Here is a 121896-nt window from a genome sequence, read left to right on the forward strand (position 1 = left end):
AACATCAAGTCGGTCTTGATATGAAGGGGATATATCTATGCTCAGGTGATCCATCAAATCGGCCAGTGTTTTCCCTTTTACTTCCTTTCGGGGTACGTATTGTATAGAAAAAAAGTACCAACGTCCACTTTCCTACTCACCCTTTGGTCTGGACAACATGTACTTAATTATTTCTGAACTAGAGACCAAGTAAACGTAAAGGCTGTGAAGGGAATGGATAGGCATAGGTCAGATTAGATGTCTTGGCTACATATGGGAAAGGAACTGGGTATGGGTGCTATTGCTGAGTCTGATATACTGGTGCTCTTTGGCTTGGTTGGATTGATTGAGGCTTACTGCTTGAAATGGGACGAGGCCTTCTTCTAGCCTGTCTATCGTGATTGACCTACTGCACCTCTCCTTCTCTCTTATTCCCATAAGTGGACTTCTTGGAGGCTTCTGTCGAGCTATCAGCAATTTGACTGCTCTTCACACCTTGCTCAATCTTCTCTTCTCTCCGATCATCACAAGGGCAGCAAAATGTGTGGAAAGATTGCCAACCATGCGATCGTAGAAAGGAGAAGGGAGAGTAGTGAGAAAGGTGGCCACCATCTCTTTTTCAGTCAAGGGAGGCAGGACTTGGGCAGCCATTTCTATCCATCCTTGGGCATCTTCTTTTAAAATCTCCGTGCTCTTCTTCTCCATGCTTTGAAGCCCCATGCCATCAGGAGCCGTATCAAGATTGTACTTGTACTGCTTGAGGTGAGGAAAGCATCAGCAAGATGCTTCCATTTGCGGACATGAGAGCGGTCCTGCTCCATCTACCATTTGGACGCAACGCCCGTGAGGCTGTCTTTTATAATAGATACTTCAGCGGGTCCATCCTTGCAATCAGCATGGTCGTATAGTTCAACATGTAGTGGTATAGGCCTTTCGAGGCCCATGTAAGAGCTAAACAGGTATTTTCTAGAACCTTATACCTTGCCTCATAATCAGTGAACTTCTTGTTGAGATAGTATATGGCTCTTTCTTTCCTACCCGTTTCATCGTGCTGACCAAGGGCACAACTCATGGATGCTTCCTTCACTGACAGATACATCAGGAGAGGTCGACCAGGCGTTAGCGGATGGGAGGATTGACAGTTATGCTCAAGTCTTTCATTAAGATGTACCGCTAGGGAACTCTTTACCTTTTGATATAAGAGAAGACGCTTTCGGGCTAACTAAGGCCGAGGTGTCTCGCGGAATCTTCAATAAGGCGATAGAAGGCATTTTCCTAGAATCTTGTTAGAACAAAGCCTTCAGTGAAGGTTTGAAGACGCTCACCCGAAACTCGGTGAGCTAACCATAAGCGGGTTAAATTTAGGGTAATACCTAGTGGAGGACCGAACCCTTTCTTTATATAAAGTAAAGGATTGCTTTGTTGGATGACTTGTGGTTAGGAGTGAAAAGCTTATCGAACTCTCCTAATTAGGACTAGCGCAAGAGTTATAATAAGTGGGGATAGAGCACTGAATAGAGAAGGGTTCCTAACCGGGTACCACCTCTAATCAAACTCCGAATACCCCTTTCAGTGTCGCGAGGGAAACCTCCTTTATATTGCTTCTCCTTATAGTAGCCCAAATAGGCCTTACCTTAACCGATATTCTATGAAGCAAGCATCATTTACAAGCTGCACAATCTACTCGATCATTCCCGGTTACCCACGACAAGCGCTGTCAGGCCCACCTTCTTAGCTACCTTAGCCCAGTTCTTTATCCTTAAAGTGGAACCCCGGAAAGTTTATCCGCCAATGGAATCAGTAGCTACCAATAACTGTTCTTTCTCCTTCCTACTACCAGAAAGTGATTAAAGGCCTTCATAAGCTTCTCTTTGAAGAGAAGTCTTTGCCTTAGAGTCTCGATATGAGAAAGAAGAGGAAGAATCATAAATAAAAGGGGGATGATCCCCTCCGGCCTGCCCTGCCGGTTGATTCAGTTGAAAAAGCCTTTCATTTGCAAGATGAAGCACCAGACCTATATATAGCTGCTTTTAGGCCCCACGCAAAAGTAATTAATCTCCTGCCGCGGAAGAATAAGAAGAATCTCTTGCATTGGACGAAGTGGATACAGATGGGTGCACTGACATGGGAAAAGGTCTGTCAGCTTAAGTCAAGAAGGCTTTGTTCCTCCCTTCTTCCTTTCCTTGGGCTATAAATTGGTTGTGCTAAAAGAAATCCCCCTACTCGCCGAAGGAAGAGGCATCTCATGCCATGGTTCTTGTTCAAGAATAAGCAGTTATTTCATCTGCTGGTATAGAATAGGTTGTTAGTGGGATTTTCGAGTGCTATTATCGTATAATAAAAGAAAGCAAAGGAACGCACGGCTTTGCCGGTGAGCTTATAAAAATCTCCCCTTGAAGACGCGAACGGCTTAGCATCTTAATTTCATACTCTCTTTACGAACGGTGTTAGCTCCGAAATCAGATCCTCTTCCGACTTCGACTTCCGGGATTTATCCTTGTGAGCTTTCAACTGAAAGACAGGAAAGCCCTTAGAATAAGGTAAGCGACTTGCCTTACCTATACCAGTATCAAGAATCGGAATTCATCTCGGAAGGATGGAAATCTTATCCGTTTTGGTCTAATGTGGAAGTGTTACGATTTAGTCTAAGAAATGGGCTTGGACTATCGTCCTGAAGTGTTGCCTTCCTTTGAGCCCCTTTTAGGGGGTTATCTTCTTGACGGGTATACTGGCACAGACTTCTTAGTCTCTTTACAGGGTTTGGATGACCCTGTGAGGGAGGGGTCGTTGTCTAAAAAGCAACGTACTCTAGATCGGCCATCTACATAAGGTAAGGTAGCGTATAGCTTAGCTAATAGCTTCGCTACCTCACTCACGAGCTCTTTCTCAGCCCAAGGTGCTGGGTATTTATCCTAACGAGTGCATTCAGTTTCATGTCCCATTGAAAGGACAATCGGCGAGATTGAAGTTCCTTTCTTTTTTCTAGGCTAAACCTTCCCTAAGCCTAATCCCTAATCAAGCAAAGTTTTTGTCAGGAAAGTGTTCGAGGCGGATTCCATAGCAACAGAGTCGTGAAAAGAGCTAAAAGCAGCCTTTCTAAATAAATAGTAAAACACGCATGGATGCTAGGAATGAAGCCTGCCAATGTCCCTTACAAGAATATCATTAGTAGAAGAGGATACCCACATCTACGGCCATTAGTTCGATTCCCGGTTATCTTTCTTCTAGCTTTTAGTTCTTCCTTTAAATAAAGATGTCCTACGTCCCCCTGTTAGTTTTGGTCCTGCCCCGTACTCATCAATCGCTTTGTCGGAACTCTTCCCTTACTTCATCTCGCTTCGATAGTATGGCATTCTTTAGTAACAAGCTGTAGTAACAAGAGTCACAAGGCTTGTTCAAAGAAAAACCACGTCCAGCGTGAAGAAAAAGATTAGAATATAGTGCAATCAAAGCATGTTTATCATGGCACAAACCCTCTTCTAAAGAAAGAGAGGGAAGGCCATGAAAGTCTTGCATCTCACATCACGTGGAAAGAAAGGATGCTGACAAAGCTTGCTGCAAAGGAGGCTGCTGTTGAAGCGCTCATCTTCTCGTACATTGAAGTAACCAATTCAGGTACTTCACGCAGCTGGTCAATGTTGGCTCGTTCTGCCTCCGGTCTATGGTCCTACAAAAAATCAGAAAAAGAAAATTTGAATTTTCACAATCAAAATGCATAATCAGCTAACATAATGAAACAAGAAATGCCCCTTCATGTAATCTGTCAAAGCAGATAACATCTAAAGATATGTTTAAGTGTGACTACAGCTTCTATTCTACTCAACACCAGATAACCTGTGCCCCAGAAGGACCAATAGGCAGCTGCATGCTGGACATTGAGCTTTTTTTATATATAACTTGCTCTCTAAGCTCTAGCGTTAAAAAATATTAGACAGGCTTGAGGCCAAAGGTAATAATGTCCTCTAAATTGTTCACGAAACAAAGAATTAGAACGTGACAAGTCAATTTAATATTGTTTTCTACTGTTCAACAATTGATTGATACGTTGACAGAAAAGCCCCCGTTGAAAGAAATGTCCTCTGAATTGTTCAAGAAACAAAGAATTAGAACGTGACAAGTCAATTTAATATTTTTTCTACTGTTCAACAGTTGATTGATACGTTGACAGAAAAGCCCCCATTCCCAAATTGAACAAACACGTGACTTCAGATATTTCTCACGAGGTGCTGAAACAGAAGTCTCTGTCTCTTGAATAAGAAACCCTTTATGCTTCAATGGCGGAAATCAGTGGTGTCCAATCAAATTGCCTTAATGCGAATATAAAGGATTTCACAATGACCGTGGACCTTGCTTAAGACCACAGTATATGAACTCACTCACCATGTAGTTGTATACCTATTAAAATTTGCTATATGGTCTTTGTACAATAGCTTAAATGTATATTCACTCTCAATATCTTGTTTGAGTATGCAAACATGTCCATGAAATCTGACTTTTTCAGGCTTTTGACATGGGATCTTGATGAACATTGTCTTCTGATCAATAGCCCAAAAAAAAAAAAAAATTGCATATTCAGAAATGTCCAACAGTATCCTAGATTTCTACTTGACTAAGTAACGTTTTCAAATTAGAAGCAATTTTGAGTAACATACACCAAACATTCTTGAAAATCAAATTAGGGGAAGAAGATCTCAGAAAAGTTTGGGTTCATTAGCACTATATCAAAAACAGATTTTGCTATTTAAGAAGTCTGAATGCCACGTTGATCATGGTAGCCAAACAGATAAAACTAGCACTTGGACCCCAAAGACTCAAAACACTATATGTGCTCCCCCATTTGTTCCTCATTGTTTCCACTGCCAACTTTACAATGAATCTGCTTTCAGAGTTTCCAACACATAAAGGTATCCAATTGACCAAGACAATTCAGAGGAATGTAACACAATATCAACTTTCTGCAGAGGGATATAACAGCCAACTTACCTTCTGCAGACAGATTTTGATATGAAACACAAACTCTACTATCCATAACAACCCAAATATGATTTTTATTATCCATTACGTTCAAAAGCTTTTATCATTTGTTCAATTTTTTATATCTCACAGAATGGTCAGTTATGTATTACCCCTTATATGAAGGAGAAAATACTCATGATTAATAGGTGGTTCTGTAGGCAAGGACAACTTGGATCAGAGATCTCCCCCAGTTTTGATGTGTCAAGCATTTTGGACTGACCTCACATAAAGAAAACTCCCCTTCATTACTTTTAACTTATATCCAAAGTTGCATCTTGCCTTCGTTTACTTAAAATAATTTCTTTAGGCTATGCATAACTTTAAGAAGCAAAATGTCATACCCACACTAGATAAACTTTCTGTTGAGTGTGGTAGCTATCCAAGAATGGTGCCACTCAGTAGGCAACAAATAGCATTTTTCCTTTCAAAAGATTCAGAATAATTCCAACAACCAGAAAAATGATTATATTCTGATAAGTGGACCTCATCCACCAAGTACAAATTCATAAAACAAGTCATTTAACTTGGTTGTTGGCTTTCTGAATGTGCTAACCAACACTTCTGCAGATGCTGTACTAGAGACAGCCCAACCATTTTAGGAAAAAATCCAATTAAACTAAGATGTTTTAAATTATCTCTTGCCTGATTCTAAAGCCAGGTCACAATTCTGAGGTTGTCTTGTAAATGCTATTCCCCAGCAAAAATAAAGGACATATATGAAACATAGAACTGCATCTTAGCACACACTCCATTTACTCAAACAAAAAAAATAAAATTCTGCCCTGCAGCAAAACTCAATCAAATTAATGTGGTTTCCCTTGAAGAATTTTTTGCAACATGAAACTTTCTACATCATAGACATCTTAATAACTATTTCATTAAACTCTAGATAACAGAAAGTGAACCAGCATACCAGAGAAACTTCAATTTTATCACATACATACAAGTCATCTTGTTATTGCCAAGAATCTTCAGAGGGGAATAGGTACCCCCTCCTACCTTTATTACTAGAATAATAGGGCTGGAAGACATTTTTAAGCATGAAGTGTAGAACTCTATCAAATAAGCACACATGAGGAAGCAAAGAAAGAAACATGAGGTGCAGTTTTTAACTATAAAATCACTCTACCTAGTACACTTAAACTCCTCTGCCATTAGGAAATTGATGCCAGCTCAACTATGAGGTTGTTTAGATTAGTCAAGACATGAAAGGAAGCTAGAAGGTCTTTTTCAACAATTCCACCATCAATTGGTTCTCTGAAGTACTTAAATAGGTGACAATGTGACAATAGATAACGAAATTCGGTTTGATACTTCAGGACATAGCTTCAGCTCATTGACATATGCTTTGTGGATCACCCATTTTTTTGTCAACCTTCTTTTCACAAAACAAGAAAACATGGTTGAGATGGTTTATCCTTAATAGACAAGGAAAACATATCATTCATAAGTGCCTTCAGTCTGCACATTAGAGCTCATTGATCATAAACACACACTAACAGATTCGACATTCACATTTTTAACTTCATTTTAACATTTTACATCTTCAATCCAAAGAAGTAAATCAGAACAATTCTCATTGGCACATTCCAAATATTCATTGCTGGTATTTTTAAGATGAAAAGGCAAAACATTCTTCATTACATAGAAACTAACTGAATTGACTCACTACTTTATTTGTAGCTCTAAAACAGGGTCCATTTGGTTCATTGGAAAAAAAAGGATAGGATTACTAATCTCATGTCATCCTTTGTTTGGATGATTTTACCAATCCCATTTATTCTAAATTAATAATCCCAGAGGGAAGGTAGTACTATTTATCGTAGGAAGACAGCTTTATGTGATAAAATGACTTTTCAAAGTTATTTTCAGACAACCATGTTATATTAAATCATTTCCATACTTACCAGCCATAATATTGGACGTCCAAAAATGCATGAACAATATAACACTATCCAAACTCCAAACAACCATTTTACATAGATGAACAAATGAAAAATGAGTCACCTCAGGATAACTAATCCTGGTATGACTCCTTTATCCCATCCACAAAACAAGTGAGGCCACACTAGTTTAGAATGCTAACTGCACTTAAATGTAAACATATTTTCCGCTTGAATTCTTTCAGGAATCACAAGAATAGAATTGTTTCATGATGAGGTCAGGGGGGAAAAAAACAATATTCAGTAAATTACACTGCATAGGAATGCTAACTGCAGATGAACCTACACACAGACGCACACATATATAGGATCACATCATTAATCATAATAGAGACACTGTTATTCAGGTGAGAGAACATATTCTAAATATTAAACTGCTTGAGAATGATAACTTTGGATAAAATCAAACATGCAACAGAATTCTATCATTAATCGCCTAAAATATTTCAGAAAAAGATTTTCTACGAGTTCCATGATGGAGCACTTATTATCAATCTAATCAATAAATCATGTCAACTAAGAGCCTTTAAAATTCCCAAAGAGTCAATTTGATTATAAGCACTAGCAGCAATCAGATTTCAATTATAGCAACCTGGAGATGCATTTGAACAATCGCCAATGAAGGGATTTCCAGAGCTTCAGATGTGGTTGTTGGAAACTCCATATAACCTACAATCATTTCTAAATAATTGTCCAAGGTTATTTGTTCTTTCATCCTTTTCCATCCACTGGGGTAAATAAACAATTAGACTTCTCGGCATCCCGAAGAAGCACCTGTTGAATTTTTACTACTCTCGTTACATGTCTTCGAATTTAGCTTTTTAGCCATTTACTTAACATGCTTACTTCATCACAGCTCAAATCTTCTTTTTCATTTAAATTCCATGACCTCAATATTAGTATTCTGTCACAAGAAAAATCTACAAGCTCTTCCTTATTACTTTTCATGTATCAAAAGTAATATCCAAAACTTCAAGTTCATTCGCTCTGAAACGAACTACAAGCTGTAGTAACTACATCCATTCTCTGCAAATTAATCAAGTTGATCTTGTAATTTATTGCTTGAACTGAGTTTTGACACCAACAGACCTTATGAATTCCTGCAAGTACAACGAAAGGGACTGCATGCCTTTGAGCTGCTAATGCCACCATATTCAATCCAACAGGTGCTATAACCCCACCATTAGCCATCACAGCATGAGCTCCAACAATAACCTTAAAAAAGGAAAAAAAAATAATCAAGTGAAAAGCATGATGGAATTTAAAAAAGAAAATAATCAATAAGCCACAATCACTGCATACCATATTCACACGGGAAATCATTGCAAAGACAGCAGAATCGGTAATTACTGTGGTTTGAAGCCCCCTTGTAACCAGCTCTTTTGCGAGGGTATGTCCCTGATATCTGATTTTAGCGGAAGATGAATCAATTAAAAGAGTGGGAAATACTGGGAACCGAAACATACTAGAAGCTGTATTTTGGTATCTGACAAAGTAATTAGCCTCTTGTCTCACCTTGGAGCACCCTCTGCAACAAATACACGAAATGATCTCTTTTTCTCTTTTGCAGCGCACAGAAATTCCACTACCGTCCTTGAACTGCCCAAAGTCAATATTACCTCACTGAAACAAAAGATACATAAGAACCAACAGATAATCAGATTAAAATCAACTAGTATCATATCAAATACACTAACATACTACTTAAAAGGTTCAAAGGGGTAGCACCACATAAACTTCGACATATTGAAAGACAAACAAAATGTAAATACTGGACCTCAATTGAATCAATTCTTGACTAGCTTTTATTGAGCTAGACTTAAGCTCAAGCTACTACAAACATTTTCCAATTAGATCTCAGGCTGCAAAAACGTGAACCAACACACTCCTTTGCCTATATTCATATTTGGTTCTATTTCATTCTAGTTTCAATCACATATCCATACACTCTAGCAAATGGTCTGAACCATACTTTTATGCAATGGTAAGAGATGATTATCTCTATGGAGGTTTGAATTTTCGGTATTTATAGGGATTGAAATGGACATGCAAGGTAAGCTTGAAGAAAAAACAGAGACAAGAGTGAAGAAGATACTGAGAAGCAATGAAGGCAAGCTGGCCAATGTTACCTAACAGTTACCCATAGAAAGGTAAGCAGCCGAAATCACTGCTTGCTCAAAATGTAGTGTGCTAGGCATAGGATACTAACCAAGCCGTCATACAGTTGAACCACATGTTGCAATAAACATATGGGATCTTAGATCACCCAATTCAGTAATACAGAAATAGCTAATATACCATATTTGGCAAGAGTGCAAGATCATACTGATAGGCCATTTGCTGAGCCATTAGCTTTCCCTTTAACTGAGAGCAAGATCCATACCATGTCTATGAGCACACAAGCTATCACTGAGATTTCTATAAAGTCATAGCTGAAGAAGGCTCTACTGCTGATGTGCAGAATGCGAAGAAAAAAACTATTACTGTTTGGACAATTCCAGAAAGCAACAGCCTGGAGCTCCTTGCTTTTTTTTAATTGATTCCATGTGCTTTCCTTTATTTTAATCAACTAGAGGTAGCATACGTATTATCTGAAATTAAGAGTTTCTAGAAGTCTAAGCGTTGGACATAAGAACTCAAATTTGGTGGTCGCCCCCTACGGGTGGCAAATCTAATTGGGGATGTACATCTTTTCACTGAGTGCTTTCTTAGTTGTTAAATTTTCTTAGCTTCAATGCTCCCTTGGTGCTTAAAACGTCTCTGCACAGAAGGCTAGCTCTTTCTCTATATATGTCAGTTGTAATAGCTTACGAAGGTTGAAATGGAAAGAAATTGTCTTTTATTGAGCATTTTGACAACAACTTTGCTTTCTTACAGAGATGAAGGCAACCTACGCTCATATGCTTAATACAAAAGGAAGTCTAGGTGGAACTCCTAGAGCTTCTTACTTCTCCTTCTCTCACTCTCTTGCTTCCTCCTGAACTCCAACTTCTACACTCTTATTCTCGGATTTTGAGAGCTTAAAATGCTGAAACTATCTTCTAACCTTAAAGATTCTTTGTGCTGCATCAATTTATATAACCTGGCTAATGTAAATTTCTCCTTGAGCTGGTAGTTCGAAAATACTAATCATTATAATAAGCTCAGCTAAAAAGACACCACCATTACCCGCTTGAGTTTTATAATTAGGATGTTGCCACACTTTCCTTAAACAAGCAGGTAAGCCAAGATTAGTTAGTCCAAAGTCTGTACGAGTTCACTGGGATCGCCAATACCTTTGTTGACCTTTTATTGTAGGCATTTTCAATGATAATAAATTCAACTCTGACAACATGGGAAAATTCCTAATATTGATTATTCTCTTCTTTCGGGACAATACCTTAATGTTTCCCATATCTTTCCAATCATATGGAGGCTAATTGTTCATGCATATTAATCAATTTTAACAGACCTAGCAAGGCTGAAAAGAACTCCAAAGGAACATAAGCTTACATATATTGCATCTAAATAATCAATTCTAAAGGTTTTCTAACCAAATCCAGCTTGACAGAGGATGTGAAAACCCCCTGGCAATCAAGTCCAATCATTTGAATTCAGCTTCAGAAAAGCTTATTCACTTAAAACTCAACTAAGATCAATTGCTCCCATAATTCCAAGCAAGCACTACCAAACAAAACTTTTGGGAAAAGAAATAAATGAACACAATGAAAAACAATCAAGAAACACAAGATAATGAAAAAACAAAGCCCTCAGTTCAATGACTATAAACATTACATGGTAAGACATTCATCAACTCTCTTGAGAAAAAGCACACTACAACCTACTTTTTCATAAAGCTGAGTTGTTATTATCCTCCTTCACAGCAAAATGTCATTAAGTTATGACAAACTTACAGTGACATACTTTACCCAATTTTACAAAAATTAAGATAGAACTCAAAGCTAGATTTGTCAATAGTAACTTAATGAAGTTAGCAGTCTTGAGGAAAATTGCAAAGATCAATCTAGTACTCCCAAAGAAAATGGATTTAATCAAAGATGTAAGTGACAATTTCCTATTGTCTTCAGAAAAGCAAAGGCAACTTCAGTTCAATGAAGTTCTATCAAACCAATAAAAGGAAAACAAATTATCTAGAGAATATATAATCCAATTCCCACAATGCATTTTTAGCTAGTGTGGGTAGCCAACATGAAGGCAATATTTCAGCCATATCCCACAGAATCTTGTAACTGGACTTCTGCAATAGCATGTATTGAACTTAGTTCCACAGCCAGCCAACCAAACAAACATGCTAGTATGACAAAGGTAACTTTAATTGATCATACTCATTCATTTGAGAATATGATAAATAACATGAGCACATATTTCCTGTTCCCACTATGATTGATGACGTAAAACAAACTTAAGTGGTATTTAGAAGTATAAAAGAACTTTCACAAAAGCATTAAAGAAAGATACTTTTGATGTATATGCTCCACAGCTTGCTCAGCAATCTGTTCATGGCAAGTGACTATGTCTTGAATCAGTTCATTAACTGCCTCAATGACATTATGCTTTAGCCTTTTTGTGCTTGAATTCTTATCAGCAGCTGAGAACAAATATTAGCAGCACACGTCAAATGCCGAGACACTTAAAAGCAACACCAACATATTAAATTATGGTTTGTAAGTACACAAGGTGACCAGCATAGGTAAACTACTGAATAATCACTAGCCATGATGGCTACCGCAGAGAAACCAAGGTGCTTGGATCTATAATCACCAAGAATTCACATTCAACCGCCTAGAAACCAATAATGGGATTATTTATATAAATGGAGAAAATGGTATACTTACATTTGCTTTTTCCCTCAGAATCGCCTCCTGAAGAAGATGTATGAGGAACAGCTGCTGTATGTGGTACATCCTCAAGAAGCGTTTGCAAGGAGGGAGGCCTCAAAGTGCTTCTGGCAGCAGCAGCAACAGCTGCTGCTGATAAAGCGGGATGTTCATCATGCCCAACATCATCTTCATCGTCACTTCCAGCAGACAGACTCAGCCCGCCAATTGCAGCTGCAGTGAGAGAGAGATCCTCCTCTCTAATGATATGTAAAACACGCCTTACAACATTACCAACAGCAAGCTCTGCAACCAGTTATATCCAATATCGTGAAAAAGCAAGCAACAAATTACTGTAAGCAAATTATGGTATAAGTGCCCCAATTATGTATAAAATTATGTATCACTTTTCTCCACCCTATTCAATTATTTTCGAGATGAAAACGTACAATCACAGCACAACGGATTTTTATACATATACATTTCATTTCAGTTAATTCTTTTCTGTTTTGCACCATCTTTTTTTCCTTTTCCGTTTAAGCTCAGCCAGAAATAATTACTCTTTAGCATGGTCGTATAGTTCAACATGTAGTGGTATAGGCCTTTCGAGGCCCATGTAAGAGCTAAACAGGTATTTTCTAGAACCTTATACCTTGCCTCATAATCAGTGAACTTCTTGTTGAGATAGTATATGGCTCTTTCTTTCCTACCCGTTTCATCGTGCTGACCAAGGGCACAACTCATGGATGCTTCCTTCACTGACAGATACATCAGGAGAGGTCGACCAGGCGTTAGCGGATGGGAGGATTGACAGTTATGCTCAAGTCTTTCATTAAGATGTACCGCTAGGGAACTCTTTACCTTTTGATATAAGAGAAGACGCTTTCGGGCTAACTAAGGCCGAGGTGTCTCGCGGAATCTTCAATAAGGCGATAGAAGGCATTTTCCTAGAATCTTGTTAGAACAAAGCCTTCAGTGAAGGTTTGAAGACGCTCACCCGAAACTCGGTGAGCTAACCATAAGCGGGTTAAATTTAGGGTAATACCTAGTGGAGGACCGAACCCTTTCTTTATATAAAGTAAAGGATTGCTTTGTTGGATGACTTGTGGTTAGGAGTGAAAAGCTTATCGAACTCTCCTAATTAGGACTAGCGCAAGAGTTATAATAAGTGGGGATAGAGCACTGAATAGAGAAGGGTTCCTAACCGGGTACCACCTCTAATCAAACTCCGAATACCCCTTTCAGTGTCGCGAGGGAAACCTCCTTTATATTGCTTCTCCTTATAGTAGCCCAAATAGGCCTTACCTTAACCGATATTCTATGAAGCAAGCATCATTTACAAGCTGCACAATCTACTCGATCATTCCCGGTTACCCACGACAAGCGCTGTCAGGCCCACCTTCTTAGCTACCTTAGCCCAGTTCTTTATCCTTAAAGTGGAACCCCGGAAAGTTTATCCGCCAATGGAATCAGTAGCTACCAATAACTGTTCTTTCTCCTTCCTACTACCAGAAAGTGATTAAAGGCCTTCATAAGCTTCTCTTTGAAGAGAAGTCTTTGCCTTAGAGTCTCGATATGAGAAAGAAGAGGAAGAATCATAAATAAAAGGGGGATGATCCCCTCCGGCCTGCCCTGCCGGTTGATTCAGTTGAAAAAGCCTTTCATTTGCAAGATGAAGCACCAGACCTATATATAGCTGCTTTTAGGCCCCACGCAAAAGTAATTAATCTCCTGCCGCGGAAGAATAAGAAGAATCTCTTGCATTGGACGAAGTGGATACAGATGGGTGCACTGACATGGGAAAAGGTCTGTCAGCTTAAGTCAAGAAGGCTTTGTTCCTCCCTTCTTCCTTTCCTTGGGCTATAAATTGGTTGTGCTAAAAGAAATCCCCCTACTCGCCGAAGGAAGAGGCATCTCATGCCATGGTTCTTGTTCAAGAATAAGCAGTTATTTCATCTGCTGGTATAGAATAGGTTGTTAGTGGGATTTTCGAGTGCTATTATCGTATAATAAAAGAAAGCAAAGGAACGCACGGCTTTGCCGGTGAGCTTATAAAAATCTCCCCTTGAAGACGCGAACGGCTTAGCATCTTAATTTCATACTCTCTTTACGAACGGTGTTAGCTCCGAAATCAGATCCTCTTCCGACTTCGACTTCCGGGATTTATCCTTGTGAGCTTTCAACTGAAAGACAGGAAAGCCCTTAGAATAAGGTAAGCGACTTGCCTTACCTATACCAGTATCAAGAATCGGAATTCATCTCGGAAGGATGGAAATCTTATCCGTTTTGGTCTAATGTGGAAGTGTTACGATTTAGTCTAAGAAATGGGCTTGGACTATCGTCCTGAAGTGTTGCCTTCCTTTGAGCCCCTTTTAGGGGGTTATCTTCTTGACGGGTATACTGGCACAGACTTCTTAGTCTCTTTACAGGGTTTGGATGACCCTGTGAGGGAGGGGTCGTTGTCTAAAAAGCAACGTACTCTAGATCGGCCATCTACATAAGGTAAGGTAGCGTATAGCTTAGCTAATAGCTTCGCTACCTCACTCACGAGCTCTTTCTCAGCCCAAGGTGCTGGGTATTTATCCTAACGAGTGCATTCAGTTTCATGTCCCATTGAAAGGACAATCGGCGAGATTGAAGTTCCTTTCTTTTTTCTAGGCTAAACCTTCCCTAAGCCTAATCCCTAATCAAGCAAAGTTTTTGTCAGGAAAGTGTTCGAGGCGGATTCCATAGCAACAGAGTCGTGAAAAGAGCTAAAAGCAGCCTTTCTAAATAAATAGTAAAACACGCATGGATGCTAGGAATGAAGCCTGCCAATGTCCCTTACAAGAATATCATTAGTAGAAGAGGATACCCACATCTACGGCCATTAGTTCGATTCCCGGTTATCTTTCTTCTAGCTTTTAGTTCTTCCTTTAAATAAAGATGTCCTACGTCCCCCTGTTAGTTTTGGTCCTGCCCCGTACTCATCAATCGCTTTGTCGGAACTCTTCCCTTACTTCATCTCGCTTCGATAGTATGGCATTCTTTAGTAACAAGCTGTAGTAACAAGAGTCACAAGGCTTGTTCAAAGAAAAACCACGTCCAGCGTGAAGAAAAAGATTAGAATATAGTGCAATCAAAGCATGTTTATCATGGCACAAACCCTCTTCTAAAGAAAGAGAGGGAAGGCCATGAAAGTCTTGCATCTCACATCACGTCCATCGATCGAAGGGATATGAGTTCAGTTAGTAATCCGTTTACGTACGGTGGGTGGGTAAGCTGGAGGGGACCCCGGTGGTAAGAATAGGCTAATTCCTGTTCCTTGAATAGGCCAAATGGGAGTCTCAAAGCTAAGAACTACCTGTTTCAGGCGTTAGATCGTTCCATTTTGGAGACTATCGTCAACAAAGACACGTCAAAGAGTATTTAGGACTCTATGAAGCAGAAATATCAAGGAACAACGCGAGTAAAGCGTGCTCATCTACAGGCATTGCGAAAGGAGTATGAAATTGCTCACATGAAGGAAGGAGAATCTGTGAATGAGTACATTGCTCGTGTTCTTGTCATCACCAACAAGATGAAAGCCAATGGTGAAGAATTGAAAGATGTTGCTGTTGTGGAAAAGATTCTGAGGTCAATGACACCTAAGTTCAATTATGTCGTCTGTTCAATAGAAGAATCTAATGATACAAGAATTTTGTCAATTGATGAGCTGCAAAGCAGTTTGCTCGTGCACGAACAACGCATGAGTAACACTATACATGAAGAACGTGCACTGAAGGTGACCCATGGAAACCAATATGCAGGACAAGGAAGAGGACGTGGGAACATGGAGTGCAAAGACAAACAGGAAAGAGTATTGCAGAGAAAAGAAAGAAGGTGGAAGGAATTCTCTGTCTATTGAATGAGAAATATTTAGGCTATATATAGCCGTACAAAACAAACAGAAAATACAATAAATAAGGAGTCTCCTGCTAACTAACTCCTAAACCGAAAGACCTATTCTAAAGCAAAGAATCCCAAATGGAATGGGATTTTATTTGACTAAATCTAACAATTCCTCTCTTAAACTAAATGCTGAAAGAATTTAGTTTATACTGCTCTCTGCACAAACTCCAAGCATAGTACGCAGCTTCAGAAAAGCATCCAACTTAAGAGGCTTTGTCATCACATCAGCTATCTGTTCCAAAGTATTGCAATGAACTAATTCTATCATACCTATCTGTGCAAGTTCTCGAAGGAAATGGAAACGAACATCTATATGCTTGCTACGACCATGCATAACTGGGTTTCTTGAGAGCTCGATTGCAGAGCTATTGTCACAATGGATAGTATTTTTCTCTTGTTGAGTCTGATCCAGCGTTTTGAGCACTCTTTTTAACCAAATTGCTTGACAAGCACAAGCAGTAGCAGCAATAAACTCAGCTTCGGTGGTAGACAGACTCACAATAGGTTGTTTCTTAGAAGACCATGATACAGCTCCAGAACCAAAGAGAAAAACATAGCCTGATGTACTTCTTCTATCATCCAAGTCACCCGCATAATCACTATCAGTGTATGCTATAAGATCATCATTTCCTCCCTTCTTATAGAAAATTCCATACTCAGTTGTTCCTTGCAAATATCTCAACACTCTCTTTGCTAGTTGTAAATGAAGCTGAGTAGGATTCTCCATATATCTGCTCAAAAGACTTACTGCAAACATCACATCTGGACGAGTCGCAGTCAGATACATAAGACAGCCTACCAGTTGTTTGAAGTGAGTCTTGTCCACCTTAATTCCTTCTTCATCCTTGCAAAGCTTGAAACCAGGAACCATGGGAGTTTGAACAGATTTGCTTTGATTCATTTCAAAACGTTGCAACACCTCCTGAGCATACTTTCTTTGACCGATAAAAATTCCACCTGATTTCTGCAAGACTTCGAGACCCAAAAAATATTTCATTTTACCAAGATCAGTCATATCAAACTCATTCTTCATCGAGTTCTTAAACTCAGTGAACATCAACTCATCATTTCCTGTGAAAAGAAGATCGTCAACATATATACTTACAATAAGCATGCTGCCTCCATGTTTCGTTTAACAAAAAGGGTATGCTCATAATCACATTTTTGAAAACCTTCCTTCATGAAGTATGTTTCAATACGGTTGTACCAAGCACGCGGAGCCTGTTTAAGCCCATACAGAGCTTTCTTCAGCTTGTACACCTTTTCCTTCTTTCCCTCTTGAATGTAACCACACGGCTGCTCAACAAAAACATCTTCAACTAGTTCTCCATGTAAAAAAGCAGACTTCACATCTAATTGATGGATAGCCCACCCTTTTTGTGCTGCTAGAGCGATCACCAAACGAACAGTCTCCATACGGGCCACTGGAGCAAACACTTCTGTGTAATCTACACCATATCGCTGTGCATATCCTTTTACAACCAGCCTCGTCTTCAGGATGAAAGAAGCAGCCGTAGCATGAAAGAAAAAAGAAGTAGGGAGCGGGTGCTGGATTCATTTTGATCAGTCCGGATGGGCACGAGCTCACCTATGCACTCCGTTTTGAGTTCAAAGCCTCAAACAACGAAGCGGAGTATGAAGCGCTCATTGCCGGACTGAAATTGGCCTTGAAAATGGGGGTAACCAAGTTACGGGCTTACAGTGACTCTCAGCTCGTAGTAAATCAAGTAATGGGGGGCTACGCAGCAAAAGACCTCATGATGAAAAGGTACCTCCAAAAAGTTCAAGATTTGATGGCTGAGTTTGAAGAATTTACCATAGACCGCATTCCCCGATCTCAGAATAAAAGGGCAGACGCCCTGAGCAAGCTAGCCTCCTCTGCCTACGCACACTTGACAAGGAAAGTTTTGGTGAAAGTTCTGGCAGGGCGGAGTATTATTGATGAACATCATGTTAACATAATTTCATAAGAAGAAAAGAACTGGATGAACCTCTTTATTGAGTATCTCAGTTCGGGTAAGTTGCCTGAGGCAAGGAAAATGAAAATCAAAGCTCCTATGTACGTGCTGAAAAATGGTGTTTTGTACAAGAAATCTTATCTCATGCCTTGGCTAAGGTGTGTTGGGCTGAGGCTGGCAGAATACGTGTTGAAAGAAATTCACTTCGGCTCCTGCGGAGACCATGTTGGAGCACGCATGTTAGCAAAGAAGGCTATTCGGCTTGGGTATTACAGGCCGACCATGTACAGAGATGCGTATGAGCTGGTGTTAAAATGTGAAAAGTGCCAAGTGCATGCACCCATCAAGCATGTGCCGCAAATGGAGCTGATTACTATTCAAAGTGTCGGGTCGGGTCTCAGGTTCAAAAGCAGAAGACTGGTCGTAGGGACAAAGCTTCTACTTAAACATCAAGTCGGTCTTGATATGAAGGGGATATATCTATGCTCAGGTGATCCATCAAATCGGCCAGTGTTTTCCCTTTTACTTCCTTTCGGGGTACGTATTGTATAGAAAAAAAGTACCAACGTCCACTTTCCTACTCACCCTTTGGTCTGGACAACATGTACTTAATTATTTCTGAACTAGAGACCAAGTAAACGTAAAGGCTGTGAAGGGAATGGATAGGCATAGGTCAGATTAGATGTCTTGGCTACATATGGGAAAGGAACTGGGTATGGGTGCTATTGCTGAGTCTGATATACTGGTGCTCTTTGGCTTGGTTGGATTGATTGAGGCTTACTGCTTGAAATGGGACGAGGCCTTCTTCTAGCCTGTCTATCGTGATTGACCTACTGCACCTCTCCTTCTCTCTTATTCCCATAAGTGGACTTCTTGGAGGCTTCTGTCGAGCTATCAGCAATTTGACTGCTCTTCACACCTTGCTCAATCTTCTCTTCTCTCCGATCATCACAAGGGCAGCAAAATGTGTGGAAAGATTGCCAACCATGCGATCGTAGAAAGGAGAAGGGAGAGTAGTGAGAAAGGTGGCCACCATCTCTTTTTCAGTCAAGGGAGGCAGGACTTGGGCAGCCATTTCTATCCATCCTTGGGCATCTTCTTTTAAAATCTCCGTGCTCTTCTTCTCCATGCTTTGAAGCCCCATGCCATCAGGAGCCGTATCAAGATTGTACTTGTACTGCTTGAGGTGAGGAAAGCATCAGCAAGATGCTTCCATTTGCGGACATGAGAGCGGTCCTGCTCCATCTACCATTTGGACGCAACGCCCGTGAGGCTGTCTTTTATAATAGATACTTCAGCGGGTCCATCCTTGCAATCAGCATGGTCGTATAGTTCAACATGTAGTGGTATAGGCCTTTCGAGGCCCATGTAAGAGCTAAACAGGTATTTTCTAGAACCTTATACCTTGCCTCATAATCAGTGAACTTCTTGTTGAGATAGTATATGGCTCTTTCTTTCCTACCCGTTTCATCGTGCTGACCAAGGGCACAACTCATGGATGCTTCCTTCACTGACAGATACATCAGGAGAGGTCGACCAGGCGTTAGCGGATGGGAGGATTGACAGTTATGCTCAAGTCTTTCATTAAGATGTACCGCTAGGGAACTCTTTACCTTTTGATATAAGAGAAGACGCTTTCGGGCTAACTAAGGCCGAGGTGTCTCGCGGAATCTTCAATAAGGCGATAGAAGGCATTTTCCTAGAATCTTGTTAGAACAAAGCCTTCAGTGAAGGTTTGAAGACGCTCACCCGAAACTCGGTGAGCTAACCATAAGCGGGTTAAATTTAGGGTAATACCTAGTGGAGGACCGAACCCTTTCTTTATATAAAGTAAAGGATTGCTTTGTTGGATGACTTGTGGTTAGGAGTGAAAAGCTTATCGAACTCTCCTAATTAGGACTAGCGCAAGAGTTATAATAAGTGGGGATAGAGCACTGAATAGAGAAGGGTTCCTAACCGGGTACCACCTCTAATCAAACTCCGAATACCCCTTTCAGTGTCGCGAGGGAAACCTCCTTTATATTGCTTCTCCTTATAGTAGCCCAAATAGGCCTTACCTTAACCGATATTCTATGAAGCAAGCATCATTTACAAGCTGCACAATCTACTCGATCATTCCCGGTTACCCACGACAAGCGCTGTCAGGCCCACCTTCTTAGCTACCTTAGCCCAGTTCTTTATCCTTAAAGTGGAACCCCGGAAAGTTTATCCGCCAATGGAATCAGTAGCTACCAATAACTGTTCTTTCTCCTTCCTACTACCAGAAAGTGATTAAAGGCCTTCATAAGCTTCTCTTTGAAGAGAAGTCTTTGCCTTAGAGTCTCGATATGAGAAAGAAGAGGAAGAATCATAAATAAAAGGGGGATGATCCCCTCCGGCCTGCCCTGCCGGTTGATTCAGTTGAAAAAGCCTTTCATTTGCAAGATGAAGCACCAGACCTATATATAGCTGCTTTTAGGCCCCACGCAAAAGTAATTAATCTCCTGCCGCGGAAGAATAAGAAGAATCTCTTGCATTGGACGAAGTGGATACAGATGGGTGCACTGACATGGGAAAAGGTCTGTCAGCTTAAGTCAAGAAGGCTTTGTTCCTCCCTTCTTCCTTTCCTTGGGCTATAAATTGGTTGTGCTAAAAGAAATCCCCCTACTCGCCGAAGGAAGAGGCATCTCATGCCATGGTTCTTGTTCAAGAATAAGCAGTTATTTCATCTGCTGGTATAGAATAGGTTGTTAGTGGGATTTTCGAGTGCTATTATCGTATAATAAAAGAAAGCAAAGGAACGCACGGCTTTGCCGGTGAGCTTATAAAAATCTCCCCTTGAAGACGCGAACGGCTTAGCATCTTAATTTCATACTCTCTTTACGAACGGTGTTAGCTCCGAAATCAGATCCTCTTCCGACTTCGACTTCCGGGATTTATCCTTGTGAGCTTTCAACTGAAAGACAGGAAAGCCCTTAGAATAAGGTAAGCGACTTGCCTTACCTATACCAGTATCAAGAATCGGAATTCATCTCGGAAGGATGGAAATCTTATCCGTTTTGGTCTAATGTGGAAGTGTTACGATTTAGTCTAAGAAATGGGCTTGGACTATCGTCCTGAAGTGTTGCCTTCCTTTGAGCCCCTTTTAGGGGGTTATCTTCTTGACGGGTATACTGGCACAGACTTCTTAGTCTCTTTACAGGGTTTGGATGACCCTGTGAGGGAGGGGTCGTTGTCTAAAAAGCAACGTACTCTAGATCGGCCATCTACATAAGGTAAGGTAGCGTATAGCTTAGCTAATAGCTTCGCTACCTCACTCACGAGCTCTTTCTCAGCCCAAGGTGCTGGGTATTTATCCTAACGAGTGCATTCAGTTTCATGTCCCATTGAAAGGACAATCGGCGAGATTGAAGTTCCTTTCTTTTTTCTAGGCTAAACCTTCCCTAAGCCTAATCCCTAATCAAGCAAAGTTTTTGTCAGGAAAGTGTTCGAGGCGGATTCCATAGCAACAGAGTCGTGAAAAGAGCTAAAAGCAGCCTTTCTAAATAAATAGTAAAACACGCATGGATGCTAGGAATGAAGCCTGCCAATGTCCCTTACAAGAATATCATTAGTAGAAGAGGATACCCACATCTACGGCCATTAGTTCGATTCCCGGTTATCTTTCTTCTAGCTTTTAGTTCTTCCTTTAAATAAAGATGTCCTACGTCCCCCTGTTAGTTTTGGTCCTGCCCCGTACTCATCAATCGCTTTGTCGGAACTCTTCCCTTACTTCATCTCGCTTCGATAGTATGGCATTCTTTAGTAACAAGCTGTAGTAACAAGAGTCACAAGGCTTGTTCAAAGAAAAACCACGTCCAGCGTGAAGAAAAAGATTAGAATATAGTGCAATCAAAGCATGTTTATCATGGCACAAACCCTCTTCTAAAGAAAGAGAGGGAAGGCCATGAAAGTCTTGCATCTCACATCACGTGGAAAGAAAGGATGCTGACAAAGCTTGCTGCAAAGGAGGCTGCTGTTGAAGCGCTCATCTTCTCGTACATTGAAGTAACCAATTCAGGTACTTCACGCAGCTGGTCAATGTTGGCTCGTTCTGCCTCCGGTCTATGGTCCATCGATCGAAGGGATATGAGTTCAGTTAGTAATCCGTTTACGTACGGTGGGTGGGTAAGCTGGAGGGGACCCCGGTGGTAAGAATAGGCTAATTCCTGTTCCTTGAATAGGCCAAATGGGAGTCTCAAAGCTAAGAACTACCTGTTTCAGGCGTTAGATCGTTCCATTTTGGAGACTATCGTCAACAAAGACACGTCAAAGAGTATTTAGGACTCTATGAAGCAGAAATATCAAGGAACAACGCGAGTAAAGCGTGCTCATCTACAGGCATTGCGAAAGGAGTATGAAATTGCTCACATGAAGGAAGGAGAATCTGTGAATGAGTACATTGCTCGTGTTCTTGTCATCACCAACAAGATGAAAGCCAATGGTGAAGAATTGAAAGATGTTGCTGTTGTGGAAAAGATTCTGAGGTCAATGACACCTAAGTTCAATTATGTCGTCTGTTCAATAGAAGAATCTAATGATACAAGAATTTTGTCAATTGATGAGCTGCAAAGCAGTTTGCTCGTGCACGAACAACGCATGAGTAACACTATACATGAAGAACGTGCACTGAAGGTGACCCATGGAAACCAATATGCAGGACAAGGAAGAGGACGTGGGAACATGGAGTGCAAAGACAAACAGGAAAGAGTATTGCAGAGAAAAGAAAGAAGGTGGAAGGAATTCTCTGTCTATTGAATGAGAAATATTTAGGCTATATATAGCCGTACAAAACAAACAGAAAATACAATAAATAAGGAGTCTCCTGCTAACTAACTCCTAAACCGAAAGACCTATTCTAAAGCAAAGAATCCCAAATGGAATGGGATTTTATTTGACTAAATCTAACAATTCCTCTCTTAAACTAAATGCTGAAAGAATTTAGTTTATACTGCTCTCTGCACAAACTCCAAGCATAGTACGCAGCTTCAGAAAAGCATCCAACTTAAGAGGCTTTGTCATCACATCAGCTATCTGTTCCAAAGTATTGCAATGAACTAATTCTATCATACCTATCTGTGCAAGTTCTCGAAGGAAATGGAAACGAACATCTATATGCTTGCTACGACCATGCATAACTGGGTTTCTTGAGAGCTCGATTGCAGAGCTATTGTCACAATGGATAGTATTTTTCTCTTGTTGAGTCTGATCCAGCGTTTTGAGCACTCTTTTTAACCAAATTGCTTGACAAGCACAAGCAGTAGCAGCAATAAACTCAGCTTCGGTGGTAGACAGACTCACAATAGGTTGTTTCTTAGAAGACCATGATACAGCTCCAGAACCAAAGAGAAAAACATAGCCTGATGTACTTCTTCTATCATCCAAGTCACCCGCATAATCACTATCAGTGTATGCTATAAGATCATCATTTCCTCCCTTCTTATAGAAAATTCCATACTCAGTTGTTCCTTGCAAATATCTCAACACTCTCTTTGCTAGTTGTAAATGAAGCTGAGTAGGATTCTCCATATATCTGCTCAAAAGACTTACTGCAAACATCACATCTGGACGAGTCGCAGTCAGATACATAAGACAGCCTACCAGTTGTTTGAAGTGAGTCTTGTCCACCTTAATTCCTTCTTCATCCTTGCAAAGCTTGAAACCAGGAACCATGGGAGTTTGAACAGATTTGCTTTGATTCATTTCAAAACGTTGCAACACCTCCTGAGCATACTTTCTTTGACCGATAAAAATTCCACCTGATTTCTGCAAGACTTCGAGACCCAAAAAATATTTCATTTTACCAAGATCAGTCATATCAAACTCATTCTTCATCGAGTTCTTAAACTCAGTGAACATCAACTCATCATTTCCTGTGAAAAGAAGATCGTCAACATATATACTTACAATAAGCATGCTGCCTCCATGTTTCGTTTAACAAAAAGGGTATGCTCATAATCACATTTTTGAAAACCTTCCTTCATGAAGTATGTTTCAATACGGTTGTACCAAGCACGCGGAGCCTGTTTAAGCCCATACAGAGCTTTCTTCAGCTTGTACACCTTTTCCTTCTTTCCCTCTTGAATGTAACCACACGGCTGCTCAACAAAAACATCTTCAACTAGTTCTCCATGTAAAAAAGCAGACTTCACATCTAATTGATGGATAGCCCACCCTTTTTGTGCTGCTAGAGCGATCACCAAACGAACAGTCTCCATACGGGCCACTGGAGCAAACACTTCTGTGTAATCTACACCATATCGCTGTGCATATCCTTTTACAACCAGCCTCGTCTTCAGGATGAAAGAAGCAGCCGTAGCATGAAAGAAAAAAGAAGTAGGGAGCGGGTGCTGGATTCATTTTGATCAGTCCGGATGGGCACGAGCTCACCTATGCACTCCGTTTTGAGTTCAAAGCCTCAAACAACGAAGCGGAGTATGAAGCGCTCATTGCCGGACTGAAATTGGCCTTGAAAATGGGGGTAACCAAGTTACGGGCTTACAGTGACTCTCAGCTCGTAGTAAATCAAGTAATGGGGGGCTACGCAGCAAAAGACCTCATGATGAAAAGGTACCTCCAAAAAGTTCAAGATTTGATGGCTGAGTTTGAAGAATTTACCATAGACCGCATTCCCCGATCTCAGAATAAAAGGGCAGACGCCCTGAGCAAGCTAGCCTCCTCTGCCTACGCACACTTGACAAGGAAAGTTTTGGTGAAAGTTCTGGCAGGGCGGAGTATTATTGATGAACATCATGTTAACATAATTTCATAAGAAGAAAAGAACTGGATGAACCTCTTTATTGAGTATCTCAGTTCGGGTAAGTTGCCTGAGGCAAGGAAAATGAAAATCAAAGCTCCTATGTACGTGCTGAAAAATGGTGTTTTGTACAAGAAATCTTATCTCATGCCTTGGCTAAGGTGTGTTGGGCTGAGGCTGGCAGAATACGTGTTGAAAGAAATTCACTTCGGCTCCTGCGGAGACCATGTTGGAGCACGCATGTTAGCAAAGAAGGCTATTCGGCTTGGGTATTACAGGCCGACCATGTACAGAGATGCGTATGAGCTGGTGTTAAAATGTGAAAAGTGCCAAGTGCATGCACCCATCAAGCATGTGCCGCAAATGGAGCTGATTACTATTCAAAGTGTCGGGTCGGGTCTCAGGTTCAAAAGCAGAAGACTGGTCGTAGGGACAAAGCTTCTACTTAAACATCAAGTCGGTCTTGATATGAAGGGGATATATCTATGCTCAGGTGATCCATCAAATCGGCCAGTGTTTTCCCTTTTACTTCCTTTCGGGGTACGTATTGTATAGAAAAAAAGTACCAACGTCCACTTTCCTACTCACCCTTTGGTCTGGACAACATGTACTTAATTATTTCTGAACTAGAGACCAAGTAAACGTAAAGGCTGTGAAGGGAATGGATAGGCATAGGTCAGATTAGATGTCTTGGCTACATATGGGAAAGGAACTGGGTATGGGTGCTATTGCTGAGTCTGATATACTGGTGCTCTTTGGCTTGGTTGGATTGATTGAGGCTTACTGCTTGAAATGGGACGAGGCCTTCTTCTAGCCTGTCTATCGTGATTGACCTACTGCACCTCTCCTTCTCTCTTATTCCCATAAGTGGACTTCTTGGAGGCTTCTGTCGAGCTATCAGCAATTTGACTGCTCTTCACACCTTGCTCAATCTTCTCTTCTCTCCGATCATCACAAGGGCAGCAAAATGTGTGGAAAGATTGCCAACCATGCGATCGTAGAAAGGAGAAGGGAGAGTAGTGAGAAAGGTGGCCACCATCTCTTTTTCAGTCAAGGGAGGCAGGACTTGGGCAGCCATTTCTATCCATCCTTGGGCATCTTCTTTTAAAATCTCCGTGCTCTTCTTCTCCATGCTTTGAAGCCCCATGCCATCAGGAGCCGTATCAAGATTGTACTTGTACTGCTTGAGGTGAGGAAAGCATCAGCAAGATGCTTCCATTTGCGGACATGAGAGCGGTCCTGCTCCATCTACCATTTGGACGCAACGCCCGTGAGGCTGTCTTTTATAATAGATACTTCAGCGGGTCCATCCTTGCAATCAGCATGGTCGTATAGTTCAACATGTAGTGGTATAGGCCTTTCGAGGCCCATGTAAGAGCTAAACAGGTATTTTCTAGAACCTTATACCTTGCCTCATAATCAGTGAACTTCTTGTTGAGATAGTATATGGCTCTTTCTTTCCTACCCGTTTCATCGTGCTGACCAAGGGCACAACTCATGGATGCTTCCTTCACTGACAGATACATCAGGAGAGGTCGACCAGGCGTTAGCGGATGGGAGGATTGACAGTTATGCTCAAGTCTTTCATTAAGATGTACCGCTAGGGAACTCTTTACCTTTTGATATAAGAGAAGACGCTTTCGGGCTAACTAAGGCCGAGGTGTCTCGCGGAATCTTCAATAAGGCGATAGAAGGCATTTTCCTAGAATCTTGTTAGAACAAAGCCTTCAGTGAAGGTTTGAAGACGCTCACCCGAAACTCGGTGAGCTAACCATAAGCGGGTTAAATTTAGGGTAATACCTAGTGGAGGACCGAACCCTTTCTTTATATAAAGTAAAGGATTGCTTTGTTGGATGACTTGTGGTTAGGAGTGAAAAGCTTATCGAACTCTCCTAATTAGGACTAGCGCAAGAGTTATAATAAGTGGGGATAGAGCACTGAATAGAGAAGGGTTCCTAACCGGGTACCACCTCTAATCAAACTCCGAATACCCCTTTCAGTGTCGCGAGGGAAACCTCCTTTATATTGCTTCTCCTTATAGTAGCCCAAATAGGCCTTACCTTAACCGATATTCTATGAAGCAAGCATCATTTACAAGCTGCACAATCTACTCGATCATTCCCGGTTACCCACGACAAGCGCTGTCAGGCCCACCTTCTTAGCTACCTTAGCCCAGTTCTTTATCCTTAAAGTGGAACCCCGGAAAGTTTATCCGCCAATGGAATCAGTAGCTACCAATAACTGTTCTTTCTCCTTCCTACTACCAGAAAGTGATTAAAGGCCTTCATAAGCTTCTCTTTGAAGAGAAGTCTTTGCCTTAGAGTCTCGATATGAGAAAGAAGAGGAAGAATCATAAATAAAAGGGGGATGATCCCCTCCGGCCTGCCCTGCCGGTTGATTCAGTTGAAAAAGCCTTTCATTTGCAAGATGAAGCACCAGACCTATATATAGCTGCTTTTAGGCCCCACGCAAAAGTAATTAATCTCCTGCCGCGGAAGAATAAGAAGAATCTCTTGCATTGGACGAAGTGGATACAGATGGGTGCACTGACATGGGAAAAGGTCTGTCAGCTTAAGTCAAGAAGGCTTTGTTCCTCCCTTCTTCCTTTCCTTGGGCTATAAATTGGTTGTGCTAAAAGAAATCCCCCTACTCGCCGAAGGAAGAGGCATCTCATGCCATGGTTCTTGTTCAAGAATAAGCAGTTATTTCATCTGCTGGTATAGAATAGGTTGTTAGTGGGATTTTCGAGTGCTATTATCGTATAATAAAAGAAAGCAAAGGAACGCACGGCTTTGCCGGTGAGCTTATAAAAATCTCCCCTTGAAGACGCGAACGGCTTAGCATCTTAATTTCATACTCTCTTTACGAACGGTGTTAGCTCCGAAATCAGATCCTCTTCCGACTTCGACTTCCGGGATTTATCCTTGTGAGCTTTCAACTGAAAGACAGGAAAGCCCTTAGAATAAGGTAAGCGACTTGCCTTACCTATACCAGTATCAAGAATCGGAATTCATCTCGGAAGGATGGAAATCTTATCCGTTTTGGTCTAATGTGGAAGTGTTACGATTTAGTCTAAGAAATGGGCTTGGACTATCGTCCTGAAGTGTTGCCTTCCTTTGAGCCCCTTTTAGGGGGTTATCTTCTTGACGGGTATACTGGCACAGACTTCTTAGTCTCTTTACAGGGTTTGGATGACCCTGTGAGGGAGGGGTCGTTGTCTAAAAAGCAACGTACTCTAGATCGGCCATCTACATAAGGTAAGGTAGCGTATAGCTTAGCTAATAGCTTCGCTACCTCACTCACGAGCTCTTTCTCAGCCCAAGGTGCTGGGTATTTATCCTAACGAGTGCATTCAGTTTCATGTCCCATTGAAAGGACAATCGGCGAGATTGAAGTTCCTTTCTTTTTTCTAGGCTAAACCTTCCCTAAGCCTAATCCCTAATCAAGCAAAGTTTTTGTCAGGAAAGTGTTCGAGGCGGATTCCATAGCAACAGAGTCGTGAAAAGAGCTAAAAGCAGCCTTTCTAAATAAATAGTAAAACACGCATGGATGCTAGGAATGAAGCCTGCCAATGTCCCTTACAAGAATATCATTAGTAGAAGAGGATACCCACATCTACGGCCATTAGTTCGATTCCCGGTTATCTTTCTTCTAGCTTTTAGTTCTTCCTTTAAATAAAGATGTCCTACGTCCCCCTGTTAGTTTTGGTCCTGCCCCGTACTCATCAATCGCTTTGTCGGAACTCTTCCCTTACTTCATCTCGCTTCGATAGTATGGCATTCTTTAGTAACAAGCTGTAGTAACAAGAGTCACAAGGCTTGTTCAAAGAAAAACCACGTCCAGCGTGAAGAAAAAGATTAGAATATAGTGCAATCAAAGCATGTTTATCATGGCACAAACCCTCTTCTAAAGAAAGAGAGGGAAGGCCATGAAAGTCTTGCATCTCACATCACGTGGAAAGAAAGGATGCTGACAAAGCTTGCTGCAAAGGAGGCTGCTGTTGAAGCGCTCATCTTCTCGTACATTGAAGTAACCAATTCAGGTACTTCACGCAGCTGGTCAATGTTGGCTCGTTCTGCCTCCGGTCTATGGTCCATCGATCGAAGGGATATGAGTTCAGTTAGTAATCCGTTTACGTACGGTGGGTGGGTAAGCTGGAGGGGACCCCGGTGGTAAGAATAGGCTAATTCCTGTTCCTTGAATAGGCCAAATGGGAGTCTCAAAGCTAAGAACTACCTGTTTCAGGCGTTAGATCGTTCCATTTTGGAGACTATCGTCAACAAAGACACGTCAAAGAGTATTTAGGACTCTATGAAGCAGAAATATCAAGGAACAACGCGAGTAAAGCGTGCTCATCTACAGGCATTGCGAAAGGAGTATGAAATTGCTCACATGAAGGAAGGAGAATCTGTGAATGAGTACATTGCTCGTGTTCTTGTCATCACCAACAAGATGAAAGCCAATGGTGAAGAATTGAAAGATGTTGCTGTTGTGGAAAAGATTCTGAGGTCAATGACACCTAAGTTCAATTATGTCGTCTGTTCAATAGAAGAATCTAATGATACAAGAATTTTGTCAATTGATGAGCTGCAAAGCAGTTTGCTCGTGCACGAACAACGCATGAGTAACACTATACATGAAGAACGTGCACTGAAGGTGACCCATGGAAACCAATATGCAGGACAAGGAAGAGGACGTGGGAACATGGAGTGCAAAGACAAACAGGAAAGAGTATTGCAGAGGAAAGAAAGAAGGTGGAAGGAATTCTCTGTCTATTGAATGAGAAATATTTAGGCTATATATAGCCGTACAAAACAAACAGAAAATACAATAAATAAGGAGTCTCCTGCTAACTAACTCCTAAACCGAAAGACCTATTCTAAAGCAAAGAATCCCAAATGGAATGGGATTTTATTTGACTAAATCTAACAATTCCTCTCTTAAACTAAATGCTGAAAGAATTTAGTTTATACTGCTCTCTGCACAAACTCCAAGCATAGTACGCAGCTTCAGAAAAGCATCCAACTTAAGAGGCTTTGTCATCACATCAGCTATCTGTTCCAAAGTATTGCAATGAACTAATTCTATCATACCTATCTGTGCAAGTTCTCGAAGGAAATGGAAACGAACATCTATATGCTTGCTACGACCATGCATAACTGGGTTTCTTGAGAGCTCGATTGCAGAGCTATTGTCACAATGGATAGTATTTTTCTCTTGTTGAGTCTGATCCAGCGTTTTGAGCACTCTTTTTAACCAAATTGCTTGACAAGCACAAGCAGTAGCAGCAATAAACTCAGCTTCGGTGGTAGACAGACTCACAATAGGTTGTTTCTTAGAAGACCATGATACAGCTCCAGAACCAAAGAGAAAAACATAGCCTGATGTACTTCTTCTATCATCCAAGTCACCCGCATAATCACTATCAGTGTATGCTATAAGATCATCATTTCCTCCCTTCTTATAGAAAATTCCATACTCAGTTGTTCCTTGCAAATATCTCAACACTCTCTTTGCTAGTTGTAAATGAAGCTGAGTAGGATTCTCCATATATCTGCTCAAAAGACTTACTGCAAACATCACATCTGGACGAGTCGCAGTCAGATACATAAGACAGCCTACCAGTTGTTTGAAGTGAGTCTTGTCCACCTTAATTCCTTCTTCATCCTTGCAAAGCTTGAAACCAGGAACCATGGGAGTTTGAACAGATTTGCTTTGATTCATTTCAAAACGTTGCAACACCTCCTGAGCATACTTTCTTTGACCGATAAAAATTCCACCTGATTTCTGCAAGACTTCGAGACCCAAAAAATATTTCATTTTACCAAGATCAGTCATATCAAACTCATTCTTCATCGAGTTCTTAAACTCAGTGAACATCAACTCATCATTTCCTGTGAAAAGAAGATCGTCAACATATATACTTACAATAAGCATGCTGCCTCCATGTTTCGTTTAACAAAAAGGGTATGCTCATAATCACATTTTTGAAAACCTTCCTTCATGAAGTATGTTTCAATACGGTTGTACCAAGCACGCGGAGCCTGTTTAAGCCCATACAGAGCTTTCTTCAGCTTGTACACCTTTTCCTTCTTTCCCTCTTGAATGTAACCACACGGCTGCTCAACAAAAACATCTTCAACTAGTTCTCCATGTAAAAAAGCAGACTTCACATCTAATTGATGGATAGCCCACCCTTTTTGTGCTGCTAGAGCGATCACCAAACGAACAGTCTCCATACGGGCCACTGGAGCAAACACTTCTGTGTAATCTATACCATATTGCTGTGCATATCCTTTTACAACCAGCCTCGTGTATCATTAGATTCTTCAATTGAACAGACGACATAATTGAACTTAGGTGTCATTGACCTCAGAATCTTTTCCACAACAGCAACATCTTTCAATTCTTCACCATTGGCTTTCATCTTGTTGGTGATGACAAGAACACGAGCAATGTACTCATTCACAGATTCTCCTTCCTTCATGTGAGCAATTTCATACTCCTTTCGCAATGCCTGTAGATGAGCACGCTTTACTCGCGTTGTTCCTTGATATTTCTGCTTCATAGAGTCCCAAATACTCTTTGACGTATCTTTGTTGACGATAGTCTCCAAAATGGAACGATCTAACGCCTGAAACAGGTAGTTCTTAGCTTTGAGATCCTTCAACGTCTGCTATTCACAAATTTTCTTTTGTGCCTCAGTTAAAGTTACACCCTTTGCTGCTGCAAAAACTCCATTTTCTACCACAATCCAGTACTCCTTTGATCGAAGAAAATTTTCCATGAGCATTGCCCAATGATCGTAGTAACCATCGAACCTCGGTACTGCTGGTTGAATAAAGGCACTCTCTGTTGCCATTTTCGTTGCCTACACTCCCTTAGAAGACTGCTGCTTCTACGTACCGAGCCTCTTGCGAGGCTCTGATACCAGATGTAAGGTTAACAGGAAAGAGTATTGCAGAGGAAAGAAAGAAGGTGGAAGGAATTCTCTGTCTATTGAATGAGAAATATTTAGGCTATATATAGCCGTACAAAACAAACAGAAAATACAATAAATAAGGAGTCTCCTGCTAACTAACTCCTAAACCGAAAGACCTATTCTAAAGCAAAGAATCCCAAATGGAATGGGATTTTATTTGACTAAATCTAACAATCATAACATCTGAGAATGGAAAGGACTGGAGTAGTATTGGACTTCTTGTACTCCACTTGCTAAAATTAGGAGAATTCGGCAGTTATGAGCGCAAAGTACTGAAAATAGGTTGATAGGGAAAGTACTAAAAAAATTAGCGAGGGGAAATATAATATTCCCTCAGTCTCACTTTGTTAGTTCTGTTTTTTTTTTTTTTTTATACACAGTTTAAAAAAAAATATAGTTAACTTTGTTGAAAAAGTAAATTTAGATTGCTATTTTTCTAAAATACCCTCACATTAAATATAATACAACTTTATGAGAATTTGAATTGATAGTAAAAAAAGAATCAACTTTCATTAAATGTGATAGATTTATAGTAACAACTATTTACATTGAATAAGAGTATTTTAAAAAAATTAAATTACAACTACATTCTTCAATTGAAAAATAGATTACAATTTGAGACAGATGAAAAAGAAATACAGGACTCTCAAAGTGGGACGGAAGGAGTAATTAATTTAGGTTGACAGGGAAATGATGAGTAATTACTGCATACAAGTACAGAAACTTGGGCTGAGATTGGAGGAAGCCATCCCAAAGAGCCTAGGTCTAGACAAGGAGTGCATCAAGAAGGTGTTGTGGTACAATCCTTATCTAGACCTACGCCCTCTGCGACGACCCCAACGGACAACCCCAACACCTTCTTGATGCACTCCTTGTCTAGACCCAGACCCAGGCTCTTTGCTGCGATGGCTTCCTCCAATCTCAACCCAAGTTCCCGTACTTGTACGCAGTAATTACTCACCATTTCCCTATCAGCCCAAATTAATTATTATATTTCCCCCTCACTAATTTTTTAGTACTTTGCTAAATTTGGGTTCTGAAAACAGATTTAGTACTCAACTCGCAGCCTTGCATGAACAAATAAACGAATGTGGTATGAGTAGCATCAGGGACTGGCTTACACCCTAACTAAAGCCTTTGCGGAACTAATCTTTTCTAACAGCATATGCAGAAAAAGGAGAAATTCAAATTACAGGAGAAGAACAAGAAGATGGAGCTGCATCCCTCACACGTTAGAAAGGAGGAAATACTCGATACTGCCGACATGATACAACAATCCCACCCCACGAGAGTAATCCATTTTTGAACTCAGTCCAATAAATGCTCCTTTCTGGCCAACCCATCCCAAAGTTCAAAGCCCATTCTGGCAGATCTGAGCTCTTGTAGTAAAAAATTAGGATAGCAGGCCCCTTCCTGAGACTCTAAGCTGACTCTACGCTTCAACCATAGCTGCAGCACTAGGCTTTATTGACTTTTCTCCTTTTACCTCCATTCTTTATCTTCCGGTTCTTCATTTTGTCACGAGACCAACTCCGTTTGGCCTTGCGGACTTTACCGTGGTCTCCATCCGCATCATGCAGCTTTGTTACACAGTTCTGTGATACAAGCTGACGAGCCATCTTCGCAAGGCAAGGCCCTGAGACCGCCCTTGGGGGAATGCACCTTCAAAGGGGAAAAAATAATTTGACAATTGCATAAAGATGTAAAACGAACACAATCACGCATCTAATAAAAGTCCCGGATGTTTGTTACTCCTCTAGGCAGTAATATTACAGCAATAAGATGAACATCCACGTAGCTCATTTTATTTGTTTATCGTAGCATACCAAATAAGACAGTGCTAATCAGTAATTGTACCCCGTCTATCTAATTTCTCACGGTGCATGTATATCCCAACTTCTCTTCAACCTCCCCACCTCCAGTTTATGGTTTTTTTTTTTTTTTTTTTTTTTGGGGGAAGAGTCTTCAAATTTTTATATGCTATATGAAGTACCAATTCCATGAATGGACAAATCGACATCATAACTGAACGATTTCTTGCTGAAATGACTATATCCACTTTAAATAAACATTGTTGTGTGAGAGTGGGAGGGAGGGAGAGAGAGAGAGAGAGAGACTGGGGGAGCCTTTTTTTTTGTTTTGGTTTTTTAATATTTTTTTGGGGGGGGGGGGGGAGTGGAGGAGAGTTTGGGAATTAGAGATGTAGCTGCAGTCTCACCTTTGAGAAAACCTGTGTCGAACAATTGATGTCTTCTCATGCCACAGGATAGGAGGAGGCTGGATATCATGCTCGCTCACAGACTGATTCAAGTATAACTCTCGTGTTAAGCAAGACAAAATCTTAAGAAACAGCATATAATTAAAGATGAAGATACAAAATTTATAGTAGTAAAAGAATGTTATCTTCCGATGGTATGCAATCGGCTTGAAGCGCTTTCCATAGAAAGAGAAGTAATACCTTTGATAGTTTGTTATTTCGTGTCAGAAATTCTCATATATGACAACAATTAACTGAAGTCTGCCATAGCCAATTCAACACTCACTGGTGGTTTTCTCTCTTGAATCATGAATTTTTGTACAGATTCATGAAAGCAGTCTTATAGGGAAGAACTCACCAAGCAATAAAAATTTACCGTACAGAACTACCTTCTTTATCTGATTAAGTCATTCACATGCACAGGCAAACCAGTAGGGTCACAAACAAATGATAACACAATTTTGATAGTTGAACCTGTAAGCTATGCTAGAGAATGAAATAAAAGCTTTTATTGTTTCATTATAATGCAGGTTCAACAGTATGAAGTAAGATTTAGATTTGGCAACTACTAAGCAAGTAAAATGTAAAGCACACAGGCTTACTGCCATAAAAGCGCGTTTCATACCTTCCCAAGCCTTATTACTCCTTTAGGGATTTTTGCTATGTGAGGATGAAATGATGGGGGTTTGTAGAAGACAGACCTGGGAAAAGGGAAAAAGGTGCCCAACATGAGATATCTACATAGTAATGCTGATTGCTGAACTCTACTTTTCTGATTACCATATTCAAAAGTTTACATACACGACTTCATTATTTGTTATCAGCTCCGTGTTGTCAAGTGGTGAATAGATGGCTATAGGTTGTATAGGCGTATCAGAGATGTACAGGTATCCATTCATTCCGTCACTGCACAAAAATATCAGTTACAAAAGTGAAATGAAGTATCTTTATGATTGTGGGCATTCATATGCAGAACATGAATGATCTGCAGATATTGTCCCAGGATAGAAGATAAGAATTTAAATGATAAAACAACATGTGCATGATTTATAAAAAAATCTAGACATTTTAAACCCTTGGGAAAGTTTGACAAAACATTTATGTTGTCATCCGCCTGGCTTCCAGAATCCAGAAAATATTTCAGACAAGATAAAGGTGCCAATTGACAAGAAAGCAAGTACATAGCAAAATATTGATGTGAAAACATTAGAAAAGTGTTAAAAATTAAAAGAATTGGGGAAGATGTTCATAATCAAGTTACTAGCACTAGGTGCATATCAAATTTAAAATTTCTGAACTGGTTAAATGGCTTCTGATGAAGCAATAGAACATGTCGGCCTATCAACCCAGAATATATACTTGCAATGCCATATGGAGTATTTAATCCTGTGCCTTGCTTTCTAAGATTCTTCCAGTATCAGCATCATCCACAGAAAATCTGGTGCCACAGGGAAAAGTCATAGTGCTGAAGCATAAAGCTATTAAGGGTAATCTAACTACATTTGAGGCAGTCCCTAATCTAAGGATCACATCCTCCGTCCCACATTGAAAAAGAGAAACACGCACACACAAAATAATTGTAGCTATTGGTTTCATCAGTAAGCTGTTCGCTGATGATTTTTTACCTGAATTCGGGGTTAATTTTTCTTTTCACTTTAGCCTTGGGCAATTTTGGGTTATATTTGTTGCGCTTGCAGAAGGAAAAGATCTTAGCAGCCAAAGGATGCGATGTGTGAACAAATAGTAGATCAAGACCCAAACTGTTTCTTCGTTTTTCTTCATCCTAGATCAGAAAAATATTATTCAGCATTTTTAGAGAACATACAGGTAAGTGAGAATGCTCAAACATATTGATATGCAGAATAACACAGAAAAAATTACATCACATAACAATGCAATCACCGCTTTGTATGGGTGAAAATGTTTTAATCAACAATAATGCTGCCTTTCTGTCAACGCAACTTCGTACTGGTTACAACACTACTTGTGTACAGTCTATACAGATCAGAACTTACTGTCAAAGTATGTTCAGCTTTTTCAATCTCTGCGAGAAGGCGTAACTCGTTGATGAATGGTAATTTACACACCGCCTGCCAAATCATGAGGACAACTAAGTAAAATCAAGCTGCCCTACAAAATTGTTCAATTAGAGAAGGTCTGTGTACAGCTGTTCATAAGGTTTATTCAGGCGCATTTTACACATTCAACTGCACAGGTCTCAGTCCCATAAAAATCAGCTATTCTGAAACTGTAAATTCAATTTTAGGGTCTCATGCAATGCTATCTTCTCTTTCTTTCCCTTTACTTTGCTCCCACTTAGAGGTGAGATGAAGGCAAAATGACATTCAGGATTAACATCACCTTTTAGATCCTAGATCAGAAAATGCAGATGCTGTGTTGTGTACGTGTCTGTGCATTTTTAAATGCTCAGAAGTATTCACAATCAAGTCAACTGACAAATCCTAATGGATGGGCTAGTAAGAAGCAAACTAGAATCCAAAGGTTAAATAATGATAACTCAAACACAGTTTTGACTATTATAAGCAGATAACAACTCGCACCACAATTTACAGGTATCAAATTAAGCGCACGACCAGAATACATCAAGTACAGTTCTATACATGACAATGAAATATGCTCCTTATTAACCCGAACATGAACCTAAGGATAGCATACAATTCATAGTATAGCAACATATCAGCAAATATTTTATGCAAAGGCACAGAAAGATGAAAGACCTACATTAAGCCATTGATCAATTCCAAAATAACACCTGTTCAGCATGAAAGTAAAATAGCTAAGAAATTTTCATAATTCAGAAGTAAAGCAATTTACTAAACCATACCTGCCAAGCATGTCTTTTTCCGTTAATGTCAAGTTCAAAATCTGCGAGACATAACCTCCAATCAGTTTAGCACAAGGAACAGTAATCATGCGAAAAAGATTTATGGTACAATCACCGTACCTCTTGGGTAGAAGTCCAAAATAGGAGATGATGGATCTGTCATTAACTTTCTGTAAAAGAATGGGAGTGCCTGCGCACTAAATGTTCAAGAAGTCAAATGCTAAATCTGAAAGGTTATTAGTCCATGTATAGACGAGACAATAAGTTAGGTTCTAAACCTTGCAGCAGGGAGAACTGCCATTAACTGATCAAAAGGCTTGAACGGTTTACCAAGATTGAACTTTATTTCGAGCTGGTGAAGACCATGGAAATCTGATGCAAATGGAGCATAGTGATAAGGATAAAACCTGCAAATTGGAACTAAATTATGTTTCTAAGTTACACAAAATTTTCAGAAAAATACACCTTCTAAAATACAATTCAGCGCAACAAAGTTTGTCAGAACAATGTAAGAACATCATATATTGAAAATAAAGATCATAAACTATGCCTCAAATTCAGTTTCTGCAATCAGGGTTCTCTGGATCCTATTTTGTATGAATTGCTTTAATATTATTATGTTCTTTAATGACTCAGCTACTAGTCAAATTCAGTACAAACCATTGCCAAGAGCAAACTCCTTGGTAGTAATAATGCATGACCCAAGAAATTCCTTCGACATATTTGAAGACCTACATCAAATAGAGCTCAATAAGAAACATTTGAAAGAGCAAAGAAATAAAATAGAAAGATTAACTAGAGGTCCAAAACTAACTAGGATTACTGTGACACGAGCTTGAGGTAAATAAAGATAAATCTATAGTGAAAATATAAATCAAGAGAGAGACAATATCCCTCACCATGTTATAGCTGATTGCAAAGAGAAAAAGAAATAGAGGTGTAGAAAACAAGAAGAATTCACATACAAAGTCAATTAGAAAAAGAAAACGCATGCAAGTGAGAGTCATCAAGAGAACCTAAGAAATAGAATCAACAACAAATAGCATAAAACGTGCAATTAAGGGGCAGAGCAAAGTTTGAAAGCCATAGACCTAATGGTATTGGCACGGCAGCAATATCTCCTTACCGCATGCCTTTGTATTTTTCCATACTCTTCATCATTTTGAACCTCAAATTTTTCAATATAATATCTTTCCTTCCATCCCTCTTCTCCTAATTTGACCTGCAAAACAAATATCCATTAGGAGTTTTGCAGAGAAAAACAGTTGAGACTTGGTCTACATAATTACAGCCAAATATAAGATGGGAAGAAAGAAACACATGGAATAGAGGAGCAACCTTGTCAACTGCAAATCTGGTTTCGGTACAAAAATGGTCTGTTGTACTCTGAACTTCCATGGCTCTAGACTGATGAAGAAACCAGCATAAGAGGGTACAATTACGATCAAACAACGCAAAGACTAGTAAATTTCAGTCGAAACTTCAAACTGAATTGTGATACTCACTTTAACTGAACAACGTTTCAAGTTTATATCCCATGCTTTTTGTGCCTGGCAAAAGAAAATTACAACATGATTATATGTAGATCACACAATAGACAATACAAAGCAAGTAGAATATTCATGTGCAAGCCCATGAAACAGCAAATAGATATGATTTTCACCTTTAACCAACATTAAAATGAATTCAAGTCACAATAGAGAAAAATAAAAGTCACCTGATACTATCCAGCATGAAATATTAACCAACCAAAAGGAACATGTTCTAAAACTTAAGAAGCCTGATAAAACTGAGTAACCAATGTTACCTGTGCACGTTTCCTGAATATGGCATTCTCATGTGCTCCAACTGCTTTTACAAAATGCTCCACCCGCTCCAAATCAACCTATGCAATCCAATATACAGGATACTGAAGCAAAGAGCAAAGGTCTTGAAAAACGATGATAGCAAAATATATTGGGAGTGCAGAGTTGCAGCTGCGGCTAGCATAATGAGTAGAGATTGCACTTGAAGTGAAGGAGCTAAAAAGGGGGGAAGACTAGAGGGCTTCATAAAATCAAATCAGTAAAATTTGACAACAAAGAATAAGAATAGCTTGACAGAATCAATCTTTATGAGAGCTGAAAAATGCTAGTCACGTATCACAGTAGTCAATGCATAGGTATGAGACAAGTCAATTCAAACAGCAAGCAAAGGACCAAGTATATAAAACGAAAATGAAATTACTGTTTGACTAGCAGAGAGCAAGAAACCAATAAAGAGAGGAATAAAACGGTAAGAAATTCCAGATCAAAAACTTTAAGATCTTTCTGAAATAAAAGCACAAAAAAAAATTTTGCATTTATCAAAGGAGGGCAGAGTTTAACAGGAGATGAAAAATAATGCATGGAAAAGTGTTTTGTATTTTAAATGCCAGGAATACGATCCTCATTCATTTCTCAGTACATAAAAGATAGAAAACAAAATCAACTGCAGTTTTGTTGAAACTGTCAATGAACAAAGGAAGTTGAAATATAGCTTTTGATCCAGCTGCAAGAATTATGCACTTGAACTCTGAACAGGTTGAGCCCAGAAGGCAGGAAAACCTTGTTCCTCTCAATCTCATGCAAACATGAGCTGTCAAGGTTAAGCATAATAATAAATTGGCTTGAAAACTAACATATCCAATGGTTAACTAAACCATTAGGCATCATGAATAAAATTGACTGAAGCTCCTATAAATGAATGAAATGCGGCAGAATAAACTTTTAAGACTACCTCACAAGAATTAGTAAGACAACCACCCATTTGAGTGAACTCTTTCTTGTACACCAACATGAGCAAATCAATTGCCCCCTAAAAGAAATAGAACACGCCATGGATTAGTGATACTTCAAAAGAAAAGGGACTGAATATTTAGCATGCCCGATTAATCTTAAATTGAAAAACATTGTGAACCCGTTGCCTCAAAATTTTTGTTTCACACACAACCCAATATTGCAATTTGCCACGTGGACTGAATGCATATACCAACCTCTGATATTTCCAGTGATGGCACATGTGGTAAAAAATCATTACCAACAAACAGACACATGAATACAAAATCATCTATGAGTCGGTCCAGGTCAACTTTCACTGTTGCATCCGGTATTTGCAACTCATGTGCTAAGTAGTCCCTGAGTACCCAAATGTGGAGAAACTGGAAAAGAAGAACCAGTAGTTACAAAATCATTTGATACATTATCCCTGATCACTACTATGTTCAAAGATAGAAACACAACAATCAGGTTACAGATTTCAATTTTGCACCATTTCATCTGCCAGTGAACCAACAGCAAAAAAATAGATGCTTTGTCAAGAAGAAATGGATGAAGATACATGGATAGAACAAGGAAACAAAGTGCTGAAAGTTCCAAATTATCAGAAACAAATTTGTTGGGTGGAAGATGTTAATGTATGATCAACTTGGACATCTTACATCAGATTCACAAAGATTCTAACACTCTTGAAGAGAGACCCATACTATGTGATTGCAAAAATAAATATCCAACAAGGAGAAGGAAATAATTAGTGAATGTGTTCAATCAATATGCATCTATTGGCATAATTATCAGTAGTGAGAGTCAAGTGAAGCATAGCCCCAGCCAAAGCAAAAAATGCATAGAGAAATCGTACACCCAACATAGAGCTGACAATGATAAAAATATAGTAAAGAATGGCATGACATTACACACATACACTACTACGTAAGTGACTTGTCAAAGGCAACAACTTATTCTAACAACTTACTGTAACAAGTGCCATCCTAAAGTTGAGAAGAAATTGCAAAACCAGTTGAAAAAAAAAATCATGCATTAATTTAACAACCAAGGTTGTAAGATCGAATCAATGATGCTTTTTAAAGAAATATCCTTGCATCAACTGCAGATCTTATCTTTTTACTCCTAAATTTCTTAGTATGGCAATTCAATCAAAGAGCATATAAACCATTAAGTGTGTAAAAGAAGGAACCTAACCTAGAACAAAAACATTACATGCTGCACAGTGCAAGAATTTGCACTAACTTTTCTCTAATCCAACAATTACCTTAGTTTCATACAGGAACCGTGAAATAAAGTGTAATTGCAATGAAGGATTTCAGTAATTCCTTTAAATGATAATCAACCTACAAGTGCCAGGTCTCTTACAACCATAATTGATGAAATTCTTCATTGCCAGAGCCTCTTTTAGTTTGTATAAGACGGTACAATTACTAGCATCATGAAAATAGTATCAGTACCTTAATAAAGTTTTTGCTGATCACTTCACTCAAGATAACGTTGCTAAACTCATGCACCAAATATAAAACCAAATTCTACAGAGGCCATCAACCAAAATCATGTCATGACAGTGAATGGGTAATATTACTGTTACCTGAAATCTTTGTCTTGATATAAAGGCTTCAAAATCCCTAAGATATCCTTCCCCTTGCATTGGCTTCACCATTTCTTGTCTTTGGTTTTTGTCCTTAGGCAGAGCTTTGCGGACATCCTACACCGTGCATAAAAATAATGAACTCATTATAACTTCCAGACAACTATAAACCAGCAGCCAAGACTTAATTAAAGAAGAGGGATCAAATACAATCCCCTAAACTTATACCTCTCTCAAAATAGAAAAATGGATTTCATGTGCAGCCAATGCAAGCATTATCAGGTCTGCATCCTAAAGAAATTAGAAGAAAAGTAGGCACATTTAGATCAAGTCACCTCCAATAAATCCATCACAATGCATACAGGTTTCTGGAAGGTTTTCATAGCAAAATTTAGAGTGCTTACCAACTTTTGTCTAATTTTTTTTTCATCGATAGGCAAAAGACAGGAAAGTACATAAACCTAACATCAAAAACAGAGAAGAAAAAAAAATCTAAGGAGAAGATTTTTACCAATCCATACAAACAATGTCGTGTATTTGGATCAAATCCTGGCAAATTTCTTTGCAAACGGATGTAAGACATAATCTTGTGTTCCCCTTCACCAGGCACACTAGCATCAGACAGAATAACCTAAAAAAGATCAGCATAGTCATATGGTATTACATTTGTGGAGGGGGAGGGATGTGTATGTGTGCGTGAGAGAGAGAGAGAGAGAGAGAGAGAGAGTCTGTGTGTTTTTAGACCCGTCCAAAAGGAACAACAAATCAAAGTCCTAGAAATTGAACCGAAAAATGCCTTGATTCCTCGCCAACCGGAGACGGAGTTCATCTTCAAGTGTACATAATATCGAAGTGCAGATGACAAGAGTTGCATGAATTCAGTTCCAGGAGTAATTATATTAGAATCCAGCTTTTTATTTCCAAAATCCTCTCCTTCTGGCACATGGACCCCTTTCAATGTCTCTGTTTTAGATGCCTGATCATAATCAAATTCCAGCCTATTAGTTATGTTGGAAACAGAATAAAAGTACAGGGGCAAAACAAAAGACGAAATGGTGGAATGATAACATCTGCAGAAGCCCCGCTACCCCAAAAAAAAAAAATACAGACTTCATCTGCCGCATCTTTAGCAGCTCTGAACCGTCTTGCCCGCTGTTGATTCATCTTGGCACGCGGTGCCACACCATCTGAGAGATTAACGTTGGGAATGTTTGAGTGAGACTAACAATCCAAGTGGCGTCCTAATGAAGCACTTAGAAAAGAGTTGTAAACTCAAACTCCACCTAGTAGTAAACGAAACAGTAAATGCAGACAAAAGAAAGAAATATAAAGCTGCAGATGTTGATTTCAGCATAAGTTAGCAATAGACGGGAATGGACGTACCGATTGCCATGTAAAAAAGTTTGCGCGGCCTAATCATGGAGAATAATCTGTCAATGTACTTGAATACCGCCTTAAATACTTGGTCATAAGTCTCCGGAGCAGGCTGTGAAGGAAGTTCACGAATACCGCATCATTTATTACGAAACAAAGCCGTTCAACAAAAAAACTAGAGAAGCAGTTCATTTGTAAGAAAAATATCGAGCAGTAATTTTGTCTGGTCTTTATGATACCAATCCATCGGGATGAAAGCAGGGATGGATGATTCCATTCATGTCCAGATAGAGGTTATCGAACTCGAGGCCATTAGGGTTTGGAGCGGTGGTATCAATTGGAACGTCGACAACTGAGCGCGGGTATCGTTCTGCTAGCCACCGATAGAATGCCGGTATTCCCATAGTCTACTTCACTATTATATGCTCCCAACCTCACTTAGTCCTCCCGAACCGACTTGACTTGCCGTCTGCTGACTGCTGAAAAAAAAGGCGGAGGAGAGTAGGCAACGTAACTGCAGGGGGATTTTACTTCTTTTTTTTTTTCTTTTAAATTTCCGGGATTTAGGGTTTTAAAGATTCCCAGAAAGTTTCCGGGGTTGGTTTTCGTCCCTGCTCCTTCTCTGATAGATGACGAGCCCGGGGGCTGAACTTGTCCTGCGTTAACGGTCCTATCAAAACGTAGATTAATTTTAGGGATAATTTCAGACACCTCCCCTGAGGTTTCTGACATTTACACCCACCTCCCCTGTAGTTTGAACAATTACATTGACCTCCCCTGAGGTTACTAATCCTTTACAAATTCAGTCCAAATGATTAAAATATTGTTTTAGAGAGTGAAATTAGAATTTTGTACCTGATTTGCCATTTGTGCTACATGTCCAATGAATGACAAAGTATTACAAATTAATTAATAATTAATAAACTTTAAGGAGCGTAGTTTATAGACAAATACGTATTACTTATTTAAAGTACCAGCTCTTTACGGATATTTTACTTTCAAACATTTACTTTATTACAAATATTTATTCTCAAATATAGATTTGTATTTACTCTCAAATATTTAATTTTCGTTAAATAAAAAACCTACCAGTTTTTCTTCCTTAGAAATATTAATATAACACTTTTTCAATTTTAGTTATAAATATTTATGTATTTAGCATAAATTAAATGATTCGGGATAAAATACTCATAAAAAGCTAATACTTTACTCATGTAATGGATGAAAACTATAAACAATTAATACTTTATGGGCCATTTCTTTTTTAAAAAAATATTTAATTTATATCAAATAGATAACCTACTGATTTTCTTTTTGCGAGAATAATTACTGTAACACGTTTTAATTTTTAATTACAAACGTTAATATATTTATCATAAATTAAATATTTAAAAATAAAATATCTGTAAAGAGCGGGTACTTTAAATAAATTATATGTATTTTTGCCTATAAACTATACTCTTTAAAGTAAGGAGTATAGTTTATTGATTTTACGTAATTTAACTATGAAAATAAAAAAATATATAATATACTTAATTTTATTATTAAATAAAAAATATATATATATATATATACTCAAACTCGCGAGCTAACGAGCTTAATATTCTGAGCTCGAGTTTGATGAGCTTGACTCAAGCCGCTCGCGAGCGGCTCGATTCATTTGCAGCCTTAACCACAGGACTCGGATCCTTGCGGGCACTGGACACCAGTTCCTAAGAAGGCTTGCTGAGATCAACCGAATTGCCCATGAGAGACAAACAATTTAGTGGGAGACAAGAGTTAAATCCCCGACCTCTCACCCCATCAGGAGAGATGGTAGCCACTGAGCTTTGTATTTTTCTATGGTTAGATGTGAGCTTTTTCAGAGTTTGATTGTCCGGTGCATACACTTCCCAGCGAAAAAATTAAATTGAGATGAGTATAATGATAATGATATATACACTAATAATAATAATAATATATATATTATTAATATATAAAAAATTAATCGATATATTATATATTGTTCGATCTGTTAATTGAGATTCCAGAAGTCGACGGCCAAAATTACCATTATTTGCACCTTAGTGTCACATACCATTCAACCACAAGATTCTGGAAAAAAAAGCCTCGATTTGTAAATCTTACGAGTGGAATAATTGTTTAGCATAGAATTACTGCTATTACCGCTACTTTCATCACATTATATATTATTCCACAACTAATTTCTCTACATTGAATAAAATTTACATATGGTATAAATAATGGTTATGAATTGGCATATTACATTTGGAAGAAAAGCAATTTTATCGGATAGTAAGCAGGTCAAAACTGCCTTAATGGTATTAATAGGCAATATGATTCCAAAAGGTATCGGGCACAGCACGTACGTCACATGGCATGTCACGTCATGAATCATTCTATCATCACAATGAGCGGTGATTTTTGATTGATTTTAACTCGTTACTTTCATAGTTTAAGTTAGTAGTATTTTATGTTGGATTTCCCAAATTTAAAGGCCTCAAATCAACAGTGTCTCCTATAAAAAATGTACAAGTTTCTTGCGAAGTCTGCCAGACGTGGATGATTCTTACAGGATGCACGCATCCTTGTTGTTAGGGGTGGATTGTCCGTTTAGAGTGCATGGACTTTGGGCCGCCGGGGAAATAAAAAACTCATCGGCTAAATCCTTTGATACCAATGCATTGATTTATATACATTTTTTCTGGAAAAACTTCAAAACATTTTTTTTTTTTTTTAAAACTATCTTCTTTCTCACTAACGCGTTTTCAACAGTGATATTACAATAAAATTTTTCGCAACGTTATAGTATTTTTAGGAAAATAACCTTATAGTACTCTTTCGAACGTGATATAGGCGAAATAAAAAATCATTGAAGAACATCTTTAGATGATGATAGTATGAAGTTTTTTTGAAATAACTAGTGGTATCCAAACGAAGAATCCTTTGCTAGATGCTACGGTTCTAATATTCCAGTAGCCAAAAATATTCCCAGAATGCAGCATCAACAATGGTTTAGACCCGATTAACATAGGATTTTGCGCCAACAATTACGAACTTGGATATGTGAATGACATATATTCTTCTCATCATAAGATGCAACCGCAGATAAAAGCATTCCAGTTGAGCCTGAACAAGGCAAGGATTTGACAAATATTCTTTGAGGCACAAACAGTTTTAACGAGATACAACACAAGGGAGAAACATACTAAAAACGAACACTCTGGCTTGCAAAGTCAAAATCACTAGACTCATTAGCAGCTTTAAATTCGAAGATAGCGGTACCTACCCGCAGCGAACAAATACTTAGGTATTACATGATAAACTCGTTTAAGCGGTGCCTTAAACTCAGTTGATGTGAAGTTTTAGTTAGCTAATGAATATGAGTTTGATCAGCAAGTTTTTTTTTAACATTCATTAACTCGTCAAATTCAAATAAGTGTAGGTCTTGTTAAAGTAAAAAGCCTGGTTGATCCGGTGATTTCTCACGTTGTGATATATATAAATGACAATGTATACACTATAACCGTTGCACCTATGACATACGTGTAAAAGTTGAATTTTAAATTCAAATTTTATATGATTGTTATTCATCTAACGCTGATTGTATGCACATTGTCAATATAGGAAAGATTAACCCTTTATATATATATGCGTGTGTGCGTATGCAAGATCCCAACATTCTTAATAAAAATAAAAAAAAAAGGTGACAAACCATTTCCTCATACAAAGGTCACGTATTCAAATCTCGTTATCAATACAAGAATTGTATTATCGAATTATCCATAAGAACTTCTACAAGTCAGTAAGTGGCTTATAATTTTAGAGATATGCTCTAACTCGTGGAAATAACCAAGTCTGATGAAAAATCTTTGTATGAACTTATTAAGTAACAAAATAAAGTAATAATTCATGTGCGAGGTTCATAAGCTAGATGTAATCCAAGAGACCTAGTGAAAAGCACAGAGATCCAATGAAAAGTCTTGTGTGTGCACTTATTTAAGTAACAAAATTAGGAGTAATTCACGTGCTAGGTTAATAAGTTAAATGAAGTTGGGAGATAATTTGATTGGATGATAAGAAAAAAAAATTCTAAATAGGTCTGAAAAACAAAAGAGAGACTGAGGTCGAGGAGAGTCTTGAGTTGAGTATCAAGAGAGCTGACTATCAGTACCTCAAATGTCGATCATCTTGGATGCCTAAACGTAGATCCCAACCTACTGCATAATTAAGGAAAGTGGCCTTTTCTATATATAGTACATGTTTTTGCGGAGTCTACGCATCAAGAAATTCGTACTGTATATAGCGGAAAAAGGTAGTCCTAGCAGACAGCTCATGCAACCAATTCTTTTTTGGTCGATACCATAGCTACCTACACTACAGGAAGAGGAGGGCCTGAAGAGGTTCTGAAATAATCCGGAGGTGACGTTTGGATTTTTTAAACAAGATCACATTTAATTGTGACAATCTTACCTCCCACCTCACCAAACCTTAATGCATTGGTGGTGACATCCAATTCAAAGGTTGGTGGTTTTCATACGACCAATTCACCTAGTTAATTTTCTGCATAAAATAAAATAGGGATTTGAGCGTACCATTACCATCCCAATTCCCACACGTGAAGTTGTAGTCCAAGTTCCATTTCCATAGCCTATAGTTAACTGGCATTCAAGATTCAACTGCGGGAGCCTCCTTGGGGTTGGGGCACCATGCATGACACAGAAGCATCGAGGGCATCACCATCCAATCATCCATTCATCCATCTTGTTGGCTGTTGCTACTCTACTGCAGTTGAGTATATAGTATATAATGCATCTTTATATGTGTAGCCTAATTACGTCTTTCTTATGCTTCCCAAGACCACGACATTCCTTGCATTCGATGCAACACAAAATCTTTACTAAAATTAATAGACCAATCCACATATGGACCTGAGGTGAAAAAACTACTAACCTATGAGGTTATTTTTTCTTTGTTTCCCCTTCAACTCTTACTTAAGCATCAACATAAAAATTCCAGTTGGTCTTCGCCTCTTCCAGTTGCAGTTTTTGTTTTCCAGATCCACAAGAAACAATCAATGAGCATCCATCGTCCGCAACCCAGACAAGGACAATTCCAGTTGGGGTAAGCTCCACTTTTTCCTTTTTTTCTTTTTTTTTTTCCCCTCCCCCCGGGCGGGTAGTCCTACGGCCTCCACCCCTGTAATCACTGCGTTTCGTTTCCTAATTCGGTCGCTTGGTCATTATATCCTTCGGACTGGCCAATACAATACAGCTTTCCTCTTTCAGAAGCTTCTTTTATATTCCTCATAGTACATTCCAGTTCCGTTCAAACCAAAGTCTAGGCTGTAGTGCTGGGATCGCTACTGATTCTTGGTTTGAGTAGAGATGAGACGACGACCAGCCAAGCTTTTGATCGATCTTACCGGTTAAAAAGGTAACTGGGAATGCTGCACTTGCACTTGCATGCGCAGAGATTCGTGTTTCTTGCTGAAAGCATTAACCTGCTGCTTGAGCATGATTCTGAATCTGATGCGAGTTGACTGCGCACCCAGGAGGACACTGAGTGGATGTCTTTTATAGGTGCAGTCGTTACTGTCTCGCAAACTACACGGGAAAAATGTAGAGCTTTATTGACTCTCTAAATAATATTCAACTGTCGTAGGAAACGTTGGCTCATTCTTCAGCATTTTCTGATCACAATTCGCAGGTGAAATAGCTAGTTCTTGACATGGACGAAGCGCCGGAGGAATTGAGAATAAGGGGAACATCGCTCATAACTCAACACAAGTCGCCGCCACTGTCGTTCTACCGTCACGTGAGTTTTATTACCTTCACACGAGTCCATACAGCAGTATCTTATCTTCCAATTCCCACGGACTTGCGTTCTTAATTAACTATCATCCTCCTACGAAATTGTGTCAGACTCAGACTGGCAGCCCAGAGGATTTGTATTCGACCAGAGCTCAAAAGCACTTTAAGACCACAAAAAGGGCTCTGGCCTCTCAAATTGAAGAACCAATGGATACTCCTGAGAGCCCCATCAGTGCAATGGAGTTCCTGTGCAGACCATGGAGTCCTTCTGCCTCCAACTTCCTGCAGTTATTTCCTTCAAGTGTGAGTTTGCTACTTCCCAAAAACATGCGTAGCACAAACGATGCGCACTTAACAAGTTCGTCCTGTTAAATTGTTCACTGACCCAATGAAGAAACAATCTAACAACGAAGACATAAGAAACTGGGAGTGTTTGGGACCATCTAAGATTGTGATCCATCCGTGACCGCAACCATGAAGTGGTGGCCCCATGTCCAAACTTTGACATTAATCCACTTCAGTCTCTCTTTTGTCCTTCTGCTAGTACTTTCATGCTTTCTCGAACTAGGTGAATATGCATTGAACTTGTAATGAGCACATACTGAATTTGATCCAAAGTTCACCGAGTTCCGAGCTATAATCTGTACACACAAAATGCGGCATTGAATTTGTAGAATCTCTCGTTTGCCCAGTATGACAGGGCCAGAGCAGAAGATCATGAAAATCAACCACAAGCAGCATTGAAGCACACCCCAGAAAGGAACCAGGTGCTTGTAATCAACGAGAAATTCAGTAGAGTAATGATCAATCTCTCCCATCAATGTTCAGGAATTCATTCGTTTATTAGTAGTAATAACCAGCGATTTCACAGTCATCCCTAGCCTTGGAGGTGCAAGAAATTTGCCAGGTGATATTCAACTGAAACAGACCTGTGTTACAACTCTTTGAATGCCAACTTCTCTAGAAAAGCGATTCAAGTTAGTAAACGTTTTTTCTTCCCAAATTTGTGCTCCGGCCTTGTTCCCCACAGCTAGTCCAGTGCTCTTATGCTCATAGGATAGGTTAAAAATCATCTAGTTGTACTCTACATCCCTCATCTTGATATTATGTACATTTTGGTTATGTAGATGAACTTGAATCACGTGAAAGGATGGCCAAAAGGCAAATCGCTCTCTGGCTTCTTCAGATCTTGTAAAGAGAAGAAGAAAGATGAAATTCGATGCCACACGGCCAGACTACATGCTGCACTTTCACTTACAGAGCTTGCTGCAGCAATTGCAGGCTTTGCAACCAGTACCAGCACAGAAGCACAAAACATCAACCGAAAAGGCAATGGTGAAACAAGGGCAATATACGAGGAAATGGGAGGTGCTGTTGCTACTGCAGCAGCATTGATGACTACTGTATGTGCTGAGGCAGCAGAATCTTTAGGTGCAGATAGAGCTCAACTTGCATCTGCAGTCAATTCTGGCCTGGCCATCAGTAATCCTATTGACATGATGGCAGTAACAGCAACAACATCAACATGTAATGTTAATAAATTTTCTTCTGTCCAACTGCATTTCCGTTCTTGTACATTTCTTCCTCTTGTTATGACCCTCTTAAGTAAATGACTCATCGACTCTTAAGAACTTTAACTTGATAGATGATGTGGAATAGCTCCTAATTATCAGGTTTAAGAGGTGCTGCAATTCTGAAATCAAGAACTATGGCAGACTCCTTGAGGATCCAAGGGCTGCTTAGAGCTTGCACTGAGATATGTATAATCACCCCATCAGGTAAATGAGAAGTGTATGTTTTATAAAAGGACGTGCACATGGAAATGTTTGATGCAAGAACATACCCAACATAAAAGGACTTCTGCTTGTGAAACTGATGTTTTATAAAATGCAGGTCGCAGAGAACACAAATGGGTCACCATACATTCAAAGCCCAAACAAATCACACTGTCCTTCAAGAAGAAGTATTTTGGAGGAACCCTATCAATTTCGAAAGAGTGTATGGCCTTATTTATTCTATTTCTGATTTTGTCAGCAAGGAAAATAACCCCTTTCACCCATTAGTTGACTTGTGTCTCCTCTTTTTTTTTTTCGCCCTGTAATCCCTCTTTCCAAACCTTGGGGGGCTTATGGCTAGTAGGTCACTAGGTCTCTGATATATTTCTTGTCATCATTTTCTGGTTATGAGGGATGGAAGGCAGTTCGCAAGAGATGAATATTTTCTCGAAACAAAAGAATAGGGTCAATGGAAGCTTAACATAAAACCTAATACCTTTTCCTTTTCCAGACAAGCTTATCTGTATCGAGGAAGCAATGGAAGGCGAGGAATACTTCTTCCTAAGTTTGAGGACAAGCAATGGCATCATCAAGCTACTATTCAAAGATCAGACGCAATTGAACATCTGGATATCAGCCATTTCCAGTCTCCTAAAGATGGCACAACCCCAGCCATTTCTCAGCTAAGAAGTCACCAGCATCGTACCATCCATGATTCAGTTCCAAGGGAAACAAAACACAAATCAATTAGCCTATAGCTTGATGGCTGTGATACTTTCTTTTCTGTATGTCCCATTTAAACAGCTTATCCATATCAGGGAAACAATGGAAGGTGAGGGATACTTCTTTTCTGTACTACTTGAAGATCAAAAGCAATAGAACATCTGGACATCAACCATTTCCCAGCCCCTAAAGATTACAACCAGCCATTTGTCAGCTAATTAGTCACAACCATTTTACCATCCACCATCCAGTTACAAAAGAAACATTACAAAAATCAAATACCCTATATCATGACTCTTAATACTTTCTTTCTGGTATGTCCTATTTAATTGAATACAATTCTACAGAAATTCCATGAAGCGGAAAATAGAAATGAATAAGCAAGACATATTTATCAAAATTGAAAAACTCAAAAAGGCTATTCCCCGCTTTAATGGAACAGTGACATGGTCCACAAGGACAGTTGTTGTGAACAGTCAATTTATGCATTCATCACCTTTCTTCTAAACACTTTTTTACACCTACAGAAATAGCAACACTGACCATACAGAGACCACAGTGCACAACTATAGGAAGAGGAGGAAGAATTTTTGCCAAGCACAACTAAATACACAGCTAAAACATTTGAATTCCTTAAATATTTTTGCATGACATCCTCAGTGGATGCAGACCGAGTCTGGCCACTTGGTATTTTTAATTCATAGTTGAAAGATCTGAAAATCAATCTTAGTTTTGGAAGGCATCATCAGTAAAGATACCCTCAGAGGAGCCACTTGGTATTTGAAATTCATTTCTCCTCGAACTCAACATCAATTACATCATGTTCAGACTTTGAAGAGGAACTCGAACCTTGGCTCCCTCTTGAAAAGAAGTCACCTTGAGGCTGCCATACTATATTTCCACAACTTGCACAACGAACCGTCTGGTTTTTATATCCAGCAAACTGTCTCCTACATGCAGGGCATGCTCCCTGCTCATACAAACACGTTAAGTACAGACCCATTTTTAGGTAATATTCTTCTAAGAAGTCACATTTCAGTAAATGGTAATTCTATGCAAATCAGTAAATTATTCCTGGCACAGAAATTCTGCCACAAGGAACAAAACTATTCTGTTAAGTTGCCGGAAAACCCTACATCCCTGCATCCAATGTGCATTCACATGTAAACTACTTATGGAAGGAAAAGCTTCACTCTCATCCCTGATGTACAATTGCAAAGAGCCACCAAAGAATTCCATTTACCTTGATGACAAGATTGTTGGCAACAGCCCCTATTAAAAGAGGACCAGCAAATGGCAGCACCCATGTTGCAAATATCAGGAAACGAAACAGCCATCCAGAAAGAGCAAACCACAGGAAGAAAATTGTCTACACACAGAAAATTCTATTAGCATTTTAGCATGACATGCTAACATTTGAGCGTGTTATTACTATAGAAATATCAGAAGGGTATGGGCCACATGACCTGAGACAGAGACAGATAAAATAGATTCAAGCCACAAACAGAAATATCAATTATCTATGCAACTATAACATTCTTCTTTGTATGCAGGTCTGCTTCGATTTCTTTCCCTTATATTCATCCAGTTAGCTATATAAATTTTTATTGTCGATGTCTAGCCAGAAGATTTATGATTTAGCATATATGATGTTACAAAAACTTTTTTGCATTGTTGACATACGTAAATATTAGGGCCAAAGTGTATGCAGAAAACCTAATTTCAAGCTTCCACTGAGCATTTTGGTTGAGCCAATTTCCATTACACCTTAAACATCATAGATGATTTTGGTTCTTAGCTTTTTTATATTGATGCATTTCTTCTTTCTTACCCAAGAAAAAAAAAAGATGATTTTGGTTAAGCCAGTTAGCAGTAAACCTTTAAACTTTTAGAAGATTTAACTTACTTATCACTGATATCAAATAAAAATGTCCCAAGACAAGCAGCAAAGAGCCATTGAACTAAAAAAAATTCAACCAATCTTTGGATTATAAGATACACGTAACACTTCAAGCCTCCAAGTTGTGATGCTTAATGAAGAAGATTACTCGATGCTGGAGCACATAATTTCAATCCAAAACTAAGGTAAAGAAATACAGTGATACTTACGGTAAAACTTTTTCCCAGTGGAGTGTCAAGAAAATCAATGAACTGCTTTCTGTTCTGCAAAAATAATCCCCACAAAGAAGAGAACAATGGGATTATTAAACGCTCACTTAAAACGGCTACAAGTGACTTAAAATCTGAGAACTAATTAGCTAATATGACATTTAACAGATCGTGCTACTCAGAAAATGCTTTCATGGTATGTTAAATTCAACTAGTTCAACAGGCTTGGAAAGAAAAACTAGCAGTAGGCACGACCTGTTTGGAATTTGGAAAGTTAAATAAAGCTTCAATGTCTTTATTAAATTAATCTTTAAAAAAAAAAAGCAACAATCTTTTGACCATGCATCATCTTGTAAAACGTAGAAGACAAGAAAATGCTTGTTACTGGAAAGAAAAAGAAAAGGCCAGGAAAAAGGATGTACAAATACAAACCCTCGGCCAATTCCTACTGAAATCGAGAGAAAAAGTCCGCCAGCGCTGGGTGAGCTCGAATTCACGATCGATTTCCCGGGCGCGGTCGGCAGCAGAACGAGTGACAGCGGAGAGGCGGCGAGAGACGGAGTATTGGCGGTCTAGGCGCTCGGCGGTCTTCTTGGTCTCGTAGAGGAGCTGCTCGAAGCCATCATTGGCCCTCCGCCAGGCGTCCCTCCAGGCCTCGCCGGAAGTTATGCGCCGAGCAAAAACATCAAAGTCGCTGCGCCTAAAGGCCTGTATTTTGGAAACTTGGCAATGGAGAGGAATGAATTGCTTGTGGTTCTGGGCTGGACATAGACCAATGGGTTTTGAAGGTACAAGATGCTGCCATGGTAGGGTCGCACCCATCATCCCTCAAATTCAGAGCAGTTGCTCCACTTTGGGATTCTTTACTCCTAGTTTTTTTATTTTTATTTTTATAATACCTAGTTTGGGAGATTGGGACAGAAAAAGGGAAAAGAAGAGGCCCTGTTTTGGTTCGAAAAGAGGAAGAGAAGAGAAAGGACGGGAAACTGTGCATTTCACATAAAATTTAGGAGTAATTTCAGAAGCCTCCCCTGAGGTTTCTAACACTTTCACTAATCTCCCTGAAATTTTAAAAATAACACAACATTCCCCTTAAACTTTACTTTCATATCCCCTTTTGAGCATTGGATTATAGGGATAATTGGAAAAACCTTCCCTGAGGTTTTTAACATTAGCACTCATCTCTTTTTTGGTTTCTAAAATAGCACTAACCTCCCTAAGAGGAAATTGGATCTATTGCTAACAATAAATTGTATGAATTTACTTTTATACTCTAACTAATTGCATATCGATACAAACAGCATGAAGGGTAAATCTGGCACAAAGTTCTAATCTCACTCCTTAAAACAATTTATTAGAGGTAACTTTTCTAGCATGAACCGAATATGCAACACAATCCTTAAGTTCAAGGGTGGTCAATGCTATCTTCTAAATAAATTACAAGGAATGTGAGCGTTTGTGTCAGAAACATTAGGAGAGGTTTATGCAATTTTTCCTTGATTATGATTTCAAGGCATAAACAAGCATTTTTTTTTTCAACAGCCTGAATCAGACTTTTGTTGTTTTATAAACCTAATCCCAGAATTAACCTCAAAAGCCGGCATAAACAAGCATTTGAGTGCAACTTTTCTTTCCTTTTTTTTTTTAAAAAAAAAAATTTTTAGTGCGAGTACATTTTTATTTTCGACTGTCCACTTGAAGGTTAAACATGCCATTCGCCTTTCAAAGCGGCGCATTTGCAAGTACTATTAAATAGTACACAAATTCCTTCCTCCTCTCCTCTCTGCTTAGCAAGCAATATGAATATGATGATATTATGATGAATCAAAGCACTCACTTTAACTACGATCGCTCAAGAATCTATCTTTATCCAAACTTCTTTTCTTTCTTTAAAGTAATTAAGAAGAAGAAACCATTTGGGTTTTCTTTTATCCTTTCTATGCCCGGGAGGGATCACATGTTTTGAGTCTGACAGCCAAAAATTTAATGCTAAGGAGAAGAGGAAGGAATGGTTGCAGACTTGCAGTGCAGCAGCAAAAATGATGGCCTCTCGTAGTCGTAGATGCTGGACCAGTTTGGGAGTCTGCGGAGTGTCAAATTGAATTTGTAGGGAAGGCAAGAGGCATTGGAAAGGAAAGAGCAGGTGGAGGTATCGATTTAGGCCACCTGCTCGGCTCGCTGGCTGGAGAGTACCGGAAGAACGTTCCTCCGCCAACAGTCGTACTCGGTACATGCGACCGACTCGTAGACGCGTCCATTGTGTGGCTGCTGCGACTTCTCAAGTCGTTGGCTGCAAGTTGGAACCGGGAACCACGCCCTCCCCCCGCCCCCCCCCCCCCCCCCCCCCCACCAAAAAAGGAAAAACTGAAGAGTGTGCCTTTCAAAAAATAGAACCGTAAAACTTGACGCAACATAAAACTGAAGCATATATAGAACTGACAGAGGATGTGGATCCGCTCGTCCCAATCCTGAAACATAAAACTGAGTGTCCGTTTATTCATCAACACAAAAAAGGTAAGACAAGATGGCGAGAAAGAAAGATAATTTTCATCCGTCCAATTTAGATCGATGGATGATATAAAACCTGTTCCTAATGTCCGATCTTTAAAAATTAATAATAATAAAATTTTCTTTGGAGCTAATAATAACAGCAGCAGTTTATAATCCAGCCAGCCAGCCAGCCACCGCTCACCGCCCTAGGTTTCTTTTTCCCCAACAGCACCGCACCCACCGCCTTCTTTTCTAATTCAACGACCTGCTTCCCTTTATAAAGTAGCAGCAGTAGTTAGTACGGAGTACAATAGTGTTGTTGTATTTCTTTCTTCCACCAATCACCCGCCCCCGACCTACCCCCGCCACTACCACTGCTAGTACTACCTACTTATTTAAAAAAATATATTTTTTTTTCTGAATATTTTTTGAAAAAAATATTTATGCACGAAATTACGCGTACCATCGCGAATAAATAAACTGAGAAAACCTCGGAGTTGGGAAAATCAGCAGGGCAGGGCGGGGGAGGTGGATTGCCTGGTGAAAGCATTACTAGATTCATATAATTTTTTTTCCCTTTCTTTCTCTTCAATAATAGAATCTTGATCGGGTCGGGCAGATGGGGGACACTACGGTCGGCGACATCTCCAGCTCCGACCGCGCCCTGGTGGAGCAAGTCTCTAGGGTGGTGGAGCAAGCCAAGGAGCTCCAGGACCTCTCCGCCTCTTTAATCTCCCGCACCTCTCGCGAAGAGGACTCTCTCCGTCAGAGAGCCAATTCCCTCAATTCCTCCATCCACTCCCTCCGTTCTTCCATCAGGAAATCCAATCTCCTCCTCGACTCGACGCTCGCCGAAAAAGTAATGTCCTTTTTCCACCGCATCTTCTTCTTATTCTTATTATTATTATTTTCCTCTTTTTTTTTTTTTGCACTATTGATCATCCTGTAATTATTACTAATTTAATAGCTTCCGGCAGCCTACGTTTTGTATTTATATGTGCATGTATTGAGACTCAAGTTTTTGCTGTTTTCTCCTCCTTTTTTTTTTTAAGTTGGAAGAGGAACTCTTTAGAGCTAGGTATCTACTGAATGAAGGAGATGCTGCCGCATTTCTTCCCAGCAAATCTCATGGTTGGTACTCTCCCCACTTGCTCTTTCCATAATTGCTCCATACCTGCTTGTCACCGCGAAGATAAAGATATCGAATACTTCACATTGCTTGTCACCTATTAAACCAACTCCCAAGTGTTTATATAGATCGGGTTGCATTCAATTGCAGGGCGGTTCTTAAGGATGTTTCTTGGTCCAATTAATGTTCGCGCAAACAGGAAGGATGTTCAGTTGAAAGTCAAAGAGGAATACAATAGCTTTAGAGTATGTCTTCTTGCAGTCTCTTCATAAATGTACCCCCCCCCCCTTTTTTTTGTCCTTTTTGCACTAGCCCAATGTGATTTTTTTCCTTCTGAAATTAGCTGGAGTTATTGAATGTGGAATTGCAGTTTTGGCAAAGTAGGATTTAATAGTCATATTGGATTGTTTTGGTTGATCATTTCATGTGGTTGATTTAAAGGTAAAGTTTGAAGCTGTATCTGCTGTTCACTAGATTTTTGACACAGTTGATAGTTCTTTGCTGCAAGATAGTCCTCCATGGTTAATTCTTAGCCAGACAGTGATCCTTGCATGTCCGCGACACACATTTGATGTTGTATTTCTTTGGATGAGAAGTGTTGGACCAGGATTTAGGGAACTTCTTGTTAGTCACCCCGGGGGGGGGGGGGTGTATAAAAATTGAACTCCTGACTTAAACCTAATCAGAAACTTGCAGCTGTTTGTTTGACTCCTCACTTCTTGGAGTGTGTCAAATTTATTTTAGAAGGGGAATTCTGATTATGATTTGATCTTGATTGTGAACAAAATGCAGTTGTCTAGAGTAGAACTTAGGTGGCATCCTTTTTGCCCTTTTTAATGACTGAAAAAAAAAAAAATCCTCTTAACCTCTCTTGAACAGGATAGAACAGCATATCTGTTCCTTTTCTTCCCGTTGCTGCTAATTGTTTTAAGGTCGTGGATCTGGAATGGATGTCTTCCGGCATTGCCAGTTCAACTTTACCAGGTAGCAGTCTTTAATTGATTTAGGTTCTTCTTTGCTGATTTTTGAACTTATGATCAAGAACCTTGCTCTTGATAATCTATTTCAGGCCTGGTTGTTATATCTCTATACTGGTTTGGCTTTACGAGAGAACATACTGAGGGTCAATGGAAGTGATATTCGCCCATGGTAATCAAATTCAGCGGTCTGCTGCTTTACGTGGAATCTTTTTTTTTTTAAATCCCTTCTTGGGTTCATAGTCTTGTCATCTATGGAATGCTTCAAGATTCTTTCCGTTCTTCTTGAATTCCACAAGGACATCGATATATAGAAATGTGAATCAGATGCTAGAGAGCAATAACATGAAAGGGCACAAACTTTGATACAGAGTGGGTAATTTGCTAGTAAAGATGGAGTGCAGAGTTGAAACACAAGTCACACCTTCCGAGGAAACTAGACTTTAGTTGAGCATTCCAATAAATCAGTTATATTACTGAGTCATTTTAACCATCCTCAATAGCTATTTAAATTGACACTTTTGATGTTCTCATGGATAATGGCTTGAGCTAATATGTAAATATGTGTGTGCGTGTGTATATTTCTGTGTCATTAGTTGTACAATTTCTTCTGCTTCTTACCCAAAAAAAGAATCAGCAAAAGGGAAAACTCTTCTTCACAAAAGACATTGGTAGTATGGCTTTTTCTTGGACCTGATTGTTCAACAAGGGACTGGATGTTTTACTTGAATTGCACTATTACAGTTACTCAAGTGTCTTTACATTAGATTTTTGTTCTCTGACCTGTTCTGTACTAGTTACTTTGTCTTCAACTTGTAAATGCTGAAACTTGATTTTTGATGCTTTTATGCCCCTATAACAAAGATGTTGTCCTTCATATCAAAAATGACAAAATTCAAATGAAAATGCAAAAAAAATACATTGTCTTTTCTTCCTCTGTGGCGTGTCAAGCCTTCAAGCGATAGCTAGTTTTTAACCAATTTAGTCATGAATTTTTTTTTTTTTTTTTGGGCAGGTGGATATACCATCATTACTTTGCAATGGCAATGGCACTTATAAGTCTTACTTGGGAGATAGAAAGAGGGCCGGATTGTGCTCAGAAGCAGGTACTAATACATACACTTAGAGAATAAAACATGCATTTACTTCTCCAGTCTAGGAAAAAAATCACTTGCTTTAATTCCATTTTAGGGTTTTCTTTCTTCTTCTTTTTTTTAAATAGAGATTGGTAATGACAATATGCTTGCAGAAAGGAGTCCTACTGTACTTGAAATGGGCAATCATGCAAGGAATTGCCATGCTTCTTCAGAATAGATATCAACGACAAAGATTGTATACTCGTATTGCTTTGGGCAAGGTATAAGAGAATGCCATAATTGTCTTTTTGTGGATGTTTTTGTTCTTTTCTCTATATCTTGTGGATGTAAATCTCTAAGAAAAATTATGTTGCCTAAAATAATTGGGAATTTTTATGTAATTTCATTTCGTTTAAACAACTTTGTAGTAACTTATGCAAAAAACTAAATAGTGTATGAGTTGCTGGTCCAAAGTTATTGTGGTTCTGGGTGAATTTTATATTTGAAATTTGCTGGAGTTGTTGCATTTACTTGTAGGCTGGCAGAATGGACGTAGTGTGGGGTGAAACTGCTGGAGTGGAGGGTCAGTTATGGCTGCTATGCCCGATACTGTTCATCTTGCAGGTAATTTACTTTGGTCAAAGCAGATGATTTTTATATTCTAGATCACACCCTGATGTAGAATTAGGTTGGACAAGACATATGTAAGCTTTCACACTTTATAATTGATTATTGGGCCATGTTACTTACATTGTTGAAGTCAACTAGGTCTTCTATTGTGTTTATCTTTGATAATTACCACTTTTCAGTGGCAATGTTGTTCAACCTTTTAGGCTCTCCTTAGAACTTTTTCAACAGGATGGTGCATGTATATCACATTTTTTTGAAGGAGATGCTTGCAATATTCAAAGTCTATTGGCCCTTTGTTAGGTTTAGGTTAATGGACTTCAAGTGCTGAAGGGCTGAAAAATGCATAAAGTCACGTGACATTTCATAGTTGTGAACATTTCTGAGTTGCTTATATTATTTTGTGGTAACTTTGGGTGAACATGAATATGCCTGTTCTCCTTTCATGCCCAATGAAACCATAAGAGGATTGAATGTCTGATATCAGAAAGTGTAGCAGGAACAAATTAAGACATGTTAGTTCGGTGCAACCCTGTTGGATTGGATGTAATTGATTTATGGCTTACCAGGGATGACTTGCATCTGTACAAGTTTAATCTTCTGTACTCTGCATCGGTGGGTGAAGAACAATATTGTTACTTAAATCTCTTAAGAAGAAATCTTTTACTCTTGGCTTCAGGGTTTTGAAGCATATGTTGGACTACTGTTGCTTAAAACTGCGTTTCTTGGTGTTATATCTGAGTGGCAGGTAGGTCTATTTGTACATCATTAAGTGGTTCTGCAATGCTTTTTTCTTTTTACGTTGCCTCAAAATATGGATTAATCACATGTGCAATGGCAGGTGATCACCTGTGGGATCCTCTTGATAATCATGGCAGTTGGGAACTTTGCCAACACAGTGCAAACACTTGTAACCAAATCTCGGGTTAAAGCTAAAATGAAGAAAGGCAAAAGCAAGCAAGAATTGGATCAGGGATCTGGTAAGCATCAATGAGTAGGAAAACTCGGTTCCTACTTGAGTTAGGACTACAATCACTGGAGGAGGACTTGACCTGATCTGGTGTTTTTACATTGTGGCCCTCAGATGTTACGTGAGTAGGTTTCTGATGATATATCTGACTTTGACCTCGGATTATGGAAATTGGAGTAGAATATTCAGTCATGAGATGTGTACCACAACTCAAATCCGGTTCACGCGGAATGTTCTTGTGCATTTTAGTGGTTGGTCTAGGAAGTCCTGCTGCATTAAAAGTGTACTTTTGATTGATTGCTTCCAGCAAAAGGATCTCCAGAAGTTTTGTTTGCCTGAGTGTTCACAATTCGATTTCTGTACTTTCAAAAACCTTTTATGCATCTTACTGTTCATATTAATCTTGGATGTAGCTATGGACCTATGGTTTATTTTCTGTCTTTTTTGTTTTTCATCTAATCAAATATGCAACTATTTTGATTGGTTGCTAAGCAGCTCCCAAAAAGCAATGGATGTATAAAAATGGTTGTGGAGCTCATAAGTTTGGAAATGTCAATTCTTGTTTCTGATTAAATGTCTTTCTGAAGAAACGTGAGAAGTAAAATCGAGTTGAATGTTTTTTGTCATGTTTTGTATGAGATCATTAGTTGAGAAGAAGTGCGTGTGAAGTTTCTGACGTAGATACAATACTTTTGTCCTGCCACCTTTTAACTTGTTCAGAAAATGTTTATTGGATAAATTTTTTGTGATACCTTATGAGTATTAACCTCGCTAGGGGTTGCAATGGGGCGGGGGATCCTCCCCCGTTCCTCGCCCCTTTGTCAAATAACTCCCTTCATTCCCCGCCCCTTGCCTCCCATGTCCTGCTCCGCCTCGTTTCCCCCACGATTCCAGGTATTGCCCAATTCTCGTAGTAGTAGAAAATCATTCTCGTATTATCTAACCTTGCTTCGCTTCATATGCTCTCAGAACAATAATACTTCACCCTTTCTAGCAATACTTCACCTCAATTTCTTCAACTCTCCTGCTTCTCTTGGAGCTCTCAAATGCTCTTCTCATTCTAAGTATGGCTGATGAAGGTCTATGAACATCACCAATATAAACGATCAACCAGCTCTCATTGTCACATCAACAACCAAATGAGCGCCCATTTTTGGCGCCTTTTCTCTTAACTGAAATTAGCAATTTATTTTGCATCCAAATTCCAATTAAGTTAGTTAATCCTATCTATTACTTATGTCACTAATTATTTCATCCCATTATCAAAATATATTACTTCAATAGCAGGAATATTTCTGTCAATTCAACGTACATGATGTCATATTTGGGGCCCAATAATCAGGAGAGGTAGATGGGAATTTCGCAACTTCAGGGGAGGTCATTGAGACTGTCAGAATCCCATCCACGATTGCCCGGAAAGCTAGAGACATGTATATTTAAGGATTGAGGAAAATTTCCATGGGATCCAGCCGTTTTTTGTGCGTGACGAAATTTCTGCGGTATATCAGAGACAGAACGGTCAAATCAAATTTGCCAGCTAATGTTTTCCCACTACTACGAGAATGGGCATTAGCCCCACAGTTACTTACCGCATACCTTGCCTATTCGATGTAACAGGGAGTACCAATTATTCAATACTAGTTGAAAAAAAGTTGTTGAAAAAGAGAACAAGTTAATTTTTTTTTTTTCAACTCGAGGAGTATCTCAATTTTGTCAGACTAATCTCTTTGGACCTGAGGTACCTCGCCCTCCAAGAGTATCCAGACGATATGTGAAGCCAGACTTAAACCGCGTCCTATAAAAAATACCCCCAAAGATTCACTGGCTGAGCTGACCCGAGAGGCAAGAACAAGTACTTACTCTGCCCATCTCGTCATTTATTTTTTTTAGAAAATGATTTATATTAATTTAATTTTCTAGTTAACACGTTCGTCTAAACTTTAATATAAAATTTACCCAAAAAAAGTCTCATGCCTAGACATAAAAAAACAAAGAGTATAAAATAAAAATATATATATTAACAAGAATCCAAAATCAATGAAAATTGTACTAAACATTTCCAATTCTAATATATTCTACACTAATTAAACTTTTTTCCAAGAAAATAAAATTATGATCTCTGCAAATGAATTTTATAAACAAATTATAATTTCTCATATTTCAACTACAATTTGCCTAATGAAATTACTTAGCTTTAAAATAATATTTTTTATTAGTTAGCTTTAAAAATAATATTTTGTATATGTATATAAAAATTTTAAATTTTAAATATATATATTGTGTGTGTGCGGGACAGATCAGATACCAACCAATTTCTAAACCTCTGACCCTAATCCACCCCACATTTAAGTTGGTATCAACTCTTTTGATCCTGTAAAATATGCGGATCAGGTACCATAATCTTCACAGCAGATCAAAACAGATATCGCGGGTTAACATGTCAACAGTGTTTTCTGCCCACTCCTAATTGAGGAAAAGAAAATTAAGAAAAAATTGAGGAAAACTCAAAAGTAGTCATCTGAATCCTCCTTTAAAGACGAAGCCAAAAAAAAAAAAAATGTGAAAAATTGTAGAACTGTCATCTGAATTCTACTACATGTCAAGCAGAATGACCAAGAAAGGTATATGTGACAAGCAGACATTAGGTATACATGATCATGAAATATGGTCAATACGATGCCCATTCTGCAGCAGCATGCGCCATCTTGGGAGGGCTCCGGAAAACAAGTGCATTTGAACGGAAGTGGAGCTTCTCCAGGAGTCTCTTAATCAGCTCACCAACAGCACGAGAAATTCCTGAAAAATGGTCAATATGATGCCCATTCTGCAGCAGTAGGCATCATCTTGGAAAGGCCCTGGAAAACAGGTGAATTTGACTGGAAATGGAGCTTCTCTAGGAGACTCTTGATCAGCTGACCAACAGCATAAGAAATTCCTGAGGCCATAAAGCCCAGAAGTATGTAGTATGCTATGGTTTTCACATATGATTTGGGTGGCCTTCGAACATATTCCTTCCCAGTGGCTAGCACTAGAATGCATAATAGGGAAGCTGCCGCAGCTGCAAGAAGCTTGAGTTCCCTGTTACCGCTCTTTAAAAATGAGAAGCCATAAACAATGGGAGGGATTAGACCAAATACTACAAAAGATAGTGTGACAACAATTGTATGAAGCAAAAAATTTTCTCTGCTGCCCAGTAGTTCCTTGTACCGATCCATCTGCTCTGTTACTTGCTCTTTCTTCAGGTCCCAGAGCTGTCAGTTTCAGAAGAAGTTCAAAATTAGATTCGATCAAAAAGATCAATTACAATTGGCGTGTTTTGATGGTTTAAGCCTTAAACCGCGGCTTGGACAGACAAAAACCAACAGTGATCCCCAAAATAGAGGTTGATGTGTAGAATGACTAAAAGATAGTGATCCAAGCGCAATGTGCATACTCAGCAAAAGATAAGTGTTCTAATGTTCTGAATGATGTACCAGATTTCAAGGTCCACAGTAAGCTAACAAAAACACTCAGAGATTGCAGACTGGACCTGCAACAATGCAATTCACATGCTTGGGTGCAAAATGGAGCAGGTTATTAAATTAACACTTGCAACAGAAATTAATATTTGTATAGTTCTATGAATACGATCCTATAGAACTTGTTTAATGTAACACTCGCAACTAATGTCAAGATCTATTTTAATTATTATGGAAAATCCGCCACGTATTCTCATAGCTTTTTCAGGGTCTAGGCAGGAAATCAATTGGTAATTGGAATGAGATCTTTTTAGTTTACTGCACAACCTTTTATGCAGCAGAGCTGTGATAAACCAACATTGAATGCTTAGTAGAAAGCAGTTGAAACTAAATCAACTCACATTGTGACCAATTAGTACAAGTCCACCAATCACATTGGCCAATGTTAGAGCTAGAATATTCACTGCAGCAAGATGTGAAACAAAAACCAATGAGATTGTTCAAAAGAAAACAACATTTTGCAACAATATGCTGTACGATAAGTACAATTCAAGGGCCATAAATCCTAAATGACAAAGGAAAAAAAGGGAACGTGTACAAATATAAACTAAGGAGGAATCCTTTGATGCAATGCATTTTTATAGCAAGGACAATACGCATAACTTCCTCTCCATGGAACTAAGAAGCAGCACAACAGTACGGAAATGTTAAAAAATAAAAAAGAGCATGAGCACTCAACAGTGTATCATCTAGACTTGGACCATTGAACTGGGATAGAGAAGATAATATTCAGATTGTTAATTCACATTTTACTGCAATGATTCTCAGTATATAAGACGTCTCCAGGCATATTAAACACATTAAAAACTACCAAGACACGTTGCTTCAAGTAAACAATATTCAGTAAGGACAAAGACTGCTTTCTTCTTCAGTTAAAGTTAAACAGTTCAATATAAAAAAAATGCAAAGCAAAGCAAGATATCAACTACATCTAATCTTAGTTCCAGATGAACTAAAGCAAATAAATGTGTGGTCATAGCAGTCTGGCAAACAAATCTTGATGGTATCACCAGCCATCTATAAAACTTACGTGTGGTGGCATCACCACCAGCTGCGGATGAAACAACACCTAGGCTAGTAATTGATTCGACTAAACCACCATAAACAATGCTTTTAATTATCTCAATTTCATATGCTTGTCTAACGTCAGCTCCTGTGGATTCAGTCACAGAGATATTTGTAGTTAAATTTGCTGAGGTCACTGTTTCTTCTGAAATAGTCAAGTCTTGTTGCCTTTGCGAAGCCACTGTGCTGATGGCCTCTGATTCTACTACTATAACTGTATCCTTGCCTGCAACAGGTTGTAATATGACAGCAGTCAATTAGGAGTTTCCCTCAAGAAAGAATTAGATACCCATTGGCATGCATCACTAAAGACACAAGAATCATGCGCTTTGAGTTAGAAATGCAGATCTACAACAGCAATTGGAAAAAGTGTTGATATTTCAAAAGATCTGTAAGATTGAACTCAAGATCAAGGAAATAGATGAAATTAAACAGATTGCAGGATGAATGAACAACTAAGCACTCTCTGCCTCCCCCCCCCCCCCTCTCCTCTCCTCTTCCCTCCCTCCCTGTGTATGTGTGTGTACCAAAAGGAATTGTGGATTAAACACGTTCCAGACAGTAAGTTATACAAACTTGGAATTTTCAACATCCACTTACAAGTAATTCAAATCTCATGGGGAGGGAGGAAGATCTAGATGCATCAACGTGGGTGCGTGTGTGCCGTCTGTATATAACTGCAAATCTTTCTTGTTCAACTTCTAATTAGAGGAAACTACAAGCTCCTTCTATTAGCAAAAACTAGTCTCAAAGGGAGAGAACCCTACAGATTTACTCTACAAGAATTTATTTGACAACCATGCCTGACTACAGTTGAAGTTTGCAATTTCACCTGAATTTAGCTCAGCTGCTACCTTCCTCAGATCTTTAGCTATAGTAGCTGGTATGTCTTGATTTAGTGAAATACCTTTCACCGACAAAACTGCAGGATCTTTGTTAATTTTGAAGAGTTTCCCAAAATGAGTCTCCTCTTTGTTATTGCAGATGGTCTGCGGAGAATTTTCATTCAGGTAGGCTCCATCTGTCAAGGATGTAAGGTATTCTTAATCTCCTTGAAACACAACCATCATTTAGATATCAGAATATTTTCAGAATCTTAAGCTGTGAATGTTCGTGAAACACGTCTTTAGATTTTTAATGCTTGTAGTTGATATTAAAAGCAAAATGCAATAACATATACTAGATGCACACACACACACACACACACATATCCGCGTGTAACAAAGATGAAGGCAAACCTCAAACAAGAAACTCTACAATATCTGATCCTAAATTAACACTGTGAATGAAAACATTGCTAAATCGGTCCACGCTTCAGCACAGTTGACAAACAATTGACAAAGACATTACATCAATAAATCAGTATATGTTTATTCTAGAGACCAATATTTAAGATGTGACATCACTTAGGACCATCGTCTTATTCAATTGAACTATCTAATTCTACTGAAAGTCAAAAAGCTCCAACTATCAACTAGAGAAGCAGAAACTGACTAACAAAGAAACTATTTGCATCACAATTGCTCAGTTCAAAAGTTGCATCTTTTTCACGCGTTGACTTGTAACAAAATTATGGCCCCAATATGTGGATATTTTCTCGAGACATATCAAGTAATATATTCATTTGTCTATCCATATTTGTTTCTAAAAAATGCTAACTGAAGGGAAATTAAGGCGTTGTGTTACCTTTTGGGAAGACAAGGGAAGACTAGCAAAATACAACTGGACTAGGAGAAAGGATTGAATGTGGATTATGGCAAGACAAAAATAAACTAACTTTCAAGTGGATTATGGCAATATCTTGCAATACCATAAAGAAGTGCACTCCTTCATTTCAGGTGATTCCTAGTTTTTGCCTCTAATTTTTAAAAGAATGTACCTGCACCATTGTTTTGTGTTGACAAGTCAGGATTTTGGCCTACACGTGATTTCTCGGAAGCAGGTGAACCGCCAGGTGAAGAAATCAGAAGCTTTAGTCCATCTGGTTGATTTCCTGGTACAGGACCTTCTGGAGATAACACCCCATTCATAACTGGAATTTTGTCAGTGGGTACCTTAAACAGATCACCTTGATGATATGCTGCAACATTTACTGAAATGTTTGATGAGTTTTGCTCACTTTCAATAATTAGAGATTCTCCATTAGTAACAGGTACATTGTCGATAGGTGCCTTAGATGAGTCACTTTGATGATATGCTACACTGTGTATGGAATTGTTTGATGTGTTTGGCTGACTGCCGGTTGCTGCTTCAAAGTGGCCCCTCGATGAGTCACTTTGATGATATGCTACACTGTTTACGGAATTGTTTAATGTGTTTGGCTGACTGCCGGTTGCTGATTCAAAGTGGCCCTTTGCAGCATCTCCTGTATCCGAGGGCCAAAAAGATTAGGTGAGTAGCTTAGAAGGAAGAACAGCAATTTTTATTGCAAGGAGCATATACTGAATTCTTGTCATCATGCACAATGAAGACATTAATACCAAGAATATACCAAATATTACTGAAGATACTATGAATAATAATTACCAAACATTACCAAATCAGTTTTTTTTTTCAAAGTATTTACAAGCAAAGGAATAGATGCAGCCACATATGCATAGTGTACAAAGCAGACACATACAAAAGTCATAAAGAACCTTCTATTTCATTACCAATATAAATTGTGCCTCCTTTAGGTAGACAACATCAATTATCTAACGTAGTAGATGCACAGAAATGAGAATCTTCAACACCCAATACCAGAAACATGTATTTACCTAGTAAGATCAAATGGTCATAGAGAATTAGAACTATAGCAATGGTGCAAGTAATTTACAAGGATTTCAACGTGATAACAAAAAAGGGTTCTGTCAGTTGGAAACGAATTCATATCTCTCGTGCATAATTGCACATGAGATGACTCGCAAGTTTTTTAACTACCTTCGACTTTTCTGAGGGCTTCTTTCATAACCTTCAAATGTAAAAGTACAATTTAGTGATCATTCTTGTACCTCTGTTCTTAATTGTATTGTTACAGTTGTCTCCTGCATTCAGCACCTCTTTTCCGTTGATCAAGATTTCTTCTTTTGAAGAGGGTGAAATCTTATCTCCATCTTCCTCAGATTCAGCAACTGGGCTCCTATAAATGCTTTTCCCATGGTTGGTTGAGAGATCTTTTAGCATTGAGAAGGATTGACCATCCTGACCATTCCCATGCGATGCCAAAAGAGATGTGCTACTGTTTGTTGTCAAAGCCTCTGACCTAGAAACATTGCCTGCAGAACATTACTGCAATTAGTCCTGAAACCACAAGAACAGGACATGCTAGATCCCTTTGCAGGCAAAGAAACACAACTCTAAGAAAAGGAATAACTTTAACCATATTACCTTAAAGCTTTTTCCAAAAGCACTATGAATCTTTATTTCCCTGGTTATATGATGACTAGAAAGAGGAAAACATTTGATTTCAGCTGCATTCTTGTCTATTGCTCTTCATTTAAGATGCTGGGAAAAAAAGGTGATTTGAAAGCGGTCCACTCAGCTTCTGATTTTCAGTTTCTCTAGACTTTGTAAAAAGATAAAAACTAGAAAAAAATGAGTGGACCAACTTATAGCTTTATTTCAAGGCTAAAATCTAAATGCTTGTCTCCAACAGCAAGCAAAAGTAGTCCCCCTCAATCCCCAGAATTCAGACCAAAATCTAAATGCTTGTCTCCAACAGCAAACAAAAATAATCCCCTCAGTCCCCAGAATTCAGACCAGAATTTGCCCATAATTCAGTGTCTACTTGGTAGCTGCTTCTAAATGAGCTTCAAGATCGAGAAAAACCTCTTACAATCTTGAAAAGTTATGCTTCATGTCAAGTTATTGGAGAAATGTATTCTTGTGACGCTGTACTTGTTCTTTCTGGCGATCTTCATTTCCTATTCTTTGTTTCCATAGAGAAGAAGATTTTAGCTTTCTTTAAGTGTCTTAGTTTGCTTTCCTATTATGGTTTTAGCTTATCTTATATAAACAAAACTGTTCCTGAAAATGTTCATTAGTGTGGCATTGCTTGTATTTTTCAAAATTGTCATATTCAAATTTACCCTATTAAGTTTTAACAACTATTTCAGAAAGCACTTTCTTTAAACAGGTCTAGAAAAACTGAAGCAGACGAGAATAGGCTCTAATAAGCAATAGGAAGGAGATAAAGTACATTGTCGCAAAGTTAGGAGAAGGAACCAACTTCGGTACACCATAACAAAATTATACAAAATGGGTGAATTTTATCCCAGTGCTAGTTAATATACCATACACAGAAAAGAGAATAGGATTAGAAACCTGGCTCTGAAGTTCTCTCCCTATCTGATGCAAAAGTAGAGGATATCCCGCTTTTACTCGTCAATTTCTGCTCATCTTTAACAGGCTTCTTTTCAGCTTTATCTCCAAATATCTTAAACAATTTAAACCCATTTCCTGAAATTCAACAAGAAATACTGAATTTTTTTGACATGGTATGACCCATAGCCCAGACAATAACTGAAGGTTTCTTGAAACCATTTTGCATGCAATCCCAACAAATTTAGTTACATCTGCATCATGCATTCTCATGATTGATCTATCATGCATGTGACTTCTCATGATTTATCTATCGTGCATGGACTCAGTGGTCACAAAGCTGAGTTACATGCTGTCTAGGTAAATCATCATCCCCCTCCCAAGTTGCAACAGGAAAGTGCACTCACACCACTGGTAGGGCAATTGGATGTAACAAATGCATGCTTTCACAATAGAAAAGGAATTAAAAGAAAAGGACAATTTAGATGTAACAATTCACAAATGCATGAGCAACTTGCACAAGGTAATACTTCACTACCTTTCACTTTGAGATCCAAATAGAGGACTTAGTGTTGCCTAAACACTTGAAGGTGATAAAGCATGTCATGGTACAGTAACTTTCTGGGAAAAATTTTGTCAAACTGTGCCCTTCATGCGTTAAATGACCAATATAACCCTCAATTTTGGCAAGAAAACTTGAGATTTAGCTAGCCAAACATCAGAACTGTCGGCCTGATGTGCTAGTTCCAAGAATGTAGACCTCTTTGGAAGTGAATATGTCAAGTGAACTACTTTTCTCTCCTGCAATACCAATGATAATCACTATACAGGGATACTCAACAATACATGTTGAATGTATGGTCTCAGTAACCTGTGTTGCCAAATAGATAATATCATAATCCATCATTGACCTTTCCTTCCTGCATGCCATGAGACCCTTTCCCAAGTTCAGAAATGTCATCAAGTAATACTGGTTCTACATTAGGAGACAGTTGAATAAAAAAGGAAGTAGGGACACCATGGGCAACAAAGACAAAGTCATATAATTGTTTATCTTCACTCCAAGCAAAAATAGGCAATGAATAGTGCTTAGCATGTTTTACAAATAGTTCTCAATAAGTTGTTGCACAACCAGGAAACTAAAAGTGCATATTTCATCTTGCCTGGAAAAGAAGCAGGTCTGAACTTTCACATAGATCTTAACTGTTCATTTCATTCAAATTGCAACATATCAAACCTGTTGGAATGAAAAAGCTGAAGCATGATAAGCATCTGAAGATATCAGTCTCTCTCTCACGTTCATACTTCTCTGCAGCTTGAGAAGTATCATCCAATGGATTTTCTTCAGTAGTATGAACCTCAATGCTGGTTGCTTGTTGGCCCTGTCCAGAACAGTGAGTCAAACTGGATTCAACTTCAGTTTCTAGTTTCTTACGTCTAACATCTTCACTAGTGATGCGAGCTTGGCGTTTTCTTTTGCGAAGAATAACCCTTCGAGTAATACAGGAATTACAGTTTGGACAGTACAAATCATGTGTATTTTGTTTTTCAAGTACTCTCTCAACATCTAATTCTGTAACGTCCAGACCACTTCCATTAATGAGGTCAATATCATCGTTTTCAATTTCTTGGATTTCCTGGGACTTGTAAGTTTCACTGCAATCGTCATAAAGAACTGGGGAATGCTGAAGACTTGTCAAGTTAGAACTATCCTTCTTGTTTCCCTCCACTCTACAGTCAATTACAGAATCACAGCTCTTCTGAGCACCAGAATTCCCTTCTCTGGTCTCATATATTCTAACACCAGTGTTTCCCTCAACGTCATCTCCACAAAATGTGGAATTGGATCGCGACCCTGCATCAATAGAGCAAGAATTCAATAGAAATCTTGCGATCTAAATCCAAATATATTGCCTGCAGAATGTAGGCATGAATCTGTTGCAACAAATGGAGACAACTGCTCAAACTTGAGAAAGTTAGAAGTGTTTGCAAAAACAGCAGAAGTTTAATTAGTAAACTTGATTTTCCATATAATTTAGCAGCACTAAGCAGGTATGTTATTGACTTGTGTCACATTGCCCCATGCCCAAAGCCAAGTATCAGCAAGCAGTTATCTCAGAAGTCGGCCCTACCAGTCCTCCATGGAAAATTTATGTGTTTGAACAGACAGCTTAAACTTCTATTAAGTGCAATAGCATCAAATTCTCTATTATTCAAGTATCTACTGACCTTCTAGTTCAAATGTGAAACATGGTTCCCTCTGATTTATAGTTTTGTGAATCATCAGCTCATATAAGGGCCCCTTAAGTTTTTGAATAAGATCAACAGAAAGATGTGCAGTTCCATAGGTCCAAGAGCAGAAGCGACACTTCCATAGTCCTTCATTCACAAAAAGGAACAACAAGAAGAAGTGATTGTAACTCAAAACTACTGCAGATTGTGCCATCCATAGAGTGCAGATAATACTTCAGTCAATGTGATAGAGAGAAGTGCGGCAGTTCTTGTATCAGACAAATTGGCACACGCTGGAATCACAATGTTGTGGCATATCATGACATGGACCAGCAAAAAGGGATAGAGGTACTCCAAGACGCATGAAACTACTGGAAGTTTACTTGGAAAACAATTTACAGCGTCATGGAAAATAATTCATTTTTGTACTTGCAGTTGAACCGTTTCTTCTTGTCTCAATAAATGAAACTATCTGGGCAACATCAACTCAGCACTCGGAGTACAAAACCAAGGAGGTAGGAGGAGATCCAGACAACAACCATCGACAGATAGGTAAAGAAAAGCAAAAGGTCACCGAAAAGTAACTCTCAAACTGAGTGTGATTTCGCCTCAACACATCTATAAGCACATTGTTCAAGAAAAGAAAATTGACTACCTCAAAATTGAAGTGGGATGAGACTAAGACATAGCCACCAGCTGCAGGAAACCCCCATCCGATTTGTTCTTAGGCCCCAATCCAGTTTCACAACAAGATGAACTTTTGAAATAATTGGCAAAAGTATTCGTGCGAAAGCAAAAAACCATGGGGACAGAAACAGAGAGAATCCCAAAGGCAAACAGATAGGTAGGGCCATAGTAACAATCAAAAGCTAAAGAGGAAGGGGCGCCCTTTGAAGTTATTCAGACAGGTAGGGTCAAAGCAAGCCAGGTTTGCACATGCTTACAGAACAAAAAAGAGTTGAAAACCAACAGCAGAGAGCATACAGATCAACAAGTTACTCTCTTGAAGGGTAAGAAGAAGAAACTTGCCTCCATCTTTGTCATAGTAAACACAAGGTTCCGACCTGGAGTGAGCATCTGTGATTCGGGCATGGTTGTGAAACACACTATCAAATAAAGCAGCAATCTTGTCCGGCCCCTCTCGTTTATCTCGATCAAGAACTGACCCATCTAGATCAACTTCATTTTCAGTGACGGAGTTGGAGGGCGGCTCAATTATACAATTGCCATTTCCGTCCAACTGACTAGTAGTAGAAGTACAAGTGGCAGTGGAAGCAGTAGCACTAGCATCTTGATAAGCACCAGTAGAAGTAGTGCGAGTTGTAGATGGCCGCCTTAATTTTAATGAAGACAATTCTTCTACTTGTTCCAACTCTTCTTCTTGCTCCCACTTTTGCGCCTCTTCTTCTGCCATTGTTATTCGGCGTCCGCCAGGAGTTTGCACAGAAAGAAACACAGGCTAAACAGAATGTACTCAAAAGAGTCCCAAATTCAGGTAGGAAAGCAGGAGGAGAGAGACTGAGTGAGAAGCGCTGGCAAGAAGACCACTCTCTAGCTTTTATTACTAATATTAGTAGTACTACTATTGATACATAGATGGATGCAATGAATTTTACGTCATTTATAATTGTTTTGAATAATTCCAGGGGAAAACCAAATGGAGGGCTTGCATGTTTTGGTAGTACAGCCACATAACATATACTACTAGTTAATATATATATATTCTAGGAAATTGATAAATGAATTGAAGACTAAGGCGGGGCGGAGTCTGTATCAAGATTAATGGCAGCCGACCAACTTAGATTAGATATCAAGTTGTTGAGATGAGAATATGAGATGACGCTCACTAGGTCACTTCACGTGGTTGCTGAAGTCTGCAGGCGTCCTCTCCCCAACCCCACACCCAATGGAAAAATAAAGGCCCCAAACCCCCGGGGTGGTGGTTGGGGGGGGGGGGGATTCTTGAATCTTTGGCGGTCAGGTGGAGGCGCCTGGGATGAGATGATGAAGTAGATTGCAGGCTTTTAGCCCAACACCATTTTTGGTATGGTAATGCACGATAAAGAGTGCTGCTAGTACAACTATAAAGTCCTTGCCCAGGTCCGCCGGGGCCATCACTCTGTGTTTCTTCTTTTTTTTTTTTTTTGGGGGGGGTTGTGTTTTGTGTTTCTCTTTCTTTCTTCTTAATGATTTTAGAAATGGATTATGATAATGTCAGTATTAGATTTATAGGCCTATCCACATATTGTCGGTTGTTCCAATGGCTACTCCCACTCTGATTGAACAACAAACAAATACGCTATACTGCTGTATGAGTATCTTTTAAGTACTATCTAGGAATTATACGACAAAAACTGAGAAGCAAACGAAAATGAGTGAGCAGCAACAAACTGCTGCTACAATGTTGACACCAACGATGAAATGCTACAGTAGTGCATTCCAGAATCGCCGGACATACGTACGATACGAGGCGATCCGGGTCTACTCTACACTCTTTTTAACAGTCAGTCCCCTGCATGCATGCATGTATTCCTGTTCTTGGATTACATCATGATAACACAAAATATAGATGGATCCCCATTTTCCATTGCCAAACGATCCATCTCCTTGAGCCAATTTAGATGGATCCCGGCCTCCTTTGAAAATTACAAGTACTAACTACAAAAGGACTACGTATCGTCTATCATCAAAGAATAAACACGGCTTGCATTCTGGAATAAACTAAATCAGCTTCTGGATTGTCTGCTATAGCTCTACCATCCGTCTTCTTGCGAGGTGTCAACATCGCTGTAATATTCACCAATACAAACGAGCCCATATATATTTAAGAAACACTCGTGAATGCTAAATGGATATACTGCAATATATTCCCGTCGGTCATAGTAATCATCAAACCCAATGCAATTCCAACAGGCAGACTTCATCGCCAGCATTGCTGTTATTAACATCATCAAAGAATACATATATATGTATGTATACCTTGCCAGCAGAGACCACCAGTACCAAGTGCAACACTCTGGAAAAAACTCCTCTGAAGATCAAAGCTCCACACAGCGGAGGTCGGGCGGGAGGCATGCAAGAAGTTGTTGATGATCAGCAGATTCAGAAGAAGCGGGAGCACAGTCATGATGCTCGTCCAGATCCCACCACTGCTGCTACTGACGAGAACATCATCAGCGGATTGGCATTTCGCCAACTTTTGAGCTACGCAGACGCATGGGATTGGGTAATGATGGTTACGGGTACCTTGGGATCCATAATCCATGGACTGGCTCAACCCATAGGCTATTTTTTGCTGGGCAGAGCCCTTGATGCATACGGTAACAACATAAGCGACACTGATGCCATGGTTAAAGCCCTGAAACAAGTAAGAAAGCCTCAATCTAAATATCTAAATACCCCTCCACTTATTACTACTGCAAAACAGAAGAACCGGGCAGCGCATGACTACTTAAAGTTCCCGGAAACTGGCCTGAATTTTTTTTTTTTTTTTTTTTGTATATTAATTTCTGAACCCCACTTGGTTGATTGGTTGGCTGGTTGTCCAGGTCGTTCCGTATGTGTGGTACATGGCCATTGCAACGTTTCCTGCCGGAGTTGTAGGTAACTTTCTTTCTTATAATGAGCAGAAGCAAAATATCAAACTGGGGAAGGAAGGTGAAAGAAGAATGAAGTAAAATTCCAGATATTAGGTGACACCATGGTTTTAAATATAATATTGCATGCAGAGACAGGATGCTGGATGCATGCAAGCCAAAGACAAGTATCACGTCTGAGGCTGGCTTTTTTAAGAGCAGTACTGAGGCAGGAGATGGGAGCTTTCGATACAGATTTAAGCAGTGCTAAAGTAATCACCGGAATTACCGATCACATGCGCATCATACAGGATGCCATTGGAGAGAAGGTCCGGATTTTTAAGTTTGCACCTACCTCCTCCTCCTCCTCCTTTGTGTTGTCTCCATCACTTTGGCTTCTATAAATGAAAGGGGAGAAGGAGGAGGGGGGAAAAAACTAGTGATTGATACGTTACTCAAAAAGTTAATGGATTTAAACCTTACTGATATTTCAATAAATGATAAACTGCTCGCTTATAATTTAATAATACATGATACAATCAAATGTTAGAATTTTTCTACTTGATATTTCAATAACTTCACATATTCAGATTTCGGATTTCAATTTTATTAAACGCAATTACCTTGCCTGCCTATGTGTATGGTTCTACACATACCACCACCAAAGGTAGCTTAGCGGACACAAGCGGCACAATTATTCAGTCAGAGTCGTACAATTTCTTCTAATCGAGTCTTTTGCCTCCCGCATACAGCTGGGGCATTTCCTATCATGCTTGGCAACTTTCGTGTCGGGGGTTCTCGTCGCTTTCATATCCTGCTGGGAAGTGTCACTCCTTACGTTGTTCGTTGTTCCCCTGATTCTATTTATTGGAGCCAATTATACCAAAAAGATGAATTCCATTTCGGCAACCAAGTTGACGTACCTCTCCGAGGCTACATCACTGGTAGAACAGGTAATAGTTCTGCATCTGCAGGATTCAGGCATTTGACGCTAACAGGTATGCATTGTCCAAAACGTTAGGAGGACTTATACAGTGCTTACCTTTTTCATAACAGACGATTTCCCAGATCAAAACCGTATACGCATTTGTTGGAGAAAACCGAGCAACCAAGTCGCTTTCGAAGTGCTTAGAGAAGCAACTCATTTTAAGCAAGCAAGAAGCATTAATAAAGGGTGCAGGGACCGGTATGTTTCAAACTGTGACCTTCACTTCGTGGGCTCTCATTGTTTGGGTCGGAGCAGTTGTTGTTGTGAACAAGAGATCAACTGGAGGAGACGTCATAGCTGCAGTTATGAGCATCCTCTTCGGAGCTATGTAAGAAACTAAAATCGTAAATGCATGCATAGATTCTGCCAACCATCTGCATACAGCAGAAGAAAGGCCACGAGCTGGGACCGTCACCAATTGGTTTTACATCTTTCTTCATTGCAGATCACTCACTTATGCTGCACCAGACATGCAGATATTCAACCAAGCAAAAGCTGCAGGGAAGGAAGTCTTTCAGGTGATCCAAAGAAAATCTGCAATAAATTCTGACTCAAAAGGGAAGATACTGGAAGCCATTGATGGCAACATTGACCTCCGAAATATATACTTTGCTTACCCCTCCCGGCAGGAAAAGGTGATTCTTCAAGGGTTCTCATTTTCAATCCCAGCAGGAAAGGTGGTGGCACTGGTCGGAAGTAGCGGGTGCGGCAAAAGCACTATCATCTCCTTACTCGCTAGATTTTATGATCCTGAAAAAGGTTAGTAGTCCTGGAAAACCCAAATCAACCATGTCATATAGTCTTTTGATGGTAAAAATCATGGTGTGCATGCATCCTACACAAAGGTCCTGACACACTATAATTACAAAGAGTACAATCTAAACGAACAACCAACCATTCAGGTGACATTTTTATTGACAACCACAATATAAAGGAACTTGATTTGAAGTTCCTCAGGAGAAACATCGGCTTAGTTTCCCAGGAGCCATCACTCTTTGCTGGTACTATCAAGGATAACATCAAGATAGGAAAGATGGATGCAGATGATGAAGAGATCCAGCATGCTGCACTTTTAGCAAATGCAGATTCTTTTATATGCCAACTACCAGACAAGTATTTAACAGAGGTCAGGCACTTTTCAACAAAATCACTACATTTGATACTGATTCTACTCCTTTCAAAAATCCCTATCACAGGCACAATTGCATTTTCCACTGATGAGTGATAAAAACTAGCAAAAAACATCACACATTTTTGCAGTGCATAAAGAAATAGTACCGCAGTCAACCTGAGAAAAGTGAACATACTCCAGCAAAGAGAGAATGGCACTTCCATTCAGTTCCTTTGCATCCTCAGCTACAGTAATGTCAACAACCAATCATTATTGTTGTCCTTTCTGATGAGTCTTCAGCAGCTTAAAGTTACTGAAATCTTCACCTGCTGCATTATATCATTTGAAAATCATGATCCACCAGACTGGAATGACACACTAGTAGTTACACATATCAAACTCAAGCAGAGCTAACAGAACTTACCTGATATGCAAAGTAAACAAACACCTGGTTGCATTTTAAAGAGCAAAATTTGAATTACTATCATTTATGACCATGTATTCAAATCATAAAATAGACGGCACAGTCAACACTTGAAAAATATTCTCAGATATTAATCCCTGATATATAAAACCAATCACCAGTGAGTACCAAGCACTTGTTAATGGTCTCAATGTTTAGAGTTCCTCTTTTGTTACAAAAAGGTGGATACGTGCTTGTCTTTATCCCCCTATTCAAAGAGATAAACCCAGTCCCCCCTCCCCAATTTGCACATGCTATGGTGCCTGGTGATGAGTTGCGGCCGGTCATTTTACTGCTAAAGTACAAATCCAATGGCAAGTGAACATTCTGATCGGTTGAACAATTACAGGTAGGACAGCGGGGTCTCCAATTGTCTGGCGGACAGAAACAAAGAATTGCAATAGCAAGAGCCATCCTCAAGAACCCTCCAATTCTTTTGCTTGATGAGGCAACCAGTGCACTTGATTCAGAATCAGAGAAACTAGTTCAGGAAGCCCTTGACACTGCAATGAAAGGAAGGACGGTCATCTTGATTGCACACCGATTGTCAACTATCATTAATGCAGACATGATTGTTGTTGTTGAAAATGGAAAAGTTTCTGAGTCAGGGACACATGATTACTTGTTGGACACCAGTAAATCCTACAATAACTTATTCAGGATGCAGAACATATACCAAGAAAGTGATCCCAGGTTATTATATGCACAAATGCATCCAAAACTGAATCTATACCATATCTTTGTGTTTGTTTTAATAAACACTGACATAATTTTGAAATTGAAATTCTCTTTCCCTGATTCAAATTACTCATGAAACAGACCAAAAGATTCTAATGAAGAAACTGCAAGTGACAAGATGCAGGTTTCATCTCAATATCTAAACCATCATGAAAAGCCTACATCACCATTGAACAGAAACCTCAGAGATCCTCCCAAGGAACAGGAACATAAAGAAATTACAACAACCACAATATTCTTCAGAATGTGGTTTGGATTGAATAGAAAAGAGATTAGCAACATATGTATTGCATCTTTTGCAGCAGCTTTTGCCGGCATCTCCAAGCCCGTGTTTGGTTACTGCATTATAACAATAGGAGTAACATATTACCAGACTAATGCAAAGCGGACAGTTGGATGGTATTCAATATTTTTTTCTTCAATAGGAATTCTCTCATTGTTTGCCCACACTGTGCAGCATTACTTGTTTGGAGTGGTCGGAGAGAAGGCCATGACAAACCTCAGACAAGCTTTATTCACAGGTATCACAATTACAATGAGTTGCAAAATTCACTGATTGCTTTCTTTTCTATTTTAACTCCATTTAACTTTCCCACGTACTCAAAAGCAGCCAGTCACAAGCAAAATTAATCTTGCAGCTACACTACGCAATGAATTAGCTTGGTATGAAAAGCCTGAAAACAGTGTTGGATCACTAACATCACGCATCATCAATGAAACTTCCACAGTCAAGTCAATTATTGCTGATCGCATGTCTGTCATTGTCCAATGCATCTCCTCTATTTTGATTGCAACAATTGTCAGCATGAAAGTAAACTGGAGAATGGGTTTGGTAGCTTGGGCAGTGATGCCATGCCACTTCATAGGCGGCCTTGTACAGGCAAAATCAGCTAGAGGATTTTCAAGTGATACCAATGCAGCACATTCAGAACTAGTTGCCCTTGCTTCTGAATCTGCAACAAACATCAAAACTGTGGCATCCTTTTGCCATGAAGACCAAATTCTCAAAAAGGCCAAATTGTCTCTGAAGACACCGTTGAGGAAAAGCAGGAGGGAAAGTGCTAAGTATGGCATCATTCAAGGTGTATCCATTTGCTTATGGAACATTGCCCATGCTGTTGCTTTGTGGTACACAACATATCTGGTTGAAAGAGGGCAAGCCAGCTTTGAAAATGGAATTAGATCATACCAGATATTCTCACTCACAGTACCATCAATCACAGAACTCTGGACTTTACTACCTACAGTTTTCTCTGCTATTAGCATACTAACACCTGTGTTTGAAACTTTTGACCGACACACAGAGATTGAACCAGACAAACCAGCAGAAACACAATTTGAGAGAATCAAGGGGGACATTGAGTTCAAAAACATCAGTTTTAAGTACCCATCCAGACAGGAAATGACTGTACTTGACAATTTCAGTTTAAAAATTGAAGCCGGAACAAAGGTGGCGCTAGTTGGACCAAGTGGAGCTGGAAAATCTTCAGTTTTGGCCCTCTTGCTGAGATTCTATGATGCAAAGGAAGGTAGTGTTCTGGTTGATGGAAAAAGTATAAAACACTACAATCTGAGGTTGCTGAGGTTGCAGATTGGATTGGTGCAGCAGGAGCCACTTCTATTTAGTTTCTCGATTAGAGACAACATCTGCTATGGGAACCAAGAGGCTTCTGAAGCTGAGATCATAGAGGTGTCAAGACAGGCTAATATTCATGAATTCATAAGCACATTGCCAGATGGATATCATACTGTGGTTGGAGAAAAGGGATGCCTACTTTCAGGAGGACAAAAACAGCGAATAGCCATAGCAAGGGCTCTATTAAAAAGGCCAGCAGTGATGCTCCTAGATGAAGCAACAAGTGCCCTTGATGCCGAATCTGAAAGAGCAGTGGTGAGTGCTCTAGAATTGCCAAAAGTAACCAACACTCGTGACTTTATTTCTAAAATGACACAGATCACAGTAGCACACAGGCTTTCCACTGTCATGAGGTCAGATATCATAGTTGTCATGGACAGGGGTCAGGTTGTGGAAATAGGACCCCACTCGTCTTTGATAACAGCACCTGAAGGAGTTTACTCAAAACTCTACAGGCTCCAAGGCATGAAGTAGAATTGATACATATGAATCCAACAATGCGTGATTTTGAAGATTGCTAAGTAGCAACTGATAAAGAAGATGCTATTTCTAGCCTTTCCCCGCTTGCTCAAAGTAACTCAAACTGGTATTCCTGGAGTGGCAAATCCAGGAATCGAAATAGATATGCACTTTTCACACATTATTGGCATTTCAAACTTCAAGGATCAATCAATCTCAAATAGTGCACATATCAACTTAGTGTAGAGAGAAGAAGAGCTTACCTACACTTCAATATTGATGCCGTATAAGACCTTCAGCTGGTCAATCTCCTCTCCAGATGCGATTCCAGGCTCAATAAAGCAAAGCTGAAACAACGTCATAGTTGTACCACAATGTAGCAAAACACAGTAAGACTGAATATATGAGTGATAGGAACGAGGTAAAACCTGATACTGCGGCTTCTTCAGTGTGTGGATACCTCTCTTTATCAGCTTTTGCCATCCAAAGTTTTGTTCGACAGACTTTGCAAGAGCTTCTGTTCTCTGGAGGGAAGAGAGGAAGAAAAAAATTTAAAAAAAAAATAGAAGTGCCAAGTATTCTGATTATGCTTGTCTTGCTGACAGTAAAATGCTGTTCTTTCAACTCATCTAGAATGATTTCAACTACCAGAATCGAAAGGTATATTCAGTTCATAAACAATTAAGAAATATTCTACCAAGCAAATCAAGCAATAACTTACATGAGCAGGGTCCAAGATTAGTAAATTGTATTGATAGTTCCCATTAGTCTGGCGTTTAGCTTGAATCCCCACAATGGTTCTTGAGTGACCATCATGTTGGAAGTACAAGGGCCTGCATCTTAATTCTGGCAGCAGATTACAAAGCAATGCTAGATAGATACAAATCAAACATCAAGTCTGGCATAGGCTATGGACTTTAGCAACAGATTGATAAATACTCACGCTTTCTCACTGAGAACAACACGGTGACTGCTAGGTTTAGTGGAATTGTTGTCAGAAAAATAATTCCACACCCAGTCAATGATTACTCCATGACCTTTGATCTTCCCAACAGGGACACATGAATGCGTACAGTCTTCAGGCATAGTGAAAATTTCATGGGTAAAGCTATTATCTCGTCTAGACAAATATCTATCCATGGGCCCATACACCTTTGTCAACTTCCCCTTGCCAACAATTTCCTCACTAGCCATTTTCCCATGGTGTAATGCAGTGGCTGAAGATGCAGATGGGGTTCCCTTGCTACAGAAATCCACTACCATGGCACGTAGCCCGAAAGAACGAAAAAGTGCAGCGCACTCAGTAGTTCCGATCCAATTCCTTTTGCCATAGATCTCCCTATCAAAGTCATTTGAACCTTGTGCATCAAATCCAAGTTCCCATGCAATTTCAAGCCATCTTTGGAGAGAAGCAATATCAGGCACAAATCCAGCACCACCATACAAAACCTCCCTTGCCTCTTGCCTTTGTGTGATCAAATGTGAGCTAAGCATCTGAATATTACGCCATCCACAACCCCACCCGATGTCTTCCCATTCTCGGCTTTGGAAATGATCAACATACCCGGACAAAATACTGGTTGTATCTTGAGACTCGGATGCCAAACAATTTCTGAGCAAAGTGATCAAACCACCCTCCACTTGATAGAAGGTCTCCTTAAGTTGCAAACTGATCAAAGAGCAGAATTTCCCATCAACATCACTCCCTTCACAAGCATCAGTCTCAGTGGCAGCATCCCTCAACAAGGAAGTGCTCTGATGGGTATCCGAGAAATTGCTCTGACAATGCATGGCACTATCAACCTAATCATGTGACAAGCTTAAAATAAGAACTTTTGACTCTTGAAATGCAATAACCATCAGCCAAAAAAAAAAAAGTACTGGTTTTTTTTGTTTTGGTTCTTTGGGGAGGGGGGGGGGGGGGAACCGGCGGCGGGGGGAGAGAGAAAAAGGTCAATTAGAAAATTTTTGACAAGCATATAGAGAGTCGATAAATTTCTTAAACCCAGCACCAAAAGAGGGAAAAAGATGCTACTAAAATTTAAGGGATAATTTCAGAAACCTTCCCTGAGATTTCTAACAGTCTCATTCACCTCCCCTGAACTTTGCAAAATATCAGATACCTCCCCTAAACTTATAGTTGGAGTAACAAGATCAGCCCATGTCAGAAAAATGAGCATTAAAAAAATATTTTGAGGAGTGAGATGATATTTATGTTCCACATATGCCCTTTTTGCTTATCCACAACTTGAGCTAAAGCAAAAGGAAAAAAAAGAAGTAATAAGTTGAACCAGATAGAGACAAATGCAGATGGCTTCTTCAAGCAATGTTATAATGCTATTTATATTTTTTTGTTTTAGCTATTAGACATTTATTTAGCTAATATGATCATTCAATTAATTGAAACATACTTCTGGTGATATAAAAAAATGTATAGTTTTATAATTTGAGTGATTAAAAGTATAAATTTTTATTAGTTAAGTCATAAAAAAATATTATTTGACTGATTAAAAGTATAAATTTTTACTAGTTAAGTCACAAAAAATTTTCACTATTTGGTTAATTGAGTGAATGGCAATTGCAGTTAAATAAATAGTGTAACGATCAAATAACCAAATTCTCAATAGTTTAATAACTCTTTTTGTGATTTTCTCTATGGAAAATGAAATGAAGTAGCAAGATCCTTCATTTCATTTAGTGCTAGATACTTTAGTTGAGATTTTTTTTTAAAAAAGTTAATTCACACTCTTTGAAAACCAAATTTACGTCATTGAATTTTTGAAAACCAAATTTACCCAAATATAAGTAATGATTACACTAGATAATTGTCTTACAAAAAAAAAACATGAAATACATGACTTTAGAGAAAGGTAACGCTAGTGCTAAACTCTTCATCGGTGATTGTACTGCGAATAAAAAGTGTAAAGTGGAATAGAAGGTATATCATAAATTATATCTCTATTACTCATTTAACTGATTCTGTCAAAATAGCTTCAAAATATATCATAAGTTATGAGGATATATCTGTCAATTCATCATCAATGATATCACAAATAGGGCCCAATAATCTGACAAGGGAGATATCTGATATTTTGCAAAGTTCAGGGGAGGTGAGTGAGACTGTCAGAAACCTCAGGGAGGTTTTGAAAAGGCTGAAGCTGATGAAAAATCAAGAAATGTAAACAGAAGTAGCATACTGACTAAAGCTGATGATCGGAAAATTAAATTTGAAAAGGCTATCAGGACAAAATAACATCTACAAGGAGAGAAAGAGAGAGATAGAGTTGAAGGGAGAGGAGGTACCAGAGGAGTAGGGGGCGCAAGCTGAATTTGTTGGGCGAATTCTAAGTCCCGGGCGAGTTCATGGTCAGCGAAGTGATCGTTTGCATGCCTGCATAATCATTGGGCTCAAGGAATTGGTTAATAGCAAATATTTACTATTATTTAAAAAAAAAAAAAACACAGAAATCGACTAGGGCAGCAAAATACATGAAAATGGAAAACAGCAGGGATGGGGCTGCTCTGCTTAGAGAAGAGAAGGAATGGAATGGAATGGAATGGAATGTAAGGTGGTGGGAGAGAGAGAGAGAGAGATACATATGTATGTATACCTCTCGATTTCCTTGGAGAGAACCTGCAAATTACACACCGGGCAAAAAGAGTAGCACTCCATTGTCCTAACATTAACGCAACTTCGATCCCCCACACCTATTTATTTATTCCTATTTAGTAACAGGACAGCACTACTTCTGACTCCGATTTCTGCCTTCCTTTTTGTTTTTCTTTTGGACGACTCCTTTACCGCACAAGAGAAGCTTTTGGTTACTGTTAATATTTTAATACTACCACTTTTTTTTTTTTTTTTTTTTTGTCGACGGAGTGGGTGTCCGGGTCAAGTCCGTAAAGGCGGTCCGACTAATTCCACTTCGGCCCGGTCCAGCGCCCCAACTTAGACCTAGCACGATAACAGCACGGAGAAGTCGATGTTGCTGCGAAGGTTCGACCCCAGGACCTGACGGTCCCGAAGAAGAGACGCCAACCACCAGCCCATTCACGTGAGGGTTTAATACTACCACTTGACCACTTGTGACTTGACTAGTAAAAACGATGCGATCAGTGACCAAAAGTTTACACCTAAACGCCTATTCTCGGGCTTTTCTTTTTTTTTTTTTTTTTTTGGGTAAATTACACTAACCTCCCTCTAATCTTTTTATTTATTTTTTTAAAAAAATATTATGACCTCTCCCCTCTTGATTTGAAAACAGCGTGAATCTCTTTGATCAATAATACTTTTCATCCGACCAGCCAGCGCCCATTATAGTTTTGATTATACAATCTTAGCATTTACATTCATGTTCTTCCATATCGAACAAAATAAAAAAGTTGTTAAAACAAAAGGGTTTTTTATTCTCTCTTAAATAAAAGAAAAGGTATTACTTTTGAAGGGGGGGGAAAAATTACCTCATCCCAATATGCATTCCGAAAAGTAAACGGATATTAACTTCTTACGAAAAGTATAAAAGTTTATGATTTGATGCTTTTTCCCGAATTTCATCAGTTTTTTGTTACAACAGCTGTGGGTCATTTTGCTCATCCTATGTACACGTTTGCAATGTCCTATGTTGAAACAACGACATAATTAATAATTTTTAAGTATTTCCCCAGTCAGAAAACTCGACACTCCCCACTAATCAAAATCCTGGAGTGTACAGCCATGGCATCATCATCCTATCAAAGCTTTACTTTGTCTGTGTGGAGATTAAACTGCAGAATTAGTGGCAGTCAGTCAGCATCTTTCTTAGGGACCTTCCTTCAATTACGTGACAAAATCAGCTGGAAGATGTTTCGTCCTTGCTGCCTGCCCTGCTGGTAATGCTTCCGCTCTTGCAAAGTAGCAACTCCTTCATTTCACTGTAAGCCTTGAGCTCCTCTAATGCATCTGATGTCTTTCGAGGCAGGACGAATCCAGAACCAGCACCCGCAATACTCTCAAGTTCAGATTTCTCAAAACCAGAAGCATAACTGCTAGAGTCCAGACGCAAGGGAGGAGCTGTCCGTAGCATGTGAACTAGGGCACCAACAGCAGCATCTTGGGATTTCCTCACAGATGAAATCGCCTGTGAAGAAGCTTCTGAACCTTTCCTCAAATCAAGATTCCGACTGTAGACCAGGAGAGAACAAACGTTATGCAATAGCCCAAGTTTACTTATAACACGAAAGATAAAATCAAAAGGTCCACGGCTAAGGCATCCTTTCTTTTAGCTCTTAACGCCTAGATAGAACAGAGCACAAAGAATGCCCAAACTGCAGAGAAAGAAAAGAATGACGTAAAAGACCACCATTGGGAGGTAGCCAATGAATTTCTCAAACACAGCCAAGGAATTGCTGGCTTCGGTGGCAGAATGTCATGTGATTTGAAATGGTATGCAATAATATGACACACATTCAAGTATCCGCAGAAGATGTAAGAACCAATTAACAAAATCAGCTTCCATATCGATTTTTCACCCCCCCCCCCAAAAAAAAACCAAAAAAAAAAAAAAAGAAAAGCTTCCATATTGATCGCAGCGAAAGAATCATTCCAGTACTTTTGATTATATCTCAATTTCGTAGTACATTCTGAAGATTTTCTGCACAAAGTTAGGTTGAGAAGGTATCAAACTTATGTATGGGCAAGGTTACGTCATATTTGCAATTCTGAAGCATTCTGAAATCAAGTCTAAATTATTCATGTCAACCAAAACGTATCCAAGCTTCATACGCCTGAAAAAAGAAGCAAGCAACCCAAAACATATAAAGCTTGGCTAATTTTTGAATACCAAAAAAGTCAGTCTACTGCAGATTTGCCTAAAGGTAACACAAAATTTCCTGCTACGCACTAAAAAAAAAAAAAAATTCTCCTGTTATGCATGAACAAATAAACATGAAAATTTAAAACAGACAGCTAAATAGCGCAAATGATGCTTCAACCAAGGTTGTGTTGCCCTTTAAAAGCTAAAACTTTTACCCTTACCAGTTAACAAGTCCAGTTGCTAAATATAGCGACCACATTAATAGTATGCTACTAACACAGCAGAAAACCAAATAAAAATTTAGCCTAAATGCCCTCTAGTTCAGAGTCTAATTTCTGACGTTAAATCTTACAAAAGTAAAATCTTAATTCAGGGAAATTTGATTGACATTAGGCCAGGCATATTCTGGTTTGATATTGAACTTAAAGAGTGTATTTTCTCCCCTATTACCATGTGACAACTCAATGGTTCCAAAACCACCTGATGGACAACACTAATGCAATAAAATGTGAAAAAGTTGTACTTTAAATTGATTTGAAATTTTACAACAATCTAGTCTAGGTTCAGTCTGCTTCATATGTCCCTCGCATAGATATATATAAAATTCTGGCCAGTGTAGGCTACTTGAAATGTCCCTATATTATACTTATAAGAACCAATAAATATGTGCATAATATTATATTACACACATCTTTGGACATATGCCCTAAGAGAAAGCCAATATCAATTTTGTGGGCGCATTAGTTACTATATTCACTCTCTCCTTTTCTTTCAAATCTCATACCTCAATTTCATAAACTAACTATTCTTTGGCCTTTTTCTTCTGGCCTCATCAGAACCTAACTTATTAGCCTTTACACATTCCTTAAGTATTTAATTAACATAAAAGTCCACCATATATTGTAGTTCCAAATATATATTCTCAACAAGCACCTTATTTTGATCATTTAATACCCACATAGCACTATACTCCTATTTTTACTCCTTACAGGTGACAAGACTCAAAACAGAAAAGTTAGTTCTAAACTGCAACAGACAAAAAAGAAGCAATATCAAGCAACATAAAAGGTACAGAGAATTTCAGTTTCCTGCTCAAGCTAAGGCTAGAAGAATACAAATAAAGATAACAGCTCAGAAGTGAGGATAAATACTTGGCCTGGGATTCAGAAGTATCGACGTCATCAACTATAAATGGACAAGAAAAATCACACTCGTCCAGGTCATCCTGAAAAGATAATCTACTGGAGCTTCTTGAGAAACCGACACGAGGTGAATCACTGGAGGAAAGTAAACCTGAGAACCGCCCAGAATCATCTTTGGCATCTCTTGAAACCTAGAGGACAACAATAAATGAAAACTTGGGGTAGACAAGTGGTACCTTGGCAAGCTACAACAGTAAAGAATAAGTGAATCAATCAGTGAGAGTAGAATGCGCACGTACTTTCTGACCCAAATATGTCATTCCACAGCTCGATTCTGCAGATCTGAGTGAATCTGGTTTCCTCAATGATCTGGTTCCAGAGGGGGACTCCTGAGATGACGAATCATGCTTTGTGAATCTTGGGGATAAAGGTGGAAGCGAATTTCTGTTTGGATCAGACGAATTAGGAGAAATGTATCGTGAACTCCTGCCAACAATAGGATGTGGAATACTGACAGGTGCACTTTCTGATCGAAACCGAGTCTGCACAGGATTCCCACTGGTAAGATATGCTGGAGGAGACGGGGAAGGAGATGGGGAAAATGGAGGAGAAAGCTGGTAGGAGTCGTTGGAGCTTGCCGCTTCATAGTGAGCTGGAGACTTGCAATCTTGTACCTTGCGGCCATACGTATCAGAAATTGCAGATGAGACCTCATATGAAGCACGATATAGAACTGGACATCCAGCCAAAGGTTGGCTTTGAGGAGAAGAAACCCCCCTGTGGAGACCACTTGTCCAGCTGTGTGGACGCTGAAAGGGCACCGAAGAAGGTGAGTGCATCCCTCTTGATAATAATGGCGTAGCATGGAAACGTCTCTCCAAAGAAGATGGAAAAGTCCTCAGAGGATCAGTGAGTGGACTACCAACATAGTCTGTAATGATCTCTGGCGGAAAAGATGTAGAAGCCTCTAGGTTGAAATGAGATAGATTGTCCCGATATGTAACAGATATGGCAAAGCGACCCTGTTGGGCATCAACTGGAATGAAGCTATAATGCTTCATTAACTCCTCCTCTGTCCTAGAGAAAGGAACACTGAAAGTGGAGACCTTGTAATTGATATCAAAATCACATGTCTGATTCGTTGATGATAGCTTCCGAAAGGCCTTGTAAGCTGGAAGAAGCCTCATCATGGAAAAAAGCGAGCGTAAAAGTATGATTGATTTCTTGTATGTTTTCTTGTATGAAACATCACTAGATTGAGGAGTCATTGTCCTCAGGTACTCACACTGAACAACCCATCTCTCTATAACTGTCTCGGTAAATGTTCCCAATCCCGAAGTAGTAGGTAGTAAACTATAGCCACATGAAGAGTTCGGTGGTTCTTGAACAAGAATTATATCAATAATGATCGGCTCCGTTAAGTTTCTATGCCAAAAATTCAGATTCTCTAACGCAGAAGGGCGGTCCCCTAATGCTAAATTGAACCATTTGTCACTCTTTTTAACTTCTCTGCAACGGCTGTAAGGTCGGGTTGAAGGAACCCTCGAATCCAATATAATGTGTATACTCTTAAGAAGAAACTGAGTAAGTATCTGTTCAAACCTCCCATATTGCAAATCCATCGTTGTATAGCACGAAATAGACAGATATTGTAATGCTTAATTTAGGCTGTCGATGAATGTCTAATCTAACTCTTCATGAATGTCTAATCTAACCCAGTAATGATGAGCTAACAAGGCATATTTATCAGGGGATCTCACTACCAAAAGAGAGATTCGGGAAATAATTAATGGCGCTACAAAAGCAGAATAAGCTCTAGCCTAATACATAGCTGTAAGAAGGGCACCTGAAAATAAGGTGGAAATTTAAAAAAAAAAAATTAGTCAGAGATTCCCCAAAAAAAAAAAAAAACAGAAACATTGCTTATTATGGAGGTGCATAGCTCTATTTATGCAGGTACGCAGGATGTCAAACTTATACATAACCAAAAAACTAAATACATGCAATGAAAAAAATTAGTACACAAAAAGATTAGATATCCCAAACATGCAAAGGAAACAGAGAATTTTAAAAAAAAAAAAAAAAAATCGAGTACCAAGAAACAGTAAAAAGAATTTATGATGTCATGGATCAAGATAATGGCACTAAATCGAGCACCCAAAAAAATATATACTGGAACTAATGAATTATTGTCCGTAGATTTAATTGTGGTAATGAAGTAGAATAAATGAAGAAAACTTACTCGCAATGAGGTTTGTGAAGCAGAGGCGTAGAGTGATAAGCAACAAAGACGGCCGAGAGAGAGAGCGCGCGACGGATTGCGTAGAGCGCCGAGAGAGAGGGGAATTGGAAGTGGTGGGCTTAGTATAATAGTAGTAGTAATATATGTTATTCTTGTGTTTGTTGTCAATTACTACGAGTAATTAATCAGATCAGATTATCATCAATTAATTAAATCCGAATTTATAGGTTTTGTCCGCAGTGAAGGTGTGACATGTCACCACTTTAAAAAACTACTACTACTAAAAAGTAAAACCCTAAATACATGGAATTAAATTTTCTTCCGTTCTTTTTTGTCCTTTCTCCGCGACCCCGTTTGGAAATTGAGTTTTTTTTATTATTATTTATCTAAAATTTTATTGTAACTTATTTACTTTATAAGTTTTTAAAAATATTTTTGAAGTGTGTAAATTTTTGAAATGTATAATTTAAAAATCTTAAGAAAATTTTTTGAAATTACTGTAATTAAAATTTTCAAAAATTTGTAATAGACAAACTTGGCATAAAACTCAGGTGCGAAACAGGGTCTCAATTCAATTCAACGTACAATGCAACGAGATCACCATTGGGTTTTGATCCAGTAATCAGGGTGGACCGAGCCGCTTAGAGAGATTCAACATCCCTATGGTGCATTGAAGGGAAGCATAGATTGCAGCAGTGCTTCTTCTAGCATGGTGCAATAGTCCATATTTGTCTGGTTCGAAAAATCACTTTCAGTCCATACAAATCTCAAGTTGGACTCCCCAACCCTCCCTCCGTGTCAATGAGATAATAATTCCTTTCTCTTAGAAAAGGAAAAAAGAAATTTGAAATCTCAAGTTGGCGACAAATTGCTTAATATAAAGAGAGGAGCCTGACCTGCTTATTTTTTATAATAATATAAGAGTCAAAGCTTAATAATTAGCACCGTTTGATCATAAATAACTAACTTTACATGGGGTGAAATGCAAATTTTTTTTTTCTTTTTTTTTTTTGCATGTCTTGGAGAACATTAAGTTGTAATTGATACTTGTTCTTACCGTAGCAAATTACTCCCTATATTACCGTAACAACAAAAACATAATAATGCCCTCCTCATAACAAGAACATTAATTATCTAATGATCTGTTTCATTTTCTCTTTCTTCTTCGTCTTCTTTTCTTTAATACTAGGGGGAAAAGCCCACGCAACGCGTGGGAGTTTAGTGCCTATAATTAAAGATGGTTAATAATTATTATTTGGCATTTTCTAGTATAAGAATTGAAGTATGATAATTTTATTATGTGATATTAAATTAAAAAAATCATAAGTTACATTTTGAGTTAAAAAAATATAATATACAATAAAACATAATTATAAGATACGATCAACTACTTTGCATCTAACCTAGTATAATAAAAGACCTATTTATATCTGCTCATGCACTTTAGGGATATTAAAATTTGTTATTTAGTTTGAATTTGATCTCGTTATGAGGGCAATCCACCACAGTATCTTATCATATAAGTGAGATTTGAACAATTAGCATACTTGAAAAAATCATTGCTAGTAGAATTTCGGTTCTTACAATCCAAATTCTTGAATTTATATTGATTTTAAGGACATATATCATCACGAGGCTTTCACATTAAGCAAGCAATTAATTATAATCTATTGTATGATTTAGGACATATAGCAAAGCATCCCTTTCTCGATAGGGGTTACAATCACGAAATATCAGTTTTGTGTTAGTTACAAAGATATACAACAACTAATATGCTAATTTAGATGAATAATTACGTCAAAAAAGTATTAAAACATCTTAATCCACTCAATTTAAAAAAATAATTAAAAGTAATGAGGTACATGCTTTAGATTTGTAGCCAAATAACTTTAAGTAGATAGTTAAACATATTGGCAAATCAGATGAAGTGAAAAATTGTCTAAATGGAATAGTCAATAAAGTAGCAATCGATTTGAAAATTATCCTAACTAATAGTTAAAACAACAAAAGAAGCATATGTAATCTATAAATGGGCAAATTTATGATGATAAACTTATTTTAAACCATAAATAACAATTAACAAATGTGGTCTCTTCCTTATCAAGCTTGTCTAACATGGCCAATTGAATTAAAATACTAAAAAATTATTGCACATACAACTTGCAATGTTACAGATTTTTTACAACCAAAAAGTAAATTGATTAAAGAAAACATATGTATTGAAAAAGGTGTTGCAAAATAGGGAAGAAGAGTAGCTAATGTAACATCTAAATTAACATCTATGATAACGGTCAAAAAACTAAACTTCTCTACTAATTGACATTAATTGTGTCTTAACATTTATATATCATAACTTTGCAAATAACTGATGAGAAAGACTCTAAGAAATTAAAAGACTCAGATGTTAACATAATTAAATGATTAGAAGGGCTTTTATGTAATTTCACTAAAACACAAGCTGAATTCAGTTGTACCTAATATTTAATCGGATATCAAACAATGTCACATATCAAACTTACCATTAGTTTTAAATGTTTAAAAGGACATCCAAGTAATTACAACAAAACTAAATTAGTTATTATGACTCATATTCAATACTCTAATTGCACTTCAAATACTCTCATATTTTCAAAAAAACCCCACCCTTGCGGTTGAAATTCAAGCCCTAAACTCATTCTTATATAGTAGAAGGATGTTTAGATATTTTTTCATCACCCTTTAATCCTTAACTTTGTACATAATTCTAGGAAATAATGTATGTGTTAAAGAATTTCCTTTGGTGGTTAAATACATAATTTAACCTTCTTACTAAATTTATCCGCCCATCATAAGAAATTACATAGAATATATTAACAATGTGAAATATTTTTATTTTTTTTAGGTATGTTCTATTGATATTTAACAATTTCTTATTCTGCATTAATTGTTAACTACTAGTATGAGACTAATTATTAGAACTTAATGTTGGAGGCTGCTAGACTTCCACTTCCGGTGGCGCACGCCAACAGGCGCCGTTTCTGACTTCAGAGGATTAATTCGGCCCAGGTCAACTTACAAGGAAAGTTTATGGGCTTTAGGAGTGATGTCCTTGGATGGGCTTCATTATATGCAACATCCTGTCGCCCGCATCTTGCGTCTACAAGACAAGAAGGATTAAACTGTTGGATATTGATTGAATGTTTCGAGCAAATCCATCAAGAGCTGTCAAACCCCAAACCCGCCCAAAAAAAAAACACACTTCCAAGATCCTTTCTTAAAGCTGTCTGTCATTCTATATTCCAATGGGCTCCGACATTTCTTTTAATCTTTACACATATATGGCTCCAATTAACTTAAAATGTTCCAAAAAGAGGGAAAATATCCAATTTTGTCCCTGAACTTTTTCACTGGTATTGATCTAATCCCTAACTTTTCTTCCCAATCAATTTGCTATATGAACTTATTTTGCAGTTTCGATTAAGGATCTTTGTGGCGGTGCCACTACCTAAAATCAATTTGACTCTTAAGTTAGTAGGTAAGTAGAGGTATTTTGGAAATATTACTCACAAATCTATGATAAATCAAGTAAATTGTGTAAAAAACTACAAGGTTAAACTTTTAAAAAAGTTTTTTCAGTGATTTTTTACACAATTAAAAACTTTTATTTAGTAATTTTTTTTTACACAATTTACTTGTTATATTACAATCCCGTGAGTGACGTTCGCATAATACCCCCATTTAATTAGTCAATTATGAGTCAAATCGATTTTAGGCAATGTTACCATCATGCAAGTCATTAATTAGAACTTCAAAATAAGTTCATGTATCAAATGACTAAAAATAAAAGTTACGGACTAAATCAGTACCAAAAAATTTTTTTTTGAGGATGAAATTAACCATTTTTTGGAAAAAAAAAAGGGCCATCAAAGATTATGAGGAAGGACTTGTAGGGAAATCTCATTGCAACTTGGCATGTATGATCGACCATTTCTGGCAAGAGATGAATAGTTGTGCATTTGGATGGGAAGAGGGGCATGAACGGTAACCGTTCCTGGTCGTTCATGCCCAAGATTTGGCAAAAAAATTGTAAGGTTCAGATTTCATCTTGTACATCGTTTTGAGCTTTTATTACTCCCTCTGTCCCATTTTGATAGTTCTAATTTTTCTTTCACACATTTTTAGATAAATATAGTTAACTTTATTAAAAAATAAATCTACGTTACTATTTTTTTAAAATACCCTTACATTAAATAGAATACAATTTTATATTAATTATTCATGGAAACTTAAATTGATAGTTTATGGGAACTTAAATTGACGGTAAAAAAATAATCAATTTTTATTTTACATTATTTCACATTAATTTTAAATGTATTATATGGGATTAGTTAACAATATATATTAAATAAGATAGTTTATACTAATAACAATCTACATTGAATAAGGATATTTTAGATAAAATAAAAAATAATTATAGTTTTCAATTGAAAAGTGGACTACAATTTGGGTCTCAAATGAAAAAAAAAACTATCAAAATGGGACGGATGGAATATTATTTTTTGGGTTGCTTGCTTTGTTTAGATTGCATTTTTCTGAATTTTTTATAAAAAAATTATTATAATAATTTAATATATGTAAGAAAAAAGAGGTGATTAAAAAATACGCAGCAATTTTTCAATCCAAACACACAGCTATCCGCAATAATACTGATGTCATAACAGTGCACGAGGAGTTGAAAATGACATGGGCACGTGAATGCGGGGAATTTAATTCGAATATTCTCTTCAAGATATTTTAACGCCTAACTGACTAACTAACTTAGTAGTTGGTTTTTCTAAATTTAGGCTGATGCGAACCCCAGATGGGATTGGACAATGTGTTTCCTTAGATTAGACGTAATTTCCCCTCCACCGCTTTGTTCTGTAAATATTACTACTTTCATAATATGTGTATCATTGATCAGGTATTGTGAGTAGGGATAATACTAATTTAATAATACTACTTTAATTACGGCTTTGCATTGATAGGGTATTATTTGAAATAATTATAATAATATTTTTTATAATATAATATATATAAAATAAAAAATTAATTAAAAATATAAAATGATAGATTAAAAAATATATTTATCATCAAAGCGAAATTTTTTTTTTGTAAAAATTAGCAATCCATTCAAAGCCATAATATCCGGCAACTGGTCGCGCCACTGTCCACGTCACCACCGCCCTGGAGCAAAAGTCAAACGACTCTTCTTCTCGTCGTAAGGTCAAGAAATGCTTTGAGATAAGATTACCACCGTCGGCCTGTAATTCCATCTTTCTTTCAACTCCTACGTGCGAATGATTGAAAGTAAATTCCACGCGTCACGCAGGATTCATTGCAATCGCCTCTCCGGCTCTGGAAGTACACGACTTGGGGTGTTTCCAATTCAGACGAGAGACGGGAAAGTCAAGCAGGGGAAAATTAGTACCGATTTTATGTTAATTCTTTAGATACTTGATATCCCGCATATGTGATTTCTGTGCAAATTTATATATATATAAAAGGAAAAAAAAGAGAAAGAAAGAACAGGCCAATATCAATAGATAATAAGTTGATTAAACTACTTGGTAAACCTCCGATCCAAAGCTCATCAACTTAATAATGAAGCTTTAAGCATAATTCATCCTCCTTATCTTTGAAATACTCTCGCCTAATCATTTATTTAAAATTAAAATTGGGAAGTAGAAATACGTACTATCAAATTGGTGGGTTGGGCTCTAACCCTCCCGAGCACAACCTCACCAAATATTTTTTATTTTTCCAACAAGTCGAAATCACACGAGAACAATTAGATAGATTAGAAAATATTCAGAGGTAATCGAAATTCTGATGCAAAACACAATATAAGATGGAGCTTACAAATCAACACCATTCAGTCAATTGGTAACTGGAGGTGAGGTCGAGGATCTTAAACCCAAGAATAATCACCTCACAATCTTTCGATGTGGGATGGATGAGCACCCGAAATGATTTTCTTTGGAAGCCTATAACCATTTCGACTGCGTTGAAAGTTCCGAGTAACGGAAACACACGCAAATGCTTCCAAGTATAGAACATCCATACTGCAGTGGTCTACAATAATTTGGCCGGAGGCAAGATTCAACGTCCATAATATTTTCTTTCTTGTTTGGGTTAGAAAGATATTATCTATGCCCCCTCCCTTTTTTTTTTTTTTGTTAATACTGACGCCGCAGCAATTGTGGATTAAAAGGAATAGTCTGACAAACTAATTCCAACGGAGAGAAATCAAGGGCGATTCGTGATCAACCCTTAATATAACAGAATCAAATTAGAACCCAAATAATATTCAACGAGAATCCATAATCTTAGGGCATGGGCACTCAGAGAACACGGCAAAGCCAGTTAATTTGATTTAAATATTCAACAAGAATCCAAATTTAGAGCATCCCTATTTTAGTAGTTTATTTTATTAATTTTATAATAATAATAATAATAAACGGGTGATATGGAGAGAGTAGCATTAGTTGATTAGGAGGATCTTTGCCAAGTAAGCCTTTTATGATAGACGTAAGTGTATGCAAATGATGTGGAAAAAAAATTGAAAGGATTACCGCTAAGTTCTTATTTCAATTTAGTGGTCTCTATCATATAAGCTCCTTAGATTATGGGGCAGCAATTTTTTAAATGACCGACCATAAATCATCGTCTTATAAAGAAAGGATATAAAATAGAGTATCTAGGTGAGAAATATATCCCTTCTTGTTATTGACACAATAATAAAAGGGATAATTTTAGAAATCTCTTCTAAGGTTTTTAATAATTTCACTTGGCTTCTCTAAGGTTTCAAAAATTACACGTACTTTCCTTGTCCATTTAAAATGACAATACTAACTTTACTATTTTTAATAAAACTCTTTTGTTGCCATGTTTATGCAATGCTAACCTTAATATTGAGGATTTTATATTTTTTTTTACCATTTTCCTTCTTATTCATTTCTCTTATATTTCATTAGAAGTATAGAAGAATTATCAATGTTGTCCCTAATATCTATTCAAATTGCATTAAACTAGTAATATTTTTTTGATGACTTTTAATATTCTCCAATTTTTTTGGTATCAAAATCAAGGGTAAGTCAACAATGATTATAAACAAATGCCCCAAAATTACTACCAAATTATGATAGTTCAATTATTAAACTAGTCCATAAATTTTCATTTAAAAAGAAGTCCAAAAACTTTAAAAGAAACAAAATAGCACTCTCTATCTTAAATATAATTTATATTCCCAGTAAAACACTATGAAAATACCCCATTATAGCAAAAGATTTATTGTTATAGTTGATTATTAAATAACAAATATTAGCATGAAAACTTGATACTCTTTTTGTTTAGAAGAACAAATTGAACTTTGTAAGATAAGAGCATTTTAGGGTATTCATTAAATTTTTTACTCTATTTTAAAGTTTGGTTACCAAAGTGTCAACTCAAGGGAGGTAAATGTAATTTTTAAAATATAAAGGGAACTAAGTGAAATAGTAAGAAACCTCAAGGGAGGTTTCTGAAATTCTCCCATAATAAAAGCCGCCCACAAACCATGGGCAAATGAACTCACAAGACCTTTAGGTATGTGATGACGTCATGGACAAAGTAAGGCGAACACACAGTTGACAAATATTACACGAAATTATGTGAATTTGGGGGCCCACTCCAAGGAAATCGTGTAAATTCCTCTCACTCTTTGTTAGGCGATGTCGAGAGTCATATAGGCTTGTTTGGTTTTGCAAAGTTTGTTTTCTATAAGTTTTTTAAAAATTTTAACTATAGATAGTAATCTCAAAAAATTTTTAAACTATAAATTTTAAAATATTAAAAAAACACACTTTACAAAATTTTTTTAAAACTTCTATAATAAGTTACAATAAAATTTTAGATAAACTTTCAAAAACTCACCCACAGTAAGCTACTCCTCCATCTCATTTATTTAGTCATATTTTAAAAACCTAATTTAAAAAAAAATAATATTTTGATTATAATATTTATACTTTTTTTAATTTCATTCTCTAGATTTAAAATTTAAATAATAACATGCATATGAATAAAAAGAAGATTACATTGAAAAAAGAAAATAAAAGATGATTTCACTTTTTAAACATGACAATTGTTTTGAGACATTTCAAAATAAAAAATGGCACACTTTAATGGGACGGCGGGAGTATTATACTGTTGAGGCTGATAACAAGTTTTAGGATTTAATCAATCTTCCACGCTTTGAAACTTTTCGGAAATGACGTCCCCCAAAATTTTTTTTTAATTTCGGAAATAAGATAATAATTTATGAGTGAAACAAAAAATGCGAGCCAAGCCTGGCACGGTAGAAACAAAAAATAATCCGAGGAACGACCGTGGGGAGACAGATACATTGAACCTAGACACCTCGTTCCCCCATATTCCAGGGTCCAGGGTCCAGGCCTATAAATATTGCAACGCCTTCTGCACTGCCAAGAAATTAAGAGCAAACGTTGGCAAATAATCAAACAAGTTTCTCTTGGCAAATACACTAATTACTAGCATAGTTTGGAAGCTCTCTCTCTCTCTCTCTTTTCTTTCTTCAATTTGTTTGTCTTCTTGAGATTAGACAAAAATGGCTCCAACCCTGGTGGTGCCGGCCTTCGCCCGCACAAAGCAGCCTGAACACGTTGTAGAGCGGGAGGACGGGGAGATTTTGAAGAAGAGAAATGAGGAGTTGGAGAAAGAACTCCAGAAAGCCATGGAAAGGGAGAAAAGGATGAGGGAGGAATTGCAGAGAACGTGGGAAAGGCTGAGGGTGGCGGAGGAGGCGGAGGAGCGGCTCTGCTCCCAACTGGGTGAACTGGAGGCGGAGGCTGTGGGCCAGGCGCGCTCCTACAGAGCCAGCATGATGGCTTTGATGGATCAGCTTTCTGCGGCCCAGAAGCTTCTCCAGGGGGCTTCCATTGCTGTCCCTGTAGCCCCAACTCCTCAAGTACTATAACCTTGTTTAAAAAAAAAAAAAAAAAAAAAAATTATTTCCCCATCCTCTTTGCGTTTGCGACAGGATTTACTAGCAGTTAATTAGTGAATGTGAATGTTGTAGCATATGAAATGTGAGTAGTTTTTATAGTGGATCGCCGCCTACTTGTTCGGCTGCAGGGCATGTGATTTTGGATGCTTTTGTTGATTAAGGTGTGTTCTTTTGGATCCATGAATCGGAGATGGGCTGGCTTGGATTGATGTGTCGCTGTTTTTGGTTATGTCTGCCATGTACTCCTAGTGTTTTACGTTGTAATGAATGGACGCAACCCCCTCTACTGGGGTGTTGAAAGCTTACAATGAAGGATGGGACGGGCACGATTGCAAACACCGGCCGGCGCTAATATCAGCTGCAGTATTATTTACTTTTTGTATCAAATTATTTTTCTTAAATACAAGGGCAATTATTTGTCACCATACCATATATTTATGGAGTTTGGTGTTACGTGAGTCTCCTGCTGTTCTTCCAAGGTCTCGGTGGATGATTTCCATATTTATTATCTTGTAACATGTAGAGTTGATAGGTTCCAGTCCTTCAAGGGCACCACTTTTCTTTTTTCCACCTCCACCGGTAGCTCTTTGACATTTTCATCCACCTCCACAGCTGACCAGCTTTTGCCGCGGGGTTCCAGGACCGGATCAAAGTCTAAAACTAACAACATCATCCATGCGTACTCCACACGCTCACCCACACCCACAAGTAAGATGCTATAATAATACATTATTATTGTCGAGTAAAAGTTCACATCCAATCAAAGGTCAAAGAACTCGAAACAACTCCTGACTCAGATTTCCCACTTCTTTTTCAAGTGTGGCTGTCACTTAATTATTAAGTGTGGGAAAAATCTCGCCCCATCGGCTCTCTCTCCCTCCCTCCACTTAAATTAGAGTAGATTATATAAATATTATCGTTGTGATCGAAAAAAAAAAAATTCAAAGGTCAAAAGGCCCGAAACAACAACTCCTCCGTTCAGCAATATTCGAAGGGGAACCAAAAAACCTATATATGATCCTAATTCGCAAGGGAACAACAAAACATGAAACAGAAATAGAGCGTCCGCACATGGAGAGAGAGACAGAGAATTAAAAAAATCATCTAGATGCCAACCAAATGGAGCTAACCGTTCTGGACCGGCCGAACGCATCCATTCACCTATTTTACTGAAAGATGGTCTGCCCAACATTAGATCTGGAATTCCAAACGAGAAACGCACAATGAAATGGTAAAAGGAAGTTCTTTCTACTTAAAAAGGAGAAGTACGCACAACTTTTAGTTCAGAATTCATAGGTCTCGCCGTTTACTTTCATTAGTAATTGATAGCAATCTACAAATTTCAAACCCTATGGGGCACATACCGTCTCCAGTTGAAAATTCTTTCATTTTTAACAACTCTTGCCACCGTTATCTCTACAGGCCTCGAGACTAATTAAAGTGATAGCAGCACAATCAAAACAGATTTGTTTTCAAACGACTGGCGTGCTCCAAACAAACAACCTAACGTTGCATCACGAGGGAGAAAGTAGCACAATAATACTGACTGAAACGCTAAAACCACCTGTCTTCTGGAGGTATTCTCCAAAGAAGGGGGACACGGAAGGAAGGAAAGGAGGGGGGGAATGCCGAACCATGATCTTCAACTGATTCCCGGGATCCCATTCATCATCATCGTTGTTAGAGACCCAGAATGGAATCAAATCAAAACCCTTGAGGCATCAAAAAAGCATATCACCACAATCACAATTTTAAACTTGAAACTTTTCTAGCCATCCAAAAGTATTTATCAGCTAATTTTAGTTCAGGAACAGTGATCATTTGAGATAGCACTAGGCCAAAACCACCATTCTCTCTTTTACATATAAATAAATAAAGGTGGGACTAACAGTGAATCAAAGGATGCATGTTTCGCTGAGCATTTAACTCACCAGACCAGCTTCATTTCCAGCTCGCTCGCTTCTCTCTTATCTCTGGATCCCTACATATAAGGAAATTAACTCAGATTTTTCATGCAGTGGAGTTTGCACGGTACAGGCTTACTCTCTTTGAATAGACCATGGCAAAAACCTGTGTATGTGATCGAGAATCAGAAGCCTTGGTCCAGGGGGAATTCGAACGTCCCTAAGAGCACTAAAGAAAGAAACAATGGCGAATTAAAACTAAAAAACGAAAAACATCAGCTCAAGTTCAGAAAAAAAGATTTACCATCATGAAAGCATGCATATCAGTACTTGCCTATCAGTGAGCAATGGCAAAGTGCTGTCATTTAACAACCCTTTCTTGAAATTCTTCTCATAGTTTTGCAAACCAAGGTTTGACAACATGGACCTCGTCTTGACATAGCACACATCTTCAGCTGGTGGAGCTGAAAACTTTTGTCCTAGCTGCATGAACAGGTGAGAGGTAAAAATCATTCTTAAGGTCACTGAAAGTGAATCACATTAACTCCACGCCCAAAGGGCCAAAAAAAAGGAAGGAAGTGTGAGAAAGATAAAAGATAGGATTGCTCAGTAAGCACTCCAAAAGACTAAATATCACTTCAGAAATATCGAAGCCCTACAAGAGTAGGAACAGTACTCCAAAATTAGTAAGGTCTTATTAGGTATTAATAGGAAGAGAAAACCCTGAACTTATAAGCTAAAACATTAATATCCTTTAACTCATAATTTAGAGGTCTCAACACCCAAAGTGGATGTTCTATAAATTGATCTTGAATGAAGTTGTACAGCAGCATGTTCAAAGGAGCAAATTACTTGATCTTCTATATTATTTTACCTTGAAGAGTCCACCTTGGATAAGCGCAAAAAAGAGACCTGATGTAACTGCATTGGCTGCTTGATTCGTCCCACCCATTCCACTTACTAACGAGAACATGGCACCAGATCCGAAAGCAGCCACCATACTGCAACATCAAAAATAATATCATTCAACATATCATGGAAGGGAAATCTGCTACCAAGGAAAATGAGGAGGACAAAAACAGGGAAAGGTGGATAGCATGGTAACAGAATTGTGTCAATCAAAAGGGATTTCAAGTCCAGGTGGAAGTTTCCCAAGAGCATAAGGGTCTTCCATGATCACGAGATCATGTCCCAATCTATTCCACTAATCAGCTTAACATACCAGGAACAAGGCAGGAGAGGGGTAGAAGTCAGACAATTCTGACTTCTTCACAGCAATGTATTAAAATAGGACAAATGTCATCAAGAATCTCCTAAATGGTCTCCCATGCCCAAAAAGGTTTTACTAGAGGACATAAAAGTCATCAACTGGCACTATATTGTTAATGCACATATTAGTGAATTGACTGGGTGCTTGAATTCTGACACAACACATACTTATGCACAGATAATGTCCAAAAAAGAAAAAAGAGTAAAAGAGACACGGAAAGCATGAGAAGAGCTGGCTCTCCTTTGATGATAAAAAAGCCCAATCTTTTAAAGCAATCCAACATTGTTTTGTAATAACTAATGGAGTAACAATTCACCAGGTTTATGGAATCCAAATAGATTATCATCAAGAGTAATCTTGTAAAGATGGATAGAACAGAGCAAAGTTACCAACAGGCGGAACTGATTGCTCTACCAACTGCACTACTTTCATGCAATTAATTTTCCACCAAAGCCATATTTTACTCCCAAATAATTCCACTTATGACGCCAAATTCAATAAAGGGATAAACCTAATCATTCTGGTACACTACGGGACACATCCATGCCTGATTGCAGCATAGACCGAATCTCGGATACAGAGTTAACATAGCAAACATGCATGCATTCAGAAGTCAGAAGCAAAAGAAAAGGGGGAAAAAGATTGGTGCTCTAGCAGCAGATATCACGAGTAGAAATAACAAGTAGATACATCATAATGTAGAATTGTCTGTTTCCCATTTTAACCGAATCGATTTCTATTGCTCCTTTATCATGCTTCTCACAGGCATAAAGTTATAAGACATAAAGCCTGAGTTAAGCACAATAAGTTATGAGCCCCTCTAGCTTGGATGAAGTTCCAAGAATAAGGTCACCAAGGATCCTTTCAATAATTATAGTTACTGGAAATTACCTGGACTCAACATCTTCCTTCCCTCTCAATCTTTTCATGACACAGGAAATGCCAGCATTAACCCCTGTCATTACAGCAAAGTTGCGGGCTTGTATCAATGGACCACCTGAAAGAGCCTGTGAGCAAACCCCAGAGTTAGGCGTGCGACCCATAAACAGATGTTTTAGGCATTTTCAATACTTCAAAAATTCTATCTTTAATCACTTGGTTTTCCTGGGTTTGGGGTTTTGAAGTTGCAAACCTATGCCAACATACTTTCAGTTGCCTAAGCTGGAAAACACCTATAATTGATTTGGCTCCTAGAAGCCATTCCACGAGGATTTTTGAATGAATCAGAGCAAGCACCAGTTACTACTACAGGCCAATTATGCTTATAGGATATATGAATTCCAAATATGCAGCTTTCGTTCCTTCAGAAAGTCATTGAAAGAATACCATCTTTTTTCCACTATCTTCATTTAGTCCAACGCAAAACCAGCTTACTCGTCAAAAAAAAAAGCAAACTCCTATTGATTGAACAATCAACATTTTAAACAGCATAATTAGAGATACATGTGGAAATGATTTCTCCTGATAAGCAATCACAGGTACAAAACTTTGATTTCCATTAGCACGCAAATTCAAAACAGAAGAAGAGGTCGGAGAGAGGGGGGAGATTAAAAAAAAGAGAGTTTCATCAGCTAAAAAGTGAACTCCCCACAAATAAAAAACCGACTTGTACAGGGCCAGCAATAATGAATCCAAAAGAATCAGTGGGAAAACAGTAAAATCAGAAAACTTGGAAACTGTACCTGGGCTTGCTTGAAGGAGGCCATGGCCTGAGGATTGAGATTGGGGGCCCCCGGTGGAGGGTTTGGAATTGAGGAAGAGATGTCATTGGTGAGGGTACCCATTAAAGCTCCGAGAAGAGCGCCCTGGGTGGCGCCTGTGGCGGTGACGACGGCAGCTTCCACAGGCAAAGTCTGCTTGGAGAGCCAAGTTTTGAAGCGAGCTTCCAGATCCTTAAACTTGGCCTGCAATTGTTCTATGGGGTTACCCCCTACTAACCCCTTTGCTGTCATGTTAGACATTTCAACCACAATCACACCCTGTTTTCCCTCACCCATAAAATAAATAATAATTGTTCCGGTTGATGCAAGCAATTGCTTAAGTTTTCTACAACTTCTCTCTCTGTTCTTGTAATCTCGCTGTGCCGGGTGCTTGCGACGTTCAAAAGGGGAGGAGAAAGGGTTGCCCAGCCCAGGAGCGGATGGATAGTACGGTTTTCCTCCACTCCTCCTAAATAGTTCAAAGCCTAAAAAACTAGTCTAAAACCCCTTATCGGTCTAACCTACTTGCTCTCGCCTGCAGCTTTTACAATGGGACAAAAACTCCCACGGGCAGGCTTTCTAGGGCTAATTTCTTGCACTGTACTCCTCCGTCCCACTTTGATAGTCGTGTATTCCTTTTTCATTTGTCTCAAATTATAGTCCACTTTCTAATTGAATAATGTAGTTATATTTTAATTTTTCTAAAATACCCTTATTCAATGTAAGTAGTTATTACTATAAACCTACCCCATTTAATGAGAGTTGATTCTTTTTTTACCATCAATTCAAGTTCCCAAAAAATTGTACCATATTTAATATGAGGGTATTTTAGGAAAATAGTAATTTAAATTTATTTTTTCAACAAAGTTAACTATTTTTTCTTAAACTGTGTGAAAAAAGAAACAGGACTATCAAAGTGAAACGGTGGAAGTATGTAAAAAAAAAAAAAAATCCGCCAAATGTACCTCTGACATGGGATGTTTCTCATTTTATACGTGTCGTGCTGATTCAGCACAGTCGCATAATAAATTTGATTTTTCTTTTGAAAAGTCAGCCGGGCAAAAAGTAATGAATGGCTGTCCCCAGCCGTGCCCAGTCAGCACCGCTGGAGACACCCAGTCCAAAAAAAAAAAAAAGGCGTCAGGCAATACTTGTGCCATTTCTAGCAAGAAAGAATTTTGAACATATCCTGGTTGAATGCAAATTTGATATTTAATTTTTGATCTAAGATTTCTTAAATCTTTGATTTCTCATATTTGGACTAGAATTTATTACATCTTTTACATCAGATCTAAGTTTTTATTTGGTCTTGTATTCTTTCATCATGTCTAACAAGTAAAACACGTGCACAGATTTATTGGGTTGTACTACTAATAATCAAGATGGATGGAATATGTTTTGATGTTGCAATGTTATTATTATATTCATTGATTTTTTACATCAATTTATTTTTAGATTTGCTATATTAGTAATACCTCACGTGCTTTGCACATGATTATATTCTCTCAAAATTTTATATGTCATTTTCAATGAGGTATTTTGTGAAATATTGATTGTTTACACGTTAACTTTATAATTTTTTCTTTAAAGTGGTTTTTGAAAATATTATTTACATTGGGTTTGTTTGGATTGTAAGTTATTTGGAATATTTTTACTGTAACACTTTTTATGATGTGATGTATGTGAGATAAAAAGGTAATCGGAAAGATAAAAAGGTATATTGAAAATTGTAATGATGATGTAAACAAATAAAATTGGAGAAATAATACTCAATCCAAACAAACCCAATGAAACTATGGATCTAATATAATTTTAAAACATTTTTTGAACTATTGTAAATAATTTATAACTCAAACTTTGACGAATCAAATATTGATCTATAATATTTAACCAAAATAATTGAATACTCATATTTTTGTTATAGTAAAAACGTAATACTATGCTTTTTATACAAAAAAAGTGTTAAAGGAGAACAATATACCGAGACATTGAGTGTCGGAGCAGCCAATAGTATTAATATTTTGAGTGTTCACTTTTGTTAATAATGGGACAAAAAAATTCCACCTTAATTATTCCTAATTGGCTGTTCATCTTCGTAATTGCAACTTCATCAGCAAAGACACATGTGGGTTTATCCTTTTCATTCTTTTCTTTTAATCCTATTTGTAATTTTTTTTTCGTTTATGTTGATTTGTTGTTTGGTTTTCTTTGATTTTGATTCATATTTTCTTTGTATTTGTCAGTATCAATCTATTTCAATAGTATTAATATTTTTTTTACCAACTCTGGGTGGATAAAGAGTTTTAGTTAGGAAGTTTTTTGTTTTATACTTATTGTCATTGTTATACAAATATAACTAAAGATGACTGAAGGTTCTTTTGTATTAATAATTACCACTGTAATTGAAACACGATGAATTACACAATAAAGTGTAAACTTGATTTCATTCAAAATGTAATCAAACATAAACAAAAAGAAAGGAACTAAAATAACGTATTAAGCATTTTTTTTCTTTAGTAACATATTACATCCTACATTTGATGCATGGATTTATTTCTTTTTTTTTTTTTGTATCATTCTTGAAGGTGCCAAAAACTATTATTCACGAGACTGAAGTCACACCCTCTACTTAAGATTACTGGCAAACACTAAAGAAAGAAACCGTAGTTGGAAACCGGATTCTTTGTATCATTCATGGTTTACATTATTTTTGTGTCTCACTGACAAGCTGACTTTAGAGACGCTGCAAACCGTAGTATTCCAAGTCTTGTAATATTTTGTCTAAGCAACATTAGCAAAGTGGCATGTCGGGAGGTGGAGGCAGCAATTTTTCCTGCGAATGCTTTCCATTTTTAACAATGAAGGTCATTTCCATCCCTCAGCTTATGTGACATTCTAAATGGCAATGCATCAACTATTTTTTTTTTTTTTTCCAAATGTCAAACGCAGACGCGCTGACTGGGCACATCTACGTCTGACACAAACAGACAGCCAGTCTTTTTGTCTCGATCGCATACGTGCCCAGTCAGCACGTCTACGTCTGACATTTGAAAGTAGTCTTTTTGTCTCGGTCGCAGACGTGCCCAGTCAACACGTCTGCGTCTGACATTTGAAAGTAATGGTTGTCTGTTTGTGTCAAACACAGACGTGCCCAGTCAGCACGTCTACGCCTTACAACTGCTGCCTCACTGAAATTTTTGTAGAAGTCTGCAATGAGATTGCGAGGTTATTTTTAATTATGCTGTCGTGCTGAGTCAGCACGGTAGCTATAGAATGAGAAATACCCCATGTCAGAGATGCATTTGACGATTTTTTTTAATACAAATATTCTGAGAAATTAGCTGTTTTCTAGACAAAATTTTCATGATTCCAACGGAATCCCGCAGTTGTTTCATATTTCCCTCCAGACCCTTCAAAAAAATTTTTTACATGTTTCACTCAAGGTTGACGACAACTTTTTAATTTTGCAGGGGCTGCGTTTAATATACTACTATTTCCTTCAATTTATGTTCGTTTGAATTAACTGTTTTAAAATATTTTACTGTAATAATATATATGAAATTTTTTTATTATAGATATTTTTTGTGATTTTTAAAGGGATTTTTGAAATATATTTTAGAGTATATTTTAAAATTTTAAAATACTTTTTAAAATTTAACACTGCCACTCACAATCTCTTCCTTCTTCTCCTTCCTACCACACCTCTCCCTTTCTCTTCTCTTCCCATCTGATCTGGTCTCGACCAGATTGCAACGAGAGAGAGGGAAAATGAGAGACAAGGGGTGGTAAGGAAGAGGAAGGGAGGATGAAGGAGTGGGAGAAGGAAGATGTGGAGGAGGAGAAAGAAAGATGAAGGGAATGAGTGGCGGTGATAGGTGGAAGATATTATAGAAATATATATTTTTAAATTTTTTATATATATTTGTGAGTTATTTTTGATATATTGTATTGATAAGGTATTTTTTGAATTATTTTTATATGTATTGAAAAATTACTTTTTGAAAAATAGCTCAATCCAAATGCAATTATTTAGTCTTATTTTAAAATCCAACTGTTTAAGAATATTTGTTTGATTGTGATGTTTTGTGTTTTTCTTTTCAATTTTATCTCCATGAATTCAAAATTTGAATTTGAATAGTAACATGCATATAATTAGAATGAGGAATTATATTGAAAATATATACTAAAATGTGCTTTGACTTTTTCAATTGGACAAATATTTTGAAATATTTTAAAATAGAAAGTATAACGCTTCCAATTGAATGAGGGAGAATACTATATTAATTGGGAGAAACGATGGATGGAGTGATTCGGACTACGAATGGGTTGGATGAAAGATTCCAAATTTAGAGTTTCCCACTTACCCTTGAGAAAAAGAAGTAAAGAAAAAGTATTAATACTATATTAAATGCAACGTTTTTTTTTTTAAGGATAAAACAGAGAAATATTTCTCTATCAATACTAAAGTGTTTGTTACAACTCTATATAATGTAAATGATAAAATGCTACATGCAATTAATTATCTTATAGTATCAACTAAAATAAAGACAAGCTTCCAAAATTAGAGGTCTTGATTCAATTTTCCTTCTCCCTCTTTGCTTCTTTAATTCAATCTCTCTCTAATTTAAAAACAAATAATATTAATAATAACAAATATAAGATGAATAAGGAATCAATATGCATGTCTAAGTATGTTTAGTCCACGCAATAAATCTTTACATGGATTAAGAAGTAATCGAAAGTACCTTTTACATAATCATATTTGTTGAATACAAATTATGCATCACGCATTTAAAAACACTAACGTGAAAAAAACTTCAAGTCATGTTTGGATTGTATTTTTTTGATTTTTTTTTGTAAAAAAAATTATTGTAACGATTTGATATATGTGAGGTAAAAAAATGATTAAAACATGTATTAAAAAAATATAGTAATTTTCACAAAAAATTGCTTTCCAAATAAGACCTTACATTAGGAGTATAATAGAGGGAAAATCGTTTAAAACGTCACTCACTTTTAAAAGTGTAATTTTACATCTCTTAGAAATTCACATTGATCAAATTTGGTCCCTACCTAGGTTTCCGACTAGTTTTTGCAGGAATTCACCACGTGACTTGCATGTGATCACTTTTTAAGGGTAAAATTGTCAAATCAAATTTTTACATAATCTAATTCATAATCCCTCACATTTCACAAAATGAATTTTTTCATCCCTAACATTTTACAAAATGAGTTGTTCCGTTTCTCACATTTCAAAAAACGAATTTTTCCATCCCTCATATTTTTTAAAATGAATTTTTTCATCCCTCATTGATCATGTATACAAATAACTTTTTTTCTATAAACCCACGTATATATCTATTTGATTTTACCTGAACAGTATGAATAACATGTAATTTATCTCCATTAAATTTCATCTAAACATGTTAATCGTAGTTATACACATGCTATTCAATAGATATATATACGGATTTTAAACTAATAATTTTGTTTGAAACCCATATATATATTTATATGATTTCACCATTTGAACCTATTCAATATTTGTAACATTTCTCTTTTGATAATAATTTATTTATTCAGTTGTATATTAAGGTCATCTAATTAATGGGTCATAACTCGAATTATATAATTGTGCTAACAAATTTCAGTTTAAATCTGAAATTTCTACTCGACATTTTTAAGACCAACAGTTGAATTACTTGCCTTGTGATTGTGTTAAAATTTGAAAGTGCCAATTACTTATTTCTTTTTGTCATATTTTTCTTTTGTTTACTTTTTCTATCCAAATTTAATTCGATATAAACGTTCAATAATATTTAGGATTAAATGTCTTCTTTATTTTCAAAATTCGAGTGAAAGAAAATGAATATAAGTGAAAAACTAATATTTTTTTTAAACCTATGTATATATCTACTTGATTTCACTTGAGCAATATGAATAGTGTGTAATATATCTCTATTTGATTTCACATGCTATTCATACTGTTCAGGTGAAATCAAATAAATATATACATGACTTTAAAAAAATTTATTCACACATGTGATCAATAAAAGATGAAAAAATTCATTTTGAAAAATGTGAAGGACGAAAAATTTTATTTTATGAAATGTGAGGGATTATGAATCGAATTATATAAAATTTGATTTGATAAATTTGCTCTTAAAATATGATTACGTGCAATGCATATGGTGAATTCCGATAAAAAATAGTCGGAAACTTAAGTAGGGACCAAATTTGACAAATGTGAATTTGTAAGGGACATAAAATTATATTTTTAAAAATGAGGGATGAAAAAGTTATTTCGTAAAATGTGAGAGACGTTTTGAACGATTTTTCCTATAATAAACATGACTCACCATACCTTAAAATCTAACCAAAACCATGTCCAAAAAATAAGAACTTGGGCAACAAGGCATGCAACTATATGTTTCGATAGCTCAATTTTGTTAAATAATATTTTATTTGTATCATAAATATATTTTTTAATTCGTTTCTTTATATTTTCAATTATATTTTTTATTTCATATATATTATATCACAAAAGTGCTTTAATGATTATTCTAAAAATATTTCGAATAATACTTATCCAAACACTTTAATGCAAAAAATGCAACAAGTGTATGGCGTGGACTACAGAGCCTTTCAAAATGAATGTGCAATAAAAATTTTACAAAGCTAATTAGTACAATTGAAATCATGACGCGAGCAACAAATACTAACTAATTAACTTTTCAAAGTCCAAACGAGGGGAAACCAAAATATGGTTTGAAATTTCGGGCTTGTTTGGAAGCCAAGTTTTTGGCCTAGTTTTTTAGCTACTAGTTTTTTAACAACTTTTGCTACAGGAACCTCAAAAAATTTATCAAAGTTTTTTACATATACACTTCAATAATACACAAAAACTTTCCCATCCAAAACACAAAAAAAAAAAAATTCCCTTCCCCTTTTCTTCTTCTTCCTCCCTCACTACCACCTCCATTGCCGGCTCCGTCACCAATTTCCGGTGCCGGTGCCGGTTTTTTTTTTTTTTCCCATTTTTTTCCCCATTTTTTTCCCTCTCCCCCTCTTCCTCCCCTGCCATCATCCTCCCTTGTCTTTTTTTTTTTCTCTCTTACGTCTGGCGCAGAGGGGGGTGGCACAGAGAGGAGCGGCCAAGGGGGCAGAGGGGGGAGGGGGAAGGGGCAGAGGGGGGCTGTGGCGGGGGAAGATGGGGGAGAGAGAGGCGGCGGGGGGAGGGGGAAGGGGGCAGGGAGGGGGACGGCGGAGGGAGGGGCAGAGGGGGGCTGCGGAGGGGAAGGCGGGGGAGAGAGAGGCTGCGGGGGGAAGGGGAATGCGGGGGAGAGAGAGGCTGTGGGGGGAGGGGGAATGCGGCAGAGGGGGGCTACGGGGGGGGAAGATGGGGGAGAAAGAGGCGGCGGGGGGAGGGGGAAGGCGGCAGGGGAGAGAGGGAAGGCGGGGGGAGGGGCAGAGGGGGGCTGCGGGGGAGAGAGGGAAGGCGGGGGGAGGGGGAAGGGGCAGAGGGGGACGGCGGGAGATGGAGTTGCAGCTGGGGGTGGTAGAGGTAACGGGAAGAAGAAGAAGAAGAAGAAGAAAAAGAGAGGAAAGAAAAGAAAAAGGAAAGAAAGAAAAAGAAAAAGAAAAAGAAAAAGAAAGGGAAAGAAAAAAAAAAAGAAAAAAAAAATTTTCACCTTATAAAAACTTTTACAAAATTTTTCACCTAATAAAAATTTCTACAAAATTTTTTCAAAAACTTCCACAGTGCACTACAGTAAAGTTTTAGACAAACTCCCAAAAAACTCAGGTTCCAAACAGGCCCTTCATTTTCCAAAAAGCTAATTAGTCTTTTAAGATCGGTTTTGTTTGATAGGAAAACAGTTGTAATTGGCGATGGGGAGGCGGGAGGGTTAAATTTGTAAAAGTTGGAGGGAAAAACCTCACTCCGCAGCCGCCCAAGAGGCGGCCATGTCCGGGATCTCTTTCTCACACAAACCTCAACATTGATTAGGGTTTTAGAATACACTTGTGGTCTTGCTGTATTATTGTTGCTGTTAGGGCAAATCTGAACATGAGTAGCAGTAGAAGCTCCAGGGAAGATTCTCCAGACTGGCTCCGTTCTTTTCAGGTACGTAACGGCTTCTGTTTTCTCTCTCGAATTCTTTTAATTACCCTTTTTTTTTCCTTATGGAAATATTGGATTTGTTGAAACGAGCTCTGACCCAAGGAGCAGAAATAGTTGGTTAGCCTCTATCCTTCTTGCACCTTCATCAATTTTTTTAGGTCATCCGTCATTGCAATCAAATTTAATTTACGAGTTTCTATTTCGTTACTTTTAGTCAAAAGTATGTTAAATGCCTGGATAGTTGAACTAGCCCCAAGTCAATTATAGGGTTCAAATTTCATATATCAGTTGCTTCTGAAAGTTTAATTTTGAGCAATAAAAAAGAAAAAGAAATAAATAAAGAAATCAGGCTGTGTGGCTTCTGTGTTTATCGCGCCACGCTAATGACATTGAGAACTTAATTTGTTGAATTAGGCACCAACTCAGTCGGCTCTGACCATATCATCGGGGTCTGTGTCCCCTCTAAGTGATGATGAGGATGAAGTCGACCTCAACAAGTTGTTTCGGAAAGAAAGGTCAGATGGTCAGGTTGGAGGACATTCTCAAGCTGATCAGAAGACTTTAAAAACCAGTGCTCCAGGTAAAAACCAGAAAGCTGAGCTGCAAACACCACGGAGGAAGAGAAAAAAAGAAAGGGAAGATCATTGTGCAAGAGGAGGAGGTGGTCCTTCTATCACGTTGATTTTCTTTCTTTAATTGCTCAACGCTGAAAGTTTTATTCTTCAAAACCTAAGAGAAGGGGATTGCTCAGACTCTCTCTAATGTTGGCGATATTACAGAAAGAAGGGCAGAAAAACGAGCAGCTGAAACAAGAGCATCAGAAATGCCTATTCCACCTAGTGTAAGAATTTTTCTCTAAAACTAGATTCATCCATTATAGGGCTCCATGTAATCTTTGATTCGTTATTTGTTATGCCTGTGCTTTCACTGGGTTTATTTGATTCTTACATGATTAGCATTCGATTTTACTGATGCATTGCTATCTGAGCATCTGTGAATGGGCTGTTTATAGGCTATCTGGAGATTTAGACATTTTAAAGGTTTTGATATCTTTAATTTCGACAATTGTGATGTCTTGTTCCCTAGTTAGTAAAGGAAAATCTATTTTAGGCGACTTCCTATCTTCTTCGTCTTTATGATCATTACATTGGAGATTGTCATTGATTGAACAGGAACCAAATGATTCAGTTTGGACATTGTCTTCAGATTCTGATTCTTTGCCTGACTCCAAGCCTGTAAGTAGAGATGTTCTCCTTGATAAGAAGATTGATGGGAGTGATAAAACTGAATACAAACAAAAGGAAATATATGAGGTTGCAATTCCTTGTGATGATGGAGAATCTTCATCACAGGATGCTTTAATTACAAAAACACTAAACAAGAAGCTGAAAAGCGAAGGTGATAAACCTTCTACACCAGAAAAAGTACATTTGCTCAAGAACAGAGGTAAGGAAAATGTGTTCTGGTTCTTATGTTTTCTCGTCGTTTAATATCTTTGTGAGTCAAGGATGTTGGGCAAGCAACTTTAATAAGAATGCTCCTCCTACCGTAAATGTACATCTTTGTTCATATATGTTGTCCAAAATTTACATTTTTATGATCTGGTTGTTACAGAAACTGTTGGAGACCTGGACATTGAGGAAAATTTGGCTGAGAAGTGTAGTGGACTTCATGTGAGAAACTTGGGTTCTTACTAAATTATTTATTATGCTGAGTTAGTGAATTATTGTTGGAAATTACATCTGCAGGCCTCCTCCAGGTTGCCTTTGGTGCTCACTGAGAAAGTACAACACTCAAAGGTTAGCCAGCATAATGTCTACATTTACGAATGCAGTGTCACTTGGTGTTTTTTATTTTTCATCTTAGAGATTATTTGTGGATTTCAATTTACATGAGTAGTGAAAATTATGCCCCTGTATGTGCTGCACTCCTTTTTTCTCCTCTTTCAACAATGAAGAAACTTTTTGGCTGTGATGAAGAACATTTGAAGAGCCAGACTGCATGAGTCCTGTCTGTCAAGCAAAGATGTGACGACTGAAAGTTGCTTTGTACTCTTTGTTTTTTTTTTTTGAAGGGGGGGGGGGGTGGGGAGGAATTCTGCCCATGCATTGTGGTTATTGTCACTGCCATTTTTTTGGAGTAAGTCTGGTACCAGTAGTTTGCTTATTTATGGTTATTGACACCTTTTAAGTTGTTAATTTTGACCACAGGCATTAGTTCTATAGGCCTAAACTTGTGATGGTTTATCTACAGCTGTTAAATTTATTCTAATTTCTTGGCAGGCACTTGTGGAGTGTGAAGGTGATTCAATTGATTTAAGTGGTGATGTGGGTGCTGTTGGCCGTGTGGTTATCTCAGATGACTCATCTGGAAATCATGAGATGTTATTGGATTTGAAAGGCATGTATAGTTCTCTATTTTCCATTAGTCATGAAATTTGAATTAGTGACCTTTTGAGTTATCTATTGTATTTTTAGTTTTATTCGCAGCCTATATGTACTTAATACATTTTGAACTTTTTATTCTAATATTATTTCATTTCTTCTGGTGCTACTTTACCAGCTTTGTCCTAATGGTTCTATAGGCTCCTTTGCTCATTTGATTTCTTCATTTTGATGCATCTGTTTTTTAGGAACCATATACAGAACAAATATCCTTCCTTCCAGAACATTTTGTGTGGTAAATGTTTTTTGTCCAAATCCCTCTCTCTCTCTCTCTCACACACATACATAAAGGGGGGAATAAAACTAAATATAACTCCGGAATTTTCAGGTCAGCTTTGGTCAATCAGAAGCCAAGGTAAGTCCATTATATACTTGTGTCTTTTCTTCTCGTTTTGCATTTACTCATTCATGTACCATGCCCTCACCTAACCCCTACCCAGATACAACATATTAATAAGACAGCATGGACATGCTAGAGAACACGTTAAATGAAGTAGCAAGATACTCTGTCTAGTTGTGCACAGTACTCTTTATCCTCGATTTTTTTTTCTTCTGGCATCTCGTTAGATTTACTCCTGTGAAGCACTTGGAATGAGATGTTTTTGGTTCAGATAAACTGATAACTTGTTTTCGCACCTTTTCTTGTTTAGATAGAGGCTATCATGAATGACTTTATCCAGCTAAAGCCACAAGCCAACTTTTACGAGGCAGAAACCATGGTCGAAGGTTAGCCCCTTCTATGGTCTCTGATGCTGTTCTTGTGTTTACGACGTTTATCAGTTTCTTCAATCAGAACGATCTCGATGCGCTTAAATTTTGAATTAGTTTATTTTGCATGTGTAGGTACTCTAGATGGATTCTCATTTGATTCAGAAGAGGAGGTGGATAATTTGCCTAAAGCTCTAAACAATCAAGGTGAGGGTGCCATGGAACAGTGCAAAGGGAAAATCAGACAGAAAGCTGAGAAAGTGTCGGTATGTTATTTCATCCGTTTTTTAATAAAAATTTTGATAGTCAGATTGCCCTTTGATCTCGGGTTGGGACCAAAGGTTGCTGATTGATGATTGGTCGTCTGTAGGGAGCACTGCAAAAGCAGAGCAAGACCGGCGGAGGAAAGAAAGTGAAAAGGAAAGCTCAAGCTCCAAAGAAAAGCAGGACCAAGAAATGAGAGCACTTCATGTGTTAATGTATGATGATATCTGCGGATATGTGAGGATAATTTTAGGGGTAGCAAGTGATTCAATTCTGAGATTTAAAGGAAACGGATTAAGCTCACTGTACTCTACCCTTAATCTTGGAAGGGAAGAAGAATAATCAGCAGTTGATTAAAAGTTATAAACAAACTGCATCAGTACTTCATCAGATAACAAAACATATTGGTGGGTTATAATCTTCTTAAGACGAAAGCCGGAAACTATTACATGTTTGGACAACTTCTGCTTGGCTTTGGGTTTCCTGTCACACAAATTGCTAATGCATTCCCTTCCTTGTTACACATTTTTATAAAGGTGACCTGCGTTTTTGCATTTACTCCCTCCGTCTCACTTTGATAATCCTATTTCTTTTTTCACACAATTTAAGAATAAGTAGTTAATTTTGTTGAAAAAGTAAATTTAGATTGTTATTTTTTTAAAATATCCTCACATTAAATAGAGTACAATTTTATGGGAACTTGAATTGATGGTAAAAAAAGAATCAACTTTCATTAAATGGGGTAGGTTTATAGTAACAACAACTTACATTAAATAAGGGTATTTTAGAAAAATTAAAATACAATTACATTCTTCAATTGGAAAGTGAACTATAATTTGGGACAGACGAGAAAGGAAAACAAGACTATCAAAGTGGGACGGAGGGGGTAATATTTTATAGACAGTATTCTACTTTTATTTTAAATGAATGGCACGTTTCATTTCCTCTTTAAAAAAAAAAAAATGGCGTGTTTTAGCTTTTATAGAAGGTGTTAAGGGGAGTGCAACAAGAAATTCAAAATCCAACTGTCTACATCATTTTCAATGATTTTTAAGTTCTTTCTCTCTTTCTTTTTTCCATTTTTTAAGTCCCTTTCAATATTACCCAGTCTGCTTGACCACTTCTGCTTTTTACCACCACAAGGCTAACAGGGCAAATTTACACGGGATAATTTTTGGGTAATTTTTTTATGCACTATCAGTGTGTACACACGGGTAATATTAGATATATGTCACATAATCTAATTTCAAATTTAAAATTCAATTTATATGCAAATGACATACATTCATAACTATTAGTATTAAAAAAAACTTTACATTAATCGTGTATAAAAATTTAATCCTAATTTTTTTGTGATAAATTTTTTCATACGAGGCAAATTCATTTGTGATAACTTTTTTGATCTAAAAAAGTCTGGAGTCATGTGCTAGATTTCCAAGGGAAAAAAAATGAAACTAGAAGATTTTTTACATTGGATGACAAACCTTAGCATCCTCCACAGTAATTTGATGCGGTGCTTTGTGTGTGTGTTCTCTTATTGGTTTTCAAACAAAATTGCTTAAATTCATTTATTGCTTCTTCTTCTATAGTTAAATACCGTTATTGCTTTAACAGGGTTAGACGGAAGGACTCAATCCGAGTACATTTCCGACTTTGAAGGGTGTTAAATAAATTTTTTTTTTTAAACTTGTAGGCACTTAATTGGGACTTTGAGAATGGCATTAAATTTAATTTCTTTGTTTTTTTTTTTTTTGTAAATGTTAATGCCACTACTCTCTCATTTGTATGGAACTCTTTTTAACCTAGTGTAACAACTATATGGTATTAAACCACAATGGATTTTCTGTCCCACACCCTGTGCCACTGTCTCATTTTTTATTACATTGCTATTTCTCCTACATAAATATCATGTTTTAGTTCTTTTTTGTTTCCTTAAGATCCAATAATTATTAATTGAGTAAAAAATAAAATTTAACAAACTCAAAAAATCAAAATGCATAAAAAAATGAGATTTTTTAATGAATTTTTTGCTATATTTTTTAATTTTCTATTATATATTGCTTTTTTGTAGGTGCTGTATTTATTTTTTACTCAATTAATAGTTATTGGATCTTAAGAAAATAAAAAAGAACTAAAACATGATATCTGTGTAGGAGAAATAGCAATATAATAAAAAATGAGATAGAGAGTGGTACAGAATATAGGACAGAAGGTCTGTTGCGGTATTAAACCCTATCTGTTCCATCATACATGGTACAGCACCACCCACAAGAATACCGTAAAAATCGTACATGGTACAACATATTCTAGAAGAATAGCATAAACCTACGAGAGTATTAACTAACAAATTCAATCACAAACAAGGATGAATTTACACTAAAGATTTTCTGTGAATCTTTGGTATATGTATGTGGCCTGGTCGGATGAATGGGGTCGTTGGCGTTGGATGTCTAGACATACCAGGTGATGATGAGAAGGAGCAGCGCAGAGAAGGGTCTTCTGAGGACAGTTGACGAAGATGCTACCATCCCTACGACCCTCCCGTTTCGGCTCCTTTGAATGGGTGGAGATGTTAATGCACCGATACTTGGTTGCTTCATCCTACATTTGTCACAAATCAACGCCTTTTACTGGAGCAGAACCGACAACAAAAACAGAAGAAAAAAAAGTTGTCACAATGCAGCAGCTGCTCCAGGAGCAAATTCTTGCTTTCTATCTCGCTAGCTACATAATCCTAGAGGAAAAAAGAGACAAACAAAAAGAAAAAGAAAATTGACGATATATATATATATGTGTGTGTGTATATATATGTACGTGTGTATGTATGTATGTACCCGTTCACGGGACAAAAGATTATGGCATAATCGTAAGCCTTGCATGTAAAAGTGCTGGTGGCATCGTCAAAGGCGTAGCTGTAAGCCCTTGGACACGCTCTCTTGAAAATGGTGGAATAGAATGATGGACGGCATGTCGATGGGTTCGCAAATTCTCCACTGCAGCAGTATTGGTCTGATCCAAATGCCTCGCATGCACTTTTGCAGGCAACAACGTCCCCGCTCCCGTTCCCTTCCCCGTCTTCCCCACCAACCACCTGAAGTTCTTTAGGGCAACCTGAGACAGAATCAAATGCGGGGATTAATGTCCGGGAGACGGTGATTTTTCTCACCTCGATGGGATGCCAAACCCCTTGCAACTCTAATCTAATGCATCAAGTGTGATGATGTCTGCCACTACTAGTCCCCCTCGAAATGTTTGCCAAACTTCTTCTTCTTCTTCTTTTTTAATATGTGTATATAAAAAAAGAAGAAATTAAGTAAAAACAAAACAAACCCATATTGATGTTGGAAACACAGCCAGTGGCGTTGCATTTTCCATTAAGTACTCCTTGCGGCACCGCAATGAGCGGCAGGTTGTAGCCGTCGACGATGCTGACGTCGTAGAAATCCTTGTCATCTCCAGCGCCGAGGGTTATCTCGAAGAGCGAGGCAGGAGGCGTTGCGCCCATGCCGTCGCATTCCAGCCTCCCCCCGCAGTCCCCTGTTTGACAGGACCCCACACCCGATGCGTCGAATGTGCACCCAGTTCTTCCCCAAATGCGACCTGACCACCCCGGGACAGCTGGGATTCTCAGGCTTTGCCCCGATTGCAGTTGGAATCCGGTGGTTGGGAGCTGCGGCGTCCCTGAACCGGCTAATGTACCGGGCCATATAGTGAAGGGGCAGTAGTTTGCTACGGAAAATGTGCTGGCAAAAGAGCTAGACAAGAAAGAGACCACCAGCAGCAATAAGGGTAACACGGAAAGTTTCATCGCCATTAGCAAAGGAACCGCCCAAGTCGTACTTCTTAGTCCTCAACCAAAGGGTTAATGGAGGGGGAGGGCTGCGTAAGACTGAGTAGGAGAAAATGAGGCTGACCAGAATGCGTAGTAGTATTTGTATCTTTGATAACCAACCAACGAACGCACGCCCGCCTGCGATGCTGCTTTTGGCAAATTCATCCGCCGCAAGATGGCACTTTTGGGTTTAGCATTTCTTTTATCTTGGACGGTCTCATCCAGAAGCAATGCCTTGCCTTTCTTTAGCAACTTAATTAAGAGATCATGTTGCACAAAAGAATTAAAAGAAGAAACGCTAAAAAATATATATATATATATATATATTTATATATGTGTGTGTATATTCAAAATATCTTGGAACAGAATCAATTTTCTTGTGCATAGCTAAGACCACATGAAAAGGCTAACCAAGATTCCGGTCAAAAATCATTGTTAAAAGATAAAGAGTAGTATCTCAGATCCTCATCAAAATCCCATAGCTTGGTACTTGGTAGCTGTTCCGGCTTCCGTGTCCAAGAGTCACCACCAATAATACTCAAATCAGTACTTGTTTTATCCAGGAGGTGCGTTTATCCTCTTAAGACATATATATACTCTTACCTTGCCGCATCATTGCAGCAAAGAGACGGGATCAGAACAACCTGAGGCTGTTTTCATGTGTGTGATTCAGGGGGTTGCTTTACGCCCGTTTTCTAACTGACCGATTAGCTTATTCTTAACACCCTCCTGACGCCATCCCAAAGCCACCAAAATAATAATAACAATAAAACAAGCAGAAATTTCCATTACGCCATCCCAAAGCCACCATGACAGCACTCAGAATTAAGTTACCAAATAAAAACTTCTCTGATGGAATTACCAATGAGCACTTAAATAGAATACCAGGTAACCATTCTGAGTAATAAAATGAAGAAAATTGCAAACACCACCTCTTCACCTACCAACAAGCTTTTAGCAAAAAGCTTGCACGCAACAAACAAAAATCAGACAGAGACAAGATCGACCTTGGGGCCCTCAGACTTTCGACAATCCGTATTAGAAGCATAATCAACAATCTCAACACTCCGTAAATCCTGGACTGTTATATAACCATTATTACACAGCCTTAAAAAAAGAAGAATATCATTCTGGATCAGCTAAACAAACAAGAAAAAGCAAGCAGATCACGGGCCTCATTATAAACACGTTACCATAAGCGTGTAGAATCCTACAAACTAAACCTAGAAGCTACCTCAAGATTCAGGTTCAAACTGTCAAAATATTTTTTACTCTGAAGTGCCAGAGCTACAGTGGTACCCGTAGCTCATTCAGCATGCTTCCAGAGTAGTAGACGTGCATGCTTCCAGATAAGCAGGACTGATAAAGCTCAACAAGAAGGACCAAAAATGCTGCCAGAGCCTTTACAGTAAGAGGGAAACAGTTCAAGTCCAAGCTAAAATTCAAAAGGATGGCATCAAGGCCTCAGGTGATTGAGATTGAAGCTTTAACAGGTTCATCACTCTTAAACATGTAGAGTTGCCTTGAAGTGCTTCAACCATTGAGTAGATTAATGAACATTGGCCATCAAGATGACCTTCCTTCAAGGTCATCAGATATACAATATTGCCCAGTAACATATCTTCAAGGAAATCCTGAACAGAAGAACAGAAGATTGAAGGTACAAAAGCAGGCATATAAACTCCACTTGACAACCTAAAAGCACTCACATGGATCTGGTTAATGTGGCAAGACAGCAAGTACCGAATTCCAGACTCAAGACAAAGATCATTTTACTGCCACATGCCGCACAACAGACGAAAGTTTTATCCTGCACCAGAAAGAACAAAAGTCACAATCAGATAACACCTCAAGGCCCTGACAATAAACTTATGCAGCAAGAATGTATGACAACAAAATAAGCTATTCAGAATTCTCCAGAGTTGTTCATCCCACAATCCCTGCAAAACAAGAAACACTTCAGGAATGACTTCACAGAACAAGCAGAAGAGAAAAGCGCAAGACAGTGCAAGATAAATGTTGAAAAACATATTCATCCCCTTCCTCAAACAGCAGACATAACCATAAAGTCAAATATAAATATTCTATAATAGGCAAGTTTCAAAGATCGCAAAATAAAATGCTCCAGTTGTACTGGCTTCCTGCAAAATGACACTAAGGAGCAAATATGCAATTGCTTTCATCAAGTCATCATAGATCCCCGATCCACAGAGAAAAGAAGATTAAAATATCTGCAGTCTACCTCAGTTCTGAAAACAGATATAGTCATTCCCAACCCACATTAACCAGACAAATGCACATCCAAAATAGAATCAAAGGAGAAGCACTATTGGAAAGGAGCAGTAATACATGCTACATGCATTATTGCCCCACCAAAACAAAGAGTAATATATCTTCTACTAGAACCATGAGCCTGTCAAGGTTCAAAATTTGATTGGGCATAGAGTGCAACTCAACTAAATATTACCCAAATTCCTAAAAAGGAACTAAGGTGTTGAAAGAGTTGCGCTCAAATAAAGGACAGTCGAATATAAGTTTCTTCCTACATACAGGCAAGACAGTCAAGTCTGCCATTTAGGTGCTCATATCAGTTCTGTCATTAATACTAGTCCCAGAAAAAAGAAAACTAACACAGAAAAGAGACAAGGGACATGAACAAATCAGTCATAATCTCTAGCTCATATCCATGCCATCTCCAACTTGACTGCAGATTGGACCAACAGCAGAGAATGATCTCTCAAACGGCGAGGGTTGAAATTGTGCATCCCGCCTGCGCTTAAAAGCGCAGCTGTCAGGTGCAGAACTCTCAGCATCAAGCTTTCTCCGAACACCTTTCACAGCCTGTTCCTCAGCTGCGGTTAGAGGGAAAATCTTCCTGCTAACTCTGCAAAGAGAGCTGTGGTTATCATACAGAATTCTCTGGTTACAGTTTTTGTCGCAAATGTGAGTCAATCCAGTTAGTTTGCAGCGATACATGTTCCCACATATGTGTTCATTCTCGCATTTCCAGTCACACTTGTGGACACAGTCTGGGCCATCTTGACCAAGAATGCTCGACAGATAAATAACATTTGTAGGAACGGCTAACATAGATTTGCCAAAGACCTCCATTTCCTTGGGTAAATCTGAAAACTTTTCAGGGGTTACGAAGTGCAACTTCTTATGCCTTTGTCCCAAACACTCTGCAGACCCAAGACAACACCAGAAACTGTCAAACTTGGTTGGAAGGACCTTTCTCAGAAAAGGCAGTAACCATGATTGGAAGAGAGTAGACAAACTATCTATGCTAGAGAACGAGTTTCTGTAGAACAGTTTAACTACTAACAATGTGAGGATGCGAGACAAAATGGTTGAAGAAAGTAGCCCATGTCATAGCTTTATTCTCAGCCAGCCATGGAATATATTCAGTGGAG

At 38.1% G+C, this 121896-nt stretch overlaps 18 protein-coding genes across 48 annotated transcripts; 8 read left to right on the forward strand and 10 right to left on the reverse strand.

Annotated features, from left to right (window-relative positions):
* Positions 1-6531: 6531 nt before the first annotated feature.
* LOC140036056 (uncharacterized) lies at positions 6532-12526 on the reverse strand. The gene is made up of 6 exons (XM_072077330.1): positions 12316-12526; positions 11774-12061; positions 11397-11526; positions 8454-8561; positions 8241-8343; positions 6532-8153 (listed from the first exon to the last, which is right to left on the reverse strand). The coding sequence occupies exons 1-6, from the start codon at positions 12524-12526 to the stop codon at positions 7917-7919; spliced, it is 1077 nt and encodes a 358-aa protein (XP_071933431.1). The 3' UTR covers positions 6532-7916.
* Positions 12527-15173: 2647 nt separating this feature from the next.
* Positions 15174-15641, forward strand: LOC113728232 (uncharacterized). The gene has a single exon (XM_027252797.2). The coding sequence runs from the start codon at positions 15174-15176 to the stop codon at positions 15639-15641; it is 468 nt and encodes a 155-aa protein (XP_027108598.1).
* Positions 15642-21951: 6310 nt separating this feature from the next.
* On the forward strand, positions 21952-22419 carry LOC140036057 (uncharacterized). Its single transcript, XM_072077331.1, has one exon. The coding sequence runs from the start codon at positions 21952-21954 to the stop codon at positions 22417-22419; it is 468 nt and encodes a 155-aa protein (XP_071933432.1).
* Positions 22420-28729: 6310 nt separating this feature from the next.
* On the forward strand, positions 28730-29197 carry LOC113728235 (uncharacterized). Its single transcript, XM_027252799.1, has one exon. The coding sequence runs from the start codon at positions 28730-28732 to the stop codon at positions 29195-29197; it is 468 nt and encodes a 155-aa protein (XP_027108600.1).
* Positions 29198-30716: 1519 nt separating this feature from the next.
* On the reverse strand, positions 30717-31280 carry LOC140036058 (uncharacterized). Its single transcript, XM_072077333.1, has 2 exons — positions 31134-31280; positions 30717-31052 (listed from the first exon to the last, which is right to left on the reverse strand). The coding sequence occupies exons 1-2, from the start codon at positions 31278-31280 to the stop codon at positions 30717-30719; spliced, it is 483 nt and encodes a 160-aa protein (XP_071933434.1).
* A 1167-nt stretch (positions 31281-32447) lies between these two features.
* LOC113724796 (5'-3' exoribonuclease 4) lies at positions 32448-42913 on the reverse strand. Of its 4 annotated transcripts, none has more exons than XM_027247682.2 (23): positions 42508-42913; positions 42278-42380; positions 42005-42081; positions 41691-41870; positions 41406-41525; positions 41123-41185; positions 40895-41011; positions 39516-39680; positions 39260-39337; positions 38310-38387; positions 38008-38052; positions 37841-37909; positions 37629-37724; positions 37163-37233; positions 36781-36909; positions 36623-36699; positions 36503-36543; positions 35673-35747; positions 35283-35440; positions 34459-34563; positions 34283-34358; positions 33619-33701; positions 32448-33062 (listed from the first exon to the last, which is right to left on the reverse strand). In XM_027247682.2, the coding sequence occupies exons 1-23, from the start codon at positions 42670-42672 to the stop codon at positions 32858-32860; spliced, it is 2376 nt and encodes a 791-aa protein (XP_027103483.1). In that variant the 5' UTR covers positions 42673-42913; the 3' UTR covers positions 32448-32857. The 4 variants fall into 4 exon arrangements, 3 of the variants coding, with proteins under 3 accessions (XP_027103483.1, XP_027103484.1, XP_071929233.1); XM_027247683.2 differs by having other exon boundaries at positions 36781-36874; positions 37594-37724; XM_072073132.1 differs by lacking the exons at positions 42005-42081; positions 42508-42913.
* A 5271-nt stretch (positions 42914-48184) lies between these two features.
* LOC113729827 (VAN3-binding protein-like) lies at positions 48185-50764 on the forward strand. Its single transcript, XM_027254087.2, has 4 exons — positions 48185-49608; positions 49755-49859; positions 49975-50079; positions 50368-50764. Exons 1-4 carry the CDS (start codon positions 49209-49211, stop codon positions 50541-50543), a joined length of 786 nt encoding a protein of 261 aa, XP_027109888.1. The 5' UTR covers positions 48185-49208; the 3' UTR covers positions 50544-50764.
* Positions 50765-50969: 205 nt separating this feature from the next.
* On the reverse strand, positions 50970-53657 carry LOC113724798 (uncharacterized). The gene is made up of 4 exons (XM_027247686.2): positions 53121-53657; positions 52689-52742; positions 51823-51948; positions 50970-51549 (listed from the first exon to the last, which is right to left on the reverse strand). Exons 1-4 carry the CDS (start codon positions 53511-53513, stop codon positions 51367-51369), a joined length of 756 nt encoding a protein of 251 aa, XP_027103487.1. The 5' UTR covers positions 53514-53657; the 3' UTR covers positions 50970-51366.
* A 1567-nt stretch (positions 53658-55224) lies between these two features.
* Positions 55225-60358, forward strand: LOC113724799 (uncharacterized). Its single transcript, XM_027247687.2, has 10 exons — positions 55225-56037; positions 56231-56309; positions 56458-56552; positions 57187-57291; positions 57377-57456; positions 58300-58390; positions 58534-58641; positions 58898-58984; positions 59667-59735; positions 59829-60358. The coding sequence occupies exons 1-10, from the start codon at positions 55798-55800 to the stop codon at positions 59979-59981; spliced, it is 1107 nt and encodes a 368-aa protein (XP_027103488.1). The 5' UTR covers positions 55225-55797; the 3' UTR covers positions 59982-60358.
* Positions 60359-62450: 2092 nt separating this feature from the next.
* Positions 62451-73187, reverse strand: LOC113724800 (membrane protein of ER body-like protein). 5 transcript variants are annotated; one of them, XM_072073137.1, is made up of 11 exons: positions 72101-73184; positions 71069-71218; positions 70077-70694; positions 68843-68977; positions 67531-67794; positions 66660-66905; positions 66420-66548; positions 65373-65561; positions 64506-64766; positions 63817-63878; positions 62451-63208 (listed from the first exon to the last, which is right to left on the reverse strand). In XM_072073137.1, the coding sequence occupies exons 1-11, from the start codon at positions 72483-72485 to the stop codon at positions 62765-62767; spliced, it is 2883 nt and encodes a 960-aa protein (XP_071929238.1). In that variant the 5' UTR covers positions 72486-73184; the 3' UTR covers positions 62451-62764. The 5 variants fall into 5 exon arrangements, with proteins under 5 accessions (XP_071929238.1, XP_071929237.1, XP_071929236.1 ...); XM_072073136.1 differs by having other exon boundaries at positions 66420-66572; positions 72101-73183; XM_072073135.1 differs by having other exon boundaries at positions 66420-66905; positions 72101-73180.
* A 256-nt stretch (positions 73188-73443) lies between these two features.
* On the reverse strand, positions 73444-83835 carry LOC113724801 (ubiquitin carboxyl-terminal hydrolase mug105-like). 17 transcript variants are annotated; one of them, XM_072073148.1, is made up of 11 exons: positions 83653-83834; positions 83345-83432; positions 80985-81844; positions 80763-80880; positions 80470-80565; positions 80305-80388; positions 76252-77711; positions 75689-76168; positions 75270-75614; positions 74936-75044; positions 73444-74429 (listed from the first exon to the last, which is right to left on the reverse strand). In XM_072073148.1, exons 1-6 carry the CDS (start codon positions 83712-83714, stop codon positions 80305-80307), a joined length of 1308 nt encoding a protein of 435 aa, XP_071929249.1. In that variant the 5' UTR covers positions 83715-83834; the 3' UTR covers positions 73444-74429; positions 74936-75044; positions 75270-75614; positions 75689-76168; positions 76252-77711. The 17 variants fall into 17 exon arrangements, with proteins under 17 accessions (XP_071929249.1, XP_071929256.1, XP_071929246.1 ...); XM_072073155.1 differs by having other exon boundaries at positions 75689-76129; positions 80763-80887; positions 83531-83718; XM_072073145.1 differs by lacking the exon at positions 74936-75044 and having other exon boundaries at positions 75689-76129; positions 76252-76403; positions 76923-77711; ... (1 more) ...; positions 80763-80874; positions 83531-83664.
* Positions 73920-80628, forward strand: LOC113728237 (ABC transporter B family member 19-like). Its single transcript, XM_072073134.1, has 10 exons — positions 73920-74438; positions 74620-74674; positions 74800-74975; positions 75399-75599; positions 75703-75962; positions 76080-76393; positions 76537-76760; positions 77558-77901; positions 78028-78467; positions 78585-80628. Exons 1-10 carry the CDS (start codon positions 73920-73922, stop codon positions 80054-80056), a joined length of 4005 nt encoding a protein of 1334 aa, XP_071929235.1. The 3' UTR covers positions 80057-80628.
* A 708-nt stretch (positions 83836-84543) lies between the features above and the next one.
* On the reverse strand, positions 84544-89373 carry LOC113724802 (autophagy-related protein 13a-like). Its single transcript, XM_027247695.2, has 4 exons — positions 89218-89373; positions 87275-88821; positions 86985-87166; positions 84544-85201 (listed from the first exon to the last, which is right to left on the reverse strand). Exons 2-4 carry the CDS (start codon positions 88595-88597, stop codon positions 84871-84873), a joined length of 1836 nt encoding a protein of 611 aa, XP_027103496.2. The 5' UTR covers positions 88598-88821; positions 89218-89373; the 3' UTR covers positions 84544-84870.
* Positions 89374-97689: 8316 nt separating this feature from the next.
* LOC113724803 (protein RESPONSE TO LOW SULFUR 3-like) lies at positions 97690-98692 on the forward strand. The gene has a single exon (XM_027247696.2). It carries the CDS (start codon positions 97841-97843, stop codon positions 98207-98209), a length of 369 nt encoding a protein of 122 aa, XP_027103497.1. The 5' UTR covers positions 97690-97840; the 3' UTR covers positions 98210-98692.
* Positions 98693-99515: 823 nt separating this feature from the next.
* On the reverse strand, positions 99516-103695 carry LOC113724805 (chloroplastic import inner membrane translocase subunit HP30-2-like). Of its 4 annotated transcripts, none has more exons than XR_011829229.1 (7): positions 103096-103695; positions 102305-102420; positions 101018-101144; positions 100478-100626; positions 100310-100372; positions 100129-100220; positions 99516-99951 (listed from the first exon to the last, which is right to left on the reverse strand). XR_011829229.1 is itself a non-coding variant. In XM_072073157.1 (7 exons), the coding sequence occupies exons 1-6, from the start codon at positions 103408-103410 to the stop codon at positions 100181-100183; spliced, it is 810 nt and encodes a 269-aa protein (XP_071929258.1). In that variant the 5' UTR covers positions 103411-103695; the 3' UTR covers positions 99516-99951; positions 100171-100180. The 4 variants fall into 4 exon arrangements, 3 of the variants coding, with proteins under 3 accessions (XP_071929258.1, XP_027103498.2, XP_071929259.1); XM_072073157.1 differs by having other exon boundaries at positions 100171-100220; XM_027247697.2 differs by lacking the exon at positions 99516-99951 and having other exon boundaries at positions 99961-100220.
* A 7347-nt stretch (positions 103696-111042) lies between these two features.
* On the forward strand, positions 111043-115051 carry LOC113728239 (uncharacterized). Of its 2 annotated transcripts, XM_072073160.1 has the most exons (13): positions 111043-111238; positions 111650-111896; positions 112015-112076; positions 112408-112470; positions 112588-112681; positions 112850-112908; positions 112984-113034; positions 113518-113635; positions 113868-113914; positions 114008-114034; positions 114330-114405; positions 114523-114653; positions 114758-115051. In XM_072073160.1, exons 1-13 carry the CDS (start codon positions 111182-111184, stop codon positions 114845-114847), a joined length of 1122 nt encoding a protein of 373 aa, XP_071929261.1. In that variant the 5' UTR covers positions 111043-111181; the 3' UTR covers positions 114848-115051. The 2 variants fall into 2 exon arrangements, with proteins under 2 accessions (XP_071929261.1, XP_071929260.1); XM_072073159.1 differs by having other exon boundaries at positions 112408-112681.
* A 1750-nt stretch (positions 115052-116801) lies between these two features.
* On the reverse strand, positions 116802-119408 carry LOC113720804 (pathogenesis-related thaumatin-like protein 3.5). Of its 2 annotated transcripts, none has more exons than XM_072073161.1 (3): positions 117982-119408; positions 117486-117762; positions 116802-117252 (listed from the first exon to the last, which is right to left on the reverse strand). In XM_072073161.1, the coding sequence occupies exons 1-3, from the start codon at positions 118463-118465 to the stop codon at positions 117102-117104; spliced, it is 912 nt and encodes a 303-aa protein (XP_071929262.1). In that variant the 5' UTR covers positions 118466-119408; the 3' UTR covers positions 116802-117101. The 2 variants fall into 2 exon arrangements, with proteins under 2 accessions (XP_071929262.1, XP_071929263.1); XM_072073162.1 differs by having other exon boundaries at positions 117153-117281.
* A 113-nt stretch (positions 119409-119521) lies between these two features.
* LOC113724806 (uncharacterized) lies at positions 119522-121594 on the reverse strand. Of its 3 annotated transcripts, none has more exons than XM_072073165.1 (3): positions 121115-121594; positions 120193-120293; positions 119522-120117 (listed from the first exon to the last, which is right to left on the reverse strand). In XM_072073165.1, the coding sequence occupies exon 1, from the start codon at positions 121592-121594 to the stop codon at positions 121157-121159; it is 438 nt and encodes a 145-aa protein (XP_071929266.1). In that variant the 3' UTR covers positions 119522-120117; positions 120193-120293; positions 121115-121156. The 3 variants fall into 3 exon arrangements, with proteins under 3 accessions (XP_071929266.1, XP_071929265.1, XP_071929264.1); XM_072073164.1 differs by having other exon boundaries at positions 120193-120423; XM_072073163.1 differs by having other exon boundaries at positions 120193-121594.
* Positions 121595-121896: the final 302 nt, after the last annotated feature.

Source organism: Coffea arabica, chromosome 2c (assembly GCF_036785885.1).
Source record: "Coffea arabica cultivar ET-39 chromosome 2c, Coffea Arabica ET-39 HiFi, whole genome shotgun sequence".
NCBI classification, from domain to species: Eukaryota; Viridiplantae; Streptophyta; class Magnoliopsida; order Gentianales; family Rubiaceae; genus Coffea; species Coffea arabica.

Bases quoted from the DNA above. Each gene is read 5' to 3' on its own strand.
- LOC113724806 (XM_072073165.1), bottom strand. From the start codon at position 121,594: ATGGAGGTCTTTGGCAAATCTATGTTAGCCGTTCCTACAAATGTTATT.
- LOC113724799 (XM_027247687.2), top strand. From the start codon at position 55,798: ATGGGGGACACTACGGTCGGCGACATCTCCAGCTCCGACCGCGCCCTG. The intron at 56,038-56,230 runs GTAATGTCCTTT...TTTTTTTTTAAG, and splicing joins ACTCGACGCTCGCCGAAAAA to TTGGAAGAGGAACTCTTTAG. The intron at 56,553-57,186 runs GTATGTCTTCTT...TCTCTTGAACAG, and splicing joins AGGAATACAATAGCTTTAGA to GATAGAACAGCATATCTGTT.
- LOC140036056 (XM_072077330.1), bottom strand. From the start codon at position 12,526: ATGTATCTGTCAGTGAAGGAAGCATCCATGAGTTGTGCCCTTGGTCAG. The intron at 11,527-11,773 runs GTAAGTATACCA...ATTTGTTCTCAG, and splicing joins TTCTGAGGGAAAAAGCAAAT to CTGCTGATAAGAATTCAAGC. The intron at 8,562-11,396 runs GTATCTTTCTTT...CTTTTGTTTCAG, and splicing joins GTGGAGCATATACATCAAAA to TGAGGTAATATTGACTTTGG.
- LOC113728232 (XM_027252797.2), top strand. From the start codon at position 15,174: ATGAAGCAGAAATATCAAGGAACAACGCGAGTAAAGCGTGCTCATCTA.
- LOC140036057 (XM_072077331.1), top strand. From the start codon at position 21,952: ATGAAGCAGAAATATCAAGGAACAACGCGAGTAAAGCGTGCTCATCTA.
- LOC113728237 (XM_072073134.1), top strand. From the start codon at position 73,920: ATGGATATACTGCAATATATTCCCGTCGGTCATAGTAATCATCAAACC. The intron at 74,976-75,398 runs GTCCGGATTTTT...TCCCGCATACAG, and splicing joins AGGATGCCATTGGAGAGAAG to CTGGGGCATTTCCTATCATG. The intron at 78,468-78,584 runs GTATCACAATTA...TTAATCTTGCAG, and splicing joins CAGACAAGCTTTATTCACAG to CTACACTACGCAATGAATTA.
- LOC113724800 (XM_072073135.1), bottom strand. From the start codon at position 72,485: ATGGCAGAAGAAGAGGCGCAAAAGTGGGAGCAAGAAGAAGAGTTGGAA. The intron at 71,219-72,100 runs GCAAGTTTCTTC...TTGTGAATGAAG, and splicing joins TTACTATGACAAAGATGGAG to GACTATGGAAGTGTCGCTTC. The intron at 68,978-70,076 runs GTTTGATATGTT...GTTGAATTTCAG, and splicing joins CAGCTTTTTCATTCCAACAG to GAAATGGGTTTAAATTGTTT.
- LOC113724803 (XM_027247696.2), top strand. From the start codon at position 97,841: ATGGCTCCAACCCTGGTGGTGCCGGCCTTCGCCCGCACAAAGCAGCCT.
- LOC113728239 (XM_072073159.1), top strand. From the start codon at position 111,182: ATGAGTAGCAGTAGAAGCTCCAGGGAAGATTCTCCAGACTGGCTCCGT. The intron at 111,897-112,014 runs GTGGTCCTTCTA...GCGATATTACAG, and splicing joins TCATTGTGCAAGAGGAGGAG to AAAGAAGGGCAGAAAAACGA. The intron at 114,654-114,757 runs GTATGTTATTTC...GGTCGTCTGTAG, and splicing joins AGAAAGCTGAGAAAGTGTCG to GGAGCACTGCAAAAGCAGAG.
- LOC113724796 (XM_027247682.2), bottom strand. From the start codon at position 42,672: ATGGGAATACCGGCATTCTATCGGTGGCTAGCAGAACGATACCCGCGC. The intron at 37,910-38,007 runs GTGAGTATCACA...TTTCTTCATCAG, and splicing joins TGAAACGTTGTTCAGTTAAA to TCTAGAGCCATGGAAGTTCA. The intron at 35,748-36,502 runs GTATGGTTTAGT...ATGATTTGGCAG, and splicing joins GAAAAAGACATGCTTGGCAG to GCGGTGTGTAAATTACCATT.
- LOC113724805 (XM_072073157.1), bottom strand. From the start codon at position 103,410: ATGGGTGAGGGAAAACAGGGTGTGATTGTGGTTGAAATGTCTAACATG. The intron at 100,627-101,017 runs GTAAAATAATAT...CTGTTCATGCAG, and splicing joins TCCAAGGTGGACTCTTCAAG to CTAGGACAAAAGTTTTCAGC. The intron at 100,221-100,309 runs GTTTTTGCCATG...CCTTATATGTAG, and splicing joins ATTCTCGATCACATACACAG to GGATCCAGAGATAAGAGAGA.
- LOC113724802 (XM_027247695.2), bottom strand. From the start codon at position 88,597: ATGGATTTGCAATATGGGAGGTTTGAACAGATACTTACTCAGTTTCTT. The intron at 87,167-87,274 runs GTACGTGCGCAT...GTTGTCCTCTAG, and splicing joins TGACATATTTGGGTCAGAAA to GTTTCAAGAGATGCCAAAGA. The intron at 85,202-86,984 runs GTATTTATCCTC...CCTGGTCTACAG, and splicing joins ACTTCTGAATCCCAGGCCAA to TCGGAATCTTGATTTGAGGA.
- LOC113729827 (XM_027254087.2), top strand. From the start codon at position 49,209: ATGAACTTGAATCACGTGAAAGGATGGCCAAAAGGCAAATCGCTCTCT. The intron at 49,609-49,754 runs GTAATGTTAATA...CCTAATTATCAG, and splicing joins AACAGCAACAACATCAACAT to GTTTAAGAGGTGCTGCAATT. The intron at 49,860-49,974 runs GTAAATGAGAAG...TATAAAATGCAG, and splicing joins ATGTATAATCACCCCATCAG to GTCGCAGAGAACACAAATGG.
- LOC113724801 (XM_072073140.1), bottom strand. From the start codon at position 83,640: ATGTATCTCTCTCTCTCTCTCTCCCACCACCTTACATTCCATTCCATT. The intron at 83,433-83,530 runs GTATTTTGCTGC...ATGATTATGCAG, and splicing joins CTGCTGTTTTCCATTTTCAT to GCATGCAAACGATCACTTCG. The intron at 80,566-80,762 runs GTAAGTTATTGC...TCTTCCCTCCAG, and splicing joins TAATCTTGGACCCTGCTCAT to AGAACAGAAGCTCTTGCAAA.
- LOC113724798 (XM_027247686.2), bottom strand. From the start codon at position 53,513: ATGATGGGTGCGACCCTACCATGGCAGCATCTTGTACCTTCAAAACCC. The intron at 51,949-52,688 runs GTAAGTATCACT...TTCTGTGTGTAG, and splicing joins CACTGGGAAAAAGTTTTACC to ACAATTTTCTTCCTGTGGTT. The intron at 51,550-51,822 runs GTAAATGGAATT...TTGTATGAGCAG, and splicing joins CCAACAATCTTGTCATCAAG to GGAGCATGCCCTGCATGTAG.
- LOC113728235 (XM_027252799.1), top strand. From the start codon at position 28,730: ATGAAGCAGAAATATCAAGGAACAACGCGAGTAAAGCGTGCTCATCTA.
- LOC113720804 (XM_072073161.1), bottom strand. From the start codon at position 118,465: ATGGCGATGAAACTTTCCGTGTTACCCTTATTGCTGCTGGTGGTCTCT. The intron at 117,763-117,981 runs GTTTGTTTTGTT...ATTCTGTCTCAG, and splicing joins TGTTTCCAACATCAATATGG to GTTGCCCTAAAGAACTTCAG. The intron at 117,253-117,485 runs GTACATACATAC...TGACAAATGTAG, and splicing joins ATCTTTTGTCCCGTGAACGG to GATGAAGCAACCAAGTATCG.
- LOC140036058 (XM_072077333.1), bottom strand. From the start codon at position 31,280: ATGGCAACAGAGAGTGCCTTTATTCAACCAGCAGTACCGAGGTTCGAT. The intron at 31,053-31,133 runs GTAACTTTAACT...TACCTGTTTCAG, and splicing joins TTTTTGCAGCAGCAAAGGGT to GCGTTAGATCGTTCCATTTT.